General features: G+C 40.5%; 5 protein-coding genes across 12 annotated transcripts in view; 3 read left to right on the top strand and 2 right to left on the bottom strand.

The window, feature by feature from the left end:
* Nucleotides 1–5,662, top strand: part of ZCCHC7 (zinc finger CCHC-type containing 7) — a 134,008-nt gene extending 128,346 nt beyond the window's left edge. Inside the window, exon 9 of the mRNA XM_087957412.1 lies at nucleotides 4,158–5,662. Within this exon, the coding sequence (XP_087813538.1) occupies nucleotides 4,158–4,618 (461 nt within the window). The 3' untranslated portion in view covers nucleotides 4,619–5,662. The remainder of the gene's footprint in view (nucleotides 1–4,157) is intronic.
* Nucleotides 5,663–39,065: 33,403 nt separating this feature from the next.
* Nucleotides 39,066–50,509, top strand: GRHPR (glyoxylate and hydroxypyruvate reductase). 3 transcript variants are annotated; one of them, XM_087957408.1, is made up of 10 exons: nucleotides 39,119–39,260; nucleotides 40,395–40,509; nucleotides 40,819–40,949; nucleotides 43,175–43,247; nucleotides 43,958–44,074; nucleotides 44,385–44,473; nucleotides 46,498–46,602; nucleotides 47,501–47,636; nucleotides 49,369–49,499; nucleotides 50,269–50,509. In XM_087957408.1, the coding sequence occupies exons 2-10, from the start codon at nucleotides 40,499–40,501 to the stop codon at nucleotides 50,388–50,390; spliced, it is 915 nt and encodes a 304-aa protein (XP_087813534.1). In that variant the 5' UTR covers nucleotides 39,119–39,260; nucleotides 40,395–40,498; the 3' UTR covers nucleotides 50,391–50,509. The 3 variants fall into 3 exon arrangements, with proteins under 3 accessions (XP_026528752.2, XP_087813535.1, XP_087813534.1); XM_026672967.2 differs by lacking the exon at nucleotides 40,395–40,509 and having other exon boundaries at nucleotides 39,066–39,260; XM_087957409.1 differs by lacking the exons at nucleotides 40,395–40,509; nucleotides 43,958–44,074 and having other exon boundaries at nucleotides 39,081–39,260.
* Nucleotides 50,510–51,970: 1,461 nt separating this feature from the next.
* On the bottom strand, nucleotides 51,971–64,699 carry ZBTB5 (zinc finger and BTB domain containing 5). 4 transcript variants are annotated; one of them, XM_026672963.2, is made up of 2 exons: nucleotides 64,556–64,699; nucleotides 51,971–54,861 (listed from the first exon to the last, which is right to left on the bottom strand). In XM_026672963.2, the coding sequence occupies exon 2, from the start codon at nucleotides 54,855–54,857 to the stop codon at nucleotides 52,833–52,835; it is 2,025 nt and encodes a 674-aa protein (XP_026528748.1). In that variant the 5' UTR covers nucleotides 54,858–54,861; nucleotides 64,556–64,699; the 3' UTR covers nucleotides 51,971–52,832. The 4 variants fall into 4 exon arrangements, with proteins under 4 accessions (XP_026528748.1, XP_026528747.1, XP_087813532.1 ...); XM_026672962.2 differs by lacking the exon at nucleotides 64,556–64,699 and adding an exon at nucleotides 63,967–64,414; XM_087957406.1 differs by lacking the exon at nucleotides 64,556–64,699 and adding an exon at nucleotides 64,122–64,339.
* A 2,289-nt stretch (nucleotides 64,700–66,988) lies between these two features.
* Nucleotides 66,989–85,398, top strand: POLR1E (RNA polymerase I subunit E). Its single transcript, XM_026672960.2, has 12 exons — nucleotides 66,989–67,337; nucleotides 68,413–68,516; nucleotides 69,670–69,746; nucleotides 73,191–73,276; nucleotides 74,121–74,176; nucleotides 76,020–76,164; nucleotides 77,312–77,419; nucleotides 79,031–79,127; nucleotides 80,661–80,794; nucleotides 82,297–82,378; nucleotides 83,672–83,803; nucleotides 84,846–85,398. Exons 1-12 carry the CDS (start codon nucleotides 66,995–66,997, stop codon nucleotides 84,991–84,993), a joined length of 1,512 nt encoding a protein of 503 aa, XP_026528745.2. The 5' UTR covers nucleotides 66,989–66,994; the 3' UTR covers nucleotides 84,994–85,398.
* On the bottom strand, nucleotides 84,590–137,944 carry FBXO10 (F-box protein 10). 3 transcript variants are annotated; one of them, XM_087957411.1, is made up of 13 exons: nucleotides 137,809–137,942; nucleotides 135,081–135,257; nucleotides 132,849–133,032; nucleotides 131,836–132,426; nucleotides 129,788–130,645; nucleotides 120,631–120,780; nucleotides 118,330–118,466; nucleotides 99,041–99,111; nucleotides 97,253–97,405; nucleotides 96,231–96,506; nucleotides 94,915–95,225; nucleotides 92,901–93,082; nucleotides 91,225–91,532 (listed from the first exon to the last, which is right to left on the bottom strand). In XM_087957411.1, exons 4-13 carry the CDS (start codon nucleotides 132,418–132,420, stop codon nucleotides 91,355–91,357), a joined length of 2,901 nt encoding a protein of 966 aa, XP_087813537.1. In that variant the 5' UTR covers nucleotides 132,421–132,426; nucleotides 132,849–133,032; nucleotides 135,081–135,257; nucleotides 137,809–137,942; the 3' UTR covers nucleotides 91,225–91,354. The 3 variants fall into 3 exon arrangements, with proteins under 3 accessions (XP_087813536.1, XP_026528627.2, XP_087813537.1); XM_087957410.1 differs by lacking the exons at nucleotides 132,849–133,032; nucleotides 135,081–135,257 and adding an exon at nucleotides 84,590–84,712 and having other exon boundaries at nucleotides 91,381–91,532; nucleotides 137,809–137,913; XM_026672842.2 differs by lacking the exons at nucleotides 132,849–133,032; nucleotides 135,081–135,257 and having other exon boundaries at nucleotides 88,981–91,532; nucleotides 137,809–137,944.
* Between the last annotated feature and the right edge of the window lie 6,235 nt (nucleotides 137,945–144,179).

The following is a 144,179-nucleotide window of genomic DNA, read 5'->3' as shown; positions in this document are numbered from 1 at the left end:
ATTGGCAAATCAAATAAATAAAAATAAATAAAATAAATAAATATACACTGCTCAGAAAAATAAAGGGAACACAAAAATAAGACATCCTAGATCTGAATGAATGAAATATTCTTATTAAAATATTTTGTTCCTTACATAGTTGAATGTGCTGACAACAAAATCACACAAAAATTATCAATGGAAATCAAATTTAGCAACCCATGGAGGTCTGGATTTGGAGTTACACTCAAAATTAAAGTGGAAAAAAACACTACAGGCTGATCCAACTTTGATGTAATGTCCTTAAAACAAGTCAAAATGAGGCTCAGTAGTGTGTGTGGCCTCCACATGCCTGTATGGCCTCCCTACAATGCCTGGGCATGCTCCTAATGAGGTGGCGGATGGTCTCCTGAGGGATCTCCTCCCACACCTGGACTAAAGCATCCCCCAACTCCTGGACAGTCTGTGGTGCAACGTGAGGTTGGTGGATGGAGCGAGATGTGATGTCCCAGATGTGCTCAATTGGATTCAGGTCTGGGGAACGGGTGGGCCAGTCCATAGCATCAATGCCTTCGTCTTGCAGGAACTGCTGACACACTCCAGCCACATGAGGTCTTGCATTGTCGTGCATTAGGAGGAACCCAGGGCCAACCGCACCAACATATGGTCTCACAAGGGGTCTGAGGATCTCATCTCGGTACCTAATGGCAGTTAGGCTACCTCTGGCGAGCACATGGAGGGCTGTGCGGCCCCCTAAAGAAATGCCCCCACACACCATTACTGACCCACTGCCAAACCGGTCATGCTGGAGGATGTTGCAGGCAGCAGAACGTTTTCCACGGTGTCTCCAGACCCTGTCACGTCTGTCACATGTGCTCAGTGTGAACCTGCTTTCATCTGTGAAGAGCAAAGGGCGCCAGTGGCAAATTTGCCAATCTTGGTGTTCTCTGGCAAATGCCAAACGTCCTGCACAGTGTTGGGCTGTAGGCACAACACCCACCTGTAGACGTCGGGCCCTCATACCACCCTCATGGAGTCTGTTTCTGACCTTTTGAGCAGCCACATGCACATTTGTGGCCTGCTGGAGGTCATTTTGCAGGGCTCTGGCAGTGCTCCTCCTGTCCCTCCTTGCACAAAGTTGGAGGTAGCGGTCCTGATGCTGGGTTGTTGCCCTCCTACGGCCTCCTCCATATCTCCTGATGTACTGGCCTGTCTCCTGGTAGCGCCTCCATGCTCTAGACACTACGCTGACAGACACAGCAAACCTTCTTGCACAGCTCGCATTGATGTGCCATCCTGGATGAGCTGCACTACCTGAGCCACTTGTGTGGGTTGTAGACTCCGTCTCATGCTACCACTAGAGTGAAAGCACCGCCAGCATTCAGAAGTGGCCAAACCATCAGCCAGAAAGCATAGGAACTGAGAAGTGGTCTGTGGTCACCACCTGCAGAACCACTCCTTTATTGAGGATGTCTTGCTAACTGCCTATGCTTTCCACCTGTTGTCTATTCCATTTGCACAACAGCATGTGAAATTGATTGTCAATCAGTGTTGCTACCTAAGTGGACAGTTTGCTTTCACAGAAGTGTGCTTGACTTGGAGTTACATTGTGTTGTTTAAGTGTTCCCTTTATTTTTTTGAGCAGTGTACATATAGATTTAGTGATTTTGCTTTTATTTAAAAAAATTTCAGGTTACTATTATGTTTACTGCCTCTTTTAACTTAATCTAGGATGGGTAACCTTGCCCAGAAGGCTTCATGTGGTCCCCAGTACTCCTATCTGCAGCCCCCCAATAACCCACAATCATGCCAAAATTTAGTGACATTTAGCCAAAATTTAGTCAAGGTCTAGTGGCACAGTTAAAAAAAAAGCTGGTATGAGAATATGTTGCCTCTGATTAATTTCTGTCTTTATTTCTACCTTTGAAACCTTTCAAAGTCTGTGGAAACCTCAGCCATTTTCCTTCCAAATTTTGACTGCATAACCTAACAGCTGTTTTGTGAGAATTTTAAGGATGGAAATGGAAGCGTTTCAGATGCCAAAATGCCAAATATTTCCATTTACACCAAAAAAAAATCCACCATAGGCCCTTTAAAAATGTAAACAAATAAACAAACATCAACCTGATTTTTGCTACAAGCGCTCAGCACTTCCAGAATGTCAGAAGGCCAAACTGGAAACTAGTTCATTATAGTTTGTGTAATCTCTTCTCTAAAAAGAACAATACTTCGTGTGTGTAATATCGGATCTCTATGTTCTAGATGGCTAACAATCTCATAAAATAAAAACTTGAACATTAAGGTTCAAGAGGAATCCCCCCCCCCCAATGTACCAAAACATAGATTGACATTAGAATTAGAGCTGACCAAATCACAGTAGGATTTCCAAAATACAGTGATAGCTATCAGAAAATCACCCTTCCAGTGGCAATCTTGTAAGAATAGATCATATGGCTGAGTTGATTTGATCATGGTTGAGTTGAGTGGACAGGCAGATGAATACAAGTGAAGACAGTCCCTTAGAGTAGAGCTATTTAGGACCCTAATGACAGCATCCAGCATCTTGAATTGCATCTGGAAGCAAACTGGCAACCAGCTCAGCTCTTCAAGAAGCAGGGTCACCTAGGTGTATCAGGTTATATGTATCTTCATCAGCTATTGATTCCAAAATTTCTTCAAGAGCAGATCCAAGGTGAATGAATTACCACAATGGAAAGAGGAGATAACTAGCATACAAGCGACTGCCCAATCCAGGAAGGTCCACAAATGGTGGGTTGGAGATAAAAATAATGCAAAGGCTTTCCAGTCACAAAACCTCCAGATTGTGAACTACCTTTGAATGGGAGAAAACAACTTGGTTCATTACTCTCTGTCTCAGAGAGAGTCAATCTGAATCTGTTCTTCTAGGGACTGAGTGAGAGGTTCTCACGTTGCATGTATGACTCAAGGCCCAAATATATGGCTATCAGCTTTTGAATGCTGGGGTATCATCAGCAAGGACAGCTTTATTTATTAAAGCTTTGGCTCAATATATCTATACAATTGTTATATTGAGTATTGTTATACTGGGAACTGTTGCTTTCTGTGGTGATTGTGCCCATCAGGGACAAAGATGCTAAGAGAGATGAATGTATATTCTATATGCTCTCCCCTTTCCAAAATGAAGTCTAACTTTCCTCGTCATAGAGGCCCTTCAGATGGGGTTTATCTTTCCCCAATAGGAAATGAGATACTTTAAAAAGAGCTGCTAGGTGGCATTTGGCAAACGCAATCAAGACAGCAAAATATCTCCTTTCTACTATTTGAATCACAACTATGTAGATTCAAATACCATCTGGTCAGTTACATCATCCAATCAGACTTGTGATGGGTCTTCTTCCAGCAGTATTTACTGGTATGTCCTGCTTCATCTCCTTGAGCTCCTCAATAAGTCAAGAATTTGCAGTGAATCTGCAAAAAGGAAATTTTTAGCTTATTTGTAATAATAGCAATACCACTTTATAATGCTCTCCAAGCGGTTTACAGAGTCAGCATATTGCCCCCAACAATTTGGGTCCTCATTTTACTCACCTCAGAAAGATGGAAGACTGAGTCAACCTTGAGCCTGGTGAGATTCGATCTGCCAAATTGCAGGCAGCCGGAAGTCAGCAGAGGTAGCCTGCAGTACTGCACTCTAACCACTGCGCCACCGAGGCTCTTGTAGGTAGTCTCCTCTCAGGATTGTCTCACATGACTTTCCAAAATAAAGTTAAATTTGTTCAACTTTTTGCTTAAAATAGGTGTTTGTATTTTATCAAGAATCACTTGATTTCAAAGATATTCTAATTTCTAATTACTTTATTGGAAGATTTATCCAATTTTGGTATCGGATATTTGATTTGAGGTTTCACACTCTGAGATCAAACATATAAAATGGCTCCCATCTTGGTGTCCACTAGATGTTATGAACTGGAATTCCCATGGGTATTACATCCATTTTAGCTGGCTTGATCCATTATCAGTGTGCTTCTCGGTGTGTTTTTTAGAAATTACCTCTAAAATTGATAGATATTCAAGAGTTTATTTTATTACATTTATTTTATTGCAAACAGGATATATATCGATTTTTCTAATTAGGGAGTAACAAGTACAGTGTTCAGTATTTAAGAGAAGTATCATCAAGCGTTTTTATTTTGCAGAACTTCAGGACGCTGGCCTTCTAACAAAGTTTCCAAAAAGACCACATACAGATTATGATCGAGAAGAGCACAAACATAAGAAAAAGAGGGAAGTTTGGAAGGAACATGGCAAGAAAGGAAATCATAAGAACCTAAGGAAAAAGTCTCATGCAGATCTAGTCAAAGAAAGGAAGCGTAAGAAGGAAGTTCAGAACAACTATATGATAGAAGAATGCTTTCCTAGAGGTGGCCACGTGAATGCACATAAGAGGTGCAGAAGGAAAACTCCTCCTCATCAAAGTGTTGGCTTTTTGGCAGCTGGCAAAACTGAAAATCGCCGAGTTTCTATGGAGTCAGCAAAAAGGCAGAAGAGAAAGAAAAAGCAGAGGAGCCACACAAACAGTAGTTGTACCAGGGATGAAAGTTTATTTCTTATCAAACAGAAGAAAAAGAAAACGACACCGAAAGCCAGCTTGATCTGAGGTGGAACTTTATTCCTTCTATCACAGCACAGAGTGTGTCTCGGTAACCATTCCACAAGGAGAGCATCTGGGTTTGTAATGACAAAGTTATTTATGCATTAGAGGTACATTATTTGATAAATGTTTTTATAATTCCTGCATTAGATGGACTATAGAGGAAAGGGGGTGGGGAGTGACAAGATGAAAGCAATTTTTTTTAAAAAAAAAGGTTCCTCAGTTGCACACACTCTTTGTAAATCTGTGTCTCAAAATACTTCTGCTTAATGCATACAGTTTATTTGCACGCAAATTTTGAAGGAAAAGTAGACAAATTGACAGGTGACCCAGGTATGGATACAAGAACAAATGGAGGTAACCATTTCACCTGCTTAAAAGAAGAGACAAAAAGAGGAAGTGTAAGTGATTTGCGTTTACAGGCCTTAGGAAGGCGTAGCGGTATCATGTTTCCTCTGCTGATTTGCTTTGAAAAATGTGTGGAATGGATTTAAGAAACAGGGAAGGATGTTGTAGGAGAAATATTATTTGCTTCCTAATTTATTTTCTCAGCAGAGTGTTTCAGGATGTGGCCATCTTATGCCACATTCTTAGATAGGATTATCCTCAAATTTGCCAAGGACTTAGCACTGTAATTTGATTTGACAGGCCAGGTCAGTTTTTGTTCAAGTGAGAAAGTGTAAGCTGCATTGAAGTCCAATTTTTAAAGTAGATAATCACGTACGGCTTTTTCATGTTTCTGAGAAATAAATTATTTTATAACTCATTTTATTACAATGTGGTATTTTTGTACTTTGAATTGCAATTCAAAATTTATGTCTGAAAAACGTTGCAATACTTAAAGGGAAAGTAACCATTTTGAAGCTCACTTTTTTTTCTTTTTCAAAATCAAGTGTTTCATCTTCTTTCTTTAATACTGTCAATTTCATATGATCTCCAGTAAGACTTCAGCTTCCCAAACGTGCTGCTTTTTTCACTCTTGCTAATTTCTATGTAAAAAGATGCATTTTACATAAGGGTTGATTATTAAACATTAAAATGTTGTTTTTATACTGAGTCTGTTTTTTTTTTAGCAAGTTAAAATAACAAGTAATCAAGATATGATAATAATAATAAAACATATAACATCTTTGTCAGGCACAAGAAACCAGGGACCAAGATTGTTCAAATATCTACAAATTTAATCCATGCAAGCTCACTACAAGAATCTGAACTACTGCAGATCAAGGCAAATTGGCAGTAGATGAGAATGGGGCTGGACTTAGATCTCTCGTGGGCTTGAAGAGACTCGAAACCAATTACAAGCTTGATCCCAGTCTTGGACTCAACTTGATCATCTCCTACATCCTTAGTACTATTGCCTGGAACATCTAATGAGTAACCTATCCATGCTATAGTCTAGAGTTAATAGGACTTGGTATGTAGACAAAATTGTGGTTATAAGTACACCATAGGAAATTTACAAAAGAAAGATGCTCTTGCAGGAATATTAATATAAATGTTCTCTTTTGCAAGGTGGAAGGTGAAATTCAGAAATTGTAGATGAAAGGATTCGGCTTTGCAATTAATGCTTGAAAAGTAATTCAGCTGAGCATTAATATTGGGCAGGACAGCATTTAGCAACATGCAGAACAGAATGAAGGGAAATCCAGTTGAGTACAAAGAAGTGATACCATCAAGGTAGGATGATGAACTGCATCATAAACTGAATATAGGACACTACGATTCTAATTTTAAAAAATAGAATAATCCTTTACATATCTGTTTTTGGTTTCTGTTTTTATCTATTCAAATCAATATTATATCCCACCAACACATTAGAAATGGGTATGAATATGTTTGTCTTTTTAAAACTGTCTTAGTCTTTACCTTGAAAGTGTCTGAGGCTAGTTCTTATCTCTGAAAAAAAGCATTGCAGAGATGCACCCAAGGCCTGACTGAGGGAGTCTACACTGCAGGTATAGCAAAAGAGAAGAAACAGGCAAAGCATGGCGTCTAGAATTCTTTCCAATCCTATTAACCAGCAGCAGCCTGAGCAGCCATAAATATTTTCTTCTGTATTATGGACTAGCGTATTGCATAAGCACAACATACGTTTCTGCTTCCTTGTCTTTGTCTTAATTTTTTTTCTGATCCTATACACTCTGGAAGCACATAGTCTCCTCTGGGTTTGTGATCAAAAGTGGGGGGGATGGGCTTAGAATAAGAGCAGTTGGCAGCACCCTCTGTCATTTCTTAAATAGGAGTACATTTAGGGGTGGGATTTTTTTTTTCTCCACATCCCCAGGTCGGTTCTAGCTCACTTTCAAATTCAGTCTTTGGTTGATTTCTCTCTCCTCCACTCCCAGTGGTCCTATTTTCTTTTCAGAGTGGAAGGCCAGAAGGATAGACATGCCCAAGGGGTGCCCCCTTTTGTATATTTTCAATAGAATAACAGAGTTGAAGGGAACCTTGAGGGGGTTTTCCAATATTTTTATTTTTTTTTTTTTTTTTTTTTTTTTATAAAACAAAGTTTTTAGGAACACGGTGGGTCTTCTAGTCCAGCCCCCTGCTCAAACAAGAGACTCTATATCGTTTCAGACAAGTGGCTGTCCAATCTCTTCTTTAAAACCTCCAATGATGGAGCACCTCTAACTTCTGGAGATAATTGAGTAATTGTTCTCACTGACAGAAAATTCCTCCTTAATTCTTAAGTTGGATCTTTCTTTGATTAGTTTCCATCTATTGCTTTCTTGTTCTGCCTTCAAATGCTTTGGAGAATAGATTGACCCCCCCCGCCTCTTTGTGGCAGATATTGGGACACTGCTTATCACCCTTCGTCCTTCTTTTCATTAAACTGGACATACCCAATTCCTGCAACTGTTCCTCAGATGTTTTAGCCTCCAGTCTCTTAATCATCTTTTTTGTTGTTCTCTGCACTCTTACTAGAGTTTCAACATATTCCTAACATTTTGTTAAGTTGGAAAAAATAAATAAGCCTGCTGCTGAACTGGGGAGGAATGATAAGGTTTTGCAAAAAAGGGAATTGTTCAAACGATGGTGTGTGTGTTTGTGTGTGTGGAGCAGTGGTGGGATTCAAATTTTTTTACTACTGGTTCTGTGGGCATGGCTTGGAGGGTGTGGTTTGGTGGGCGTGGCAGGGGAAGGATACTGTAAAATTTCCATTCCCTCCCCACTCCTGGGGGGAAGATTACTGCAAAATCCCCATTCCCTCCCCACCCCACTAACCTGCTTTCCAGCTCCATTCTCCTGTGCAGGGCAACAATAGAAGACCCAGCCGATCATCTGGGACTCGGGAGGCAGAGAATAGATGGGGGCAGGGCCAGTCAGAGGTGGTATTTGCCGGTTCTCCAAACTACTTTGCCGGTTCTCCAAACTACTCAAAATTTCCGCTACCGGTTCTCCAGAACTGGTCAGAACCTGATGAATACCACCTCTGGTGTGAAGGGCATTCCTTTCCATTTCCTCCCCCTTTTTATTCATTTAAAACAGGGTCCTCAACCACCGGGCGCGGACCGGTACCGGTCCGTGGAGCACTCTGTACCGGGCAAGCAAAGAAAAAAAAGAAAAAAATGGCGGCTTTCTTGCCTTTGGTGAATGCTGCTGGGATCGGGATCAAGGACACAAATGAAAGAAGGGGAGGAGGAAGCAACCGAAGCCTGTCCTGCTCTCTGGCTCAGCAGCTTCGGCTTCCTCCCGCCTCGTTCCTCTCTCAGTCGCTCTCTCGCTGCTCCACCAGCCCAGGAAGAAACTGCTTCAAAGAAGCCGGGGGTGGCTTTTCCTGTCGCCGCAGCTCCTCCGAAGCGCCCGTGAAACTGGTCCCTGGTACAAAAAAGGTTGGGGACCACTGATTTAAAAGATAGCAAGAGGCAATTTTAGCCAAGCTGTAAAAGACTGATGATGATACCTAATTGGGTAATGAAACATCTGCAAGAAAACAAGCGTACTCAGAGATCACCAAGACCCCCCCACAGTATCAGTTTCCCAACTCCAAGCTTTCCAAATTGGTTTGCATTCTTTTGTGGGCAGGTCTCCAATCCCCACTGAAAACCTGGCAGAAATCTGATGCAAAAGTCCAAACTGAGCATTTTTTTTCCTTGTTCTCTAATTCTTAACCTTAGAACAACATTAAACATAATCTTAGTAACGATATATGTTTAATACACATGTGTGCCTAGCTATATATGTCCCTCATCTTCCTAAATGCTAGAATTCCTGTTTAGATTTTTAAGAAGGGATTAAAGAATTTAGTGGTCATTTTCCATGTCTCACAATTGGAGCAAATGTGAGACATGGGAAATGACCACTAAATTCTGTAATCTCTTCTGCTGGTAAATAAAGTTATTTGTAATTGGAGCAAATACAAATAACTTTATTGCTGTCATTTACCAGCAGACACAACTAGGGCAATCAGCAGTTGGTCTGGAACTAGCTGATGACCATTGGACAGATACACCTTTGATCTTCTTTGTCCATCTGATACAGCCCCGTTGCCCATCGCATTCACATGTTAGGTTCCATGCTGCTTTTTCTTTTGGGCGAGTCTTCTTCCAGGTCTCAAACTTGAAGATCTCATGGACTTTATCCTGCTCAAGACAAACCTCCAAGCAGTTCCAAACAGCCCAGTTAGTTTTAGGATCACTAGCGATTGTTATTAGGATTAGGAACAATAGGCCATTTTAAACCTGTAGCAGTCTACCATAACTTTCATGACAAAGTTGCTGCTTGTCATAATTCTCTCTGAAGTTAATGTGTTATCCTGGATTTTTAAGATTCTCATACAAACTCACACACTTTTGCTAGCTCTGTATGTTGATCTTCTCTTCCCCTGCAAGAACAATTTCCCTGTGAGAATCTAAATTCTAAACTATCCTATGTTTGTAACTCTTATTTCTACATTTAAAAAGACACTAGATGACACACATCCAATCTTTGTAAGTCTGGTTAAAAGCATGCAACTATTATAAACTCCCAAAGTATGTCCATAACATCATTGTAATCATATATAGCAGTAGGAATATTAAAAAGAAAAAGATCTGATGACCATTAATTGAGGCTAGTTTAAATTATTTGTTTAAAAACCTGTCATAAGTCAGTTCTCAAGAAACAAGCTAGAAGCTATGTATGTATGTACGTGGTTTTGACTTTGAAGCTCAAAGGGAAAGGTGCTGGGATTTTTTTAAGCAATGTTAATTAGGTCTTTCAACACCTCAAACACCTTCCCCAATAATTCAGCTTCTTAATTATCCTATAAATGGCTTGATGGTTACCTAAAAATACAGTTTTTATCCTGTTCTTTAATGCTTACACTGATTCTAAGCTTAAGGAAGCAAACTTACCCCGTGACTGAGCAACCACAAGCCTAAATCTGTCTTAAAAAAGCGTTCTATTGAATACCAGTTGGATTTTCTATGCACTGTAGATTTTCATTCCATGTTTTAATTTTTACTTTAATTACTAAACTTTTAACAATAGATCAACGTTACCCCAAGCTTTTAACATAATAATGTAAATGTTGGACCTTAAAAGGAATTAAGTTTGCTTTAGGAAACTTCTTTCATTAAAAGCTTCAAGAAATGCCTTTGAAAATAGTACATGTGTGTGGGTCTATGTATTTGGGTGCATATGTGTATGTTTATGCCTGTTCTCATGTTTATTTCTATAGATTAAATAAGGATCAATGGATTTGAGGTTTTGATAAAATACGGTTAGCATCTATTAACAGTTTCAATGTCTACTTTTAAAACTGAAAGGTGCTTTATCCACTACTTTGATCTTTCACAGCCACAGTATATTTACAAGTAATAAAAATAAATCTAGAAATCTGTAACATACATTATATTCATATGCTCTCTTTTTCCAACAACGATTTGTAATTCTAATCAATAGATATATACCATGAATGTCACATTCGTAATTTCAAGAACTGAGGTACTAAAGATATTTTTCTCTTCCATATTAATAGAATAGGTTTGAATATTAAACAAAAGATAATATTTCCAGTTTTGATTACTGCCTCATAGGTAGTAATCAAAATCATACTTTCATCAAATTCAGACCATTTCTTTGCTTCAGAGAATCTAGTGAGGATGTTTGGATCAGGAAAGAAAAAAATCTTCAACTCGCTGCAAATATTTGAATTAACCTGGAACATACCTGGGTATGACATTTTAACAGCTAAATGTATGCTTAACAAATATTGATATTATAAATGTGAAATATAAAGCTCTTTCCTGACTAGCTCAAGAAATTGCTTCCTTTAATAATTTAACTTTGTTCTTACCTTATGTATATATTACATAATACCTTACTCTCCTCAATTTTACATTAATTTTCCTAAATTCAATTCCATTAGTTTCAATCTAACAAAATGTTGTCAAGAAATTAGGTAAAGAATATGGACTCTGCCCCTCTGTCAGTGGGATAACTCTAAAGGTTGAACTCTAAAGGTTGAATTGAATGGGAATAAGTTTGCCATGTATGGAAAAGGCAAAAGAAGAAACGCTGCATTCAAAGATAGACCAGATCTGGTTGGGGATTGTGAAGAAAAGGGTTTCAGAAAATTTCCTCCAATGCATTCTATGGGAGAGGCAACTGGGTACTGGCTTTGGTTGCTGCCAGCTGTTCCATTTAAAAGTTCTCTCTCTCTCTCACGCACACACACCCCATTCCCAAACGTGGCTTTCAGCAGAGGTATTTTTAAGGCATGTGAAGAATCCCCCAAAGCCATGGTTGCATGATTTCCCAACTTCATTTGTGGCTCCTATTAGCAGGGGTCCCCAAACTTGGCAACTTTAAGACTTTAAGACAGCTATGCTGGCTGGATAATTCTTGGAGTTAAAGTCCACAAGTCTTAAAAGTTGCCAAGTTTGGAGACCTCTGCTATTAGCATACATCCACACACGACTTTGGGCCTCTGTAATATAATTGTTTCATTCTATTCCAAAAAACTTTTGCAGGGCTCTATGTAGGGATGAGAGACGAAAAATAAAACATATTCAGATGTTAGTCGCTGGTGATTTTTGTTTTGTGTTGTGGAGAATTTGACTATAATAATCATGCTGAATGAGAGATATGCGTAGATAAGATTTTTCCGATTAGCCAGGAAAAAAAGTGGTAAGAGGTATTGTTAGATGGTTGCACAAATGGAACATGCAGAGGAATAATAAACTCGGTAATTTGAACTGCTTCATTCTCACAAGGGCATAACCCTTTGATATAAAATATTCCTTAAGCCTATCCCCAAGAAGAGTGGAAGCATAATAGCATAAAAGCTCTGTGATATTTAGTTTGAAACTTTTCGGAACAGTTAGTTCTCTAATTCAGCATATTTGTGTACTATGTATTCACTCCCAAGATTCCTTATCCAGTTTATGAACCAAGTCATAGCTTAATATGAGCAGATCCTTTAGGAAAAAATCCCCAGTATCATTAAGTTATCCTCTTTTTATTTGACTTCAGTGTATTCTTTAGGAAAAATTCGCATCTGTTTATTTATTATCAGCATCCTCCCATTCACCACCCCATCCTCTCCATCTTTTAATTGGGCTGTTGTATCTGGCTGTCTATAATATTTTATTTATGATTTTATCTTTGTACAATTTTAATTTTTTTATGATTGTAAGCCGCCCAGAGTTATCCTGAGGTAAGATGGCCAGCCAATACATTTTGTAAGTAGACAGACAGACAGACAGACAGACAGACAGACAGACAGACAGATCCTCACAAAACTTCTCCAGACTCACAACAAAAGTTTCATGGAATGATTAATAGCAATTGTCAAGCTTGGCTATCATATAATCAGTCCTGTAGAGCAGTGATCCCCAACCTTTTTTATGCCGCGGCCCGGTATCCCCAACCTTTTTTATGGCGCGGCCCGGTACCGACATCAGCTGGGCGCCGCCATCTTGTTTTGATGAAAAAGTGCTTCCGATGAGCTTTCTACCCGGAAAAGCTCACTGGAAGCACTTTTTCATCAAAACAAGATGGCGGAGCCCAGCAAACCAGCGGCCTGGTAGGACTTGTTCCACGGACCGGTACCGGTCCACGGACCGGTGGTTGGGGACCCCTGCTGTAGAGCATATCCTAGCACAATAGATAAGGCATCTATTACAATTAATTTAGAACTATTTTTAAAAATAACATATAAAAACAACAGTTTGTATAGCATTCCAGAAAGTTTGATATAATGCAAATTGCACTTGGTTTTTCTTTTCAGGAAATAGTAGTATTAATCAAGCCAGAAAAATCCCTTCCTATACATATTTGGAAGTCTCTTTCAGGTTGAATAAAGACACACCCCAGAGGAACTGAATCTATGATGTGTAAACGTGTGCTTTTTGAGCATATGTTTCATTATATTTTATACTAATACTAAAAGATAATATAATGAAAATATTACCTTTTACATTGTTTCATTAACTAGAAATGAAAGGCTAAAAAGCAGGAGTACATGAGTTCAAGTCCAGCCTTAGTCATGAAAAACTGGGTGATTTTGGGCCTGTCACTTTTTCTCAGCCCAACCCAGCTCACAAAATTGCTGTTGTGAGGAAAATAGGTGTTTTGGGTATGTTTGCTGCCTTGGGTTATTTGTACAAATAATGAAGACGGGATATAAATAAGTAAAGTTAAAAATAAAAGATTATTTCTCAGCATTGTACATTTTGTGTATGATGTTATCTTTCCGTTAGATCAGATGATTTCTATCCCAGGTTTCCCAACTTGGTGCCTTCCAGACAATTTTGACTTGTACTTCAAAGCAGGTGAAAAACATTAGACTGAAAAAGAATGCCCATGTATTTACCATGAAGTAAATCACAACATTGCTTATTTTATTTTCATTTTTCAAGGTTACAGTGACCTGTGGGTGCTTTTCATTATTCCAATAACTTTGTTGACATGAAAAATACGTTTTATAAAAGTAGTGGGTTGGCCACATGATGACTCTCACTTAATGACCTGCAGGGAAGCTGTTGTGAAATTTCTGAGAGACTGAAATATATTTAAATGGCAAAAATTCAGGAATTACTATTGCATGTTAATGTTGCATTTTACTAATGCATGTTGGTTTGGATATATGCAGTTGGTTGCAGTGGAGGAGTTGCCAAAAATGCCACATTCAGTTCAGCCAACGTATGAAACTCAATTTCATATTACAGGGAATCATCAAAGCTAAAAAGAAGCCCTCCTTTATGTATCTCTTCCGTTTTCAGCAATGGTGAATTAAATCCTCTATTTAGTTAGCTCTCAAAAGTATTTTTTGAAATCCAGGAACTTATTAAGAACTACAACCTTTGGATAAGGATGATATCCTGATGTTGTTGAATCTCAACTGAAATGTATCAGCTCATGTCCTCTTCTCTTTTAAAAGCACAAGGCTTTTTAAAAAGACTGAGGTTCTCTGCATTTATGTTCCAATGCCTAGTGTCCCTCCATCTAAGGGGGAAAAATATAAATAAAAGTTGGGCATTATTTCTGAAAGTTACATGTAATTCAACAGTCAGCAAAGCAGTAAGCTAAAATCCTTTCTGAAGCTTGCTGCTTTCTAGACTTGACAAAGGGGCAATTTGCATCGGATAATTATTTTCTATTAAGTGATAACAATCCTGTTCCATATGGAAATAATCTTGTCCAGAGGCCAAATAGTTTATCCAGAATAGGAAACAAGTATTCATATGTGTGAAACAATGAGACGTTTGTGTTGCCATTTGCTGTTCAAGAAATATTGGAGGTAAGAGAAAATTGTTGAGAAGGGGCCAACACTGAGGACAGGGCCATCATAATCCAACAGATCTCCATCTGCCTTTTAGTTTTAAGCATCTAAACGTTAATCAGACATTCAGGTTTGTTTATGAAGTGCTCTTATTCTCTTCCAGATTGACCTATCTTTGGCAATTAAGTTGAGGTGAGAACATGTGTTTTATCCTGACTTTGATGGAAAGGCAAGATAGAAATCCGTGACAGAATGAAACCTCGGTAAGGTAATGCAGGCCCCATGCATTGGTTACTTAGATTTCTAGCTTATAATCAGAGTCTCTCGTGTCCCTTTAAAAATATTATGCTCAACCACTGGAAAGGCTAATTTTTCTTAATTTTAAAAGAACTGTCACATGCAAAAGAAATTATCTGCCGTGCGCAAGAGAAATAAGTAATGTTAATGGTTCCACCAGTTCATTATTTCATTCAGCAGCTTTTGTGTTGGAAATGCATTCATTAACATCAAATCCCACTTGTGAGGATTTAAATTATCACATGCCCTCTTTTCAACATCAAGACGAGAAGGCTCTGTGTGTGTGTTTTCATAGGCTGCCCTGAGACCTAGCACCTGGCCTTGCCTTCAGCCCCCAGGGCCACAAACAAATCTGAAGGCGTGAGTAAGACAACCCACACACACACACACACACACACACAAAGATGGGCAAAGGATGGAGAAAGGCATTGTGCACGTGGGGATATTCCTTTTCAACAGGGTTAGAGTTTAAAAGAGTTTAAGGGAAAATTATCTGCCCTTGACCATTCAGGAGATAACCAGGATCTTGCCAAACCTGGGAAGAACAAAAGCTAAGGAACCACAGATGCCATTTTCCTCTCAGCGGGCAGTCTCCATTTTGCCATTTTTGGAAGGTTATAGTTTTTTCCTGATGCTGGCTAGCATTCAATGAATCTGGGAAGGAAGTCTTAGACCTGGCCTGTGTAAACTTGTTCCGGTGTGTGCCTCTATGTCTCAGTGAGATCCTGTGCTAAGTGGAAAGAGGTTCCACTCTCTTGAGGTGAGAGTGACCAAGATCAACTTACTCAAAAAGCAGTGGCTCACTTCTTCCTTCCTTCCTTTTTCAACTGTTTCCTAGATCTCTTATCTTGCTATTTATAACAAAGACTTAGAATTCTTCATGGACCAGCTGTGTCACCCACCAAAAGGTCTGACTGCTAAAGAAAAGGAGGGCCATGTGCCTCTTCTTTAGTAAATTAGTGGCTGATAGGATTTCTATGGAGGAAGGTGGCTGGTGGCAGCAGATCTGGTTGGCTGCTTCAGGAGTTTCCTGGAGAATATAACAAGGTTGCTAAAAGAAGGTTTGGAGACTCCCTGTGGGAATCAGCAGAAGCTTAAGCCACTACATAGCCTGTTTTCATCCTATTACAAAGGGTATGTATAAATTCAAATAATGGCATTTAAAAGGCTTTTTTTTTCCCTTGAAGAGATTGGTCCCCTTTTGGGTCAAACCATTGGTACAGCCTTTTCCAATCTAACGCCCCTGGTTACTGTACATCAGAGTACAAGTCATGTATCCTTCACTATGGCTAAGAGCCTCTCCTTCTTGCCAAGTGAGAAACTAAAAACAGCGTAGTTTAGTGTCACTCTTTAACAGAAAACAATCCCCCATCTGGCTGTTCATCTAGACCAGAGATAAAGAGAATGGAGAGAGATTAACTTTGCCCATCAGCTAGTAACCGACTTGGCCAACCAGTCTTCCCCACTTAAGGTGAGATGTAGTTTACTGATGTACATTTGCACAGGTGAAGTGACATAAGCGTGTGTAAATGTGTGTTCTTTGGGAGGGGTGGATATGATGATTAAATAGCCATTCCATCTGGGGGACTGTATTGGTGATATGAGAGAAGAAAGTGTTGTAAAATGAATATGGATCCCTTGGAAGAAAACATTTGCACAATACCAGCTGTGTCACTACAGTGGTGCGCCTCCAAAACCTTATCAAGTCTTTCTTGTTATTCCTTACTCAGCAAGTAACAGCATTGCAAAAAAGGCATTAAGAGTTGTAAATCTAATCTTACGAAGCTTCTCCTCCGGAAATATTGAATTGCTAACTAGAGCATACAAAACTTTTGCTAGACCAATACTCGAATATAGCTCATCAATCTGGAATCTGCACTGTATATCGGACTTTAATACAATTGAGTGAGTCCAGAAGTATTTCACGAGAAGAGTACTACACTCCTCTGCTCGCAACAGAATACCCTATATCACCAGGCTTGAGATTTTGGGCTTGGACAACCTTGAATACGCTGCCTACAGAGACTTAAGCGTAGCACACAAAATTATCTGCTACAATATCCTACCAGTCAATGACTACTTCAGCTTCAACCACAACAATACAAGAGCACACAACAGATACAAACTCAATGTAAAAAGCTTCAAACTCGATTACAGAAAGTACAACTTCAGCAACAGAGTGGTCAATGCCTGGAATGCACTACATGACTCTGTTGTTACATCCTCTAACCCCTACTCCTTTTATTCCTAACACTATCCGCTATTGACCTCACCCCATTCCTAAGAGGTCTGTAAGGGGCGTGCATAAGTGCACCATCGTGCCACCCGTCCCTGTCCTATTGTCCCATTTTTTCGTACCTATTTCCTGCTTTCTTACTCATGTTTATGCTTATACCTATTATCTTGTAAGCGATTGACAAATCAAATCAAATAAAATAAAATAAGGTGCATGATGAACTGGAATACTGTATGCTTAGGAGTAACCACTGTTTGGCTAAGCTACTTTCAGCAAGCGAACGTTTTGTGGGGTGCAGTATTTGGGAGTAGATGTCGTTCCAGAATCAACCATTTTTATCCTGACTTGCTTACCGGATTAACTATTTTAAAATTTGGAATAGGATGCCTCAAAGACATGATCGTAGACCTTGCCCTTGTCATGTAGGCACCTTATTTTTCCTAGAAAGTGAGAGTTGGAGTCAGAGGGTTTAAAAGGCAACACAAAATGGTCAGATGTTGTGTGGCACATTATGTGGCAAGGCTGTTGGAAGAATTGCTGTTTATTTGGAAGAAAAAGAAGAAACTGCTGCAATGTCTCTATATGACAGGAAAGAATTCAAAGCTTAAAAAGGAGAGTGCATGACTTCCTGAAACATAGCAAATCCATTAATTGGTGGCAGCTCTGATCCAAATATCCCAAAGAAAAAGAAACCAGCATGGCTGTTAACAGTAGAGAACAACTGGCAAATCTGTCTGCCTTTGATGAGTTGGATGCTGGTGGAGATGGAGGTGAGGTGGGGAAACAAATGGCCCCATAATCTCCCAGCTAAGTGAAAGTTAGGAAAACTTGAGGTGGGAAAGAGCAGCATTTAAAGATTTTTTAGCCACTGCTAGAAAAGAAAAGACGAAACTCATACAGTAGAGAAAAAGAAAGGCTGTGGTATTCAGTGGAAAGGAAAGAAACAGTATTAAAGTAACAGAAGAGCAATCAGAAAATAGAAGGATGTTTATAATATAGACTTAACCACGAACAACTAATGTGAAACATCCTTTTAGTTTGTAAATAGTTCAGTTTCCTAATAAAAATGGTAGCTTCTTCAGGATCGCTTGAGTTTATTGACTTGGGTTTTTTGCCATCTCCAAATCTCAGGCAAATTTGGAATAGTTGGCACTAAAGGAAGAGAAATAATGTTAGAAACCCTATACTGTACCTATACTGTAATAGTCTACTGCTAAGGAAAGAAGTCCTGGAGTATCCTACTAATTGAGAACGTGAAGAGCTTGAACACCTGGTGTTTCACATACTATGAATCCTAATATGAAGGTTATTTTAACTGACTTGGCAGTTTATATGCATGGTGAATTTTTGCAAGATGCTGCATATCTTTACTGTATTACGGGTTTTTATGGCACAAGGACATCTACTCTATCCCCCATCATGGCAAATTTCCAGTTTCCTACATGCAACGTGGCAGCCACATTTCTGGTGAAGCAAAACCTCTATTGCCAGTGTATGTTTCTGTTCCCTAGCAAGTTCTGTCTCAAAAGGATTACTGCTTTCTCACAAATAATTATTATGCATTAAAATGTATGATACATATTTAAATATGTATTTGGTAGCTCAAGCAAATACTTAGGTGAATATGCATGTTAAAAAAAAATACATATTTAACTAATAGTATAATTAATTGGGAAAACTACTTATTACTTAGGGGAGTGATTCATCCTCAAAAGTGTTTTAATTATGGAGGCTAGAAAGAGAGAAATGGGAGTAATAAGGCTTTTTGAAACAATAATAAAATATTTCAATTATAAATTGTGAGAATTGATATATTTATACTTGAAACCTTTTGATACTGTTTTGAAATAATTACTATCCCCATCTCTCTCTCCCCTCTCCTCTCTCTCTCCCTCCTTCCCTCCTCTCTCTCTCCTCCCTCCCTCCTCTCTCTCTCCCTCCTTCCCTCCTCTCTCTCTCCTCCCTCCCTCCTCTCTCTCTTTCTCTGTCCAGACTTTGGCCTTCCAAACAGAGGTGGTATTCAGCAGGTTCTGACCAGTTCTGGAGAACCGGTAGTGGAAATTTTGAGTAGTTTGGAGAACCGGCAAACACCACCTCTGACTGGCCCCGCTCCCATCTATTCTCTGCCTCCCGAGTCCCAGCTGATTGGCTGGGTCTTCTTTTGTTGCCCTGCATAGGAGAACAGAGCTGGAAATCAGGTTAGCGGGGTGGGGAGGGAATGGGGATTTTGCAGTAACCTTCCCCCAGGGGTGGGGAGGGAATGGAGATTTTATAGTATCTTTCCCCTGCCACGTCCACCAAACCACACCCACAGAACCAGTAGTAAAAAAATTCTGAATCCCACCATTGCTTCCAAAGGAGGAGTTTGTTCTTGATTAGTGGTACCAGGTCAGTTTCCCATAACTAGTGGTGGAATGCTATATATGGCACTTGGCTTGCCAATATTTGTTTGACTGGGTAATGTACAAATAATGTACAATCCTACTTTGGACAGAGGATGCAAAGATACTAGAGAAGGTTCTAATTTTGGGAAAGATGGGGGGAAAAAAGAAGAGAATATTCAGAAGCAAGGTGGTTGGATTGAATCATAGTAGCAATGAGTGCACCTATGGAATTGCTGAAGGGTCAGGTTAGGAACAGTTTATCATGGAGAAAAATGTTTCTGGTCACTAAGAGTCATCAACTTCTTGCCAAGAAATCGATCAATTAAAAATGTCCAGGTGGACTAATAAACTCCAAAATGTCCAAGAGTATATCAATTTCCCAAAGCAGAATCAATAATATGAGAATAGGAAGATACCAGCAGAAGCTCTTTTGCTTTGGTCGGTTTTAAAACCATTATTCTTTGTTTTTATTCTCTATAGGACCATCTGCTGTGTCACTTGACCTTTGGACATTACTTTATTTTTATGATAAGTTGTTCTGGTGTTGGGGACAGAGTGAAAAATAGTAAATTCAGGCAGACCAAGTTCATGAGATTATCATCATACAATATACATGAAGAGACAAGAATGGGGCAGCTTTGGGATCTGGAACCCAGGGGATGAGAACAGATTTGATGCATCTGGAAAACAACAAAGACTCAGAAATGATTTTTATTTAAGTTAACTACAAAATCAAGAGCTGGTCTAGCTAAAAAGTCATTCAAATGAATCCTAGAAAGATGAATAGAAATGTGTCAACTAAGGAGGTTGCAGAGTGCTATATACATTTATCTTAGTGTATGTATCAACTTACTATGTACTTAAAAGGGCAGCATTCTTGATAGCTACATTACTACAAAGAGCTACTAACCATAGAAAACTGAAGAGCTGATAGCAGGAGAAATGACCTATTTTTCCAAAATTTCAAAAAGCGACTGCCCACATTTTGCTAGAAATTGGAACTTCGTTATAGACAATTCATGAAGTTTTACAGACCAGAGACTCATATATGAACAGCAGGCAGTTCTTATTCTGCTGTATACTGGTCATGTAGGGCCAGCCAAAGAGCAATCTTGCCTGTTGTTTCCCTCGTGGCCTGTTGGATGCTCCTGGGAAGTCCATAAGCAGGTCATATGAGTAATGGATCCTGCTCTTGCTTCTCAGAAACTGCTCTTCAGAAGGACACGGCCCTCGATACTGAAGGGAATATATACCTATCCGGAAGACACGTTACTGGGAACCCTATGAAGGTGTAGAAGGCTTTTGAATTAGACCTGCCTAGCCTTGCCACAGTTCAATCCCAAGTATGCCTTGAGCCTAAATAATCTCTTGAATGGGTGTATGGCTCTCTTGCTACAACTCTGCATCTGGCACAACTGAATGATTCAGTCACATCAAGCTGACAGGTATGTTGCATGTCACTGCAATAGCAGGTCTGATTATTAGCTACAAATAGGTCTGAATCTAGTGAATCGCTTCCACAGCTCATTCTTGTGGGCCTCCAAGAGGCATTTGGCTAGACATTGTGGAACATATAATATGGACAAGATGGGCATTTGACTAAACACCCCACTTACAGTTTTTCTGTTCCTCAAGAGACACCTACATGGTTCCCAAAGAGTAATTAATGTAGCCTCATCAATAATATACAGCCTCTTCAATGAAATCATGGAATCTCATATATAATGACGTGGTTGCAAAGCTGAAACTGGCAGCACAACTACATCATTGAAAAGGCTGGATCCAAAGACCGGCATTGTTTAAACTTGCATCCTAGAGATAGGTCACTGCTAATACCATAGTAACTAGATTTAGCTACGCATCCTCCTTGCCTGTTCCCCTGCACTTCTAAAACAAGAACATGAAAAGTTAAAGGCAACAAAACAACTTCCCTCACATGCTAATGTGGCTCTCCATCTAGGCGGCTTTGCAGAAAGGACACAGAAAGGAAAGGCATAGTGACATGGACAAGGAGAAAGTGCACTATTAGACAGACTGACAGACAGACAGACGGTCACTGGGGAGGCTTCCACCTAAAAGCCTTGAAGATAATTGTTTGAAGGTACCATTAAATATGTCATTGTTTCACCAAAACATTCAGCGGGCCTGGGGAACCCCGAGTAGGATGGAACCCACCAAATGGCTCGTGTGATCTGTTATTATCGGGGTGGAGGATGGGAGTTGAGGGGTGATTTTTTCCCCTGAGATATTGTTCTATTGTACTTTATTAATTTGATTCTTTTTGTTAGTTTTTATTGTTGTTTTTTTAATTTTAATTTTAATTTTTTAAATATGGTTTTACATTGTATAAGCCGCCTCGAGTCGCCATGGGCGAATAGGCGGCAATATAAATTCAATAAATAAATAAATAAACAAGCAACAACACTGCAGATGAATCTGATGCTAAATATCTCCCTCATTATAACAAGCATATTCTACCAGAAACATCTACAATTATGCCACTGAAACTAATGCCGTGGAGGCAGTCCACACATCTTTTGTACATTGCAATCACTTGCAATGAATTGTTGTCATTGCCTGACAATCAATTTGATTGATTTTTTTCCTTGTACAGTCCTGCTTTGGCTGTGGTCAGAGTGTTCTGCAATGATAGTGATGGAGAAGAGTAACCATGCCAGATCCCCTTAACCCTTACGTCGCTTTATAATGGTTTTGTCTCCAACACTGTGGGCAGATAATTGGAACATTCCACAAATCCAGGGACAGCATTTGGTAGAAATCTATGTCCTCTCCAAAATATAGAAGGCACTGCTCAGGCAGAGGAGTCAAGAGGGGAAGGTTGGTTGTGATGGCTGAAAAATTAGCCCAGAAGGAAGGAAGGAACTTCCAATGCCAATTCCAAGGGAGAGATTATCAAGCCAGGCCCTAAATGGGAGTACAAGCAATCAGAGTTGTGAAAGGTGTTGATTTCTTTTCAAAGGAGCTACTCTTTAGCTCTGGCTGAAAAGCACTAAAGTAGTGAGAAGGCAGACAACTGGCAACCATAAATTGCATCTCAAATAGTTCTGACTGATGTCCAGACCATTCATATCTGCTACAACTGTTTCTAAAAATTAAAAAGGTTTTTTTTAAAAAAAAAAAATAGCTAAAAGAAAGGAGTTTAATCATTTTAGAAGACTATACCTTAAGGGTATCGTTTCAGAAATACAGGCAGAGATTAGAGGGGATTTGTGAGATGGTGTTTATTCCCAATTTAGGTACTTTCCATAAATTAATTATAGAAGCAAGCCAAAAACAAGGAAGAAATACACTGGGAAATTCTCAAATGCGCTAGTCATTTTCATACACTAATATTCATGGCATCTGCCTGCCCCGGGGGCGGGGTGGGGTTGTCTCTCTTTTCTCAAAATACACGTTGTTAATTCCAGGTTGTTTTCGTCTGTGGATTTCATCTCTCAACCTTTGTCATTCTATAGCAGGGAGATATCCCACATTATCCCCAGTTTATTCAATTTGCCAGGGGTTTGTTCAAATGACACCATTACACGACAAACAATTTTTAGGTGAAGTTTCTCAGAAAGTTAATTCCTTACTTTTCTGATTCCAAAGATCAGTTTTTCCCTCTGAAGAACAAAATTCTGGCCTTCCGGGCAGCTGTAACATTAAACTAATTTTCTCAAGTCTAAAGCTACAATTTCTGGGTTAGATTAAATTATTGCTTATTGCAGAAGAGACCCCCAAGGTCATATGCAACAGTTTGATCTTAATATTTCAATAAGCTATAATTTAAAGTAGTAACCATTTCATGTGTAACAATAAGTGATGGTACATTTCAACCAACAGTATATTATTCTTTTCCATTTCTTCTCTTCCACTTGAGATGCTCCCTTTCAACCTGCTTCTTATTCGTATTTACAGGGCCTTATGTGAGATTGGGCAATGTCATCGGTGAAAGCATTGCTCTCTTATTAACTTACTTTTGAATATGCTCCAAATGAAATATAATTGGGCAAATTTCACAGAGAATGAAAAATTGGATAACTGGCACATTATCTAAAGGGCGGCATTATATCATTATTACTAATATTATTGTTGCTGTTGTCGTCATCATCATCATCATCACAATGTCAAATCACAGCTGCCAATTCTTTAGCTGGTGTTGGCCTTCATACTCATTGTGTTCTTCCCAAGAACCTAGGATATCATAATATATTGGTGCAGTATATGTGCGGATCCAAACAATGCGGCTTTTTGTAACTAACAGATGGGAATTTTGTTTCCTTAGGGGGAAAAAAATCATATTTTTATTTTGTCCATATTTGATGTTATCCAATTGTAAAATGCACAGATACTTGTAGGTTTCATCCTGATGCATTTGGCCATTCAGTGCAGTTACTATTTGTTATTTTACCCCAATTTGTTGCTACTGTAGATAATTTCTGTAGGCCAAATTCTTAAAAATTCTTACAGTGTTCGTCCATGACTGGATTTTGATTTCTGAGTTTCCATAAAGTTTCAGATCCTCCATATAAAGCACGTGTGACATTTCATTAGCTTTTTGTTGTTTTGTTGGTTAGCCAAGTTTTGTTGTCTTTAAAATCACTAAAAGTGGGATCATAGCAGTGACAAATGATAAGGGTAATAATTAATCACCCTAGAAGTTGACTTTTCCAATGTTGATAAGCCCATGTATTTCATTTCCAACCATCAATTCCATCTTCCATTGCTTCATTATTTTTCTGTAAACTTCGTCATGTTTTTACTGACATTAGTTGTTTCCAGACATTTGATTATCCACCTATGTAATAATGAATAAAACACTTTTTAATAGTCAGTCCAGACCATTTGCAATTTTCAAAAACGATTTTATCAGGATCTTTGCACTTCTGCTTTTCCTTTTATCTCTTTTCTATTCTACTGGAAGGATCTTGTTTTCTTCCAAATAATCTTGGATGTTATCTGCTATTATGCATGTGAGAAATTTAAATATTATAGGCAAGTATATTATTGATCTATATTTTTCTGGTGTTGTCCCTTTCATTAGCTCTTTTTGAATAAGATACATTTTGCCAATTATTAACCAGTCACTGTCTCTCCTTTATGCAATGCTTCATTAAGCTGTTTAGCTATGATTAGATGTAAACTAGTTAGATACTTGAGCTAAAAGCCATGCAGTTGATGATTTTCAGGAGATGTCCAGTGTTTAATCCTTTTCCATTTTTAACTATTTCTGCTGTTATTATGTAGTTCTTCCAGTTAATTTTTTTACTAAATACATCTTCAAAAATTTTTTATTCAACTAGCATCTTTATTAGTCTTTTTGAATTTCTCATAGATCTTTCAGAACTGGATTGTTTTCTTTTGGTTTTGTTTTCTATTTTCAGAATTTCCTTTGCCGTTTATATTTTGGTGGAATCACTTCTGGTCTGACTGAAATAGCTGATTTTATTTAATCTAGGTTTCATAATATTCAATTTTCCCCATAGCACTCAACAAGATATTATTTGTTGCTTCGTGATTTCTAAAACTGCTTCTGAGGCTAAGTCAATATTTTTATTAGGCTTGTCTTGATTCTTTCATTCTTCAATTTTTTTTCTCCTTTCATGTTCTTTAAATTACTTGCATCTGATCTTAATTTCTTTATTTTGTCCTGCAGTCTGATCTTCCACTTTGGGATTGAATGTAATTTTGCTTTTGCTTTTCTAATTTTGGTAACATGAGGTTTTTTTTTCTATAACCATCACTGCTGTCCGGTAGGCAAACTGGTTTGTTTGTTTGATATATATATATATTTTTAATCCTTGTAAACGTTGTATTCACATTCTTTATTATAGGTGCCAAATCTGTTTGGGGCACAACTTTCAGTGCTAGCAATCTTTGTCTTTCTGTTGGTAAATCTGCATACGTATAATTTTCTTTTTTAATTATTGTTGTCAGGAGAGTCAATTAATAGGTGCTTTCAGTGCTGGTCTGTATCGACTCTTTAGTTATTATTTCTCCTAAGTTAACATTTGTGTAGTATGTATCAGACGTTTCCTTTATATTTGCAGTTGTTCTTATCTGAGTTTCTTCTGCTCTTCTACTATAGTTTTGGGCACTTCCTTTTTCACAATTTTTCTCAATCTCTTCAAGTTCTGCATCCCTGAATATATTGCTTCTGGTAAATAATCTCCTTTGATCTCCTAACTGTTGTTCAGTAATATTTGAGTCTGGATGAAGTATTTCAATGTTTAAACCTTCGCTTTCTGTATCCTTCATTTGTTGGTTCCAATTTATAATACAGGTAGTTGTCAACTTACAAAAGTTCATTTAGTGACTGTTCAAAGTTACACCACCACTGAAAAAAGTGACATGGCCATTTTTTACCGGGCCTAGTGATCATGTGGTGACCTGCTTAATGACTGGCATGACTGGTAATTCTGGACTCAAATATAGTCTTAAGTAGAGGACTACCTCTACTTCTATTAACTCTTTCACAAAAGGAGGTTTTAAGGATGTAAGGATCCCTGCCCTGTCCTGTGTTTTGATTCGTGGCATCTGTGACTCGGGAAGCAGTTGGCTCTTCTAGTAGCGGATGAGATATCAGAAGGTAGGCAAAGCCTGGCATTTCTTCATGCAGCAGCCACTCATGAGATAAGCACAAAGATGTCACAACGGAGGATATGCACTCCTGACATAAATCCTTTTCTTGATCAAGAGTAAGATAATCAACTTTTTAAAGCAATTATTAAAACTAAAAGGCTTAAGTCTGCATAATGTGACAATGTGCAGAACAGTGGAATAAATGATGGATAAGTGATAAAATGAAAATCCTATCAGGAAGCTTCAGTCTCATTAGATAAGCTGATCCCACACATAATCTAATGTGTGATTTGTGGAGGGAGTAGGTGGTGTAATACCCAAGTGTCTGAATGTATTAAAGCTGCAGGATATTTCAGACTCTTGATAGACCTGAAGTTCAAAGCTTGGGCCCACTCTCCGAGGCTCATCCCAAGAGAGTGGGGGTCCCTTTGCCACTTACCAACTGGAGAGCCCCGGTTCCCTTCCCAGGAATATGGAAATTGGTGCAGTTATCATTCATATGAATGCTTTATTGACAACGAAGCCAGAAAACAGACCATGAATGGTAGTTTATTTATTAAACTTGCATGATGTGACCCATCTCACCTGAGGTGACTGAACTATTCTAGATAATATCCTTAACTAGCCAGGCCCTTTCTGGCTATGTTAGGATGCCAACACCCAAACCTTAGTTAAGGTTGCTGGAAATATTGATAGTTGTCCCCAACACATCTGGAGAACAACACGTTGGAGAAGACTGCCATTCATTCATTCGTTTGTTCGTTCATTCATTTATTCATTCAATCAATTTATGAATTTATAAATTGTAAACCTCAATTAGGTTATGCCAAGTAGCATCCAAAAGCAACAGCCACAGCTGTTATAAGAATCATAATGGTGGCATACTGTACAGTAATATGCAAAACAGAAAAACAGTATAAAATTACTGTAAAAATTATCCCTGGCACTTGGAGATCCACAGCACTCAAGTCCCAAAGCCAAAAATTCCATTTAAAGGATGGAGAATTGTACATTATATACTTCTGCCTAACAATGTATTTCCTTTCTTAGAAGCACATCCTATATCAGGGGTGTTAAACTCACGGCCCGCAACCCGGATGCATCACACGCTGGCCACACCCATGCCTGGTTTAGCAAAGAAAGTCGCAATACGTCATGTGACAACGCCATGATGACATGAGTTTGACACCCCAGCTCTATGTCAGATACATACTTCTGAAAATACAAGACTGTATGAACTTGTATTATTGTTGCTTTTATTTTATTGTTGTTGGTGATCTTCCCAATTTAATTGCTCTCTACAGAATACAAGAAATACAACCAGCCCGTAAACCTGGGGATGGCTATTGATCATACCACTCTTTGAAGCGAATAGAAGGGCTGGTAGAACAATACTTCTTCTGGTGGACACAATCCAGATAAGCATCCTGTCTGAATTAGTTGATCTCCCACTGTTGTTGTTGCTGCTGTTGTTGTTAGGAAGCTTTTGAGATGCAAAGGTCTCATGATATTCTGGTAATGTAAGAGTCCTGACATGTATATGGTTTTGTTCATTTACATTTTGCTTTAATGACAAGCTGTCTGACCAGCTGCTGACTGGGAGCCCCATTGTTCTCTTAATCTAGAGAAAGAATAGAAGGATTCTCACAAGAATAGAGGATGCTTTATGGCCCTCAGATCTCCTGCATGCCTCCCCAGCCCTTGTGATTTAGTGTGACTCCTCCCTTAGCCTGGGTTAATTTTATTGTGCAGTTGATTCTCCAAAAGAAGAAAACAATGTGATTGGTAGGAAAGAATAACGGCAACATGCCAAGCTGAATAGCTGCAAGGGGGGGGAAAAAGGACAAAATGGATTTTCTGGGGTTGGAGAGAATACAGTAAGTTTTGAAAAATTAGATGCCATCTACTACAACTATGAATGGGACTCCAAGAGGCTAGATGCATTTAGAAACACACACAGCCTTCAGGATAGAAGCTATTTTGGTGAAATATCTTCAGGCAAGGTATTGTCAGCCTCTGCTGATGGGATCTCCTAGTGTTTGTGCCAGAAAAGCAGCTAATTTAAGATTGAGGGCAACCCATTCCCCTCTTAAGGAATGATGTTGGCTATTTGTCCCCAGCAGCAAGGTCTCCGTGAAGGTTTCCCTAAATATACCTCATCCAGATCAGGGAAATCTTCAGCATCAGGGAAATCTTCCCTTTGCAAAACAAAACAAAAGCCTTTTTGCACAGGGACCTCTTGTCCTTTAGTCGAGCCTTCCCCAGTTTGGTGTCTTTCAGATTGTTAGACTGCAGCTCAACCAGCACGAACCTCAGTTATGATGGCAATTGTCCAACACAGGGGTGTCAAACTCAAGACCTGCAGGCTGGATCCGGCCCATGGGTTGCTTAGATCTGGCCCACGGGGCTGTCCTGGAAACAGCGAAAGACCGGCCCGCGGTGCCTCTGCCAGCCAAAACGGAGCTCAGGAAGGCCGTGCGCAGCCGTCCCAGGCTCTGTTTTTGTTGGCAGAGGACTGCAGGAGGCCATTGCAGCCGAAAACAGGACCCGGGAGCCCATTTTCGCTGACAGCGCCCTTGGGCCACCACAGATGCCCTGATACGCGTGATGTCATGCTGGCCACACCTACTCTGGCCACACCCACCCCAGTCTCCCGACTCGAGGTCAAACACAACTCTGACGCGGCCCTCAATGAAATCAAGTTTGACACTCCTGATCCAACACCTTTAGAGGAAAGGTTATTTTTGCTCTTTTGCATGCTTTTGGAGGGAGAGAAATTTCCCCTGTGTTTTCAGCCTCGCTGCTGTTCCCCACCTCTTCAGTTTCTTGTCCACAAAAGATGGGCATCAGTTGTTGTAAAACGAGTCTTCCTCCAGTAGCATTAGAGGAGTAAGAAGAGCAATGGATTTGCCTTCTAGAGGTTCTTTCAGCAGCAGTGTCTAGGATAGATAATGAATGTGGAAAATCACTGAGCGTCGGTCAAGAGGGCTGGAGCAGCTCTTTACTTGCCTCTTGGCACATGATGAATCCTATCAACTGGAACCTGTGTTAAACATAGCTTTTTCTAATTAATTACATATTGCTCTGTGTCTCTCCAAAGCTTTTAGCCATGCCGCCAGGCCTGTAGACACCAGTCTGACATTAGCGGTGATGTTAGTGCTGCTGTTCTGCTCATTGTGGAACATGAATGTCACTGAGAGATAAGCAATCTTTTTTGGATGTGACCTTTTTTTTTTTTTTTTTTAAAGCTAACTTGGCATTTGCTAAAGGAAAGCTGTTTCATTAAAATTATCTGTGTTTCTTACTGAGCATTGGGCAATCTGCAGGGATGATCTCCAATATATTTGCATTTGGAGAATGGATACATTCCCAGAAATAATAATAAGAATAAAAATAATAATTATCAGCACGTTATCAACCTTGGCACTTTTTTACTTTCCATTTTCCTTGTGTATAGAAAGCGGCTTCGGCTAGTGTTTCCTTGCAGAGGAACTTTCAAAGAGACAACAACGCTCATCGAAACACAAAAACCTCAGGGTTTTCAACACCATTAAAGCAGGTGCTTGCAAACCTTGAACTAGCTTCCACCGTAGTAGTTAAATAAAACAAATGCATCACGGTTACTTAGCTATCCCACTTTACTGTCTATCTGGGTTTAGGCTTCGTTGTCCCAAAGTAGAGACTGTGTGCTTATTGTCCCAACCAGAATCCCAGAAGTAATTGTTTTTGTGTGAAGGCAGACTCTCACAATAACTAACCTGGATCCTTAATGCTATAAATAAGAAGAGCTTTTTAAACATTGGACTTTGAATAAGGAACCTCTGCCAGTCCAGATGGTATTTCTACTCCAACTTCTACCAGAGCCAGGGATGGTGGAAAAAATGAGCCAGCTGCATTTAGAGAGTTCCAAGTTGCCCAGCACAGATTAGACAGATTAGTTGCCAAACTTTCTATTCCTCGAAGTAGCCAAACAGATACTTCTGGAGAGTGTAAAAGTAGGACACTGTTATTCAGAAGTCTTGCCCTTGAACGTAAAGCCTTTGATTGACATTGAGCCAATAGTGTGAATAGAATGACCAACCTTGTTTTATCTTTAAAGTTATCCAGTGTTCTCTTTCCATGCACCTCCTATTTGGAAGTTTTTTCCAAGAGTGCTAAGCTCACATTTCTGGGATAAACGTGTGAATAATACTGGCAGAGGAAACTCTGGTGTCTGGTTGCACATCTTAGTGCAGGGTATGAAGAATTTCTCCACTGCTGGGGAAAGATTTTTTGGGGGGCGGTGGGGGTGTAGATATTTTTTGCATGGCTCAGGGTGGTAGTGGATGCAGCAGTGAATTGATTACATCAGCGTCAACTCCAATGGGCAGGGCAGTGCATGAGAAAGCTGCTTATGATCACCTGGTTCCCTCTGTTGGGTTTCATTTTGCATGAGCAGGCATTACCTGCTCACCTCCTGCAACACGAGATCCTAGTATTTAGAAAGTGCTTCTGCACTCCTAAGGGCATATACAGGTAGTCCTCACTTAGCAATCCTAATAGGGAACAGAATTTTCATTCCTAAGTGAAGCAATTGGTAAGCAAAACATCCCATAAATGCACCACTTAACAGATAACAGATAATCAGAGTTGGAAAGGACCTTGTAGGTCATCTAGTCCAACCCCCTGCCCAAGCAGGAGACCCAACATCATTTCTGACAGATCTCCAGTCTCTTCTTGAAGGTCTCAACTGATGGCGCTCCCACAACTTCTGAGGGCAAGCTGTTCCAGTGGTTGATTGTTCTCACTGTCAGAAAGTTTCTCCTTATTTCCAAGATAAATCTCTCCTTGTTCAGTTTCCATCCATTATTCCTTGTCTGGCCTACAGGTGCTTTAGAAAATAGCTTGACTCCTTCCTCCCTGTGGCAGCCCCTCAAATATTGGAAAACTGCTATCATGTCTCCCCTGGTCCTTCTCTTCACTAGACTAGCCATGTCTAGTTCCTGTAACCGTTCTTCATATGTTTTAGTCCCCAGTCCCCTCATCATCCTGGTGGCTCTTCTCTGTACTTTTTCTAGAGTCTCAACAACCATTTTTTTATAGTGTGGTGACCAAAACTGGATGCGGTACTCTAGGTGTGGCCTTACTAAGGCTTTATAGAATGGTAATAGTATCTCACTTGATCTTGATTGTAGTGTCAATGCAACTTAGGATTGCATTAGCTTTTTTGGCTGCTGCTGCACACTGCTTAGCAACAGCAGTCCCAGTTGCAGTCAATAGACAAGAGCCTCACACTTCTCCTGCCCTGCTGCACTTGCCTCCATTTCAACTCCCCGCATCTTCCTATCCTCCTCCATCTCTGCTTGTTTGGCTTCACGGAATTCTTCCACTACTGCACCTACCCCTGCTGCCTCTTTACTGTTTTCTTCTTCCCGTTCCTGATGAGGCACACCCAGTTAAGGCAGTTGCGGACCCATCATGAGGCCTCATGAGGCTTCCATGAAGTCTTACATGGCCCTGCACAAAACTGCATAAGGCCTCCATGAAGGGCTAGCAACTGGGCGCATCTCAGCAGCAGCTGTAAGGAGAAGACAGCAGGGAAAAGCATTAGCGGTGGAGTGCAGGGCAACCAAAAGGACAGAGATGGAGGGAAGATAGACTAGTAGATCGCACTGGGCTGCCAAATGCTTGAGTTTTGATCATATGGTCGCAAGGGCCATGCAATGGCCATAACTTTGAGGAATGGTTGTAACTACCATTCGTTCAGCACTACTGCAACTTCAAATGATTGCTGAATGAATGGTCATTAAGCGAAGACTACCTGTACTATGTAAAGATGCTTGCTAAAACACACAGCACGTCTCTTGGTAAAACTAAGTTTAATGCTACTAATATGGAGACCTGGGTTTTAAGTGGCTGATTCTGAAATTGAGAGACGAGTTGGAGGGGACCTTGGAGGTCTTATAGTCCAACCCCCTGCTCAGTCAGGAAACCCTATACCATTCCAGACAAATGGTTGTCCAATCTCTTCTTAAAAACTTCCAGTGTTGGAGCATCCACAACTTCTGGAGGCAAGTTTTCCACTGATTAATTGTACTAACTGTCTGGCAATTTCTCCTTAGTTCTAAGTTGCTTCTCTCCTTGATTAGTTCCCACCCACTGCTTCTTGTCCTGCCCTCAGGTGCTTTGGAGAATAGCTTGACTCCCTCTTCTTTGTGGCAGCCCCTGAAATATTGGAACACTGCTATCATGTGTCCCCTAGTCCTTTTTTTCATTAATCCAGATATACCCAGTTCCAGCAACTAAAAAATGAAAGACTGGTGGGGGAAGGAAAAGTCTCTCATCAAACAAACAATGTGTGACATTGGAATGTGCAGGTTGCTTCACTGAGATTTCTGAGGTTGATCTGTAACAGAGAGACATGACCATGGATTCCCTAGAAAAGGATTTGTAGGACTCCCTAGGCTGATAGCGTAGTTCCTGCAGGGGTTCTTGCCCTCTGCATTTTGAAGAGCTGGTGAAGATGGTCACCATGTCCAGATTCTAGCCCCTGAAATGTCTTTTTCATTCAAGGGAAGACATCTATGGCCTAACACAGGTGAGGACGCAAAACCCTAGCAAAAGAAATTGCTCTGCTGGATTGGAAAGATGCTCCACAAAGACCAGAAAAGATGTTGGAGGAAACAATTCCTCGCTGTTGTTCGGGGTCTGTTTTTTTCAAGGCGGAGTGCTGTTAATTCATTTCATGTTGTTGGTTGCGGCTTTGGTTTGATGCGCCCAACTAGCCTGGCCAAATGTCCAAAGGGCAACCTTGACAAAAACCAAAGCAGACTGCTCAAAATTCTGTTGTTCTTTTTGGCCAAATATTTATACCATCTTTTTCATATTGTTTCTCTTTCACCATGCCATGCTTTGGTGCATTCAGCGTCATTCTCATAAATAAAATACACATAATATATTTGAATAAATTTCAAAAAATTGCTTCTAATGTTGAGATTGTTTTTGTCTTCTATAAAATGTAAACATAAGATGTTCTGTTTGGCTGTGACTTTGCTCTTACAGTCGATTGACCTAATAATTGAATTTTAACCTACAGGGTCTAATTCATGAAATAGCCAAGGCTGTTGGTATAATGCAGGTGCTAAAAAATGGTCACAGGAATGGGATGGATGTCATGGAGACACCTAGTGGTTAAAAATGTCGATATCTTAGATTTATATTCTTGCTTTTTTTCCCCCTGAATGAGAAGTTGAGTGTTGTTAAAAACCTTAATACCTTGGGGGAGGAGAGTGCAATTTTTGAAACTATGGCAAAATAATTTTCTCCTGGTGGACTGCTAATGTATGTATTTTATGTATTGTTTCTCCTCATATTTCTTTTCAGCATGTTAACTACCCCTTATATGAGGCTCATAACTATCTTTGGTACCTAAGGTTAAAAAAAGTGAAACTGATTAAATTTCTTTGCTTCAGAGATGGAGATTGAATATCAGTTGTTTACATATTTTGTAGCACTTGACTACTGGGATTGTATAAACATGCTAAATTTATATTTATTTATTTGTATCCTGCCTTTATTGACTTTGTAAATAACCAAATCCTAGTTTCAGTTTTCCAAATATACGATTCAAAGATATCATCAGAGATAGGTAAAAAAATATATATCAAGATGGCAGCCACGGTGATGTTTTTCCTCCAAGAACAGGCAGGGAAAAAAATGGGTGGAGCTTTGATTGCATCATGACAACCACCTTTTTATTTTCTATCACACTCTGGAGATACCCTCGATGCTGCTCACTCTGGTACTATAAATTTATTTCTGCAAATATAAGGAAGACAACAGTTAGAAATCACTGAATATACTGCCGTAAATATTCTGGTTGGCCTACCTACCGGTACTTCTGAAGGTCTTTTCCAACTGCACTTACTTTCATTTTTGCCTCTAAGAAATTGTCTTCATTTCGTGAATGAGACCCCATTTCAGTCTTTTGAACTGTACCAGTGTTGTTATAATGTTTGAACAGAGATTAACAGAGGGGGGATATTTCGCATGGAGATTTTTTTGGCTGATTCAGAGATGGGAAGGTAGTAAGTACTTCAACTCTGCAGTGGGAAAAGACCCTCATGCCCCTGTTGTGGTTTCCAGGAATAAATTGATGAGCCACTGTCTGCATATCTATTCGCTCCATAAACCAGAAACACAGAGACCCAGAGAATTTCTTTGGAACAGAATTCAATAAGTGATTTCCATACTAGCAGTTAGTCATTTGGAAAGCATATGTACCCTAACATGAATTTATATGAGGTGGGCCAAGAAGAAACCCTGGAGAGGTTACTATTTTTCTTCCCTGCTCTGGTTCTTTTACCTTGTCTTAAATAGGTGGCTGTAAAGGGTTTTTTTCCCCCCTTGTTATTGTAGTAAAATGATGAGAAAAGGTTCACCGGGTTAATTTATTTGTTTTGGTTTTGTGTTCTGGTCCAGCAATTAAGGCTAAAACACTTTCAGGAAACAGAAAAGCAACCATACAGCAACTGAATAAAGGTGGGTTCCTTTTTCTGTGGCTTGCAATCTAAACAGTATGTAAGAAGAAAGATAAAGAAAATATGAAAATAATAGAGAATTAAGAAACCAGAGCACAAGCAGATTGAAGAGTGGGAGGGGGCAGGCAAAGTGTGAAGTGTTTACTATGGCTTGTATTTAATATGACAGAAAAGGGAAAGCCAAGATGAAATGAAAGATGGGGAAAATGAAAGAATGCAGTGTTAAAATAGAGAAATGTGGCCTGGAGATAAGCGGGACGAAGGCCATTTGGGAATATTAAATAATGTAGTCTGCATAAAGAAAATTAAACAGAACCTTGTGTTCTTACTGTAATCAGCTGAAAAAGAAGAATGAAGCACACGCTCTGGTTAAATGGGAAATGATAAGATTTAGTTCTGACAATTCTAGAAATGGCAAAGATCACAAAGGTCACTTCTCAAGCTCACTTCTTCCTTTGGTGGTGGTCGGAAAATCAATAAAAAGCTGTATAAACTTCTTTAGAGTGATATATAAAGCTTAGGATCCAGAAAGAAAATAAGAGACAGAAATATAGGAAATGATAAATCAAAAGTTCTTTGATAAATTAATGTTGGTTTCAAAGCATGGAAAAGTTATCTGTCAAGTTGTGACACAGGCAACCGTTTGAACAAAATGAAGTAAGAAGGCTGATATAAGGATCGGTGTTTTTTTTCTGTTGGGGTTCCTGGAGCTCTCAACGCTAAATCTTGTCATTTCCCTTTTGATCAGTCACTGTGCTTCATTCAAGGACTGCCTATAACAGGGATCACCAACCTTTTGGACTTCAGGGACCAGACTCATAATTTTAAATCCCACGGAATGGAGACCCTGGGAAAATCCCCCAAAAAGTCTGCAGGAAAATTCCCCACCCCATTTTCCTACCAATCAATTGTTCTTTATTTGGAATCGCAGGATACTGTCTCCAGCTCCATTCTCAGGGGGACAGAGAGAGAGAGAGAGAGACTTTTGGCTTCATGCAAGGAAAATAGCGGAAGCAGCAGAAGTCTTTCTTTCTCTCCCCCAAACTCCGCCAGGAATGAGTCTTTGTCGGTGCAGCCTCTTGGAGCAGGATGCCTTGCAAGTCCCAAAGACTCAGTTCTGGCGGAGTTTGGGGGAGAGAAAGAAAGACTTTCGCTGCTTTCCTTGCGGGCAACCAAAAGCAGAAGAAGAAAGAAGTGGAAAGAAGCAGTCCGGTGGCCAGGAGAGACACATGAGGTGAGTGGTGTAAGTTCCCACCCTCCGCCCTTTCCCCCCTCATGTTGTTCGCAATGCAAGCGACGCAAGCCTTGTGTTCCCGCAGGCCATGTGGGAGGCGTAGTCTTGTGTTCCTGCACAGCCATTGCTTTGGGGGGTGCTTTGGGAGTGACATTTCTCTGCGGACCACCAAAATTTTCTTGCGGACCATCAGTGGTCCCCGGCCCACTGGTTGGCGACCACTGGCCTATAACATATCAGTTGGCAGGCTTATGACATCATGAGACACTATCTTAGATCATCACTTTTCCCTATTAGCTCACTCATTGAGATGCACAATACCAACTCTTGCTTGTTGCCTCTCCTCTTGGCGTTACGGAGCAAAGGGAGAAATATCCTATAGATGTCTGCCAAGTTCAGTTCTCTTTGACAAACTGGAAGCCTCTGAAACCTTTTTCTCCCATAATTTGTTATGAAGCAGTGCATTCTGTTCCAGAAGCAAAGCGTAGTCATGCCATAATGTCCTATACCCGTGTTGGTGAACCTATGCCCTGCATGCCGGAAATGGCATGCAGAGCCATTTCCCCCGGCACGTGAGAGGTCGCCCCGAAGAACCCCACTGCGCATGCGCGCGCCCGCCACCGCCCAACGGCTGATTGTCGGGTATCTGGTGCACATGTGCAGGGGGCAGAGGGGGTGCACAGGGACATTCTGCATGCGATGGGATCGTGTGCGCATGTGCAAAGACGCACGGCCAGCTAGAGTGATTGTATCTGGCTTCAAGGGGGGAAAAACCCAAAGAAGGAAAATTGCAGCATCCTTTCCAGGCTGGTACTGATTAGGACAGGAGGTGAGCTGCAGAGTAAATAAGATGCAGCCAAGAAACCTCCTTTGATCAGCCATTTTCCCAACCTCTGTCATTGGTTAAAGAAGACAGTTGCCTGTCCTTTATCATTTCTGTCCCTTTGACCTTCCTTTCTGCATATAGGATGGTACGGGGGAAGGAAAGTTTGCAATGCCTACAACCTTCAAAAATCTCCCAGAGATTCTGGGATTGTACCTTGAGATAAGCAAACAAGTTTCACATTTTTTTGCATTGTGCTTTTTTATTTTTTATTTTAAATTGGGGATGGAAAACAACTTATACTTAGCTCCCAATGTTCCTTCTGAGCAAGTCTCTATGTTGCATTTTATCTTTACTTTTATTATATTTGACAATGTCATTAGGTGTCCCTTTTTTTCCTTTTTATCCCTTTTGTAAAACAAAGAAAGCAGATCTTTTTAGCTGCTTTTCAAAGAAGGCTGCCTATGGCCTTTTTGCCCTCTGCATTATTCTGGCAGGGCCCTTATCTAATTCTTTCTTCCTGCTTAAACGTGCTTAAATCAGTTGTTCCAATGATGGCTTGACAGAGACTGATAAAAATGTTCTCTGTCTCTCTGTTAAATAAAGTAATTCCCTTTATAATTCCAAACTGCCTGAATGACCTTGCAGTCCAATGTTCCATATTGGGGGGGGTAATATTCTCATCTAAACGGCCCCCTTTCCCCCCTTCCTTCACTCCCACTTTCCACAATATGATTTTCATTACTCTCATTTGACTTGTAGAAATATATGGGAGGCCTAAAGCTCATGGACCCACAATGCAGATATGGCACAGGTGCTTAGTCAGATTGGCTGTGTGTATGTTTTTTTTTTTAAAGACAAGAATAAAAGACCACAATAGGTCTTCCCAAACCCTACATGTTGCTGCCCCCCTCTCTGCTTATAAGGGGCCTAATTTAACTAGAATGTCATTTTTATTATGCCTATTCATAATCCTACTATTAAACACAAGGACACATGTTTTAGTGTCTTCTCACAATATCTAAATGAAGGGATATATATGTGTTAAGTGTGTGGTAGGAACCCCAAAAGGGTGTCAGTCTGTTGGGACGCTTTTCAACTGTGATTTCCCTCTGCTAATAATAATTTGGTATTGCCTTCATATTTAAAACATTATCCTTGCCACTAAGTCCGCCAGAGCAGGTATGCAATGTACAGTATCCTGCTGGACTTTAACCATTCTGACTCTGTGTCCAAATTTTAAACTCTTTCTTAATTATTAGCCCTTTTTCTCCATGTACTTCCATTTTGCTTCTCAGCTTGTTAGTTAGCTTGTTGTTCATTCATAAAGCTCTCTTCTTTTATTTTACTTTATTAATCTGTTTTTATGTCTTTGTGTATCTTGGTTTTCCAGGCAGGCTCATCCCTCTTGGCTTGTTTACACTTTGGAAACTTGAGCTATAGTTTGCTGCTCACTTTCCCTCTGAATTCATTAAAATAAGCCTTCCGGAAGTCCAAAATTTGTTTCTGACTTTTCTTTCAACTTCAACCATGCTAGTTATGTTGAATTTTTTTTTTTTTTTTACAAAGTGGCTATAATGTTCAGTTCATTAACAATCTCTTTAATCAGAATTAGAATGCCACTTTTCAAAAAATAAAATTGTCCTTAATAGAGATCAATCATTGCTTGGACTGTCTACTCTTAGCTGAATGATGTTGAATATCATGCCCCTTTTAGCACTTGATGGATTGATTTAGGGCTGATACACACAAGCAGGTTGCTCCAAAACAAGAACACACCAGTAAAGAGCACAGACCACCCACAATATTGTTCTCTGTTCAAACCAAGGTCCCTGAGATGACTTATCCCTCTCTTTTCCTGCTACATATCAAAAAGTACAGAGAACATAACATAAAATCATAGGGGCTCTAAAGGAACTTGGAGGTCTTCTAATCCAACACACACACACACCCCACCCAAGGTTTTCTTGAAAACCTCTAGCAATAGAACACCCACAACTTCAGGAGGCAAATCATTCCATCAGTTAATTTTTCTCACTGTGGGAACATTTCTCCTTAGTTCCAGGTAGGCTCTCTCTTTAACTAACTTCCACCTTTTGCTTCTTGTCCTACCCTCAGGTGCTTGGACCTCTCAGCTTGTGACTGCCGACCAAGTACTGGTACAAGCACCCAAGTAGCATTTTCTCATTTGTGCCAGTTTTGAGCTGGTTACCTTTCTTGCCCCAAATATCACATTGATCAAACCTCTTGCTGCTTCCTGGTAACGCAAAACACATACACTCTAATGTTAGGATCCTGAGCATACAGTCCTTGCTCCCATCCCCTCCTCTACACACATATCTGCACAATCGCCACTGTTCCACCTGCCAAACTATCCTAGTATACACCCACAGACCAAGGCTCCATTGCGCCCAATCTGATCTGCATTTCTTTCTTTCTTTCTTTCTTTCTTTCTTTCTTTCTTTCTTTCTTTCTTTCTTTCTTTCTTTCTTTCTTTCTTTCTTTCTTTCTTTCTTTCTTTCTTTCCTTCCTTCCTTCCTTCCTTCCTTCCTTCCTTCCTTTTCTTTCTTTTCACCCGAAAATAAGGCTCTCCAAAAGCTCATGGGAGGCACGGCTCCCTCCAACGCCGAGGTTGCCCGGAAGGTAAATGTTTAACCTGGCGGGCGACGAGCACCAGGGGGCGCTGCCGGGCCGATTGCTCTCGCCGGGCCGAGGGTGAAAGAGGCGGCGAAGGCCGGACCGCGCCAGCCGGACTCCAGCCGAGACGCTCGGATGATTTCGGCGGGGCAGCAGCTCATGAAGGTCTTTGTGACTCGGAGGATCCCCCCGGCGGGGCAGGCGGTCTTGGCTCAGGCCGGCGTGTAAGTGGCTTCGCCTGGCTTCCTAAACGCAAATAGAGGAAGGGGAATCTGTTAGTTTTTTCCCCCCTCTTTCTTTCCCCGAAGGGTGTGTGTGTGTGTGCCCGGCTCGTGTTTTTTTCCTCAAGGATTTTGCCCTTCGGAAAGACTGCGGCCATTGCGGGCGCCCTCCCCGGTTGGGTGGCTCGCCTTTGAGCAGGCGACTGGAGTAGAGGGACGGGGACGGGGGGCTGCGAACATCTGGACCGCCAAAACCGACGCTTCTCAGCCGGGGGCTGACATCTGGGGATTTTTGCAGCCCGGATGCGTGTCCAAAGTTTTCTTCACGCGCTCGTGAGAAGCGAGTGCGCGCGTGTAAACAGAACGGGGGGGGGGCATTGTAAAAAAAAAGGAAGAAAGAAAAAAAAAGAAAGGAAAGAAAGGAAGAAAGAAAAAAAAAGAAAGGAAAGAAAGAAAGAAAGAAAGGCTTGCTTCCCATTAGAGCCGAGGGCTCACTGTAACTGGTGCGGATCAGGGCCGCTTAAAGGGCCCGCAGCTGCAATGCCTTCTAGCGGGGCTACAGGCGGCGGGGAGGGCGCGGGTTGCAGCAGTCCCAGGTTCCCGCTTCGCTGCTTCCTTCTCCCCGGAGACGGCAGGGGGAAGGGCAGGTATAATAACCACGGGTTCAATCCTGCTCCGTGTTAGGCAACGGGCAGATCCGGCTGAGAGGAGCGTTCTCCCAAGTTGAATTTGAAGGCTTGCTTCTAAAGAGAAGTTTCTTCTCCCTTTAGCCTTCTTCCTTCTTTTGCGTTTGGGGATTCTTCTTCTGCTGTGAAGACATGGATCGGACCTCTCCTTTTTGCAGGAGCCCCTCTCTTCAGTGTTAATTTAGAGCAGGGGTGTCCCAATTTCGGCAACTTTTAAGACTTGTGGATTTCAACTCCCAGCATGGCTGGTTGGGGGATTCTGGGAGGTCAAATCCACAAGTCTTAAAAGTTGCCTAGATTGGTACGAACCCTGATTTAGTCTTGCCTTCGCCCATCTAAATTCCTTAAACTACCATTGGCCCAGGTGGATAGAGGCAAACGTTAAAGCCATATGTACTAGCTCTATTACAATTTCCCACTTCGCTGCCAAAATTATTATCGTCCTTCACAGTTGTTGGCCAGTCCAAACCGAAGAAGGTCATAGCCACTCGGGGTCTTCTCTAGTTGATCCCTGGGAGTAGAAATTATTGGGAATTACTCTGTGATTGGGACTCAATGTCTAAAATGCAAGTCCATGTACATATTAACAATATCTTATTTTCCTTAAATATTGAACAGGGTGAGCTTTGTTTTATCAAAGTTGTTATTCATTGTGAGAAGGAGTAGCTGTCTTTTCATTCTTCTTTTCATCCTCTGGGATAGGAAAATAGGAATACCGAATAACTCCAAAGTTAAGTAACTTTGCCCTAAAGTCCCCAAAATTTATTTTCGCAATTAGTTGTCCTTGTTTGCTTAAGCAATAAAAAGGTTGCAGCCTTCAGGACATTGGATTGCTGCTTGATCTAATTTTGGCTTGCCTCTTCCTTCCCTTTTAGTTGCAACATCCAACAGTGGGATTCAGAGGAACCAATCCCACAGGCAAAATTGCTAGCAGGGGTAGCTGGCAAAGATGGCCTCCTGTGTCTCCTGTCTGACCGGATAGACAAGGAAGTCTTAGATGCGGCAGGTGAGTGTGGAGAAGAGCAGCAATATTGCTTGAAAAGGTTGTGTGTATGGAGGTATTTACAGGTAGTCTTCAACTTACGAACGTTCACTTAGCTACCATTCAAAGTTACGATGGCGCTGATAAAAATGGCTTACAATTGGTCCTTGCACATGGCAGCGTCCTCACAGTGGCACTTGGGCCACAGCCTGCATATGCAGTAGTTGCAGCATCCCAGAGTACCATGTTTGCCATTTGTGACCTTCCCAGCCATCTTCCAACAAGCAAAGTCAATGGGGAAGACGGCAGGGAGGCTTCCAAGTCACGATCGTGTGATGTCTTGCTTAATGATATCAACACTTAGCCATGAATTTTCCAATATCGTCGTCATAGGTTGAGGGTTACCTATGTAGACATTAGCTTGCTCGCTATCACCAAACTATTACACAGCAGGGAAATTTTTATTAGCTGCTTTGGTAACTTTTGAGAATAATGCAGTATTTCACTCTAGGAGAACAAAATTAGTTTTCTAATTCCTTTCAGAGGAAGAGCCTCAGATGATTGGGATTGGATCCAACTCCAGCTTTATTTTCCTTCCTGTCTCCTTCCTTCTGTGAAGGATTGCCTCCAACCCCTCAGGATATCTGGCCAGACAGTCTGGATCTGAAAAACATTCTCTGAGCCAGAGGTGCTGTTAAATCCCCTCATTTTATGTTGCATTCATATTTCTCCGCTTCTGTGGTATCTGCTGAAGAAATTCTGGCCTTTGTCTTTAAATATAATAAACCATAATGCTGAAGAATTTTAAGCCCTGATTCTATTAAGTGCTGAACATAAAAGTAATTAATCTCATCCTTTAAATGATGGTTTGTTTGCATATAAAAGATCCTGTTGTTCGGACTTCATTTGAATGTGTGAGTAGGCTCTTAAAGTACCTCAGAATAGCCTGTTCTGGAACTGAATATTTATGTATTAGTCTGAATTAGGATTGCACACGTGGAGGTCATCCTGTGGATTTAACTTGTTTATCAGAAATGCCCAATTTACTTTATGACAAAACCTCAGTAAGAATGCATGGAAGGCTCTGTTAATTCTCCTGCCCCCCTCCAGGTGTTGTATGGGTTTTGGGGCAAAGGGATTTTGGTTCTTATTCCAGCATTGAGCCGAAGATTCCTCTTGCACAGCTATTGGTTGTGCAAGTGCATTGGTTTTTTGTGATGAGTTTTTACTCCTCACGCATTGACCTCATAAGATGGCAGTTGATTAGTGAGCTGAAAAAAGGGGAAGGGGGGGGGAAAGAGACTTGCTAAACATTTGGATTTTTAAAATCCATAAAAAACTGCTGTGGCCATTTTTAAGCCTGAAAATAGAATTGTACAGTTTTCTGTTCGTTAACAATATATGATTTGGACTGTTCACCCAAAATAAGTATTTAAGTCCATTTAGATAGTTATATATTCCAGAAGGGGCTGCAATAGCTTAGTGGCTAAAGCTGCTGAACTTGTCAGCTGGAAAGCAGACAGCCCGGGTTTGAGATACAAGCACTGCGCAACAGGGTGAGCTCCCATTCTTGCCCCAGCTCCTGCCCATCTAGCAGTTCAAAAGCACGCAAATGCGATTAGATAAATAGGTACCACTTAGGCATTTTGTATGCCTTGGCATATAGTCATGTTGGCCACATGACTACGGAAATTTCTTCTGACAATGCTGGCTCCCTTGGCTAAGAGACAAGAGATGAGCACCGCCCCCTAGAATCGGACACGACCGGACAGGGGAACTTTTATATATTCCAGAATCTTACTAAAGGTTTGTGGTTTGCTTTGAATGAACACTAAAAAGAAAACAATCTTTTAAAAATGTTTGATTGAGATAAGGATGGTATTTGTGCATTAGTTGCTATTCCACTGATTGATTAGGATTAGTGGACTTTAATGCTTGAACTAAATTTTTGTTGACTGATGGTGCAAATGAAGTTTGTAAACCCAGTTACATAAAAAGTGGGCTTCCATTCATTGGTTCTTTTGATTTTTTTTTAAACGTTCATATTAAATCTTACCCAATTTTTCTGTGTCTTATTAATGAACGAGGTTTTTCAAAGACTGAAAAACATCTTTTTTGCTTGCCAACCTTTGACAATAGTTGATTGGGTGATAAGGCTGATATAAACTATTATTTGCCATGCTGTAAATAATATTTGTTTTCATCTTAATGGCTTTCATTCTGAGCATGCAGTCTTCCTTTTTTTCCAGGGCCAAGCCTCAAAGTAATTAGTACATTGTCAGTGGGATATGACCATCTAGCTATTGATGAAATTAAAAAACGGTAAGTCTTGTATAATTTAAAATTCAGCTATTCTACATCAGAGCAGGGGAGATTAGGAGAGAATTATAGTGGGAGGTTTAAGTCTGCCCAATTTCTTTTCGCCACTAAAACCCAGAGTTCTTTTTCCTGGAAAAGCAGCAACTGAAATATATACAATGCAGGTCCAACCTCTTTAAAGGAAAGGCTGTTCTTTTGAAAAATCACTAATTGGTTGGGGCTTGGTTAAAGTAGCTTGGGTTTTAAGGTTCAAAGAATTGTGTCCTTTTTAAGAATTGCAGTTACTTGCCTCAACATACTCAAACCATTTGGCTTTTAAACTATGATTATTGTAAAGTACAAAGCATTTGTATTTTATTACGTTACATACATTCATTTTTAGAAGCCAATTATGTCAAAGGGGAAGCAGAACACTTTCTTACCTTTATTATTTTCTGTATGCTACATTGACCCATCCATGGCCAGTTCACTCATGCACCTCTTCTCCGATTATATAAATTTTACAAGATAAAACATGTTGTTGGTGCTTTGGATTACTTTATATGCAAAGGTTTTATTCCAGGGATTACTTCCACTCTTTTATGGGGTAAGAGCCCTGCTGCCTTGACCTACGTACTATATTGATTAAGGTGCTCAATTACCCTGCTTAAAAGTGCCTGCCTCAAAGAAATGGTGACGAAAATGAAAAGAACAAGCCCCTTTTTAAATTCTAGTGGTATCCGTGTGGGGTACACGCCAGACATCCTGACCGATGCCACTGCTGAGCTGACAGTAGCTTTACTCCTAGCCACATCTCGCAGGCTGCCCGAATCAGTGGTGGAAGTGAAGAAGTAAGTATCTGCCATTTTGCTTGGGATAAAAGGTGGGGAGCATATTGTACTGGCTTGAATATTTGGAGGTGACAGTAATCAGATATCTACCATTCTGGGATGTTAGTCATCCAATGACTGTTGTATGTTAGCAAATTTCAGGGGGCGGTGCTGGTAAAGCAGCTGCCTTTAGGACAAAGGTTGAGTTTGCAACAGTAAACAGTTGTAAGTCTCTTGCTGGACTGCACAGGGAGAATTCTATAGCCATAGTACTGGCCTCTTGCAAGTAATTAATTAATGCCCCTTTTGCATTTTGATTTTTTTCTTGCAGCGGAGGCTGGACGACATGGAAGCCCCTTTGGATGTGCGGCTACGGACTTTCAGGCAGCACAGTTGGGATTATAGGGCTCGGAAGAATAGGTAATCCTTGTTTTTTTAAAATATCTACCTGGAAATTCAAATTTCTTTTACCTATAAAATGATTTCAATTAGGTAGGTTCGGATAATTAAATGGCAGCTCAACTCAAACTTTAAATCAATGCCAAGTTATTGTTAACTGAGTATCTACAGTAGCAAGCGCAACACAGTGGAGAGGTACAGTGGTGCCAGCTTTTCAAAACTGGAGACTTGAACTTCAAAACTGAGATTCAGGTTTATCAGCAAGTCTAGTGCAAAGTGGACTTTCTCCTGTGGATTACTCTTTAAACGAATAACTGTTACCCCAGAAGAGACCGATTTGCCTTTTTTTTTATTTTGTCACTGCAGTCATTCAGATCTCAGACTTTCAAATACTGCTCCGGATGAGAATAAGAGTAGACACTTTTAGGACATTTCAGGAAACTTGTATTGCTGCCTACTCGCACATGACAACTCAAGGCAGCTTACACGGATATAGCACTTAGCAATAGCACTTAGACTTACTTACATACTGCTTCACAGTACTTTTACAGCCTTAAGCAGTTTACAGTCAGCATATTTCCCCTAGCAACAATCTGCATCCTTATTTTACCGACCTCGGAAAGCTGGAAGGCTGAGTCAACCTTAAGCTGGTGAGAATCGAACTGCTGACCTGCCGAACAGAAGTGGCCTCCAGTACTGCATTCCAATCACTGCACCACCCACAGCTCTTAATATATAAATATAAAAATAATGTGAAAGAAATAAAAATAATAAAACGAGGAATAATAAAATAATAAATTAGTAAAATAAACCTTCCCACCCTAGGGCAGCCTAATGCCTGCGGGAATGATATTCCAGAGAAGGAGCCACCACAGAGAAGGCCCTTCTTCTGGGTCCCACCAAATGGGGATGGGACCCGCAAGATTTATTGCCTCCTGGCTCTAGTGGGTCAGGTACATGTGACTGGCAAGAGATGGTCCCTCAAGATAAGTTGGTCCCAAGCCAGGAAGGCTTTAGAAGTGACCACCAGCACCTTGAATTGCACCCGGAAGCAAATCGGCAACCAATGCAGTTCCCGCAGGAGAGGTGATACATGTGCGCGCTGAGGTCTTCACAAAACCATGTGGACTGCTGCATTTTGCACTGAAACTTCCGGATGCTCTTCAGCAGCAGCCTCATGTAGAGCATGTTGCAATAGCCGAGACGGGAGGTGACGAGGGCGTGAGTGACTGTGAGTAGGGATTGTTGCTCCAGGAAAGGGCGTAAGTGGTACACAACCTGCAGTTGGACAGAGGCCCTCCTGGCCATGATTGCCACCTGTTCTTCAAGCAGGAATCATGAGTCAAGAACCCCTAGATTACGTACAGGGTCTGTTTGGAGCAGTGCCACCCAAATAATTTGAAATACACTTTCAAATAAATATACTTGATTCAACTGACAGTACTTAGAGTAGAGCTGATTATAATGAATTGAGACTAGCAATTAAGTCAAAAAAAAATTGGCTGGCACTGACCAACTCAGGACAAGTGTTGAACATGGCTAATTGTGGTTTGCTTTTATCGTCTAGCAGGATATCCATAGAAAAGTACTTTTTCATTCGATGGAGCATTGATTGGCTGGCCCCCTGCCAGTCAAGGGAGAGTTAACTCTTATCTTTTGTGCACCAAATTCTCAGATCCAGCTTTGCCTCTTCTGTGACCACTTTGGCTTTAGTAAAGTATATTTTTTGGCTAATCATGGGCCCGGAGTCTTTTTCTCTTCTTTTTCTTTCTTTTCTACTTGACCAAGTTGGGGTGGTATAGGGGTTGCATTAATCAGACATGGCTGTGGTTCATATCTATAATCCTGGAATTGTTTTCCTTAATTGTTTGGCTAATAGCGGAGTCTTTTGCCTAGTTGGAAGTTATTTTTGGGGAACTGAAATCTAACATCTGAGGGACACCAAATTGGGGAAGAAAACACCTTTGATTTTTCAGAAATGACTATATTTCTTACAACTACCACACCAAGAGTGAAGTGTTTTTGTGTTTTCCTTCTGCTTCTAGGGCAGGCCGTAGCATATCGCCTGAAACCTTTTGGAATCAAGAAGTTTTTGTATACAGGTCGTCACCCCAAACCTGAAGCTGCTGTGGAATTAAAAGCAGAGTTTGGTGAGAGTTATGTTTTATTTATATGAATTTGTTTATATATGTTTTTCATCCACCGATTGTTCTAAACAATTTAAATAGAAAACAACTTTAATGAAACATGAGATTAAACAAGATTTAAATAGAAAACAACTTTAATGAAACATGAGATTAAACAAGATTTACATGATGTAACTCTTGGAATACTTGATTATACTTTTGGACAGATATAACTAAATTTTAATCTTTGTATTTATGATGGGAATTGTAAAAGGTATGCAGGCCTTTCCTTAAAGAGGATGAGGAATATAGATGCCAGCCTTAAATAATTTGAAATATAAATAGGAGGAAAGTAAGAATTTACTTTGATCTTTGTCTAAAGAACATCCCACATGGCTCTAGGTTGGCAGAACAAACCAGGATCATTGATGAAAAAATATTACATTGGATGATGGCAGGTTAGGAGATTGATAAATTATCAAAGTGCAGCATAAATTAGATGATGTTTAGATTTTTGATTTACAGCAACTTAAAACTGACCTGCTAAATCATTCAAAAGTAAGCATTAATTGGATTATTTTTAAATATCAGGATCATTATTTTCCCTTGTTTATTCCTGTGGTTGTTGGCAAATGTAATAGAGATGCAATTATTTCTTCACATCACTGGCTAAAAACTAGTAGAAGAAACACTCTGCTTAACAATGGTCTATCTTGATTTTACCAGTGAAGTGTAAAAAAAAGAAAAAGTATTAAAAAGAAAATAGTTTAGGCTTAAATATGACATCACCCTACACCCACACAAATGACTTATTGGCAAGTTTCCTTGTAACTGACCTATTGGAAAAACTGGTGACTGAAGGCCAGCAAAAGCAATCTAGTCTCTTAATAATTGATGGCAATATTTTGTTCTGTTTTACAAGTATCCCTTGATAAGCTAGCAGAGGAGTCGGACTTTGTCATTGTAACTTGTTCTTTGGTGCCTGAAACCCAAGGGATGTGCAATCGGGACTTCTTCCATAAGATGAAGAAAACATCAGTATTCATCAATACAAGCAGGTGAAAAAAAACATTGTCCCATTATTTATTCTTTCCTATTCTATATCACTGAATTCACCCAGATTCACCTGTATTCTTCATAGCACACAGCTCCCATTGTTTCTCAGTTTTGCATCTGCCATGAGAAAGTTGCCTCTGGCCAATAATCCACTTTCAGCTACGGTAGTTGAGGAAAACTGAGCTATATGGAAATAGATCAGCCTTTTTCAACTGGTTGATTGACATCAAATGCTTTTGGTGGCTGACTCATTAAATGGGCAAATCAAAGAGAGAGAAAACTGTGTATGTAAACATCCCAACAGGATATTCTACAGCTAGGTAGATAAATACTGTATCTCTTGAATATCCATCACTATAATGCGACCATTTAAACAATGTTATTCCTAAAAGAGCAAACCTACTGCCCGTGATTGCTACATGGGATATTCTGCATTAGGTCTTGCTGATTATTAATTTCCATTGCTGAAGAAAATTGATATTTCAGTCAATGTTTCATTCAGTATTTCTCTATCCTTGCATTAGCTGCTGCTGCTGCTGCTTCTGTTGTGGACATGACATTGTGTTAAGGGAGGGAAATGTACCTATTTCCTGGAATAAAGTTCCAATTTTGTGGAGGTTACTACCACTGCCGTGATATATTTCCACAGTTTTACTTCTTCCTGTGTTATCAGAATCATGTGTTGCTTAAATAATTCAGATCTAAAGTTTTCTCTGTGCATCCATTATATTCAAGCACCATGTTTGAAAATAATCAAATGATGATCATTAGGTTCAACCCTCAGCCACTTCAGAGAGAAATCCATCTACTTTCCTCTGCTCAGTGTATTTAAGGTTAAAACGGGGGGGGGGGGGGGGGGGGGGCGAAGGTGTTTCGCATAGGGGGGGGGGGTGGGGGTTTTGTGTGGGGTCAATCAGGAAGTGATTGTGCCTTAAATGACACCTTCTGTTTGATCCTTAAAATCATTTCTATCACTATTGCTGTTCTCAATTTGAGTATTGGTACTGTCACATTTTCCTGTATATTTGGAATTGTTTTGGATACAGCCAAGCAAAACATTTTGTAAAAACAGGGATTGCTAATCCCCTTCTAATCTGCAGGTAGAGCACAGGTGAGTGGCTAGGGGTATATGATCACTGGAGTTAGCTGGGCAAAAGTTTTAGAAATGTTTTTTTCTGTTTTGGAGGCTTTGAGAAGGGCATTTCACAAGCACTGAATCTTGAAATATATCTCCGAATATGAAAAGGCAATATGATGGGGGGGGAATGTGCAATAAGCTTTAAGGCAGGGGTGTCCAACTCACATTGTCACAGCAGCATCATGTGACATATCGGGACTTTTTACCCCAAGTGCAAGATTGTTTGTTACACCTGTGAGATCTACAAGTAAGGAAAATAACATATAGTGTTATTTCTGAATTGCCAAAATCCACAAAGGGACAAAATCAGGAATTTTCTTGTATTTCCATGGGACATAAAAACATGATAGTTTGGTGTAGTGCTTAAGGCATCAAAGTAGAAACTAGAAGACAGTTCTAGTCCCATTTTGGGCAGAGTCATTTGGATGGCCTTGGGCCAGCCACTTTCTCATAGCCCTATCACAGAGGCAATGTCGAACTACTCTTGAAAACCTTGCCAAGAAAGCCACAGGAACTTGTCAGGTCTCCAAGAATCAGACAATAGAATAAAAAAGAAGTATACATAAATCCCATCTCTCTTATTTTGTTTTATCCAGGGGGACAGTAGTCAATCAGGATGATCTTTATGAAGCTTTAGTGAATGGGCAAATTGCTGCAGCTGGTTTAGATGTCACAACCCCAGAACCTCTGCCGACAGACCATCCACTTCTTTCTCTCAAAAATTGTGGTAAGATGATCTAACTTGCACTGCTACTTTGGCATTGTTTTTGATATGGAGATGGTGGCTGGCAGGCATCAACCAATAATGGATCATTTTGATCAGCTTGCAGATAAGAGATCTGTGGTTTTGAGGAGAAGATACATAGTTGAGCAGATTTTTGCAATTTTAAGGGCTAGAAATCTGATCAGTTGATCAATTTAAACATAGAAGATCTGCAACAGTGGCAAATATCTGTAGTTCGGGTGTAGGATGAGGGTGAAGGTTTGTTCTCCGAGCTTGTGGGTTGGTTTCCGAACGTTCGTTACCAGCCAAGTAATACTTTCCCCCTAAATTCCACTGAAGATATTACCTAGCCTGTATATGAAACATTACATCGCTGCTGAAGATGTTTCTAGCTGGCAACGAAATGTTCGGAAACCAACCCAGAAGTTTGGAGAATGAACTTTCACCCTCATAAAAGATCTGTTAAATAATTCCACATCCCCAATCTATAGTACTATTTTCTATGCCTCTGTACAGTTAGAGCATCAGCCTAGTATTTCCCAAAGTATCAGAGCTGCTAGAGGAAAAGAAAAACAAGACATTCCGCTCACTCTGCTTTTCTCACAATGAACCACTGTAACTCCACTTAGTTTGGCACACTTAGGCTGTGACTAAGCTGACATTGCAATTAAAAGGCAGTTTTTATGCACTAATTTAACAAAGGGTTGTTTTTACACTTTACATGTAGTATGTATTAATGATACTTTTTTTTAATCTTTCATGCCTTAAACAGTAATCTTGCCTCATATTGGAAGTGCCACTTACTCAACAAGGAATACAATGTCAGTGTTGGCTGCTAACAATCTTTTGGCTGGTTTGAAAGGAGAAAATATGCCAAGTGAACTTAGACTATGAGAAGCTAGTCTATTCAAGCTAGTATAAATTGTTTTTAAACATGGTGGATTTAACTTTTTGTCCCCAGTCAATTCTGATTAAGCTTGTTGCTTTTCAAATAAAATAGAACACATAATAAATCATGTCTTTCTGTGTCATAATTTTTTAAAAGCAATATGCTAAATCTACAGTGGTCCAATTAACAGCACAGGTAAGAAAGCAAGCTTAAGAATTAAAAGATTTCTTTTGTCAATTATTTCAACAAGTGCATTTAAGCAGACACATTATTTTAATAGACTCAATATATCTATAACTTTAGCAGACATCTACGTTCTGCATTAAAGGTTAGATGGTATCACAGCCTTATTCTTCCCATCAGCAACTAACTCTTCAATACAGTAAATACATAAACAAATAGCAATAGCACTTAAGTCTTAAATACCACTTTATAGTGCTGTTACAGCCCTCTCTAAGCTGTTTTACAGAGTCAGCCTATTGCCCCCAACAATCTGGGTCCTCATTTTGCCCACCTTGGAAGGATGGAAGGCTGAGTCAACCCTGAGCCTGGTGGGATTTGAACTGCCAAATTGCTGGCAGCCGAGTCAGCAGAAATGACTGTGCCACCGAGATGGTAAATTTATGTATCTCCCCTATCTTGCACTATTTTTGTTTCCAATATTGACAAGTACCAGTTTAGCAAATTGCTGCCAGATGTCACTAAAATCTTAAAAAGAAAACCCTAATTTAGAATTTGCATTAAAAAAAAACATTAGTGTTTCAATTTTTTCATACAATCTGGGTAAAGATTATAATTAACTTTCTATAGTCGCTTGTTTTTCCTCACAGCTATATCCACAATCTCAGCCACATTAAAATTATGGATTACATTATAGATTGCAGAGCTAGCCTAAAAACCAGAGACTATAGATACAGCTACCAGTAACACTACATTTAGTAGCAGAAATTATTGGTGAACAGAGATGTATTACAATTTGATGGTAGGATAATAAAAAGTATTAAAAAAATAACCACCTTGGTCTTGTGGTTGAAAACACTAGGCTAGAAACTGGGAGAGCCTGAGTTCTAGTCCTACCTTAGGCATGAAAGCAGGCTGGGTGTCTTTTAGTGCAGTCACTCTTCCTTGACCCAGCCCACTTCACAGGGTGGTTGCTGTGGGAAAAATACCGGTAGGAAGAAGTAACAGATATGTTTACTATTTTGAGTTATTTATAGAAGTGAGATTTTAAAAATGAAAATATGCTGCAGAACTCTGGAATATTCCAAAATGTCCTTAACCTTCAAACACACAGAAACTGTTGTTTAAATGGGGAGTTAATCTAACAGCCATGATAAATGCCAACCTTAGTTCACTAAGGTATTTTTTTTAACAGTTGCCAATGCAAAATAAGTCCCATATCATAGATACAAGCACAATATTCTTAGACCCACTTGGCTTTAAGTATTGTATAGAGTAATAAAGGGAAGAAATATTTTAGAAGGATCGAGGATTTTTAAAGGAATCCTAATCACAAAGAATGTGATTAAACAGATTTCTTTGAACTTCCAAGAAATGAAAATTATTTGAAATAACAACAGTAGACTTAAGACTTAGGTTGAATTTTAACACATTGAATACAAATTGATTAGAAACACTATCAAGAATAATACATAAACACTTCACTTTCTAGTACAAGATTTTACAAAAGGAAAACTATGAAACACCTAAATTTTGCAGTATTCAAAAGTGTGTGTATATACATACACACACACACACATATATCAGACAGTCTAAAACGTACTTGCATTGTATTCAAGGTAAGCACCTTCATTACACAGTGTATGTTACTGCAAAACAATCAAAAATACATTCAGACCCCTAAAACTATGTTAAACTATCACACACTTTAAAAGCACTTTGAGGTGCAAAGATGGTTTCATCTTCAAGATATGTAACCTTTCACAATAAAGAGCTCTTTGTTATGTTGTTCACACACACTAAGCGACCTATTATACAGATAAATGCTTTCACATCATTAAAAAAGCCATTAAAAAGTTTGCCCTTCATCTTATAACAATACTAGCTAATTATGCATTAGCTGTACAAGTAGGCTTTATTCTTTCAGACCATCCAATCAGAAAGAACAATGCCAAGTATTGTATCCTTATGTAATATGTACAGCCCAATCCTAAACATGCTTACTTGGAAATAAACCCCAGAACATTCAATGGGGCTTTCTCCCAAGGGTTGCAATCTTTTTAGTTTGTGATAGAGCTGGATAATTTCAAAGCGCTTTTAAAAAGTTGTTTAAGCCTCACAACACCCCTGTGAGGTAGGTATGGTACAAGTATTAAAAATAATCAAGCCTTTTTTTAAGGTGTGTGGCAGAATCACACTGTAAGTGTTTGCCTCTTAGACTCCACGCTTTCCTAAAATTATTGGCAACATGGGACAGAGGAAAAGAATTAAAGCAAAGTGCTGGGTATATTGCTGCTCTGCCAACGAAGACAAGTAGTTTTGGAATGTTTATACAGATGGCTCGACTGACTGAACCTCTTGCCACACTTTAAGCAAGCATATGGTTTCTCCCCAGTATGCACGCGAATGTGCTTCTTGCAGTCTGTGAGGGTCAGAAAAGTCTTGCAGCAAATTTTGCAGGCATATTTGCGAGCACCTTCTACTACCAGGACATTGTGTTCAGATAAGGCCTTTTTACACTTTGAAAGAACATCAGCCGAGGCTCTGGTCAGCTGTGGTGGGCCAGGCTGAGACGAATGCCCGTTTTCAAAAGAGGAAGTAGCCCCGTTCATTAGCAGTTGAGAACTCGGAGCATTGTCTGACATTTGAGAGCTCCGAACAGAAGTCACGACAGGCATTTTGGGGGCTATGCGACGATACCCAGGAAAGCTGTTGGCGCCCCCCCTTGAGCTCATTACCGCCCTTGACAAAGAATGCAATCCAAGGCCCGATCTTGGAAAGTCCATCCCAAATTGCTCTGCTGTACGGTAGCCAGAGGTTTGTACACAAGGCAAGCCCATGACATCCTGCATAGGCCTGACAAAATGCGAGTCTGTGCTCTCATTAAAAGGATTCTCTACATGAGAAACAGAAGCTGAAGAATGACTATTAGCAGGCCCAGATTCTGGGCTAATTAAATAAGAGGCATCACCATCCATTCTGCAGTCACTAGTTGTATTTGGAATGTTGTCCTCATGATTCTGGCTGGCACCAAAACTAGTGGCTCGGCTCTTATTCAGAAAGTTTGAAATACTAAAAGTGGACTTGTGTTCTATGTTATTTCCTACCTCCATAATATGAATGTCCCCCACTCTATCGGTACTAGACTGTGGGTCAGAAAAACTACGATCGCTGCTTTCAGGGCTCAGTTCTATTTTTTCAGCATTTACTCCTCCACCTTCCACTTCAACTGATTCACTTCCCTCTGCTTGGGATGTGACATCACTCACTTCATCCTGGGGCTCTGGAGAACTCAAAGGTTCAGATTTCACCACTACTCTCATGTGTTCTTTTTCACTTAGTCCAACCTCAGGATTCTCACACTGAAAACTGTTTTTTTGAGAAGCGGTGTCTTGATCAAAACTAGTTTCAACTTGAGTCGCCTGCGATGCCATAGACATTTGAGAAATAGTTCCCCCACTGTTGTCAGATTGGCTGGGCACTTGAGGATCTTCCTGAGCACCAAAGGATTGATCAAACATAACGGTATTATCTTCCTGGTTACTCACACCATCGGTCTTAGAATTGTCCACAATTTTCAAGGAGTCTGGGGAAAAAAATTCATCTCGTGAATGAACCACAGTCTGTGCACTTTCAGGAGTAACATCTGACATGATAGAATCATCCATGGAAGGCCGAATGCGTTGTCTAGCCCTTTCTTCAGAAGACTGTTTACGTTTATGGAGACGCCGTATTGGAAAAGCACTTCGTTGTTCAATGTTGCTTCTGACTGACGAGCTCATAGGATTTGTCTGCTCTTCTGTGCTTTGGGTAGAATTTAAAGCAGAGCTCACTATACTTAACCCAAGCTGCTGAAGCATGAAAGACCGCTGCATGCGTGCATTCTGCTCTTGAACTCTATCGCTTGGTGGAGACATGGGTAATGTCCTTGTAGTGAGATAGTGTTTGCATGCTTTTACCACAGAGTTCAAATGGAGGTGAGAAGCTGCTAGCAACACATCCATAACATTGCTCTCTCCAAGCATGAGTGTAGAGGTGTACATCATATCAATGAGAGCAGCAAAAGCTTCAGCTGTCACTACTTCACTGTCTAACTGGATCATATTCATAGTCTGATCTCCTTCTGCTACAGTGAAGAGAGCTCGGAAGTGTGTGCTGCATGCTGCCAAAACAGAACGATGTGCTTTGAAGTGCCTATTTCCAACCACAATGACACAATCACAAAGTTGACCATGAAGCCGTTGATAGTTCAACTGCTGGAAGATTTGCTCAAAGTGTCCTGGAAAATCCATGATCCTACAAAAGAAAAGAAAACATGCTTTAAAAAGATAAGCATATGAACATCTTGGTATTTTATCCCAACCAAAAAAATGAAGTTGTAAAAACAAAAGGGATCCTATTATAGTACAGTTTATAAAACTTTTTGGACTGGGAATACCTTTAGAATTAATTACTCTCACAAAATACTTGCTACAATGGTGTGCTGTATAAAAGGCACTCACTTACCAGAAGACAAGCTGGCAAGTTTATTCATCAGCACTAACAGCATTCCCAAATGTTATCTATCCTCTCCTAATATAAATTTTGGTAGATGAACTCAAAAGAAGCTCTATATTACAGTCATCAATTGTTTTTGATTTTAAGATCTCAAGTCCTATATGAAACCTAGAACCATTTTTGGAAATACAAATTATGGATGATATTGGTATCCTACAGAGCATTTATTTAACATATTGCACTGTCAATTATGAGTCTCTTTGACAATACAGGTGGACCTTGCTTACTGCGAGATCTTACTGACTGCTTACTTGTTCAGCAAGCATACAAAGATATGATGGTGTTGGAAAAATAACTTTGCCACCAAGCATGCATTTATAACCTTTGTAGCTTTTTCAGTCATACGGTATAATTGTCATTATAGTGAGTATGCACTGTTCTGTGATTGACCTTTTTTTTTTTTTTTGCCCTCTTTTCACTCCTCAGAGCAAGGAGGCAATATTTAGGTAATTTCTTCTATGCTAATCCTACTCCCCCCCCCCTTCCACCAGAGCAGATTGGAGAGGAAAGAATTATACGAGAGCAACCAGGCTGCTGTGCTTGCTTGCTCTCTTGTAATCCCTTCCTCTCCAATGTATGTAAACACAAGCAATTCCTTTCTTGATAATTATTCCAGTGCCAGGTAAGCATTCCAAAGGCAAGAGAGTGAGGAAAAGGGAAAACATAGTTACAGTCACTTGAATTCCCACTGCAACTGGTTTGCAGTGTTCCGCGGTCATATGATCATTTGCAATGTTTTTCTGGCCATTGGGGAAAATGGCTTCACACTTATGACCTCAAGATTCATTTAATAACTGCATGATTCAAACTTACAACTATATGATTTTGCTTAATGATTGCCATAAGAATTATCATAAAATCAAGTCCAGTCAGGTGACTGCCTCGACTTACAACCAAAATTTCAGTCCCAACTGTATTCCATGTCATGAATTCATTAGTAATAACAATGAATGGATGCAAATTGCAAATAAAATATTAAGTTGGAGTTTTTTCCAATCTAAACAATAGAAAATACATTCTGTTGTTCAATTTTCAATGATTATATCGAAGTAAACACTTTTGAGAGTCAATTTAGTACAATTGCTAAAGAACCAGCACAGAAACTGAGGGGATTGTGAGTTGTCTGAAAAAACGGGCAGACACTGAGAATTGGATGAAATGTTTCCTTTTCCCTCAAATAATTCAGATACTTTTGTATTTGGGACAAAAATGAATAGAGCCATTTTTAAAAGCTTGGTTTACTAGAAAACATCTTTATCTAAACAAAGTTACCAGAACATCTTCTAATGAAAGCTGAAATATCTTGCATTCAAAATTAGTCTATTTTAAGTAGGAAAACATGCCTATTCCTGAATACCATTCTCGAGAAATATCCCTAACAGCACAAGTCCATCAAAATCCTGGTTAATACAATCTAGTCCTTGGGCTAGAATGTCATTGCTTATTATTAATAAGAAAAATAAACTTCCAAGACAAACATGAGATTATTTCATGGAAAGACAGAAACAATAATTTATTGCAATTTTGCCATTTTCCCCAGCCACCAACCTGCCAGTAGTTCATAGAACTCGCTGATCTAGAAATATGGCATATAATTTGTTATCTTAGAAATCTCCTAGAGCAAGAAAAATAGCAGAGTTGGAACTCCATCTATAATCTTCTGTTTGAATCTAAATGCTGTTGGAAGTTACGATTCTCCTAGGAAAATAAAAAGAAATTTTAAAATATCAAAAGGGGAAGGAAAATTCCCCTAAAAGAAAGGAGAGGTGAAAACACAAGGAGGGTCAGCTCCATTAGCCCTCACTTTGCATGGGATACAGAAAAAGCCTACAAATTAGCTAAGATCCTTTCCCATAGACATCAAATAGATGTCAAACTATAAAATTTGCAAAAGCAAACTCTCAAAGGAAAAGGGAAAAAAAACCTCAGACACATGAAAGGAAATACTCACCAAAACACAGTCATAAAAAGTATGGCAGGAAGGAAAAAATTTACCAAAAGGTATGACAGAAAACTCGAGGTATTGCAACCAGGTGCAAACTGATAGCTACAAAGGATCAGGGAAAAACAGAGATTGGACTATAAAACAATTACTCCTACCAAGATCCCAGGAAGAGATCCCAATCTCAGGAGACAGGAACTCATCACACAAACACAAATCAAAGACTTCAAGAGTTCACTCTTACAAAATCAACCTGAAGTATAAGAAAGGGGGTTTCCTACTCACTTATTAGATTAATCCCAGAAACACTGTAGGACTTCTTACTTGCCTTCCTATTAATAAATTGATTCTGTCTTCCAATGCAGCTGACCAATTATTTTGCAGTAAAATCTCCCGGCCCGGAAATTTGAATCCACAAAAGAAAGAGTTTTGCCTTTTTCCTTAAAGGGCAAGGCTTCTTTTTCCTTGCCACAATGCAATAGTCACATTTTGGAACTAGGGTCAAGTAAACTATAATAAGAGTCTATACATGTTTTCTGAGACTTTCTATAAAAATGCCCTAAATCAGGGGTGTCAAACTCAAGGCCTGTGCGCTGGATCCGGCCTGTGGGGTTAAATCTGGCCTGCAGGACTGGCCTGGAAATATCAAAGGACCGGCCTGTGGGAGGGTGCATTCAGCCCCCCCCCCCCAAGACCAGTTTTCGGCCTCCTCCTGTAGCACTCTGCTGGCTAAAAACAGGCTGCGCAGAGGCCCCATGAGGCCCATTTTTTGCCTCCCTGGCCTCCAGCAGTGCTCTGCCAGACAAAAATGGGCCTCGTGGAGGACTTGTGGGGCTACCGCACAGCCCGTTTTTGGTCAGAAGAATGCTGCAGGAGGCCATGGAGGCTGAAAATGAGGCATGGGAGACCCATGCCCCGTTTTGGCCGGCACAGTGGTGCAGGAGGCATCCGTCCCGTCTCTCCCCCCCCCCCGCCCACAGGAGAACTACAATGCTGATACAGCCCTCAAAGAAAGCCAGTTTGACATCCCTGCCCTAAATAGAAAAATATGAAATAGTTTAATTATGCAGCATACAGTTTTTATAAGTAAAGCTCTGATTTAATCTCAAACATGTCCATTTAAAACCATCAATCAAACTAAAACAATTTTGGCTTGAAGCTTTGGAGAATAAGTTTTAAATAGTAGCATTTGATTCTAAGTGAGTCAGTCAAATATTATAAATAAAAATACCTTACATTTAATATATGTATATACAATAGACTAAAATGTGCTTTTCTGGTTTTTGTTAATGAGCTTTTGAGATATAGAATTATTAATTTTATTTATTGCATTTTTGAAAGTCATGAAGAAATCTATTATCTGCCTTAGCTATTTAACTATATTCACTGAATATATTTAATAATTTGGATTTCTAGTGCTTATTACACCAGGAGCCATCTGTGGCCCTTTGTCTAATTTTATACAGAGGTATATAGTCCAATAACAGAAAAGAAGGGAGAAGAGAAAAACAAATGAAAAAACTCAAACTAAGAGAGCAATGGGAATAAATCCTCTGCAATAATCAGTTCAAAGCTGCTAAGACGGATAAAAAAGGGAGCAGGCAAAATAAATATAGCAATGGAAATTGCACACAACTTCTGTACAGATTATAAGATATTTGCTGGGCCAGGAAGAACATTGAAATGAATAGGATATATCCAGTTCTTTAATATACTGTCTTTAAAAAAAACACCACCACCAGATTTTTGTTCCTGGTTTCACCCTCCAACACACAACAGTTTGCAACAACTGCAAAAGCCTTATGGACTTGCTCTGTTTTTGTACCTTGACATATTGCCATACTCACCAAAATTCCCCATTCAAGATAACAATTAAACAAATGACTGTGGTTCTCCTTTATATTTGTTAAATTCCAGAAATGGTAGAGCTTCTTGTATTAGCTAGCCCAAACATATAGTGTTCATGCAGCTTCAGCTGAAGAAAGTCTCTATAAAGTAGAAGAATTTACCCTGTGATCCTCAGTATCTTGGAATGGAGTCATCCCAATCTCTTGGTATTCACTTCTTTAAAAGTGTTGGAAGAAATATTCTTCTGGGTTCAGTTCCAAGTGGGAAAGCTTCTCATCCCTTCCCTTCCCTGGCCCCATTGAGATCTATCATTATCTCTGTGTTCGTTGTTATGTGGAAAAGGGCTGTAGGTGTCTTGCGAGGTTGGTTATATTTCTGCTGACCTCTATGATATGGATTATTGCTTGGCATGGAGCCTCTGGGCAAATCTTGAGGCTGACTGCGAAACCAAGTTTGTTTACAGTATCGGCCAAAATGCCCTGTTTTACCACATTTATAGCAATGTTTGCACCTACATTGCCTACACTTGCCAGCATCCCTGCCTGATACCAGCAGTCCTTCACTGTACTTGCCTGGCATTATGGTGCATGGCAACAAAACTCTTAGCTCTTCATGTCTCTCTATCTTCCTTTTCATATCTTTTTATTCCTCTTTTAATTTATCCCTTTGGTCATAGACAAAGTTTGCGATTCTGCGCAACTCTGCTATTTCCAAGGTGGGCCAGTTAGCTACAATACAATGGAAGTGATCCCTGATATCACTAGTAGCCTGGTCCACAAAGGCTGAGGCTAAAATTCTGGTCCTTTTGGCAGCTTGGGTCTAGGTGGGCATATATCACAGCTGCCTCTGAGAGATGAACCCAAAAGGCATCAGGATTTTCCTTTTGGGTTGTCTTTTGAAATCCTGACCAGTTGAGGGGCTTTTTTCCTATTTCCTCTAGGGCTTCCATTAGATTAGCTTTTGCCCTTTAATAGGTTGGTTGGTTATTTGTGCTGTTTTCTCAAAATAGTTTCAATAGTTCATCCTGAGTTAGGAAAACATGCAGTAACTGATTCATGTCTTCCCGGGATGGGTTGTGACTCTGTTATTGATTTCAGGGTTCAGATCACTGCCCTGAATGTTGGTGTGTCTTTCGTCCAAATAACAAGATCTGAGCCGTTGAGTTCAAGTCTCAAGGAGACCCTCCCGGGCAGGGTCCGTGGATGCTCTCCCCGGACACAGAAGGTCCATGCCGGCTGGGTTTTGATCTCCGGACCCTGTCCGGTGGCTAGGTTGTCCGGGAAACCACCAGAGTCGCCAATTGAGGAAAGGAAAAAGAAGCCTTTTGTAATAGGCAAAGTTCTTTCCTTTTGTGGATTCAAATTTCCCGGCTAGGAGAAATGCAAAATGATTTGGTCAGCTGCGTTGAAAGTCAGAATCAGTTTATTAATAGGAAGGCAGGTAAGGAATCTCACAGCGTTCCTAGGATTAATCTAATCTTGTGAGTAGGGAAACCCTTTTTTATACCCGTCAGATCCTTTGATTTTGTAAGTGTGAAACTTTGTAGTCTTTGATTTGTGTGTGTGTGATGAGTTCCTGTCTTTTGATATTGGGATCTCTTCCTGGGATCTTGGTAATTGTTTTATAGTAGCTGTTTGTTGCATTAGGTTGCAATATCCTGAGTTTCCTGTTACGCCTTTTGATTTGCTTTTCACAAATTTTATAGCTTGCCATCCATTTGATTTCTATGGGAAAGGATCTTAGCTAGTTTGTAGGGTTTTTTTCTCTGTATCTCATGCCTGTAATTTTCTCCTTCCTTTGTTGTGAAAAGTAAGCTGGCTCCAGCTATTGTAAAAGCCCTACTTGACAAAGGGTGGGGGCTGATGGAGCTGACCCTGCTTGTGTTTTCACCTCTTCCTTTCTTCTAATGTTTTCCTAGAAGACAGGGGAATCACAACTTCCAACAATACAAAGGGATATATAGCAGATAGATCAAAAGGTGGAAGAGGAGTGCCATTCTAAGTAGCTTGCTATAAGGTTCTATACTGCATTTGGAAAAAAAAATAGAATTATAAAAATAGAATTATTACTTCGGAGAAGAGAAGAAATTTTTTTTATCGGTAGTTTGGTCTATGGCAAATTAACAAGATGTAAAAGATAGCCTAGGTTAAGAAATCTGTCCTTATATGTGTAGGCTTGCGCACATCAGGATGGGCTTCTTAAAAAGGTGTTGGTTTTAAATGGATTATATCATTGATGAAATTATTTTAAATAAAATAGATTTCCATCATAAACATGCTAAATCCTTATTTAATTAAGTATAGATTTCACACACATGAAAATCCTATTTCCATCAATAGCCAGAGAGATATCTTCAAGAGCCACTTGAAAAATACTCTGCTACAGTATGTCATTCCTTATTTCCCATGTGCTATTGGCAGTAATGGCAAAAGATGCAAAATTGATACAACCATAAGCTCTTGTGCTGTTGTGATGCTTTGTTTTGGGGGGAGGTAGTGCAAAAGATTCAATATTCAGGACTAGGAAGCTGGTTGCATTTTCTCACCTTTGGCTTCTACTGCATATTTATCTAATATGTTATCTAAATGCTATAAATATTTAATAAGCTACCTGTCACAAATATAGGACCATTTCTTTTTCTTATATACAGTCTTAATGTCTATTTGAGATAGAATAATTTAGGATGGTTATATGACTGTGGTGCCCACACTTTTCTTGAATAAGTTAATACTGTTTTCAATCTGAGTTTGACATTACAGCTCCAACATAAAACAGGATAAGGAGCAAGTAATTATGGTTTCATGGTCCTATTTAGTCACCTCTAACTTTCAGAAAGGGATGCTTTTTAATATTCCTTCCAAATGGATGTTTTAATTTATTTTGTTAACAATTCAACAGTTTCAAAGGTTTACAAAGCTATCTCTTAATGGACAAGTGGTTTTTATCATGCGCTATATATAATTATTACTCTATTTTGATCTCAGAAAAGTAAGGAGCAGCAAGTATGTACTAGCAATGAAAAATATTTAATTGCATTTGCCTAAATAAAGTAAAATCTACACCCTAAAACATACTTTTATCCCACAAAAAATATACAATTTAATAGCGTATAGCAATCCTTCTGAAGCATATTTTTAAAAATTAATATAAACGATTGCCTTTTAGTATACACGACTATTCTGAGGGAACAGAATTCAAGATAAAGTTGCATCTTGAGCTTCTATAAAAACATGGGTGTTTGTGGACTTCTAATCCTTTAAATAAAAAAAAAAAAGATACAGAGTTAAGGAAGAGCAGAAAGGTTATGGTAAAACTCTGCAGTATGTAGAAAGATCCCAGGTATAATCACAAGCACATGAAGATAGGAAGAAGAAAGATTTCTGTCTGAAACTCCAAATAGTTGTTGTACATTGGTACATTAGTCTAATACAGGGGTGTCAAACTGGATTTCATTGAGGGCCACATCAGGGCTGTGTTTGACTTCGGGGCCAGGCTGGGCATGACCAGCTCAACATCACTTGTGTTGGGGTGCCTGTGGCGGCCCAATGCTCTCCCGGTGAAAACAGGCTCCCAAACTCCAGTTTTGGCTGTGATGGCCTCCTGCAACCCTCTGCCAGCAAAAACAGAGCTCAGGAAGACCGCCTGTGGCCTTCCGGAGCTCCGTTTTCACTGGCAGAGGTACCGCGGGCCAGTCCTTTGCTGTTTCAAGGGCAGCTTCGTGGGCCAGACCTAAGTATCCCGCAGGCTGGATCTGGCCTCCAGGCCTTGAGTTTGACATCCCTCATCTAATACAATTATACAGAAAAACAGGCTAATCCAACAGAAGTCTGTTTATTTCCCTGTCACTTTACTTTCTCGTGTTATTTCTATCTAATTATAATATGAATATAGCAGAGAGAAAAATGCACCCCATAATAATTCTGAGGGTTTTTTTTTTGTATGACCAACCTTAATAGCAGTTAGTCAGTGTATTTTAATACACTAAATAAAAGGAACAAAATGAAAGGAACGTTAAAGCTGTTAGTTAATACTTGTGTTTTATTTAAGGTTCCTTTCATCTCTGGTACTTGGGATATCACAACAAGCTGCCATGCAGATTACCCAAATGAAAAGAGTCAGACATGGAGACTTCTAAACTATGTTTTAGAATTATCAGACAAAAACTGTGGCCATGGGAACAGTAGCATCATTTACACCCTGTCACTTCCTATCCTTCACAAATATTAAGATCTGAGTGAGAAGTTATCTAAACAAGAGTAATTTGTAATTTGAATATCCAACACTGTAACTGATAATTATCCTGAACTAGACTGACTTGTTGGTATTTTTCCATAGAACCAAATCAAATCTCAAAATAAACATTTAATAAACACCATCAAACAAACGCCATACATGCTGTTGATATTCCTAGTAAGAGATAACATGTAAGGTACCTTGTTCACAGCCAAACCTCCTCAAAAAAAATAGGGTTCTAGTGAACTTAACCCACAATGTTTAAAATAACTAAAATGTTAACCTATGTATTTGTTCTGGAAGTCCCAATTAAAAAAAAAATCCTGACAAATATATCCACCTTTCAATCCAGGATACCAAGGAAATTAATCTCTACTGTTGGGTAGGTTCCTATAGGAAGAACAGCTTTAGAGTTTCACGGATACAGGCAAGATTTTTTTTTTTTAAAGATACTCAAGTTCAGCTTTCAAGTACCTGGACTTTTTCCTCCCCCAGCAAAGGCCCAAACCAAATTAAACTCAGCAACCAAAATAGGTATTTGGAAGGGAGGAGACAAGAGCAAAACTTCACCCCAACCCCCCACACACACACACACACGCCCCAAAACAGAAGTTTCCAACCGGCCGAGCAAAGCAGCGCTCTATGGAAACCCGCTTCTTCGGGGAGGAGAAGAGCTGAATGACCCCTTTCAGAGCACCAGAGTCAATTGGGGAGGCCCCTCTCTGGCTTCTCCAAAGCAACAGGCCCATGATAAGGTCTGTGGACAGAAAGCGAACACGCCCCCCACCCCCCCCCGCTCCAGGCCTCCTCAGGCCACTCACCAGTCCATGCCCCGCCCTCGCCGGGAACCCGGGAAGGGGGGAAAGGGGGCGTGGCGGCGGCGGCAGCAGCAGCAACCTCGCGCTCTCTTTTCGTTGACAGTCTGCGAGAGATTCACGCCGCCCCCTCGGACCACCAAGGAGCATGCGTGCCTCACCCTTGAAGCCCCCCTCTCACAAGTAGAGAGGCCGGGCCGCACTGGGAAGAATCGGGCGGCCGACACCAATCCCCGCCTTCACCAAGCACCCGGCGGAATGCCTCCGCGCGCGGATCACGACCGGCTCCTCCGCTCAAGCCCAAAGCGCAGAAGCGCGCGCCCTCGAGAGCTCAGTGAAGCCCACCTCCTTCTCCCCCACCACACACACACACGCGCGCACGCCCCTCCAACCGCCACACGCATCGTCTCGCCTTCCACTGCCCCCTAACGCGCCCCTCGCAGCCAATCGCAGCGCAGCGCGCCCGCTGCCGTCTGCCACGCCCCTTCCTCGCGCGCGCCCTACATTTAGACTCGCATGTCATTGCCCAATCACAGCTCAGCGCGCGCCCAACATTTGGTCGTCTCTTTGTAACTGTCGTTGTGCACGGCCTCACCTGCGCTGGAAAAAAATAAGGCGACGATCGTCCCCTCCCGTCCCGAACTCCGTATCTCCGGGAGGGAGGGGCACCCGTTGTTCTCTACTCCCGTGGCGTCCGTTTGTCCTTCCTTCCGTTCCTTAGGGGGCGGACTCACTCGCTGCCAGTCTCCGCCTTTCTCCTCCCCCAAGCTGTGGCGGTACTCCAGACGGAAGTGACGTCACGCAAGTGGTCGCCCACTCGCGGCTCGCAAAATCCGCCGGAGACTGGCATTTCGACAGTTGGAGGAGGACGTTCGGCGCGTGCGTGCGATCCTTGGTGAATGCAGAAGCCGGGATTGCTTCTTGGTAGTTGCGGATGGAAAGTCCGCAAGTGACTTAGCACTAAACCAGAAATTTCAGAGACCTGCACCATTGCGTGTGTTTTCCTAAATGGGGGATATACTGGAAGGAGAAAAAGTCGGAAGAATAACGAATTCTCCCAAGTGTTTTCGCATACGTATATATGTATATAAAACCCAATGCATCTTAGGCATTATAAAAGTATTAAAGGAAATTGTTACCTGTATATATGAATCTTAATCCTAGGAAAGCGTGCATCGGATCTTTTTGGACATCCCAATAAATTTACGTAAAAAAATTACACCATGCAATTCACTTGAATCATTATAAAGAACTTGATTATCTCTTTAGCTTGTGCTTGTTCTTTATGATCCTTGCCATTACTCTGCCAATAGCCCTCATTTCTGGAAACCTCAATAGGATTCATGCAGCTCGTTTAAGCGTGCCTTAAGGCAAGAAATACTTTATTTATCTTAAGGTCTAAATCCCATGGGAGGGAAAATAACAAACCTTTCCTGAAAAGTAAACGTTTTTTTTTCTTCCCATCAGTGTGCTAAAAATTACTTTTCATACCTATCAAGTTGAGTCCACTGGGATTTTTGGTGGGAATTAAGAACAAAGTCCATTTCTACACTCAGAGGAAATTACACCTATTACATTATTTATGTTGCATAATTTGTTCTTCAGCTTATTAAAAGCAAGGGATAAAAAATACCACGAGGCACTCTTGGATAGTGTCAAATGAGACCTTAAGCCAGGATTAAAACTTCTTTTCAGGCAGGGTAACTGACTTCTCAAATAGTGAACACTGCCCATGCAGTTTTTAAGCAAACCCTTGAATCCAAAACACTAGTCACCAAAATAAATATTTTTATTTATTTTATTTATTTTGATTTGTCAATCACTTAAAAGATAATAGGTATAAGTATATACATAGTTATAAATACATGAAATGGATACATATAAGAAAAATAAAAAGAAACAATAGGACAGGGACAGTAGGCACGTTGGTGCGCTTATGCACGTCCCCACAGACCTCTTAGGAAAGGGGTGAGGTCAATAGTAGACAGTCTAAGGTTAAAGTTTTTGGGGTTTGGGGAAGAAACCACAAAGTCAGAGTATTCCAGACATTGACCACTCTGTTGCTGAAGTCGTATTTCCTGCAATCAAGTTTGGTGCGATTAACCTTGAGTTTGTATCCATTGTTTGCTCTTGTATTGTTATGGTTGAAGCGGAAGTATTCACTGACAGGTAGGACATTGCAATGTATGATTTTATATACTAAGATTGGACCGAAGGCTAGGTTTTCTAGGTTAGAATTTCTAGTCTGGTGGCATAAGGTATTCTGCAACGAGTAGAGGAGTGGAGAACTCTTCTTGTGAAATATTTCTGGACTTTCTCAACTGTGTTAAAATCAGATACGTAATGTGGGTTCCAGACTGATGAGCTGTATTCGAGTATTGATCTAGCAAATGTTTTGTATGCTCTAGTTAATAGTATGATATTACCACAGAAAAAGCTACGTAGTATTAGATTAACAACTCTTAATGCCTTTTTGGCTATGTAGTTACAGTGGGCTAGTCTAGCACTTAGATCATTTGAGATGAGTACGCCAAGGTTCTTGACAGAGTTTGGATCATCAACAAGGTCTTGACTATTCAGCTTGTATTTTATTTTCTGATTATTATTTTTTGCCAATATGTAAGACAGAGCATTTATTTGTTGAGATTTTAACTTGCCATTTGTTTGACCATTCTGATACAGAGTCAAGATCTTTTTGAAGATCTTTTTGAACCGAACAGTCCCAGGAAATAAACTATCGTGCCCTTTGAGTTAAAGAGATAGCCAAAGGAAAAAAAAAAACGGAAATTGAACTCGCAATAATTTTCTAGAATTCTGTGGATTGTGTATGGGGGGGGGAAATCAAGGTGCGTTTCTAGAAAAGAGATTTTAATTAGAGGGAAAAAAAGCATGCTAGATTCAGGGGTCTTCAAACTTAGCAACTTTAAGACTTGTGGACTTCAACTCCCAGAATTCCTCAGCCAGCGTAGCTGGGAGTTGAAGTCCACAAGTCTTAAAGTTGCTAAGTTTGGAGACCTCTGTGTAGAAGAAGGTAATGGGACTCAAGTCATGTGGTGACCAGGAAAACTCCACGGACGTGCTGCTGCTGAAATCAGTAGCAGTCGAATTCAACCTTAACTTTGGTTTTCTCCTTTCCAGGAGCAACTGGAACACACACGGGCTGCTCAGATCCTCTTCCTCATCTGTAGGTGGCGAGCGAGGCTTAATTGAGGGGAAGCAAGTGCCTAGGAAGGGAGGTGTGGCCAGGACTTGGAGCTGGCCCCGCCTCTTCCGGGGATCTGGCGGCGGCGGTGGTTTGTGGTGTGTTTCTACCATGGAGGGGGAAGTTGAGTGGATCTACCGGGGAGACCCCCAGGAGGGGCAGAGCGCTCCGCTAGGTGAGACTCCCCCGTGGAAAAGGGGAATCTGTGGCGTTGTGGTTGTGACTCCTTCGGGGGCTCTTGTTCCCTTCAGCTTGACCTTTATTTTTGGTTTTCCACGCCGGGAGTCCTGCAGGTGGGCAGCGTGATGGGGATGGTACGAGAGGACAGGGAGAAAAGTTTCCCGATTCCTCGAGCTGAGTGGCCGGACAGAGGCAGTAAGGAGGAACGGGTTGGGTGCTCTTAGAATAACAGAATAACAGAGTTGGAAGGGACCTTGGAGGTCATCTAGTCCAACCCCCTGCTCGAGCAAGAGAATCTATTCCAAATATTAGCCTCTGCCGAGGATCGAACTCGAGTGCAACGAATGTACAGGTAGTCCTCGACATACTGTTCCTTTAGTTCATTTTGTAACAATTCAGAGTTGCCACGGCCCTGGAAAAAGTGACTCATGACCCTTTTTTTCCCACACTTATGACCCCAGGGTCACGTGATCAACATGCAGATGCTTCACAACCGACTCATATTTATGACCGTTGCATTTTCCTGGGTCATGTGATCACCTTTTGCGACCTTCTGATAAGCAAAGCCAAAGGGGAAGGCAGATTAACTTAACTGTGTCCCTAACTTAACCAGTGATGCACCTTAACTGTGGCAAGAACGGTCGTAAAATGGGGCAAAACTCAACAAATGTCTTGGTAACAGAAAGTTTGGGTTCAATTGTGGTCATACCTCCAGGACTACCTGTTCTGTAGATGCATCCATGCCAGTGGATTATGCCAGTTTTTTTCATTGCGCCCTGTCCAAAGATGTGGATTTGTGCTCACTTGGGCATAAACTTTAAACAACAACTCATGGGGAAAGAATGAATTGGTTATATATGTATTACATTTAATCCAACATTTAAGGTGTTATTCATGAATTTTTTGATAAAAATAGTACTGGAAAGTTTTTAATACTGGACAAGATCCAAACTGATTTAAGCATATTGAGATTTGATTAGGTGTGACAACCTTTGGTGAGAATGATAAACACAATGATTTTGATCTCTTCAAAGATTCTTAATTGCTCTTTTCTTGCTGTTCAATTTCAGTTCAGTTTACAAATGGGAAACTGAAGAATCCTGAAAATATGAATTTCACTTTGTATAGAAACAAAGACATCAATAATCCCAGAAAGAAGAATTATACAATTTTGGTAATTACAAACTTGTTCCATGCTTTTGTGTTAATTTAAATATGTTGATCTATTACATTTATGGTATGCATTATGAATAGAAGTGTGCCCCCTTTATGAAACTTAAGGTTCATCGTCAAACTTTGTTCCAGTGCAATAATTCATGTCTCTATTGAATTTCATAGCACCAATTTCCCTTTAATGTGTCTGCTCTGTGGGGAATTGATGTCACACAGATGAAGGTTTATTTTTTATAAATTCCAGGAATGGAAGATCTGTTCAAATTGCTTCTTGTCATTCTATTGTATAAGTATTTTAGCTGCTTCAGCACATAGCATTAAAAAACTCTACAACTGACGTCATGAAAAGTGCATACAAGTTTGAGATATATTAAATAAAAACTGTTCATATGCATGTATTTTCACTGCCTAATAGTTTTGGTAATAATTTATTGGGCATATAAGGGTTAGTTGTATATCTGAGTATTAAGTCTGAAACTTGATTTTAGTATGTCCATACGTATTAAATAAGTTAATAAAAAAAACAATTTGGTAGCCTCATTTTATCATCGTGCAGTAATGAAGTTATAGTTGCTGTTATCAAATTCTCTTTTGAATTGAATACCTCTGGTTGCTTTTTGTGGAAATTGTATTTGTTTTAAAATAATATATCATTAATACATTAATATACACAATGTAATTTACAGAATTAAAATTTAATGTCTGCCTAAAACATAAAATTTTAGTATACAATATACAGTACCAAAAAATGACAGCAAAATAAAAAGCTTAGAGATTTGTAGCTGCTTAGGGTCAAAAGCAATTAATAAAATATACATAAGGAAAAGAGTTCTCTATTTTCCTTGTTTATCTGCTTGAACCTATGTATATATTGCACTACTTTCAGGATATAATTTTTATAAAAATAATGGACAATTTCTAATGAGTATAATCAGTAAAACCAACTTCTCTAGCTGGGCTTAGTAAGCATTTAACTAGGAAAAGAGGGAAATATTAGAAGAGACTATAGATCTATTTACTTGGCATTCATTTATACATTGTTGTAATAAATTCATACTTGGGATGTCTTAGGATAAAGTGGGAAAACCTTCTGGAAAATGCCTTCACCTAGAAAACCAGCATCCATAACTTACTGCTTTTTTTTTCCTACTCAGAACGCAGAAACAGATCGGCTTTCTTACGTAGGAAATAATTTTGGTGCAGGAGCCCTAAAATGCAATACTCTTTGCAGGTATAATGAATATGTCTATATCACTAAAACACATGAATGTATCAAATAATGTTTACTTATTTGTTTATTTTATTTATATATAAATATATATGAATATGTTTGCTTTCTTTGGCGAGTCAGAATTAGCCAAGGATTAATAGTTTCAGAGTAACAATGATTTCCTCTCAGTGTTACGATATTTGTGATTCAAAGTGATAAATAAGACAATCTCTTTTGAAGATTGATGGGATTTGAAAGCAAATCGTAATGCATGTCTGAAAATATATTACAGTGATGCTTCTAATCGTTCAGAATGGAACAAATACTTTTGTTTTCTTTTATGGTGATTGTCTACTGTATTTTTTGAGTTTTGGAATTTTATTTGTAAGACGTACAGTCTATGCTGTCTCAATCAATACAGTCAAGTTTTAACAGTTTAAAATACTGGTAGTCCTCAACTTACAACTGTTCATTTAGTAACCATTCAAAGTTACAACAGAAAAAAGTGGCTTATGACCGTTTTCACACTTATGACAGCTGCAGTATTTTCATGGTCAGGTGATCAAAATTCAGATGCTTGGCACTGGTCATAAGTGTGACCAATCAATGGGGAAGGCCAGATTCACTTAACAATTATGTTACTAATTTAACAGCGGTAGTGGTTCACTATACAACTGTGGCAAGAAAGGTCATAAAATGGGGCAAAGCTCCCTTAACAGATGTCTCGTTTAGCAACATAAATTTTGGCCTCAATTGTGCTCATAAGTTGAGAACTACTTGTACTATGGTTGACACAATTTGAAAGTTGGGAACATAAAAGGAGGGAAAGAAATAAGTATAAGTCACATAAAGAGCCACTTTTTTTTAAGTGGTAAAGGCATCTGGTTAAAAACAGGGAGACCTTGAACTCTAACCCCACCTTAAGTCCAAATGACCAGACTGGGTCATTCTCTCAGCCCTAAGAAGGAGACAGTGAAGAAAACTACCGCCAAAATCTTGCCAAGAAAATTGAATGGACTTGTCTAGGCAGTTGCCAGGGATCAAGAGTGACTCAAAGACATTCCCCTCCCGCCCTCTTGAATTCACATAGAATTTGTAGTGCAAATAACAAACCTAGGAAGAGTTGAATAATATTTGGTTCTAATGGAACTACAGTAGTAGAGTTGATTTAGTAAACTGGAGAAAGGAGAGCTAAATTGCTGTCTAGTTCAGGCTTCAAATAATCTTAGAGACTTCATAACAATTTTAAAGTAATATTTTACATTTTTAAAGAGTAACATAGAAAGGAAGGAAAGAGGAGAGAGCTGGCGTCGCGACGATACGGCATGCGATCTTGGAGGTCTGAGATCGCTGCTGATATCTTTGCTCCTGGATGGTCCTATCGGATCTAAACCATCCCGAAGAGACGGTGAAAGTGAAGAGCGCATCCTGTCGATTCCAGGGATACCACAAAGTCCCTGGTAGATCCAGGAGAAGCTCTTCTTGCCAGCGGCAAAGAGGCATCCATTAAAGCTGCTGAAGTTGGGACAGCTCCGAAACAGAAGAGAACAGAAAGAGAGAGAGTGCCGGTTTGGTGAGAACTTTTTCTTTATTCTAAGATCTGAAAGGACACCCTAAGGAAAAGAAAGAATCTGTAAAAGTTTTGGCAGAAGTGATTAAGCGGCGATTTTAAACAGGAATGTCAAAGTAATGTTTTTTTCTTCTCATTGCTGGATTTTCTATACACGATCTTGTATTTTGAATCTGGACTGGTTTTTTCGTTTACATCTATTTTTTTTTCTCCTTTTTGATTTTGTAATATTTTAGGCTAGAGGCTCCCTTTAGTTATTTCTTTTTTTTAATATCTTTTTCTTTTTTTATTAATTCTTATTATATCTTGCTTGGAAAAGGAGGGGGAAAGTGAGTGCAAAGAAACTTGGTAACACTGCCAACTAGAGGCTTGAAAATATTCTATTTCCCTGTGACCAGACAAAGCTGAGAAAGAAAGAACTGAGACTCTTTTTCAAGGAGGTTGCTATTTGATAAGATAGAGGGAAGAGCATGGGAGAGTATTATTGCAGGTGCTCTTCTGGGTTTCTATCAACAGCTGGAGTCTGGTGTTGAAACCTAGGGGGAAAAAAGGTGATAAGTTTTTGGAGAAGAGAGCTATAATAAGAGCCTTGGATAATTAAACAAAGTGCAGTGTGCTCTTTTTACTTTTTCTAAGTTGTGCTATCCCTCCTCACCAGCTTTATTGTATTCCATTTTATCTTTTTTTTTCTTCTTGTAATAACTATCTGGGTTTTTGGCTTTGTTGGAGCTTGTCTTTGTTTTTCTTTTTTTTCCCTTGGAAGTCCAATCTCTACGTTTGCTTTTTATTTTAAAGGGAAACCCTTTAAATATTAATGTTTGTTTTTTTAAGGGAATAACCTTTTTTCCCCCTTTCCTGGTATTTTTGTTTTTTCATCTACCTTTCTGGTTTATTCTTATGCACTCTTTTCTATTTGAGACCTTTCAATTGGATTAAGGTGTTGAAGAACCTGAATAATTTTTCCTTTTCCTTTTTTTTTTTCCAAACCTTTTTCTTCATCTAACTATTGATTGGATTAAGGTATACAAGAACCTGAAGAAATTCCTGACTAAAATGCTACTTAAAAAAGAGGTGAATTATAGATGGCTGATTCCAGAAGGTTTAATGTTCACATGGCAAGAACAGAGACATAGAATTTCTCAATTGAGAAAGCGGAATTATTTTATACAGAATTTTTTGGAGGGAAAGAGGAAGAAGCAGAAAAAGAGATCTCACTAATTGAATTCCAAGAGGACAGCCAAATGGCGACTGAAAAAGAAGGTGTAGTTGGTGGAAAGGTGGAAGCCAAAGAACAACGTGAACAAAGATGTATGAGAGCTGCTAAACTTTACTACAAAATATAACCATGGAAGAAAAAAAATTGATTACAATTAATATAAATGGACTTAACTCAGCCGTTAAAAGAAGGAAAACCTTTCATAAATTAGAGAAATTAAAATTTGATATAATTTGACTACAAGAAGTACATATTAAAAAACAATATGAACAATTGTTGATACAGCCAAAATTAGGGTAAATATTTACTTCCTTGACACAATGTAAGAAAAGAGGAGTGGTTTTATATATTAAAGGAAGGAAGGAAGACACTAAGTGCAAATGAATTTACTTCTTATTGCTAAAATAGCAAAATCTCTGATCAGCTACATCCAATATTTTGCAAACCAAATCTCATTTGTAATTTTCTGTCTTTGTCTCTTTACTTCTTCGTCTACTCCCCATGTCTACATGGGAAATCCTCTATTACACTTTAGAGGTATAAAGAGAGTTGTAAAGGGTTTTAAAAACAACATTCTATTGGAAAATGCTATTTCTGACACATCTTAAAGCCAAAGTAGTCATTTTAAATGCTTCTAAAATGAAAGAGAAAAACTACTCAACACCATCTCTTCCATTAGATATTTTGTCGGTGTTTTGGATGAACCCTCTGGGCAAATGGAAGTCTACAATGCAGAATTGTTCAACATGCAGCCGTTAATTTCAGGTAGGTAAAGCATGTTTTTTTTTTCTAATTGTAATTGTTGGCATGGTTACCGGGAGTCAGAAAATGATTTTTTTTCTTTATTTTGTTTTTTTTTCCCTTTAATTTTTCTATAAATAACTTAAGAGTGCACTTCTTGATGGTGCTCTTTGATTACACAGCAATCAAACTGTGTATATAAAAGTTATTTACTGCTTCATATTGGGTTTTTCCTATGCAGGACCTGGGAGATGTTTTTCTTTATTGATTCACACAGAGCTCACTTGCCCTGAACGATTAACAAGAACATTAGCACAATGGTGCTCATACTGCTGTAGATTTTCAGAATACAAATGGTATTAAGTGGTCAAACTGTACCAAATAGTCCCAATCTGTAGAAAGCAACCCAAAGAGTAGGTTCAGTTCAAGTTTTCCTTAATGCACTAGTTTTCTGTAGAAAGAAATATTTACATTTTAAAACTTTAATTCCAGAACTATGCTCAGAGATAGTAAATTCCTGGAAGGATGTACTGCATATATTTTTCCTGAATTTGTTCCCATCTCCTGGTCAGGATTTGAGAATTACCTTGCTTGATAAAGGAAAATTCGTGCTTTTAATAACATTTGTGAGTCTGAAAAGATGCTAAGAGATTTATCTGCCATGCACTAACACCGCTCCTTCTACCAAGCATATATAATCATCTTTGATCAGAAGAATTTAAAAGAATGTGTTGATAATAGATAACTAATATATCTTCTTTCCAAGAGTGCTTTAATACTGTTTGATTAACCTGATGGATGAAAGGATTGATCAGGAGTCTTGTTGATTCTGATTTTACGTTATTTCTTCTGTTGTTTTTCTTAACAGATGATGTAGCAGATAATGACCTATCAGAATATTTGGCTAAATCCTATAGAGAGAAGGTATGTCAAACAAGTAGGATGCTTTGATTGGAAAACTTATTTTGATACCTTGCTGTTTTAAAAGATTTTTTGATTTATTTAGATTTGCCATGTAAATGGTACCCTGTTTCTCCAACAATATGGCCTCCCCCAATAGGAAGTCCCAGCATGTTTTATAGGCATGAAATGAAATTAAGCCCCTCCCCCCAAATTAAGGCCTATATTAAAACATGCGAAATGGGGGGAATGGTCGGGGGCTTGCCGTTAGGAAGTACTTTTGTTGCACACCCGGATATGGTGCTGCCTGCGTTGACCCCAATACGAAGTGCCCCACCAACGCCGAGGTCAACATCCAAGCCATTGCCGCCTGCCCACCCGAAGATGCAAAGGGGGGGAAATTAAGTCACCCCCGAAAAGACGGCCTAGCCATTTTTTCAGGGCTCAAAAAAAAAATAAGACCCGGCCTTATTATATGAGAAACACAGTAGTAGTGTTGGGGTACATTTCAGCCTTTTTTTAAAAAAAAAAATATGTCCTTATTCTGGACTATTTCTCCTTGTGGTTTCTCTTTTCTAGAATTTTGGTACACTTTCCATTCTTAAATAATTTCAGTGTGTCAGTGATAAAGGTTTCAGTCCAGCATAAGTCAAAAATGGAAACTTGAACATAGTCTTTATTGATATTTCATCTCCTCTCCTTAGTCCAAATGTTTAAATCCATGCTGAAGTCATTCCATATGATTCATGCCCTTAAATAAGGAATGTAGTTTGATGGGAGACCATTGCTCAATTTTGGAGCATAAGTGGCTTGGAAAAAGTCTGTTGCAGCAGCAAAGTCAGCTATTGATAAGAAAGAATCCCATCAGAGGAACTTCTTATTCAGAATTAACTTTAGGGTTCATCTCATTGATCCTTGATAGCTTCGGTCTCTACATTAAAACAGTGTGACCCCAAAGCTCCTTGTAGAGCAGTATAAAAATTAATTCATGCAACTCCCTACACAGTATATATTGTTCCCATGTTGGTATTGTATGAATTCTCGGCACTGTATTTTCCTCTTGTTTTTTTGTTTTTTAGGAACCAAATCATTAATAATAACAATGCAAATGGTAAAATGATAATGGTAAAAGAAAAAAAGATAATCCCACTGAAAAATAGGATCTTTTCCCCGAAATGAAATATTTCTACAATATTGGGCTGTAATTAAATAATAATACATTCTATAATTTTGGTGAAAGGTATCCCAAACCTGCCACTGAATTTTATGGACATGTTGATGTGATTTATCTCATAAAAGTATTAACTTCACAAAGGAAAGAAATATTAAATACTTGTGTGTCATTTACTATGCCTTAACAAATACTTGTGTGTCATTTACAATGTCTTAAATTTTATTGCATTTAAAGATAATGTAAATACAGTTTTTATCATTGCTTTATCCACAACTTTGTCCTGGTTCTGTTTACAACAGCAGATAGTGTGCAGTATAAAGTTGGCTAGCATTTTAAATTCAGGTTGATTAGAATGAGCAGCTTTCTAGCAAACCTAGACTTTGCTATTTCAGCTGCCTTACTAAAAATGACTGTAAAAAAGAGCTTTTAAAAAAAGCCACTGACTCTAAAAAGATAATCGATTATTTAGAAGACAACTGATGTGTTCTTTTTTTCTTTCCTGCAAAATGAAGATTTGGAGGTGGATTTGGAGTAATGTTCTTCTAGGCCATCTTGTTATGGGCAGAAAAGGGCTTGACATTTTTAGTACTTTGTGTTCTTGTTAGATGCCTCAAAACTGAATTTCCCCTGCAAGGGAGCCCAGTAGGAGTAGCACTTTGTGACTTATATAGCAATCTCTTGATAATTTTACAGGTAGATCTCTGCATTGAAGCCTTTGGAACCAACAAGCAGAGAAAAGCCTTGAATTCTCGGAGAATGAATGAAGTCAGAAAGGAGGTATTAAATAAAGCAGTCATTAAAGCTGCTGAAGATGTCATAGAGACAAAAGGCGCTGCTGGTAGGTATAAGAGACATGAAATAAAGAATTGGAGCTGTAAGCCAATCTAAGGTCTCTTTTTTAATGTAATGGAGAAGTGTATTTCTGGTTATGTAATTTATTTTGAGCGTAATCATAAAGTGACAACATTGCATTGCTAATGAGTCTCATCTATCTAAAAATAATTATTAAATGTTAAAATTGTCATTTAGCTTCATATGATGTTCATCTGTGCAGTCCATGAATAATTTTCTTTCCATTATTTGAACCTGTGTGACTCCTTTCTAAATGGTTAAAAGATTCTTTATGTTGCTTGACCATTTCAGATTTTTGCTACTATTGTTTTAATTTTTTGTTAAATGGCTCAGTATTGCTGCTTACTTTTTTTAAGAAAAATATTCAAATGTAATTCAGTGTCAAATATTTTTAATATCTTTCAATTTCCTATTTTCTTGTAGGTTCTTTTAAAATTATAGATTAGATTTTTCCCTCATTATGCCTCAAATCCTGGTATTGTAAATGCCCCTGCAACTACCACATCTTTTAAAGATAAATACTTACAATAAAATTCTTTGTATCTTCAGTTTATAAGTAAATTGCATATCTTTATTTATTTAACTTTCTTCTGTGCCTTTCCAAACTGGTTGTTTCTCCATTTGCAGCTCTCATGTTAAGAGTCCTCCAACCAGCATTGGCGATTAGCTAACGGAGCATAGAAACTGATAATATACAGATCTTAAGTCATTTTAGAATTTTCGTCCCAGGAAAATTATACCTGGCATTCTCTCTTTTGCTCTTTAGGAAAACCCTAAATTCTTTCCCCTTTTTGGAAAACATTTGCACGGCTTTATTTATTCATTATTTTTATTTACATCCTTCCTTCCAACTAATATGTTGCCAATATTCTTAGGTGTCGTTTAGTAAGCATCTTGTACATTCATGTTATTTCATATTATTTTACTTTATCTTTGTTTTGGTGCTTTAATTGGAATAGTTTGTTCTAAACTGAATGTCAGTACAGAAAGGCAATCTGAAAATGATGGGAACTATTTCCCAACACACACAGAGAAAGTTGAGAAAGACTCTTACACGATTGTGGCATTAGCGTTTTTCAAATAAACATCCTGTGAAATAAATTAAATATTTTCTTGTATATTTGTTTTCAAAGCATTGATTCATGATGCAGCAGAAGATGAGAAAACTGATGTCTCCTTGGTTCTTCCTCCGTGCCATGAAGATGCTAAAAAACCAGAAGATGTCTACAAGTTTGAAGATCGTATCCTTTATGAGCAGAATGAAGTTTGAGAGAATGCACTTTAACAGTATTGTATACCTCTCATTGTTGAAGAGCATATGGAGGAAAGAGACCACGAATATGTTGTGAGTATGTTGTACATACAACCAGAGTATCTAAAAACCATTGGTGCAGGGAGTTAGGGAAAGGAAACAGTTGCCAAGAATCGTTACCTTCCTCATAAATGTTTTTGGAAAATCTTATTCTCCTACACAAGAAAGAGGAAGAGAATTCTGTCTTAGTCACAGAGCAGAGCTGGACAAGAAAAGTCATGTTTTTCTTCATTTCCCAAAAAAACGACCTAATAGTATTCTCCTTTATTTGCTGCATCACTGACACATTCATTCTAAACCAGAAGTCTCATTCTCGCGGCCCACGGGCCAATTGCGGCCCACAGGACGATGTCCTGTGGCCCCCACCGTGATATGAAAGTATAATATTAGTGCGTTCTCCATGCGTCGCTAGCTGGCTAAACACTTCTATGTGTGGCCCAGCCTCACCCAGACTCTGCCTCCAGCGGCCCCCAGGTAAATTGTGTTTGAGATCCCTCTTCTAAACCCTTCTCTTCTAAATGTATGTTATCATCTTAAATCTTTCTAAAATACTAAGAAGTTGAGCCGTCTTCCCTAACCCTATAATTTCTGATAGAGAAGAGAATTCTTTATTGGCCAAGTGTGATCGGACACACAAGGAATTTGTCTCCAGTTCATAAGCTCACAGTGTATATTTAAACAGCAAGTCATGGGTCATAATCATAGTTACAATCATTAATCATAAGTTACAAACAAACAATAATTGATAAATCATAAGAAACCAATAGGAGAAGACAGTAGGAAAGATGAGAAAAGATGCGAAATGAGACAGTGCTGTGGGAGTTGAGTGTTCAGCAGAGTGATGTCACTGTGATATGTTTGTTATTACAACTGGGTGGGAACTCTGGAAGTTGTATGCCCAACAAATTTGGAGGATTCTAAGCTGGCAAAGGCTAGGAAAACATTTGTGCAGTTCACATCATCGTTTAGTTTCTTTCTTTTTGATTTAAGTAGATCAAAGCTTTGCTGTGCTATATGCTGTGTTAAGTAATCCAGCAGAAAGCTTTCTGATGCAGATTAATGTGATGAAGGGAACTCCACAATCTCAATGCAGGTCGTCCTCAGCCTACAATCAATCATTTAGCAGCTTTTTGAAATTATGATGGACCCCCCCCCCCAAAAGGTACATATGTAATTGCAAAGGTCTAATGGCTGCAGACATATAATACCCTGCAGTCACATGATTGTATTTTGGGCACTTAGCAACCAACTCACCTTTACGGCCATGTGCATTTTCCCACAATCACATGACTGCCTTTTTTTTTTTTTTTTGCTGGACTGCAATGATTTACAACCATAATTCTGGAATTCACTTATGGTCATAAGTTGAGGACTACTCAAATAGTGGGGTTTTTTTTCTCCTTTTAATCAGAAGCTGTTCGTTCTTTTATCCTTAAGAGCATCCAGCCTCAGTACTCTGGTGTGTAAACCTCTGCTTTATATTGAGGTTGCCTTGATGGGTAAGAAATAGGTATCTAAAACATCCTATACGTATCACCAGTCATTTCACCTGCTGAATATGAGGCACTTCAGGCTCCAGCTGCAGTTTTCATGAACGTAACCGCAGCTGACATTCTCAAGATGACTGAAGAGAAAAGGTAAGGATCCTCCAAATATAATTTGGGGCAAAGTATTAGTAATATAGTCTTCACACAATATAAAATAGAAATGTAGTTAGCAGTGGATTTTGTAAAGAAGGAACCGAAGACTGTAATATCAAATGATGGATGAATCTTCACGTGTGAATAGCCATTCAAATTTAATGCAAATCCTCTTGCTTTTTGCCTTAAGATGCTTTGCACATTCTAATGAAGGCATATGTGGTTTATCTTTTGTGATATTGTTTTGTGGAAGTAGTGTAAGAGTATCCTGAAGAAACATTTCTAAGGTCTTCCACTTCGACAATGTGTTTGCCCCGAGTTCAGAGAAAATGTACAGGAAAACAATTGTCTTAAAGTTTTCATGATTTTATTCTTGTGGTATCGTCATCTGAAATTCAGTATCTGCACAATCATCCTTTCTATGTGGATTGTTTTTAGGAAAGAGGTTGCCCTTATTCAAAATAAGAGCATTTGTTTGCTTAGCTCAGTATTATCTACTCTCTGAATGGAAAGAATTCTCTACAATTTCAGATGGACCTCTTTCCAGCCAGTCTTTTCTGTACAGATAGTCCTCGACTTACAACAGTTCATTTAGTGACCATTTGAAGTTACAAAGGCACGGAAAAAAGTTGAGTTTTGACCATTTTTCACACTCACAACCGTTGCAGCATCCCCATGGCCACATGATTTATATTCTGCTTCTTGTCGATGTAGTAACAACAGAGATCCTGTAGAGGGCGCACGCAGCATACTGCTGTGCCTAATACACACGGGCCTCTTTGCATGATCTCACTCCCTGTCCCAGGCTGGTAGGTCCCAGACTTGTTCAGTGATCTCACCTTACTAACATCACCACTATTCTTAAGGATTGGGGGTGTTTTTCACCAATCCTAATGCTGTATCTGTGTTGCCTTTTGCTACTTGTAAAGAACCATATAAAAGGAATAAACGCTGCCCAGGCAGTCGGACATCTTGGCACACTGGAAATGACTGGTCTTTGAAATCCATCAGGTCGTAAGTCAAGGACTACTTGTATATTCCAGAAATTGAACATGGGTCCTACTGCATACAAAACAAATCAACCATTTCTCAGCTATCACTTCCTGCCTTTTCATTTTTGGGGGGATAGGGAACATGCCTTTAGTTGGATGTGTGGTTAGGATGTACACTTGAAAGTGTATAAAAGAAGGAATTATTAGCACTGGTTATGTCTGAACTGCAAAGAGAAGAAAAGGAAAAAAAGGAAAAACATACATCTATTGTTACAATACTTCCTCAACCTGTATTTGTATTTACAATACAAATACAGGTTGAGGATCCACCTGTTTAAATCTGAGCAAAATATACACTGAAGCAGGTAATACATTGTGCTGTTTTCCTTTTGGGAGATGGTTTCTATTGATATAAACTGGATTGCTTTCAATCCACACAGAATTTTGTCATCTTACAGCAGCTGAATTGCCGCTCTTGCTATAGCTACTTCCTAACTGCTTTTTGAGGTGTAAGATAACTCTTTTCTGTCTTGTTTAGCTATTGTTCCTTTGTCTTGGATGAACTTAAATCCATGCCTTTGGATGAGAAGAGTTACGATCACAAAGCACGCTGCCTCTGGTTTTTTGACTGTCTTGTCAAGCTGAACTCACAGAAGGTCGTTAAAAAGAAACGTAAGGATCTTTTCCTTCTCTGATACCAAGTGTATTTTTGTTTATTTATTTGATTTATATACTTCTTGTCCTCCAGGATCTCAGTTGTACATTATGTTCCTCATCCTGTTTTTCTTCACAACAAATTTGTGAGGTAGAGTGGATAGAAACGGATTGGCCCCAAATCAGCCATTAGTCTTCCCTAGCTGAAGAGGAGTTCAACCAGGGATTCGCAGTCCTGGTTCAAAACTTTCACTACTGCACCACATTGGCGCTCATTACAGAAGAGTACCTAATCCTTAAATTAAACCGGAAAGGGTAAAGTGGTGGCTCAGGTGGTTATTTTGGCCTTTCATATGTGCTGAAGTCTGATTCCTAGAAATTTCAATTAGCTGGAAATGGAGGCCAGGTCACCTCAGGCACTCCAAATGGGGAAAGGCTAATATAATTTGATTTGTATAGTTTAATTCATCTAGATTTCTTTAAACTATAGGGACCAGGGAGACTGTACAAAATGCCCTGTTCAATTCTTTATTGATTCATTTATTTGATTTTTTCCCCCCTTCTGTTCAGTCATGTCCAATGCTTGGAGATTGCCTGGAGAAGTCCCTGCAGTTTTCTTGGCAAGGTTCTTTAGAAGTGGTTTGCCAAGGCCTCCTTCCTAGGGCTGAGAAAGATAGTTTTGTGCCCAAGGCAAGACTAGAACTCACAGTCTCCCGGTTTCTTGCCTTTTGCTTGAATCACTATACCAAACCGGCTCCTTAGTAGCATGGAACTGACTGTTTTAGCTGTGAAATAGAAATGAAAACGGCTTGTTTTGAAGTTAGGCTACTTTTTTATAAGTTTAGGGTAGCTAATTGTATGCTTGGACCTCGAGGGGTTTGAGGATTGGGATGTACTAACATCAAAATATTTTGTAAACCTTTATGTAGGGAATCAGCATATGGAAATGACAAGGTTTTGATGCATTTCAAAATTGCAGTGTACTGGTGGCCTGTAGAGCAACTTCCTGAGCTCAAAAGAACAATCCACAATTAGACATTGGAGTACATACCATAGTTGATGCTTTATTTCTCACTTAGGGGCAAGAAATGCTTTGAGTTCTTTCTGTAGGACCCTATGAAGCATAACAGCTCTTTCTCAAAATTTAAAGTTGGAATTTCTACAAACCTCATGATTTTTATGCAACGTTTGGCCATTTTTTACAACTTCATCCTTTAATTCTGAAGAGGGCAATAGATTCTACTCTCTTCCTCCTCTTGATTCTGCTGAACTCCATGCTGCTCTTCTGCAGTCTTACCAACATGCTATAATCTCAGCTACGTTTGGTAATTTGTTATTTTTAAAATGAAAATGGATATTCTTAAGATTTTATATTTTGCATGTTTTCTGTGTCCAGTATTCACTTTGTTTACAGTGTCTCCACTTCGTAGTATGCAGACTCCTCTGGTCATTCGGATTCTCATTGGGATTTGAGATTTGGGGGATTTTAGAACACTTATCTTTTTTATTTCCTATTGTAGATGCCATGGGCCCCACTTGTCCAAACATCATCAGCAACAAGCTTGTGAAAACTTTCACAGCACTGTCTTATGGCAATGGCAGGTAAATAATAGCCTTTTGATTGTTCAAGTCTAGCAAAATTTATAAATAGGAATTAATTGGTTTATTATTGTTTGGAAACATACTAAATCATACATCATTGCCTAAAAAGAGGTCAGAAATAGCATGCAGAGAATGCTTGAAATCAAAACCAAATAGATGTGTTTCTTTATTTCAAACAAATTTCATACAGGAAGATCATGCCAAGAAACTGCTCAGAAATCCTTTGTAGTTGCAATTAACTGAAATATACAGATGTTTGTCCTTAAAAAAGAAAATATAAGGAAACATGAGAATAAAACATAATTCATATAATTGTTTGCTATTTTTCTTTTTGTGTCTAATGTGTTTTTAATAATGTGGAAGGGAGACCTTTTAACATTAAAGCACTGCATTAGGGAGCATTATTCAGAAGTACCATCTCCCAGCTCTGTGCCCTGTCAAAGTTCAGGATTAAGACTATGTTTGTTTTTACTAAGTAACTTTCTCTCCCATTTTAAGAAAAAAAAGATTGTATAAAATGGTAAACAGTAAAAATGTCTTATTCCATTTCAAGCTGCCTTATTTTTGTTGATAAAAATAGTTTTGTGCTGTTTTGAGTTGGGCTTTTCTGAGTATATTGTTAAAAAGTTGTGGAATGTATAAATGATAATCGCTAGGCAAAAAAAGTCATGATTATTAGGAATGAAGATTTTGTGCAGAACTTTTCAAATTTCCATCCTGTAACTATTGGAAATCTTAAGAGCTTCCTGGGACCCAGTTTGGTAAAGTGGTTAAAGGCACCAGGCTAGAAATGAGTCGACCGTGTGGTTCTGGTCCTGCCTTGGACACAAAAGCAGCTGAGTGACTTTGGGTCAGTCACTCTCTTTCAGCCCTAAGAAGGAAGCAATATCAAACCACTTGCCAGATGTAGCCAAGGAAACTGCAGGGACTGGTCCAGCCATTTTTCTAAGAGTCATCGCTGATTTGAAGGAACTTGCTGTATATTTTGTATGAGTCCCATATTTCATTTTATTTGTCCATGCAAGGTCTACATCTATAGGCAATCCACTGATAGGTTACAATTAAAGAAGAAGAATATGGAATGAAGCATCTAAAACAGTGATGATTACATTATGCAGACTGTTGAATCTGTATTCTGCTGACACAAAATACCGTGCGGAATATAGGAAACTTGTCAACTTTTTTTATTTTGCTGCTTTCTGGGAGGATGTAGAAAGAATATGTAGCAGCAAGGTTGCATAGTTTTCATATCATAGTTTTCTTATCCTTTTTGTCTCTCATTTTGTATTTCAGGATACAAAATCTAATTTCAGCATCAATGAAAGTTAAGATAACAGCATATGCTATAGCCCTGGCTTTGCATATTAACCATTTTCAAACAAATCTGACAGTCTTGCAGCGAGATCTGAAACTACGTGAGAACAAGTATGATTAACAGCACAATTGTATTTTTTTTAATTTATTCTCTTACTAATAGTAGGCTAAGAACTTCAGGGGCTCCACCAGTTTTTGAGGTGTGCCTAGAAAACCATATGCTCCCTGGTTATTTTGGGATTAGTCTTCCTTGGCCTTAGACTACAATGCCCATATCTTCCATTCAATAGGTTCTGCAGTCATGTGACTGGGAATTATAGGGGTTGTCAATTAACATTCCTAGGAATCAGGCTGACATTTCTCCCTTAAAGGGGAAAACATTTTTCCCCCCTAATCTTTAGAAATAGTGAGAAAATTAATGGATTTTTTTTTTCCAAGAGCACCCTTAGGATTCAGTTCAACAAATGAACGTCTAAAATAGTTCCTTGGTCTTGTATATTTTGTTTCTGGAACACCACAGTAGCCAGATAACAAGGCAAAGAATAGGACAGGCAAAAAGCAGCTGGTTCATTTCAGTATGTTCCATGGGGCAGACTACCCTGCATGAAAGCAAGAGGTCAGTGGTGAATTATGGGGGAAATGATGTAATTCTGTCCAATACAAATATAAAAAGCAAATATAAGATGCTGGCAGTGTTGTTGTTTTTTTTACTGCATTAAAGGAATGCAGGACATTTGTTTTCCATTTTTCAGAAATGCTTTGGGTAGAATGTCATTGCTTCTGGCAGTCTTCTCCAGTCTCCAGCTGTGTTGAACTACAACTCCCATCAGATTATATTTACAGTCCAATTCATCAGGAAACCTCTGGTTAGAAAGGCTGGCTTGAGGCTTGGGATGTCTTTTCTCCAAACGTGATAGGCTCTTGATTCAATCAGCATGTTGCCTTTCTTTGTGGAAAGAAGTTTCCTGGCATCACAAAAAGCCCCAATTCTGTATTTAGAATGTCAGTTTTGCCTGTAATCTGACAGTCAAAGGAGGGAAATGAACAGGAAAAAGCCAAAGTCACAAACTGTAAAGGGACTGCTGGAAGAAGAAAGAAACTCTCTTTGAGCAGAACAATCTTTACAGCTGACATTTTCTCTCTTTTCATGCAGAATACTTGACATTGCCAAGGCGATGAGACTGAAGATCAGCAAAAGCAAAAACCTCTTTGGATTGGAAGAACACAAATTAGGGACCTTATGCTTGCCTTTACCTGCACAGAAGGTGCCCTCGCGCAACAAGAAACGCAAACTAAATTAAGAATGATTTTTTTCCCTCTAGGACTTAAAAACAAGCTGGACAAACTTATAGATCATCTGAACAGAGCTACCGCTTCATTGTTCTGAAAGGACTGGAGAGATTTGTTCTTGTCATACAGTTTTGTTTCTCTCTTGAGGGTAGTTTAGGCCTTGGGCACTTTAAGACTTGTGGACTTCAACTCCCAGAATTCTCCAGCCAGCCATGCTTAAAGTCTTAAAGGGCCCAAGGTTGGAGATTCCTGGTTTAGCAGAGATCTGCACTTTTACTGAAGTGCTATGTTGTCATTCGTGATATTTGAAACAGTATATAGGATTAGTTTCCTTCATCCATGTAAAACAGTTAAAATATGAGCATGACTGAATATTTACAATATTTAACATTCAAATTAAATATTTTAATGTTTAACATGTTTCTTATGTTTTTGGTAATACTAAACATTTAAACACCTGCTTAATCATTTTTATTTAATTATGTATTTTGTTGTAACATTCCCAGCTAACTTTTCTACAGCTCTGGGGTTAATTTCTCTGCTTCCTTCAGTTTTTTTATCCTTACTATATATTTTTAATAGAAATGCAGTTGTAGATTCAGCTGCTTTCTTTAAAGCAGTGTATGGTTTGAACAAGGGGAATGGTCTAATGCAGTGGTCGCCAACCAGTGGGCCTGAGACCACTGGTGGTCCACGAGAAAATTTTGGTGGTCTGCAGAGGAATGTCACCCCCAGAGCACGCCTCCAAAGCAATTAATCCAGACTCTGCAGGAACACAAGGCTGCACCTCCCACATGGCCTGCGGGAACGCAAGGCTTGCATCACTTGCATTGAGAACAACATGAGGTAGTGAGGGGAGGGGGGAAAGGGCAGATGGAGGGAACTTGCCCCATTTGCCTGGCCTAGCCACCGGGCTACTTCTTTCAGCTTCTTTCTTCTGCTTTTGGCTGCATGCAAGGAAAGCAGCAAAAGTCTTTCTCTCCCCCAAGCTCCACCAGAAATGAGACTTTGGGACTCTGCAAGGCACCCTGCTCCAAGAGGATGCACTGGCGCAACAAGTCTCACAGAGACTAATTTCTGGCAGAGTTTGGGGGAGAGAAAGAAAGACTATTGCTGCTTCTGCTGCTTTCCTTGCATGAAGCCAAAAGTCTCTCTCTCTCTCCCCCTGAAAACAGAGCCGGAGACGGTATCCTGTGATCCCAAATAAGGAATGACGGATCGGTAGGAAAACGGGTTGGGGAATTTTCCTGCAGACTTTTTTTGAGATTTTCCCAGGGTCTCTGGTCTGTGGGATCTAAAATTGAGTTTGGTGGTCCCTGAGGTCCAAAAGGTTGGTGACCCCTGGCCGAAAGTCACACATTTTACCTTGTGATCAGGGCATGGAAAGCAGGCGGTTGCTATAAAGAAGAGAGATGATACACTATTCTTCTCCAATCTGGTCACCTATAAACATATTGGGCCTCAACTGTCATAATCTCTAGCCAACACAACTGAATAAATGTCGATACAGCAATCCAGACTGAAAGGCAAGTTCATATTAACTGAATTTTTGGAGCATTTGCAGTATCCGAGTTCTTGCCTGAATCCCACCTTTCTCACACACACACACAACAGTTAAGGAATTTTCTCTTCATTATGCAGTTAATTGAAGACACATAAACCTTGTTATTCTTTGCCCCTTGTCACCTTCCATAATGTATTAGGAAAAAAAAATCAGCAAAAATTCTGCATTTAAAAAAATTTTATTTTGTAGTACACAGATTTTCCTTTATAAAACTTTTCAAAGAGTAGTTTGCATTTCTTTTAACAAAGTATATGTTGAACAAGACACCAGATTATCATCCAGCCCAGTTATAAGCTTAAACGTATTAGTGGTCAATTCCAGTTAAGCTAAAATGCTTTAAGAAGTGATCTATGGCTCAATGCACTTTATTGCTGACAGTGCAGTCTCATGTCTGTTTGGAAGTGAGATTATAGCAGAATTTACAACAAGGTGTGTGGTATAAAATTGCAGCTTAAAAGTCAAAGAACTGAGGCAATTTAGTGGCATCTAATTTTTAATAAGATTTGATTGTTTACAGTGGACTAAGAACCGTCAATGACTTGTTTGTCATTGTAACTCCTGAGGGAGTATCTTGAACTGGGAATATTGATGTTGAATTCACAATGTGTTTTGGTAGTTAGAAAAGCTGCGTCTTTTAAGTAAAACGTTTCTGATCCTGCAACAGTAGGCGCTAGTTCATTCTCTCTACTCCTTTGCTTAAGAAGGCTAAAAGAACTGGAAAACAGGCTTCAGAGAGAAGGCCCAACTGGCAGTTTTCCCTACTTTCCACTCAGGGAAATGCTTTCTACACCTGATAAACTGGATCCAGCCCTGTAAAAATACTTCTGGCTTGCTTATTCTGCTGGCTTGCAGCTTAAGCCAATGCATATTCCAAATGGAATTGTTACAATTGGACTTTCCTACATGTGTATAGGATTTCAGCCCCAGCTGCAAAAAGTTTCTACAAAACCATGCTATTTGAAGATCACACCTTTTTAAGACATGCTTTTATAATTATCCATACCTATGAAGATAACAGAACTATAAGTCCATGTGCAGATAACATTCTCTTTTCTCTCTTATTAGTGCTTCTTTTTGAAAGCCTCCTGTTTTTACTGTTCTAGGAAATGATGAACCACTGTAAAATAGTAAACACACATAACAAAGGAGAAACTAAGCAGTACAAAGCCTCCTTGGTTCCAGGTTCAGCCTCTGGCATGTTCAACTCAAAAGGGATAAAAGTAATCTTAAGATCCTACCCAAGCTGCTATGGCTGGAGTGAACAGGACTGAGATTTCTATATTTGGTGTAGGGCAAGATTCTCTGCCCCATTCAAACTCAGAGGTATTTATAAATATCTGTTGTTATGATTTGTTGGTTATCTTAAGAGCACTGTTCTATGTTCTGACAATAGAAGATGTAACTGAATAAAACAAAATGCTATTGTCTCCTAATCAAGTGCTCCTGACCATTCTTGACCAGAGATCAATTACAGCTTACCAACTGAGAGTGAGATTTATTTCCATGCTACAAATGCAGCTTAGTGGCAGCGTGCATTACAGTAGACTTGCCTAGGCTTCAGATCAACAGAGACCCTCACGGTCTCCTCTGAAAACAAAGTCAATAAAAGGTTGTTTTTTTTTCAGTTTATGTCCTAGAATTGTGTCCTTTTTTTCCTCTCCCTGAGCCAGAATTAATGCAGCAATAATTCAATAATACATGCAACCTTTACAACATTACAAGAGCACCAGTCACACCCTTTTCATGTCAAACACTTGTTTTAATTACAGTCGTATGGCAGACCAAGATTATTCTTCAAAGTCCTGAGATTTTAACCTACTACATTATTGCTTGCCACATAACTGTTCAAACGGGTACAAGCTCTGTGAAGTAAAGAAAAAAATGACAAGGCTAGTTCACTTTGGTCCCTTTAAAATACCTTCATCACTTATCCTTGAGAATTTCATTAACGACTCTCCAAGAAATCAACTTGGTGAGTCATCGTATCTTGCTTCCTCTAAGACAGGGGTCCCCAACCACCGGGCCCCGTGGAACATTTTCTACTGGGCCGCCGGTTTGCTGGGTGCCGCCATCTTGTTTTGATGAGAAAGTGCTTCCGGTGAGCTTTTCCGGTTGGAAAGCGGCGTTTGGGTCCTGAAGGAATCCTCGCGCCTTAGTTTCATCGAAAGGGGGGGGGGCGGCTTCGAACAAAACTAAGGCGCGAGGATTCTTTCAGCACCCAAGGCAAGGCGAGCCGAGCGACCGTCCCGAAGCCGTCCCGAAGCCCATCGACAAAGGTACAAAGGAGGAGTTGAAGGTGGTGGGGAAAAGCGGGGGACGACTGGCTGGCCGGTCGCTCGGCTCGCCTTGCCATGCGTGCTGATGCCGGTACCGGGCCGCGGATCATTTTGTGATGCCGGTACCGGGCCGTGGCACAAAAAAGGTTGGGGGCCACTGCTCTAAGATATTAGGTTGAAAAAAGACAATCATCCACAATCTAGATCAGGCCTGTCAAACTGGCGGCCTGCGGGCTGGATACGTTATGCGCAGGCCACGCCCACCCCGGCTCCGCAAGGCCAAAAACATTGTGATCCAGTTTGACACCATTTTAGACCAATGAGCTCCAAGAAATATCTTGCCCAGGAATACTTTTTGAAAATTTTTATATGCAGGTAGTCCTCAATGTATGACCACAGTTGAACCCAACATTTCTGTTGCTAAGCAAGAAAGTTAAGCAAGTTTTTCCCCCTATTACCACCTTTCTTGTCACAGTCGTTAAATGAATTACTGCAGTTAAATTAGTAACAAGGTTTAGTGAATCTGCTTTCCCATTTACTTTGTCAGAAGGTCTCAAAAGGGGATCATGTGACCCTGGGATGTGGCCACCATCATAAATACAAGCCAATTGCCAAGTTCCCAAATTTTGATCATGTGACAATGGGAATGCTGTAGTGGTTGTGTAAAAAATGGTGATAAGTTACCTGTTTCTATGCTGTTTTAAGTTCGAATAGTTACTAAACAAGTGGTTGTTAAGTTGAGGACCACCTGTATTAAGTGCTTATGAAAGCACAGCATACTTTCCTTTTGCCACTCCTGTATAAAACTATGTTCAAATTCTCAGCAGCCTCTAAAGTTACTGTAAGCTGCTTCTATAAGTCCACTTTCTCATTTTAAGACATTATTTTAAACCCAGCATCACTGTATTATGGCAATGTTGGTATTAATATAATTACAGCTCTTCCTGGAAAGATCTTCGCTAGTGTACAAGTTATTCTTTTGCTGAAGACTCAAAACACCATTCCGTTTTGAGGGATCTTATTTTCCTTAAAAACAAACAAACCACCCTACTGTATTTTGATAAGAGTTGTAACTTATCCCTGCTTTACGTAATTTTACATATATTTTGCCATATTCCTGATCTAATACTCTAGAGCCATGATGGCAAACCTATGGCATACGTGCCGGAAGTGGATGCTGCCCAGAAGAGCTCCACTGCGCATGCGCACACACCACCCACCCGACAGTTGATTGTTGAGTATCTGGTGTGCATGCACGGGGGCAGGGGTGTGTGGGAGATGCACGGCGCATGCGGGGGGATCATGTGCACATGCTCAGAGACGCACGGAGCGTGGGGGCCCCGTGCGCATGCACAGGGCATGATCCCTCCGCACGCATTACCTTCTGGGTGCTGGCACGTGAGCAATTTTCGGCACAGGTGCCAAAAAGGTTAACCACCACTGCTCTAGAGTCTAGAACCTGAAACAATGTTCATATGTGTTCTGGTAACTCTGCTCTGCTATTTTCAATGGGACTTACTGCTAGATAAATTATATATGTTCCCTCTGTGTTGCATTGGATGACAACTCCAATCTTTGCAAAAACATGCTGCTTTGGATGATACGTTTAGCATCTAGAAGGCCCCAGATGGGAGAAAACAATCATACACAACAGCCAAAACTGGGATCTTTTCAATATAGAAGAAAACAACTCTTGTCTCTGGAATAAAAGGAAATTAATTTCAAGCTATGTCAAGGTACTGGTGCCAAGCAGGCCAATAAATGGGTCAAGGCACTCAGGATTTCATTGACATTAAACCAAGTGGCTTTTTGGCAAATCGCTGAGAGTGTAAGCTTAAGTTAATCCCAACCCACTCCACACCTACACATTTATATAAATAGCAAGTGTGTCGGGGGTATCTTTTTTTGTTGACAAAAGTGGTGTATTTGTTAAGAATGGATACAATTCCTTCTGATAATATTGCTTGCACATCACTCCTACTTTGAGCCACATTGAATTGTGCTAACTGAAACAGAAGAAAGGAAGGTAAAAAAAATATCTGGGAATTTAATAACTCACACAGAAAACAGACTCGCTCTCCCCTTCCTTTGCAACTACTCCTTTTGAAAATCCGTATGAGGCGAAAATGCAAAGTTAATGCCTTTGTTATTAGGCATGTGGGTAAATGCCACAGTTATTAGACCAATCCTCTCCCTTAGACGTAATTCTGAATACTCAGGTCAACAAAGGAAAGGGATAAGCGGGTATAAGAAGCGAGCATATCTTTTGATGCTGCAAAAATACCACCTTCTAAGGAATGAACTTGGGCCTGGTGCAAGGATGCAGATGTGAAAGCTGAGGTAAGTTCTCAAAACACTCAATAGGGCCTAGTCAGCTGGACAAGATTGTAGCTGGCTACAGTTCCTTGTTCAGTCACATTCCCATTAATTCTTATGTGCTCACAATGCTAGCCAGTCAGCTAAAAAAAGAAGTGGATTGTTCAATGTTGCAGTGAACATAATCAGGAAAATTGGAGGCAAATCTCCAAACCATCACAGAATAGTGCAAAAGATACTACCATTGTTGTGACAACCCCCATCTACTCTAGCAGCTATCCTGGCTGTCACGTTCGATCCTTTCTGGCTGCTTCCAGCTGTTGACACCCCTCGAGACGCTTCTTCTATGTGAGGCCTGGCTGGAGGGTTCTCTAAGGTCCAGGCAACATCAGACCTGAAGAACAGAAATACCACAGTCATTGGTGCTTCCCTCAGATGGTACAGAAAATATACTTGGTCTACATTTAAGGAAACCTATGTCAGGAAAGAATTCATTTTGAAGCTCAAATTTTCTCAGCTTAGTGAGGTTGAGACACGTGAGAGTTCAATTTTCATTACCAGCCAGTGTCAGTTGAAGTTACTAAGCAAGGTAATGAACACACACCCAACTGAATAAATATTGCTTTGGCGAGAACGGTGCTTTGCAAAGTCTGAACTTGCCTTTCTAAAGAAGGCAAGAACTGCTCAATAATCAGTGTTTAGTGCCAATGATGAAAGTACAATTTTTTTTTGACACTTGCTACGCAACAGGTGGCTGAATGCTGCTATGTCTGCCAAATATCTTAGGATACAGCGCTTACAGTTCTAACTATTTGTAACTGCTATCTTTGACTTTCCGCTTTGAAAAACAAAACAAAACAAACCAAGAATTGAAAATCTATAAGTTCCTTTCTAGCTATACACAGATGGTTTAACAAAATGCCGACCACTGCTGTAGTGCAGGAAAGGGAAGGGGAAGGCATTTACCCATTGAAATAACATCATCATCAACAATAACACACCGAGAAGAATTCAATTTCTCTCCATGATATATCTTTTTTTACTTCTGTGCAAAGAGATTCGTACTTATCAGCCCAGAAGAACTCTCAAGAACATCACCTCTAGCTGCAAACTGAACCTCAGAATCCATGAAAAGCTTCTTGACTTGATCCTGATTCATTAGCCCTGGATCTGGGAGACTTAAAAAGGCAATCACTCAGGCTAGATGAGCGAATTCCAAGAAATATTTTGCACAGGAGCTCTGGAGGATGGAGTCTGCAGGGGGGGTGGGGGTGGAGGAGGCTAGGAGGAACCTGTTGAGGGGGGAGGGGGGCGGTTATGCGGCAGCACCACACAAGAAGACTGGTGAATGAATGGAGTGGTGGCACAAGAGCACAGGGAGAGTGTGGGACTTACCAAAAAGACTTGTTTCCTTACCTGATGTCTTCCCCATTGACTTTGCTTATGAGAGGCCATCAGGGAAGGGTGCAAATGATAATCATGAGACTGCAGAGATGGTGCAGTAGCTGGAATTCTAAGGCCCAGTACTACTCATCTAATGTCATGGCAACTTCAAATGGTTGCTGAGCGAGTGGTTGGTAAACAAAGATCACTAGAGTACTACCTCGTATCCTTTGAGATTGGGGTGGGTTGCAAATACTATTCAATAAAGAAACAAACTACAAGGTCCTGTTATATTGTCATGATGATTTAATCCATTAATCCCCAGTCTAGAACTACCACTGACAGAGCTTTTCATTTACTGAAATACGACCAAACTTACTTTTTTCTGAAAGCAAGGATCTTATTATTCTGAACGACACAATCTTCCATACTGGACACTTGCTGTAAAATAGTCTTTTTGCTCTTCCCTTGAAAAATCAAATTATCTTGTACTAAAGCCTTGGTTTGATCAAGCATCTCAATCCCGTAACCTCGGAAGGAGTGGATTCTGTTCTTGGTTACCTGGAGTGCATAACAGGCCAGTTAACATGTTATTCCTTTTCACAGTGAATATGAGAGACCAGTTACAGGTAGAACCTCTGGTCACAAACACTTCCGTTCATGACAATTTGGGTGACAACAGGGGTGGGATACGACAGGATTAACTACCGGTTCGGGATTTACGAGCTTCCCTGCCTGCTGTGAGCCGCGCGCCTGTAAATCGTCATTAGCACGCTGTGTGCCGAGAAGCAGCCTTTGAAACAGCCCTCTTTTCTTGTTTTTTTAACTGCAGCTGTGCCTCGTTCGGCAGCTGAAGTTGAAAAATCAGGAAATAAAGATCAGGTAAGAGCCCAGGTGGGTGGGTGGGCAAAAACATCAGCAGACATAGAACTGTTTCTATGTCTGCTGCTCTTCAGAGCTACCAGTTCTACAGAGGTGGACAGAACCGGTAGAAACCCACCCCTGGGTGACAACCAATGTTTTTTACCTCTGGTTGCGAACAGGTGTTCGAGTGGTGACCAAACACAGGCACGGCATTTTTATGTTCCGCATTGGTTTTCCCTTCTGTGCCGCACCATTTTTTTTTCACGCATGCACTTCTGGGGATGTCAAAATTGGGTGACGACCGAATTCTCGGAACGGATTACAGTCATCACCTGAGGTTCCACTGTAGCTATCAAATTTGGAAGAGCACAACGCCATTTAAAGCATGTGCAGTTTTCTATATTTTTAAAATGCTTCAATATATAGAAACATGTAAGGCATATTGAAAAACCTTGAGCATCACTAAGCAAAATGTTACTTGAGTGCTTTTCATTTTCATGCCCCAAAGTAGATGTAACCTGAGCAGTCAATGCAGGCCACATCCAACCCATTAAGGCCTACAGGCCACATCTGGCCCTTTGACTGTCCCTATCTGGACCACAGCGGTGCCCCCATTGGTTTGGCTTTCCACAACAATCCATTCTTTTTTTGTCTAAGACAGCAAAGTCCATCTTTTGGATAGAGAGGACTGTTGGTTTGAAAGAGAGGGCAAAGAGGCAATCTATGTCAAAACTGAACAGCCCTCCATCAACAGAGGGTGAGGGATACAACATCATCTATCTCTAGTCTACAACACAGTCCTTTCAACAGTTCCAAAAAGGCTCCATACCTATTTGCACTACTCAGGTGACCCTGAGGACACAGATAAACCTACAAGTGGCCTCAACGACTCTATAAAAGAATGCAAATGACCAGCTGTCTGCAAGGAATATAAATCCTTCCATTCCCTACCATCCCATCAGAGCTGAAGAAGCTTCTTGGATGAGAAGTGAAACGTCTCCAAAGAAAAATCAGGAAATCCAGTTGCCTCTTGAAAAAGCACCTTTGGTGCTACGAAACTACATTGCAGCCTTGGAAATATTTGGTGGTAGGATTCACCCAACTCAGTAAACTCAGAATCCAACCCTGTTTTTGTCTCCTTTGTACCTATCATTTCTTGGTGCCATCATAGCATTAATGTTTTATAATAAAATTCTCCCTGAAAAGTTTCTCCTCCAAGGAATGGTCCAAAATGTTTATTTGTTGGCATCTTCTCTTGGGAAAATAATGGATCCTGGGCAAAATCCAAGTAGCAGCCCCATCAAATGATCCTCAGGTTTCTCACTGATGTTATCCAATGGAGGATGCGCATTGCAATATTCAGAGGCATGATTTCAATTGGCCAAACTGGCTGGGAAATTCAGGGAGGGACTTTGGGTCAACCACCCACCTTAATCTTGACAACTTCACAATGGGAGTATCCCTTTTTGGAGAAAGGAGATGATACCACTAATTATACTAATAAGCCTGTTCTTTTTTTAGGCACTCACCTTCATGTTGGCTGCCTGCAAGAGTCGGAGGCCACATCCCTGGTTCCCTAGGACGTCATTCTCCGTGATGACCCCATCACCCTTGCAGCTAATGCCATGGCTGCTGTTGTCATAGATCCCATTGCCACGGAGTTCCACCCGGCACTCGGCTTCCACCAGGACTCCCCCGAGGCTATTGCAAGAAATGCTGTTATTTGCAATTCGGGTGAGTTGCGAGCTTTGAAACACGGCAACCCCGTAGTCATGGTTGGCGTGGATGGCATTTCCAATGATATTCAGAGCTTCGCTGCTTTTGACATACAAGCCAGCGGCTATGGAAAAAAGAAGAGAGGGGAAGCAATACTTTTAACAAAAAACAAAATTAGGAGAAAAAGTCAAAGTAGACCGGCATGCAGTCTCAATAAATTCCCTAGTTAATATCTATATTTAAAATAAATGGTTGGCCTTACTTAAATGAAACAAATAGCAAAAAATAGCCATAGCCGTGCATTGCAGGGAGTGAGATCACTGAGGGATAAGGAATTTCAGGCAACTTTTCAGTATAATTTGGGAGCAGTAATTGGGCAGCAAGGTACAGGCACAACAATCACACTCCCCCCAAAAAGCAAGAGTATGTTGTCGTCATCATCATCATCCCCCCTATTGTATTCTGTAAGATCAGCATCATGGTCTACAGCAAGAGTCTTCAAACTTGGCAAGTTTAAGACTTGTGGACTTTAACTCCCAGAATTCATGAGCTAATATGACTGGAGGAGGAATTCTGTGAGTTGAAGTCCACAAGTCTTAAAGCTGTCAAGTTTGAAGACCCCTCGTCTACAGCTTAGCTCTCTGCTTCAACTACAATTCACATATTTCAGCAATGAAAACTGAACCTCCCCAGTTGAGGCTCACTGAAAAGTCAAGCAATTCATTCTTCTCTTTGGCATGCCTTATCCATTCTTGGCCTATACACACATACGCACAATTTCAGACAGCAACCCAAATGCCTATATAAAGTCAGTCAATGCAACTTAAAATGAGATCTTTCCCAACTCTATACAATATTGAAAATAAAATGATAATTACAAATTATTTACTATTCAGCTTAGACTAAAACTGGATCAAAAGGAGTAAACAACTCCACCCCACCCAGTGTGCGCTAGAAATTAGCATGTGGTTTATCCACACAAGTATCATGTAGCAGAATGGCTAACATGTCCTGGAAAGGGTATTAAGTTATCACTCTACATTTCTGTGTTTCTGCAAGGACTTTGCACAAATGGTGGCCCCTTTAAGTTTTCCTTCATACTAAGTTATCCAATTTTGCTAGAACTCACCTCCATTATGGTTGATGTTGTTTGACTCCACAAGGGCCATGTTGATGGGCCGCCGGGAAGTCAAGCGTTCATCTTCACTTTCCAGATCATTCTCCCAGTTGGCTGCTTCACCTTCCTCATTGAAGTTCTCATTGCCTCCTTGGTTGACAAGATAATCGTTAGCATCGTCCTTGCGGCAAAAGACTGCGATGCCATAGATGCTGTTGTGCCCTATTTGGTTGTTGGTAACATGGGGAAGGCTGGATGACATTATCCAAACACCACAGCCCTTATTGCCTACAAGAGAAGCATGGAGAGTTATCAGGTTTCCTTTCAAATTATGATTTTGGCACTAGAACTGAGAAACAGTTTGGTCCAAGGCTATATACCGGAGCAGAGTTCAAGATCCAAATCAGGTAGACTCAAATATCTATGACATCAGCTTTGATAATTGACAGACTGGTTGATAGACCCTTGATTTAGTGGTATCTGATATAGATACAAGGAATTTGGGCTTCTGACCTTGCTTGGGATCTCTAGGCTTTCCAGGAGCAGCTCAAGACTCCTGCACTTCGTAGCAATGGAAATCTTGAGACTTGGGAATGGAAGACATCCATTTCTAAAGCTGGATCAATCAAAAACCAGAGGTCTTTGTCCTAATTTGACCTATAATTAGACTTGAATACTGTACCATGCACAGAATTGTTCAGAAACCCTGCAAGTGTGGAAGAGAAATCTCCATGGGAAAAAGGCATGAGTTTTGCCTGCTCTTGTGACAATGACCTCCATCACAAGCAACAGAAGAATGAGATAACCTAGGTGATCAATGCACCAAATTCACAGGATAGCACACAATTTTGACACGCTAAAAAAGTCTTTTGGATTTTCATGTCCTGAAAGAGAATCAGCAGCTACTCAGGCCAGGTTCTAATTAAATTGATAGGCTTAAAATGGTTAGAGGTAGCATGTAAAAAAAAAATCCACCTGTATTTTCCAAATACATCACACATTTCATTTGGAAAGGAGATTTAAAACAGGCTTACCATAAATGGTGTTTCCTTCTACAAGTCCTTTTCCTCGTTCTCCAATAACCACTCCGTCTGAATAGCCACAGCAGATCAGGTTACTCCTGAGGACGGGATCTCCCCCACGCCGGATGTCTGCACCTCCCCACTGGTTCTCCCGGATGACATTTTCTAAAGTGCGGTAGGAAAATCAGTCAATAAAAAAATTGCTAAATGGCCATCATCAAGAGGAATCCAGCAATTGATTTCTAAAGATGTCCTAGGACCTAGGTGGAAATCCCATCAAGCCAACTTGACATCATTCTTCTCTATGCCGAATCTGCACTATTTTTATTATTTAAGACTGCTAGAAATAGGCTAGCCTATCATTTCAAAGTGAAGTTCTGTGACAGCCACAGTCACAGCAGGGAAATAGCATAAAACAGAAGAGCAAAAAGTCTAATTTGCCAATGGCCTCCTCTCTTTGAGGGAGAAATTAAAATTTTGGCATTTGAGAGAGTTGGTGTTCTTTAAATTTGGCAAAGTCTTAACAGACCACCGCATTCTTTAGAAATCTCTGATCTCTGAAAATATTGGGCAAATCTTTGTTTCCTCCTTTTGCATTTTCAGGAGCAAAATAAACACTTTAAACTGCCCATTCTCCCACTCCATCCCCCACCGCCGTCAACCAAAAAAGATCTCTCTACTCTGGCATTTTCACTTTTGCAGGAAAGGAAAAAGAAAACATCATTGCCCAGAAGATCATTGGTTGCTCTGTCCCCTCTTTGGAAGAGCTTTATAGCTCCCACTGCCGTAAGAAAGTTCAAAAAGATCCATCTCATCCTGGGCACCCTTTTTTTTTTGAACTATTACCATCTGGCAGACAGTACAGGATAATAAAAAAAAAAAGGACAAATAGGCTGAAAAGCAGCTTCTATCCCAGGGCAGTAACTACTGAATTCTACTGTACAGTACACTGAAGATGGTATTTAATTTTGTTGTACGATGTGCAATGACAATAAAGTAAATTAAAAGAAGGGAAGGAAAAGGAAAGGAATGAGGCTTCCTTTTCTGACCTAGTTCTGCACCCCTATTAATCTTGGCATACCATTTGGGAATTTGGGATGGGAACGCTGCCTGTAGCCTTTTCAAAATTGTAAAGGCAGGCAAGACACCATTTGCAAGCTCCACACAGCACTCATTTTTAGCACTCAGACCTGACATGATGTCTTCAATCATACCTACTGTGGCTTCCTACACAGAGTACAAAGAACATCTGGAAAAGTTGCCCTCTCTGCCTTATATGTTCACAAAGGAAGCAATAAATAGAGGCTGGCAACTAGACTAGAGAAAGCACCACATGTCTTTGTTCTAAACAAAGGCAGTGAAACGAAGCATCAGTGAGCTAGGAAATAAGTAGGTCAAGCAGCTTTCAACCAGAAACTCAAAAGATGGTTTTAGAAAGCATAATGTCTCCTAATTTCAGTTTTCTACAGGAGAAAAGAACCTTTGCTTACCTGCAGGATGGGTGTAAGGTTTAGACCAGCGGTGCCAACCTTGGCAACTCCAACATGTGGACTTCAAGTCCCAGAATTCCCCAATCAACAAGAAGTCCACACGTTAAAAAGTTGCCAAGGGTGGACGCCGATGGTTCTTTGTGATCCTTTGTGAAATACTTTCAAAACTTTGCATCAATTTATTTTAGAGGATGTGGGTTCAAAAGGAAACGAACCAATTTGCAGCAATTCAAATTAGAATACAATGTTTTGAGGGGGACATCTTATTAGATTCAACACCTATCAAATATAAAACGTTATCTTTTCTTACCTGTGATTTGGCCTCTTCCATTCTCATTCACAGCTATACCAGCAGCGAGACCCTGGAATATATGGTTCCCACTGGAGCAAAAAAGAAAGGAAGAACAGCCACTTTTTATAGGTGATTCGTGTACTTGCTGTCAAGTTTTCCCAATAGTTCAGCTAGATCAAGAGATTTGAGCAATAGCAATATATGTATGTATGTATGTATGTATGTATGTATGTATGTATGTATGTATATGTATATGTATATGTATATGTATATGTATATGTATATATTGTTTTTCTGCTCCAACATCTTTGCTTGCTTGCTTGCTTACATTTTTTTCAGAGTCTTCACCTACATTTACGTTTTGCATGATTCCCCAATGGTTTGGCTTTCACTGTGCATGGCTTACCATTCTAGTTTAGATCAAGATTTATAATTTAGTGTTTAGTCTGAATGAGGCCCCTCTGGCTTGTTCAATAAGCTATTATTAAAGCAATCCTATTACTAGTATAATACAATACTATCTCCTTTTTACACCAGTTCCTTTCTTTTCTTAGGCCTTTATATAAATCAGATTTTTAAGGCAGGCCAAGTTGTGTTAGTTTTCTAATGGAATGGTTGCAATTAAATGTGGGGGCAATAAAACAAGGAAGGCAAAATCTCAAACATGGAGGGAAAAGCCATAATGTTCAAGCCTTCTTTTTGACTTTCCAAATGAATGCACCCCCCCCGCCCCCCGTTTTGTACGTTTTCAAAATAATAGTAACCTTTTACTTGTCCCAGCTTCCGCCAACCTAGCAGTTCGAAAGCATGTACAAATGCAAGCAGAAAGATAGGGACCACTTATGGTGGGAAGGTAACAGCGTTCCGTGCGCCTTCGGCGTTTAGTCATGCTGGCCACGTGACCACAGAGATGTATTTGGACAGCTCTGGCTCTTCGGCTTTGTAACGGAGATGAGTAGCGCTCCCTAGAGCCAGAAACGACTAGCACATATGTGTGAGGGGAACCTTTACCTTTACCTAAAAACAGTTATAATGAATGCTTATTTCAAACATTGGGGAGTCTGCCTCATAGCTACAAAATTGCATGGTGTATATATACTTCAATACTTCAAAAGGGTCTCTAGGACTGATTTTTTTTTTAAAAAAAAAGGAAGGCGGAGATTCAGGGCAACCATGTAGATCTGCTGATCCCTGCCATAAATAAACAGTTGTTTTATTCTGGGGATGCCATTTGGGGGTCACCTCTGGTGTCAGAAAGTATGGAGCTACACTTGTAGTCCCAGAGATATGATTCTGGATGATACAGGATGACCTTTAAAAAAAAAATCCTTTCCATTCACACTTAACCACTTGCAATGTTGCCATTCAACACAGACATCTTCAAGCTGGTAGTCAGAGTTACCTCACGGCAAAGGGTCAAACTGATTCCCAGCTGCTAAGGAAAGAAGCAGGAGCTCACCCCACTGTGGAAACCATGATCAATTGCCCTATCCCTTTCCATTCGCCTTAAAGAGTAATCTCCCATGAGAGAGAAATCCACAGATTTTAGGCTTCTGATATCTTTTTTTTTCTGGGTGTGGATGCTAACCCAAGTTGATTGATGACTAGGAAGAACCAGTCTGCTGTAGCGGTTAAGATGCTGACCCAGAAACCAGGAGACTGTGAGTTCTAGTTCTGCCTTAAGCTATTGATATGGGGGGGAATGGGGTGAAAGGAGTATTAGGTAAGTCTGCTGTCTTATTTATAAAAATAATAAAGGTGGGATAAAAAAACTAATACATAATAAAAAGCAACGAGCAAAGAACAGCACTGTGTTTTGCCATCTCTCCCCTTGATGCTTGCCAAACTCCTTGTTCCACTTGGCTTAAAAAATAATTTTAAAAAAGAAATAGGAAGAAGGCCAGCATTAGCTTTTAGCATTATCTGTATTTGCAGTAATAAACATCACTGGATGTTAAGGAAAATATCTGGGGAGCGCACAGCCATCTCTTCACATATTACTCCTTTTCCCCTTTCTAGTCCTATTCTTTGCAACTGATTGCCCCTTGAGTTTCACTTGAGGTCCAATTTCCGGAGGTGTAAAAAAAAGCCTATAAAATATTTATTATTAAGATGGAGGAATTTTTCAGTAGCTGTGCTGGGTGCCAGTTTAAATTAGGGTTGTGCTGGGATTAGACAATGTTTTAAAACTGATTGTTACACTTTTATTTTTCAGGTACTGGTTAATATTGTGCTTTTATTATTTTGCTTGCACTAAATATTTTATTTCATACCAAATAAAAGTATTACTACTAAAACCTATCCTTCTAATAAGGAAAGTTTGCTGGGTGATCATACTTCTCAGTATAGCCATTTGGACAATATGTAGGCCTCACACTTTCAAGGCATAAAATATGGTCCTAGTCCCAAAAGATTGCCTACACAGATAAACCTCCAAGTGCTTCAAGGACCCTCTAAAACAGGGGTCCCCAACCACCGGTCCCTGGACCGGTACCGGTCCATGGAACAATTTCTACCGGGCCGCCGGTTTGCTGGGCGCCGCCATCTTGTTTTGATGAAAAAGTGCTTCCGGTGAGCTTTTCCGGGTAGAAAGCAGTGTTTGGGTGCTGAAAGAATCCTCGCGCCTTAGTTTCATCGAGGGGGCGGCTTCAACAAAACTAAGGCGCGAGGATTCTTTCAGCACGCATGGCAAGGCGAGCCGAGCAACCGTCCTGAAGCCATCGTGAAGCCCATCGACACAGGTACAAAGGAGGAGTTGAAGGTGGCGGGGAGAAGCGGGGGACGACTGGCTGGCCGGTCGCTCGGCTCGCCTTGCCATGCGTGCTGATGCCGGTACCGGGCCGCGGATGATTTTGTGATGCCGGTACCGGGCCGCGGCACAAAAAAGGTTGGGGCCACTGCTCTAAAAGGATGCAAATGACCGGCTGCCTACAAGGAATATAAATCCTTCCTTTCCCGTCTATCCTGTCAGAGCTGAAGAAGCTTTTTGGATGAGAAGCGAAACATCTTCAAAAGAAAAAACATGAAAGTCCAGTTGCCTCCAGAAAAAGCACCTTTGGGACAACCATGACCTGGATGACTGAGAATCACTACAGGCTTTTAGCTACACAATGTATTGTGTATACTCTTATTCATTGGAGTTGACGCACTCTAATGGAAAACTTTATAAGAGTCCCAGCAGTGCAGCACTAGAATCAGGCAATTAATTTCCCATTTTATAGGTGAGAAATACCTAGCCAAGAGATAAAGGAATTATTGTTTTCGATTTGTAAACGTTTCTGCAAATCATCCACAAACCTGTCACTACAGGTAGTCCTTGACTTAGAACCACAATTGAGTCCAAGATTTCTGTTGCTAAGCAAGACAATTGTTAAGTGAGTTTTGCCTCATTTTACGAACTTTGCTGCCACAGTTGTCGAGTGAATCACTGCAGTTATTAAGTTAGCAACACATTGTTAAGTGCCCCATTGACATTGCTTGTCAGAAGGTCACAAAAGGTGATCACATGACCTGGAACTCTGCAACCAACATCAATATGAGTCAGTTGCCAAGCATCTGAATCTTGATCATGTGACCACGGGGAACCTGAAAAAGTTGTGTGTGAAAAACAGTCACAAGTCACTTTTTTCAGCGCCATTGTAACTTTGCTCACTGAATGAACTGTGGTAAGTCGAGAACAACCTGTAGTTCCCAATCTGCCTTCTACCTTCCCTGTGATTTCTGAATCAGGCTTTCTAAAGCCTTATTAATTTTGCCTTTTCTTTAATAGTATCCCTTTGCACTTCTACATTTTCTGCTAAGGGTGGAGGAAGGAAGATATATAGGAATCTGATATATCAGGGGATGCATCACTTTGTGCATTGTGAAGGCATAATGTCCTGGTTGCTGCTTTGGGCATAGTGAGCAAACAACAAACCAGCTTCCCCATCTTTTCCAATATTTATTTATTTTCAAACAAGTCAATGCAGAAGACGTTTTGGGAGTTGTTTGAAAAGTTTTAACAGCCACATGAAAGTACTGTGCTTTCTTGATAAATTATATGTGTTAAAAGAAAAATGGTTGTACTATTTGGTGAGAACAATTTGCTCTCTGTAGAAAGGACAAAATAACACAGCACAATGAGAACAGGCGCAAGGCACTCTAAAAGTGAAAAAGCCACCTGGAAAAGCATGAATTCAAGTGGAATGAAAACTGTTAGAACCTGAATTAAGTGGAATATGCAATTCCAGGACTGGGATACATTTAATCAGAACAAAAAATGGATCTGGAATGAAATATTTCAGGTAGAGATCAAAGGAGAACTGAAGATTCACGGCCTTTAGCTCACCAACGCCATCTGAGAGAAGTCTTGCATTAAGAGGCCAACACTGCCAGTCCAAAGAAGCTATCTTTGACACAGTCAGTAATTAACACCCAGAAAGAATCACTTTCATTTTTTGCTGTCTTCCAATTTGAAGATTTAATTGTACATTTCATTATCTAAGAAACTTATAGCAAATATGGTTCCTCACAAGCACAACTCTATGAGGGAGATTAAGCTGAGGAAAACAGTGACTAATCATCTTTTACTGAACCAATTACCACTAGCTGGGTTTCCACAAAAATGGATGTGCAAAATTCAATCAATTCAGCAATCACCAAAAATTCTGGAATGTTTCATTTTTCCTTTGGACTACGCCAAATCCCTTCAGACCTTTGTTGGGTTTGGAGATTTGCAAAAATTGGCAAATGTCCCCCCTCATGGCATACACTCTTCAACAAAAGAGGAATTGAACGTTTCAGAGAACTCTGTATTCCAATTCTAAATCATAGAATTTTCCACATCTCTAAGCTAATATATAAACCAGCAAATCATACGATGGCTTAGTATGTAGTGTGAATGCAGCTACTGATTGGTCTGTAAAACATTTTGAATTTAAACTGCATCCAATTTGAAATGCCCTAAATCAAGATTGATGCAGTAGCTTGGGGAACAAAATTATTTATTGCACGTTTGGAACAGGCCATTCTGATCATTTTGAGAATATTCTGAATTCAGAACACTTCTCGTGTGATTGGAACAGCCAGTTTGAACCCATTTGAAGCAGTTCAAATTCTAAACATTTTGTACTTAGAAATATGAGATATAAACAGAACCTGGTTCCTAGTTTCACATTCTTAATTCTGATACTGTATTCTCATTCTCTCCCCATCTCTCCCTTTCTCTCTCTCCCTCCCTCCCTCCCCTCCTCTCCCTCCTTCCCTCCCTGCTATCAGAAAGGAACAAGACTTTCTATATTGCTTTCCCCACTTTGCTATAGCAAAATCAAAGCACAACTTCCGTGTACTACTGAGGAAGTGGAGGACAGAATATGACTTCTGTATTGGAGGATAAGGAACCAAAAGAGACTCTGGGATGTTTCTTTGATGCTTTGAATTAAAAATGAAATCTTTCAGACCGATCAGTAAAGGGTAAACAACAAAAGAAAACTTCCCATGCAATTTTGTTATATTTCTGACAATGCCTCCCCATGAAAACCCAGGCGTTTTGGAATAGTGTTAGAAACATGGACCCAACGGAGAATCTTTTTAGTACATATAAGTCACTGGGGAACAATTAGTGTAGCAATACTTTCTTAGGCACAACAATGCCTTGTGATAATAGACTAAATCATCAATGGGGCTGCCTCTTGTTTTGTTCAGACACAAATAGATATCTTGATTTCAACAGACTTTTGTGAATACTTGGCTGCAGCTGCTATTGGCACAATACCCAGGAAGGGAAATTAAGTCTCCATTTTGAGCTGCTGATTCCTTTATGCATGTTTTCTTCCAGGTGGATTGCCTGTATCATTATCACTACCTTGGCCACTACCTATTTAGAAATCATACTCATTTCACAAGTCTGATTCCCATTGGCTTTGGGGAAGCGTTTGACCTTAACTCTTACAATTTGTAGGCTTCTTTAAAGTTTTCTGTTTATCAAACTATTGTGGTGGAATAAGCCATTCTCAAACAAACACTTAAACCTCACTTGGTTGCAGCTGTTGCTTGGATCATCTCCCATTTGAATTTGAAGTCTAGCGCTCATATGAAAATGATACCACTCTCCACCCACACTGGGAGAAATCAAATCCATAGAGTAGTCTCAAGGTTGAAAGGTGCTTCACACAATGCTCCTGTGTGAATAAGGTAATGAGGTGAGCGTCTTACCAGTTGAAAAGGGCTTCTTGGATGCTTTCTGTTAGGAATATAAGTCACCTAACAGGTATTTGGGTTAGAAATATATAAGCCAGGATAGTACTATATCTTTAAGAAAATGCAAAACTGTAGTTGGGTGTGGTTTTTCAAACGGCCATAAGATGGAGCCAGAAACGTGGGTTGTTTTAGTCTTAGTCTCAGAAGAGAGTGTGAGTCAGTCTCTGTTTCCTTCTGTTGGAAAGTATTGCCGTTCCTCCATTTTTCCTAATTGACTGATATTCCTGGATTTAATGTAAGTCTGTTACTGAACTGTTTTTTGACACTGGACTTTGTTATTGAATTATCCCTGGACTGAAAACTGACTGATTTAACCTGTGAATGTCTTTGGACTGCCTATTTTGAACTTTGCTTAAACCTTTATTGAAAGTAAAATGGGCGTTGGTTCTTACCTGACACGCCATTTCTCTGAGGCCGTGAGGATCATCCAGTGTGTGGAGGTGCTCCAGTCTGCGTCGTTGTAGGCTGAGCTTAATTACTGAGGAACGCTCCGCCCTCCGTCACGTGGCTCCCTTGCGTTCCCCAGTTTGCGCGAGGACGAGAGTGAAGGAAGGTCGTTCTCCCATCCTCCTATGCTAAAGAGTTCATTGGCCGAAACAAGTTCCCACCAGACGGCAAATCTAAAGGGTGGGGCTGGATGATCCTCACGGCCTCAGAGAAATGGCGTGTCAGGTAAGAACCAACGCCCATTCTCCTGAGAGCCGTTCGGATCATCCAGTGTGTGGACATACCAAAGCTTGGCTGTCCTACGGGGGGACTCCGTCTGGCCCTGCAACCTCTGAGGTTCCCTAAAGACTTGCTGAAGGACTCGTCTACCAAACGAAGCCTCCGCCGAGGCAAACGTGTCTATCTTATAGTGTCTAATGAGAGGAGATGGGGATGCCCAAGTGGCTGCCCTACAAATGTCGGAAATTGGAGCCTGAGTGGCCCAAGCTGCCGAGGTGGCTGCACTTCTGGTGGAGTGCGCTGTGATCCCCTGGGTACCGGCAGGGCCTGGGACAAATAGGCCTTGGCAATAGTAGCCCTAATCCAGCGGCCGGTGGTAGACGGGGACACCTTATGGCCTAGTGAATTGGGCTGGAAGAAATAAGGATTCTGATCTCCGGAAGGGCTGAGTACGTTTAATGTAAACGCATAGGGCCCGCCTAACGTCAGGGTGTGCCAAAGCTGCTCCCTTCCCGAGAGGATTGGGGCAGAAGTTCGGGAGTGTGAGTTCCTGAGCCCTATGGAAGGCCGAGTTGACCTTGGGCAGGAAGGTGGGATCCGGTCGGAGGACCACCCGGTCGGCATGGAAGATGCAAAGGTCCTTCCTTACCGACAAGGCTGCAAGCTCTGATATTCGGCGGGCGAAGTAATAGTCACCAGGAACACGACTTTGAACGTTAAGAACTGGGGTGAGGCCTCCTGAGGGGCTCAAAGGGATGTTTAGTGAGGGACACCAGGACCCTATCAAGATCCCAGGTAGGATATCGATGTATGGTTGGGGGACACAAGTTGGTGGCTCCTCTGAGGAATGCCCGAATACGAGGGTGGTGGGAGAGGGAACCCAGATTATCACAGGCAATGACTGTTGAGAGAGCTGCGACCTGGCGCCGCAAGGTGTTTGTAGAAACCCTTTCCTCAAGCCCTCTTGGAGAAACTCCAAGACTTGAGCGATGGGAGGTGAAAGCGGGTTGACCTGGAGACTATGGCACCACTTGCAGAAGCTATTCCAAGTGGCGTCGTATATACGGGTTGTTGAAGGCCGCCTGGCAGCTAAAATGGTAGTAATAACCTGGTCAGAAAAGTGTTCGTTTTTTAAAACGTTCCCGCTCAACCTCCAAACGGCTAACTGGAGCCACTGAGGGTCCGGGTATCGGAGGGGCCCCTGGGAGAGGGATATCCTGTTGGAAGGAATTTTCCAGGGAGGGGCCACCGACAAGTTGCGGAGGTCCGCAAATCAAGGCGCCTGGGCCAGAGGGGGCCCCTAGAATCAGCTCCGCTCTCTCGGAGATAAGCTTTTGGATGACTCTGGGAAGCAGGGCTAGTGGAGGGAATGCATATAGGAGCCCTGTGTGCCAGGGACAACGGAGGCGTCGTAATTCTCGGCCCGTGGGAGGGGTACCTGGAGAAAAACCTGGGTAGTTGTGTGTTGAGCGGGGAGGCGAAGAGATCCACCAATGGAAGACCGAACATCCTGGTCGCCTCCCTGAACAGTAACGGTGGATGCGCCACTCGGACTGGTCGACCGTGGTCCTGCTTAGCCAATCCGCTTGAGTGTTTGAGTCCCCTGAGATGTGTTCGGCTTTGAGGGAGAGGAGGTTGCGCTCCGCCCAACGGCAAGGTGCTCGGCCTCTCTCATCAAACAGATGGACTGGGTGCCGCCCTGTCGGTTGACGTGAGCCTTGGCGGTGACGTTGTCCGTGGGTATGAGGACATGCCGCCCGCATCGTGTGGAAGGAAATTGCGCAGGGCCAAGTGGATCACGCGGAGTTCCAACCCGTTTATACTGTATTCCCGGTCTACCTGTGACAATCTGTCCTGTGTTGAGAGGAGTGGATGTGGCGCCCATCCGGACAGGCTGGCGTCTGTGGTGAGGGCGAGGCGTTGGGGCTCCTTGAAGAAATGGCCCTTGTTGATGGTGGGACGGGTCCACCAGAGGAGAGGCGTGAGGACCCTTGAAGGCACCTTGACTGAGGCCTTTGAATTGCTTCTGCCGGCCCGCTGGAACGGGAGCAGGAAACACTGTAGGGATCTAGAGTGTAAACGGGCCCATGTAACAATGGAAATACAAGAGACCATTTACCCAGTAATTTAGACAATCCTAAAATTGTTACCTTCCTTGATCACCTGATATGTTTGATGGCTTCCTGGATGCTAAGGAATCTCTCCGAGGAAAGGAAAACTTTACCCTGAACTGAGTCAATGACGGCCCCCAAGTGGGTGATCCATGTAGATGGAGACAGTTGGCTCTTTGCCAATTAACTAGGAAGCCATGGTCTTGGAGGGCTGAGAGAGTAGCTCTAAAATGCCTCTCTGGGTGGGTTTTGGAGGGAGAGAGGATGAGGATGTCATCCAGATAACAATGGAGGCGGACCGGGAGGTTCCTGAGGTGGGCCGCCAGGGCCGCGAGGCCCTTGGTGAAGGTTCCCGGGCCAAGGCCAGCCCAAAGGGAAGGGCCACATATTGGAAGTGGCGATGGTTGTAGCAGAACCTGAGGAATTTGAAATGGGAGGGCCGGATAGGGATGTGAAGGTATGTCTCGGAAAGGTCTATGGAGGATAGCCAATCCCCCTGCCGGATGCTGAGTAAGATGGACTGTAGGGTGTGCATCTTGAAACTGCGATAAACCAAATAACGGTTAAGACGTTTCAGGTCCAGAATGGCCCTCCATCCACCAGAGGATTTAGGGACCACGAAGAGGTGAGAATAGAACCCCTGTCCACGCTGGGATGGCGGGACGGGTTGAATGGCCTGTATGGTGAGGAGATGACGGATTGCTGAATCCATTAGGTTGCGTTTGGAGGGGTCCCTTGAGGGGGTGCCATGAAGAAGTCAGGAGGGGCGCGCTGGAACTCAAGCGTGAGACCAAGTCTAACGGTATCACGGACCCAAGCATCAGAAGTGGAGGGTCCCATCGGTCGGCGAAGTGCCAGAGGCGGCCGCCTATGGGAAGGGAGGGACGGGATCTATCTACGCTGGAAGGGCTTCCCTCCTGAACCCCTGGAGGGGTGCCTGTAGCCGCTGCCCCTCCTGTCCTGTCGCCGGATCGGTTCGGTCCTGGGGCTGGAATGGCCGGAAGGAATGGCCTAGGGTACCTGGGCGGGAAGGGGACTGGTAGAAGGGACGGGAGGAACCTCTCCGAAATGGCTGAGGGCTCTAGATTCTGACCTCCGAAAAAGAGGAGGGAGAAATTTTTTCTTGCTTCGGTTTCAGAAAGCAAGGGGTCCAAAGCAGAACCAAATATTTTGTCCCCCCTTTATGGGGGCGTGCCAGCTTAACCTTGTTTTTATGTCCGCCTGCCAGTGCTTGAGCCAGAGCAGGCGGCGAGCTATGACGTGGGATGTTATTGCTCGTGGCGGAAAACTTAACCGCATGGTAGGTGGCATCGGCGGAGAACTCTGCCGCGGCCATCAATTTTGCTACGTCCTGTTGAGCCCTAGTGTTGGAGGGGAGACGTGCTGCTTCAGTTGACGAAGTCACGGATAGAAATCTGGTGAAGAAGGAGGCGGCAGTGGCCGATCTAATGGCCCAGGTGTCTGCTTGATGAGCCCTACGGAGGGCGAGCTCAGACCTCTAGTCCTCGGGCTTTAGGGCCTCTAGAGGATCACTGGGGGCGACGAAGAGGCCAGGCCAACGATGGGGTCATTTACCTCGGGAGTATTAAGTAAGTCGCAGAAGCTTGACTCGAGGTTGAAGAACCTCTTGTCCAGGCTGGATGGGGCGGGGGCCCTTGTGGAATTCAGCTGGTTAGAGACCAGGTCGTGAAATAAGGGTGGGGCCGGGATTACCACCGCCTCCACCACGGGCTGTCTAAAAATGACATCCTCCTGGCCTTCTGCCGGGAGGAGAGAGAGTCAAGGAGGGCTGCACGGACAGGCCAGAAATAATCCTGGCTTTGAATAACAGCGACTTGAACATGTGTGGTTTGAACAGTCCCGTAACAGTGGGTTGGTCCGGGGTAAGGCCCTCGTCCTCGGACATGTCCCCTCCATGGGGTCTACCTCCGATAGGAGCTCCTCTTGGTGCATAGACCCCCATTCCAATTCCTCCTCCACCCCAAACTGATCTTCCATGGCCTCCTCCAGATCTCTTTCTGGAAGAGGGCTGCCCCCTGTAAAGGTACCTGACCATGAAAGGGATCCGATCTGGGCGAGGACCTGACAGATGGCGGATCGAGTTCGGACGCCAATGAGGGGGCCGGACCTGGCCCTCTGCTGAAGGCCCTCTGCTATCCCTGGCGAATGGCCCGTTCCATCCAAGCCTGCACGTGTGCAGGAATCTCTGGTGTGACAGCCTCCTCTGGGCGCAGGCCAGCGGCCGTGGCGTGAATGTAGCTTCAGGAGTCCGTCTGGTCGATGGACCGGGAACCTGTTGTCCCTGGGATGGGCTGTGCCTGGAGAGGGAGAACAAACTGGAGGAGGGGGGAGGAGGTAGAAGGAGCTGAGGGCAGGAGGGTTGGAAGAACCGGTTGTGCCTCTCTAGATTGCCTGTCAAATTCCTTCTCTAGAGCCCTATGATGTCGTAGGGCGTCCTCTGAGAAGCCTTGGAGGTCTCCTTAGGGGCTTCCTTAGCCTGTTTGCGCAGGTGATAGGATTTAGATTTGGCCTTCAAAGAAGGGCGCTTGTTGAAGTTGTCGTCTGCCATTATAGAGAAAGGACTACAATACAATTTTAAGGGCGGTTGGCTCGCCAAGGGTTCGACCTACAACAAAGGCCGGGTGTCCTTTCAGCTGGTCCACACCCCCTTTTGGAATTTAGATGTATAAATTCTATAATATAGCAGTTGGTATAATTATTAAGGTTCTGTGCACCCCAAGGCTTGGCCTCCAGTGGGTGCTGTAGGAATTCACAATAAGTCTATATATGTGTATGTATATACATATATATATGAATCTAGACCTGCAAAGATGCAGTTATACAGTTGTGATCAATAGTAATATTATTACTGTTACTACTATTATTACTATTATTACTATTATTACTGATATTATTACTATTATTGTTGTTAATATTATTAGTATTATTAAAATAATATTATAATTATTATTATTCTATGATTCTTCTGCTAACTGACACCAATGTTTCGAATTAGAACGCCTGAGGCTGTAATGAGGCCTCTGGCAGCTGGAGCTCCCAGACAACAACCGGGAGGGATAGGCTGCTAAATTCTGCCCTGAGCCAGCTGCGGAAGGCCAACAATATTGTCCAAATTCACAGATTAATCAATCGGTCCTCTGGCTGAGGGCCTGTATGTAAAATCAGTCACTTCGCAGCAACGAGGCCTCAAGAATGGCGCCCGGCGCGGTGCCCAAAATGGCGGCCGCCCACGCTCCTGTAATTACGGGCTGCTCAGGGGCTGGTAGGGACCTCTCTGGCACCTGGAATGCCGAGAGAAGGTAGTTAAAGCTGTTCCCCTACTTGCTGTAAGCGGTGTTAGCGGTGGGGGGAATGCCAGCAGCGCTATCTGGCGCGTTTAAACAAGCATGCTGCGATCGGCGAAAAGAGCGGCAGGGAAACGTCCGAATTGGGGGATTGGCGCGAGCGCTAAAGCCACCCGTTCTACAACCCCCAGGGGGCGAAGAAAACGTGCTCCCCTTGTATCTCCTATACGAGCAGGCTAAGGAAGGAAGGATTGTCCCTTTTAAATCAATAATCAAACCTGAAAGTTAATAGCTTGAATCGGCCAGAGAGAGAGAAGAATTACACAGCCTAATCTCACGTAGGCTGAGCGCAAACTGGGGAACGCAAGGGAGCCACGTGATGGAGGGCGGAGCGTTCCTCAGTAATTAAGCTCAGCCTACAACGACGCAGACTGGAGCACCTCCCACACACTGGATGATCCGAACGGCTCTCAGGAGAACCCTACATTTACTGTACAGTGTATCTGTGTGCTGTATGTGTATTATTCAAACACTACTCTCAAAATACGTCTCCCTGTGTGCGCTCATTCTCCTAACGGGAAATTACCTCAACACTGGTTATGGGCCCAGGCCATACCAGGCTCAGATAACTGAGAGTTGGTGTGAATACACAGTACTGTATACAGACAGCTGTTTACTGTTTAATTGTGGGTTACTATCCTGGTAAAGATGGCACAAGTCACTTCAACAAGTCTATCACGGATAACCCGGTTGGATGGAACAAACTATGTTTCCTGGTCTATGAAGTGCAGTCTACTTCTGCGTAAAGAAGGTTTATGGAATGTAGTTCAAGACCCACCAGATGTAAATGCTTGGGATCCAGAAAATGAGGATGATGCCAAGAAGCTTGCTGACTTTAAACAGAACAACGAACGAGCTCTTGTATAATTGACTAACACTGAGTGACCAGCAGCTAGTCCATATTTGTGGAGAAGAGTCTGCTGCTAAGTGTTGGGAGAATTTGAAGAAGATTTATGTTCGTGACAGTGTAGGTGCACACATACATCTTACATGTAAACTGTTTAGAGCACGTCTTCTGAAAGGTGGAGATATGTTAGCTCATTTAAACTTCATGAAAAGAACTTTTCAAGAGCTACATGAAAAGGAACTGATATTTTCAGAGCTGCATCAAGTTTACATCATTCTTTCCTCATTGGATGAAAGTTATGATGATTATGTATCTTCACTGGAAGTCCTGCCCAGAGATAAACTGACATTGACTGACATAACTGGAAGGTTGTTAGAAGAAGCAAGAAAACGGCTGGATAGAGACCAACTGAGAAAGGAACAACCACAAGAAGAGCATTTATCTTCAACTGCCTATACTGTTAGGAAATGTTTTTCTTGTGGAGCTAGGGGACATATAGCTAGATTCTGTAAGAAGGGAAAACAACAGAATACTGGCAAACATCAGAAGGCTAAGAAGAATGTTAGTTTAGCTATGTCTAGCAATTCAACTGTAAACAATGATTTGTGGGTTGTTGATAGTGGAGCATCACAGTGCATTACTAAAGATAGAAAAAGGTTTGTAAAGATGTCCACAAGTAAACAATATGTATCATTGGCAAATGGATGGAAGATTAACGCATCAGGTGAAGGTACTGCATATTGTTCTTGTATAAACGAACATTTAACTATGTTATATGTACCTAAACTGAAATTTAATTTATTATCAGTAAGAGCTTTAATTAATATTGGTTATGTAGTAACCTTTAGGGGAGATAACTGTATAATAGAGAAAGAAGGTAAAAGTGTTACTGCTACATTAAAGAATGATTTATATGTGATACATGATGACCAGTTGAAGATGGCTAACTCAGTTTATAACAATGTAAGCCACATGATGAATGTATACATTTGCTGCATAGACGTCTAGGGCACATTAATTTCAAAATGCTCAAACAAACTGTTAAATTGTCAGAGGGAGTACAATTGAAACCCTGTAGCAAGTATTTACACTGTAATGCTTGTAGTCAAGAGGAAGAGCAAGGTTACTCCTGCAAACAGACTTAATGGGTTTAAGACCAAAGAACCTTTAGAGGTTGTTTTTGCTGACATAATTGGTCCTAAGAAAGCAAGTTTAGGAGGTGCCTGCTATATTTTGAGTATTATGGACCATTACTCCCGATACGGTTTCTGCTATCTTACGAAAAACAAAACAGAAACATTCCAACATTTATTTAACTGGCTAAGGTTTGCTGAGAGAAAAATGAAAAGTAAAGTAATTACTTTAGTAACTGATAATGGGACTGAGTTTGTTAACAAAAGATTCCAAACTATGTTGAAATTGGCTGGTGTTGAGCATAAACGTTCTGCACCTTACAGACCACAACATAACTCCTTTGTAGAACGAAGAGGGCAAACATTACAAGCCATGGCTCGCACTATGTTATCTGATTCAGGTTTACCTGAAACACTGTGGGGTGAGGCCATAATGTGCAGTAATAATGTGTTAAACAATGTAGTTAATACAACAACTGGAGAATTGCCATTCACTTGTTGGCATGGCAGAAAGCCAAATTTAAGTTACCTACACACATTTGGAGCTCCAGCTTGGGTGCATATTCCCTCACAAGTAAGACTGAAAGGGCAACATAGAGCTAAGAATTTATTTTTTGTGGGTTATGAGGCCAACCATAGATCATTTAGATTCTGGGATCAAGGCACAGCTCATGTTTATTGTAGTGCTAGTGCAAAATTTCTTGAGCATATTGGATGGGATAAACTAGAACAGGAATCCAGCAATGATATTATTGACCCCCAAATAGTCCCTAAAGATAAAATCAGTAAACCCCAAATAGCCATTAAAGAGGAAGAACAGGAGGAAGTCGTAGAACAGGCACAGGAAGAAATAGAAGAACAGGAGCAGGTGGCACCGGTAAGCCCTGTAATACCAAGACGTTCAACCCGTGTAACACGACCACCTGATAGATATCAGGCTAGTGTTGTATGTCAGGTGAATACAGTTCCAAGTAACTATAGTGAACTAAAACTGTATCCTGCTAAGGATCAGGCTGCTTGGCAGAAAGCAATGGATAAGGAACTGGAATCTTTAAAAAGACTGGAGGTATATGAAAATGTTAAGTTACCACCAGGTAAACATGCCATAGGATGCAAATGGATATATAAACTGAAGACAGGTGTAGATGGGACTGTTACCCATAAAGCCAGGTTAGTAGCACAAGGGTTTAATCAGACAGCAAATGACTATGATGAGGTGTTTGCACCTAGTCTGAAGGCTACTACAGTAAGGGCAGCATTAGTGTGGGCAGCTAAGGAGAAATATATTATAAATCATTTGGATGTAGAGACGGCATATCTCCATGCACCGTTGCAACACACTATATATTTAAAGAAACCTTTAAGTCTTAAAAATGATAATACTGATAATGATTGCTGGAAATTGAAAAAGAGTCTTTATGGTTTGAAGCAATCAGGATATGAGTGGAACCAATGTATAGTTAAAGAATTAACTAAGATGGGTTTTGTAGCTGGCATGGCTAATCCATGTTTGTTTAAAAGAGAAAATAATGGTGTAATGTCATTATTGTTATTATTTACTGATGACATAGCATTAATCACCAAAACTGAACAAGAAGCTACTGAGATAATCTCACTGTTGGAACAGAAATTTAAGATAAAACAGTTAGGAGAAATCAAACAATATCTTGGTTTAAAGATAGATAGAACTAGGGGAGGATACAAAATCTCACAGGCAGATAAAATTAACCAATTACTAAAAAGTTTTAAAATGGAACTTTGTAAGCCGGCTAAGACACCAATGAGCCAGGAGTTTAGCCATAGTGATGTTCAAAGTCCTGTTTTTGATAAGAACATTTATCAGTCCTTGATTGGTAGTTTATCTTATCTCAGTAATTGGTCAAGGCCCGATATTGCATACAGTGTTAATCAATTAGCGAGATTTAACGCTGAGCCAACTGAAAGGCACTGGCAAGCTGCTAAACGTGTGTTGAGATATCTGAAACAAACAATGCGCTATGCATTGTATTTGGAGCCAAAAGATGAACTGAATTTGACTGCATATGCTGATGCAAGTTTTGCTACAGACATAAATACACGAAAATCTACATCGGGTACTGCTGTATTATTGGGGAAAGCACTGATTGTATGGAGATCTATTAGACAGAAACATCTAAGTTTGTCAACAGTGGAGGCTGAATTCTCATGCTTGTCTTTACTATGTACAGATTTAGTTTTGTATAAGCAATTATTAATTGATATGGGAATTGATGTAACAGACCCTATTGTAGTTTACGAAGACAACCAATCAGCAATACAGTTGGCTTCAAATATTGCTGTTAAAACAAGAACGAAACACACAGATTTAAGATATTTAAATGTGAGACAATGTGTGCAAAGTAAAATGATTAAGCTAGAATACTGTATGTCAGAAAACAATATAGCAGATCATTTTACAAAGGTCCAAGGCTCTATAAAGCATAAAGCTTGCTGTGAAGATTATGGACTTAGAATGTAAGGTTGTATATATTATCTTACCCAAAAGGGGAGAATGTTAGGAATATAAGTCACCTAACAGGTATTTGGGTTAGAAATATATAAACCAGGATTGACATTTTAGTACTATATCTTTAAGAAAATGCAAAACTGTAGTTGGGTGTGGTTTTTCAAACGGCCATAAGATGGAGCCAGAAACCTGGGTTGTTTTAGTCTTAGTCTCAGAAGAGAGTGTGAGTCAGTCTCTGTTTCCTTCTGTTGGAAAGTATTGCCGTTCCTCCATTTTTCCTAATTGACTGATATTCCTGGATTTAATATAAGTCTATTACTGAACTGTTTTTTGACACTGAACTTTGTTACTGAATTATCCCTGGATTGAAAACTGACTGATTTAACCTGTGAATGACTTTGGACTGCCTATTTTGAACTTTGCTTAAACCTTTATTGAAAGTAAAACCCTACATTTACTGTACAGTGTATCTGTGTGCTGTATGTGTATTATTCAAACACTACTCTCAAAATATGTCTCCCTGTATGCGCTCATTCTCCTAACGGGGAATTACCTCAACACGTTCCATACAGTTTACAGGGAAAATGTACAACCCACAGTCATGGGGAAGGGGAAGGAAAGGGAATAAATATTAATAAAAGAATATTTAATAGGAAGTAAATGTTTAATTAAAGAATATTTAATATTTAAAGCAGACCAAAAGACCCAACAACCCCAGAAAAACAGGAGTGATCTACATAAAATAGCAACAGCACTTAGACTTACATACCACTTTACAGTGCTTTACAGCCCTCTCTAAGTGGTTTACAGAGTCAGCATATTGCCCACCAACAATTTAGGTCCTCATTTTACCTGCCTTGGAAGGATGGAAAGCTGAGTTAACCTTGAGCCTGGTGGGATTTGAACTGCCAAATTGGAGGCAGCTGGCTGCAGCAGAAGTAGCTTGCACTACTGCACTCTAACCACTGCATCCACTGCACCATTCTAACTATTGCACCACCGAATGTCTATGTAAGGATTGCAACAAACTGGCAGAATGCATCCACGAACACCAACTAGCAGTCAGAACATGATGAAAATTCTTTAATTTCACAACATATAGACAGATTTAATCATAATCTCACCTGGGAAAATGTAACCATCCTAGACCAAGCCAAGACCAAAAACTCCAGGGAATTTCTAGAAGCCATGGCAATCACCCATCAATAGACACATACACATTAACAACATCTATAGACTATGCAAAAGGGACCATCACCCAGCCCAAAAAGGAACAAAAAGACCACCATCCCAGCAATTAGCATCCAGATCACATAAACTCCAAGGTTAACATCAAACCAACAATCAAGTAAACAATACCCCAATCAAGAAACTGCCAAAGAAGCCAATAGCAAACAGCCTAACCAAAGAATCTCTAAGACTACCACCACCAAAACTGACAGGTAAAATATAAACTGATAGCAAACTGCATTTCTTATTAGCACTGAAGTTGTTATCTAATTTGGGTAATGAAACATCTGCAGGAAAACAATCAAGCTCAGAGAACACCAAGGATCCCTCATGGAGTAATTATTATTTTCTGCTGCCTGACAAGGGATCCTCTTACATTAGAAAGGCTACTGGGGCATAATGGAGAGGAAGGTTGATCTAAAACATATACTACTGAAATAATTTAGGGCTCAGTTTACACCGGCAATATGCCACAATTTGCTTTAAATAATCTGATGAACAAGCCAGATTACCCAGGGTCACCATTTAAGTCCTAAATTATATACTTTCTTAAAATCAAGCATCATGCTAAGCCAAAACTAAATACAGATCAAAAGAATATGTGAACTGTTGTGTGAAACATATATGTAGTAGGCTCAACTTTGTTTCCATATTTAAAGATAAATTAAGACATCTCAAAGTTTTTTTTAAGTTTAAAAAAGCCACTTATTTTTCATTAGGCTATACCTCTAGTAGAGGCTATAACTCATTCATTAGGCTATAACTCTAGTAAAACACAGTATAGATCTTGCAAATCTAAAGGGCTTACAAAAAGGTTGGCTAGGGATAATGGGAGTTGTTACCCAAAAGAAGAGGGAACCACCAGGTGAAGAAGGCTGTTTTTCAGGACAAAGCTGGTTGAAAAATTGGTGGGACACACTACTGTCAGGCATGAAGGAGCACACTTTCCTGGCTTTGCTTAGGAACAATAAGCCACCTCTCTGGAAGCTCACCCACCACGTTTGAATGTCTTACTGAAGACTTTTTAATATGCTTACGATGGATTTCTAATCGCTTTTAATGAAAGCTGCTCTCTCGAAGCATTATGCAATTGTCAAATGCCAAAGTGCCTCCTTGGAGCTCTTAGAAAAGGCAACACCTTTACTGTCTGCTCTTTAGGAAGAGAAAGAGCCCTTTTCTCAATAAAGGAACACCCAAAGATAGCAAAAAAATTGCTGCAACTCATATACCTACCTTACCAGAGGATTGCCATTATACAGAATGTAAATGCCAGCCTCCTTATTTCCATAGATTTGATTGCTACGGATGATGCCTTTTCCGTTGCCAAGGGCAACAATACCGGAGCGAAGGCCACTGTGGATTCTATTACACTGCCACATTGTTTTATGCATGGTGGAGGGGGGGAAAGAATAAAAGGAGAAGACAAGAGTGAGTGAAGTCTATCATACTAAGTCAAGAACTTCAACATGCTTTCAGACCAAGACACCCAGATTCTTAAATGCTAGAAGCTATTCATTTCAGAAAAATGTTTGTCTACTTCTGGATTTTACTGAAGTAGGCCTGACATTTCAGTAGTCAGTAAACTATTTAACAGCAACTGGGTGAAAAAAAAAATAACACCCTGGTCAACATGTCTCAATATTTTCAGCTATTACCCAGTTAATCAGAACATATGCCTTGCCTGTCATTTGTCATCCTCTGTCTTCACTTCTCAGCTATTACTCTGCTTACAGATCATACGGTTCAGCAATTTCAAAATCAGGGACTCTCTTTGCTACTTCCCAGTTTCTCCACTGTGTTGTACTTTCACACAGCAGATATTAACAAATGATCATATTTTATCTTGATTAGGGAAAAGTGTCTCCTGCTGATTTTTGCAGGCACATGAGCAAACCCAGCAAGTGTTCATTCTTGATCAGTTCGCAATCAATCTCCAGGAGAGAACTTACATTTACAAGGGGGAAAAAATCAGATAGCTACGTCAAAATTTAAAAATGCACGGCAATGGAGGCTAAAATGGTAGATGTAAGCAGTTATTTAACAGCTTGCAGTCTGCTACATTAAGAAGAATCAGAAGATTGAGTACTTAGGTATTAAATCATAATTTCTTGCGCATGCTCCAGACATAAAAGCATATGTCCAACCAAGTCATTAACAATTGTATGCAAAATATTTGTTTCAAGTTTTGAAGGCTCTGTCCTGGGTTCAAAACAGCCAATCCCACTATTCCGTTGTAAGCTTCAACTGCTCTGGATTCAAGCTCTATAAACAACCTGTTTCAACCTCAAAAATCATTGTGTCAACCTTGACAAAGAGTAAGAACAAAATATTGTCAGGGTGTTCAGGACCATGTTCAAATACTTCACAACAAAACCTGATTACTTAAAGTTTGGAATAATTTATATCTCTCTGGTCCTTAAATATTGGGTGCATTGTATCTAATCCCGTTATTGGGGGCTGTTTTTATGTTGAGTACATCCTGAACTGATGATTCGGGGAAGCATTTCTCAATCTTTTCTCATCAATGCCTCCTCCTCTTTCTGACCTTGGTTTTCTCTTGTGGTCCCTCTATCCAGGTTCCATTACTTGATATGGACATGGGTCAATAACTGTGTGTCTTGTGGCATAAACAAAACTGTATTTGCAGTATGGTACATGTTGCTTTTCTGTGGCTTTCAGCATTTGCCATGGCCCCAGTGCTTGTTTTTCCACTTGTGCCCCCAAAATATCTTAGGGCCTCTAGGAGGCTGTATGGCCCCTGGCTGAGCTGATCTAGCAGACAGTTCAGGTTTTGAGAATCATCATGAGATGCATCAAACTCCAAACAAGTTTTATAACACTCATATAAATGTCTCCTCCCTAAAAAGAGGCTGGCTGCCAGAAATACGACAAGGTCTATCCCTTTGCCTCGATCCACAATCCATGATTCAACTATGCACAGTACAGGGGAGAGCTCCTCACTGTTGAACACATGGATTGGATTGGATTAGATTAGATGCATACTTGACATCTAGTCATCATAATACCCACTTATAGTCAGCTCAGTACTGTATTTTACATTACGAATGTTTTAAGATGCTGGACTATCTATAACAAGGGTGTCAAACTCATGGCCCATGGGCTGGATGCGTCAGGGTTTAGTGAAGGGGGGAAAAGTCCCGATATGTCACGTGACAATGACGTGATAACACGAGTTTGACACCCCTGATCTATCAGCTTAGTATTTTAGCACCAGAAGCCTCAACTGCAATGTTGAATGAATCGTTTTCAGATATGACAAAAGCTGTCAACCAAAATCTATCACCTATGCTGCAGTCAAAGAATGCATGAAAGAAATGAAAAGTTGGAGAATGTGAACTGGCAATTTCTTTTGCCTCTTCATTCCTCCTGACGCAGGCCTTTTAAAATTTCTAACAGGGATCCCAAGCAGAGAAATGTCAGAGCAAGGGATCTATAGCAGATTTATCCGCTGCTGCTTCTCCTCTGTAAATATCCAACGCCCAGACAAATTTTTTGAAAAATGACCATCAATACCAGGATTAAAGGGTTAGCTCCCTTCCGAATGTCCACTCCTGCTTCACAATTGGAATGGATGTTATTGTCTGCAATCAAGCCACCTGCACCAAGACGCAGAAATATCCCTGAGGTCTTGCAGTGGTGAATGTCATTCTTGAGCATGATGATCTGAAAAGGGGAAGACAGAATGAGTTAGATTTATTCACCGAAAAGATTGCAAGCAGGCCAAACAGTACAGGAATGACCTTGGGAGTTAACATATATTTGGTCAGTACCAAAACATGGCCATCTCTGCAGTAACTGACAGGGTCTGATATTTGCCACTAAGGATTTCCCAAGCTTCGCAACTTTAAGAAGTGTGGACTTCAACTCCCAGAATTCTCCAGCCAGCTTTCTAAAACCATTTTCTGAGTTCCTGTGTTGAAAGCTGCTTGACCTACTTATTTCCTACCTCACAGGTGCTTCACGTCACTGTCTTTATTTTGAACAAAAACATTCTTCCTGAATAAGACTACTGCATTTTGCTGTAGCATTCAAGTTATTTTACCAATTCTAGACCTGAGAGGAGATCTCACCGGCTGAATCTTTGTGCTTTTTAAGCACCCAATTCGAGAACTTGACAAACAGCTTGCATTTATGACTGGTTGCAGCATCCTGCAATGATGTGATTCTAATTTGCAACCTTTTTTTGGCAATTTTTGGCAAAAAAATACTCATCAGGAAAGCTGCATTTGCTTAACAACAGTGTGATTTCTTACCAACCACCATAAAAATTGTCGTAAAATCTAATTGACTTAACTGGAAATTCCAATCCCAATTGTGGACATAAGCTGAAGACTATCCATATTGATGTTATTTTGATATATTATTTATTTGTTTATCATATTTATGTTGCCTAACTCTTGACACTAACATGGTGTACTTGGTTCTGTAACAATTTTTTTTTTAAGGAAAATTAGCGAAAGATACATTTTGCCTTAGAAAATACTTCAAACACAAATTGCTGTTTATGTAACACTCAAGAAAATTCATACCCCAAGAAAATGTGATGGTCTCCTTCAAAAGCATAATTGTGTCCCATAATTGATAAATTAAAGGCTTTTGCTAAAATAGAAACACATCTGAAACTTTACAAGGTTGCAATTCCCTAAAATGAATTGCCATGGGATACAATGCAATATAATACAATTGACATAGAATACAATTAAATAACAAGTAGAGGTAGATTCCAACTTACAGAAGTTTGCTTAGTGACCATTCAAAGTCACGACATGGAAATAAATGATTTATGACCAATTTTCACAAGGCCATTGCAACATCCCCATAGTCATGCGGCCAAAATTCAGACACTTGGCAACTGACTCATATTTATGACGGTTGTGGTGCCCCAGGTCATGGGATCACCTTTTGCACCCTTCTGACAAAGTCAGTAGGGAAGCCAGATTCCATGGCTTTCCCATTGGCTTAACTACCGTGTCACTAACTTAACAACCGCAGTGATTCACTTAAACAGCTGTGGCAAGAAAGGTCGTAAAATGGGGCATAATTCACTTAACAAAGGACTCACTTAGCAACAGAAATTGTGGAGTCAATTGCGGACTACCTGTAATAAAACGTCTGGGATTGGTGAACAATTTTGACAGACAATTAGGGGTAGTCATCTTTCAAAACCTCTACCTAATTTTGCTCCAGGCCTCACTCTTGTCCAGTTAAAACAAGAATGACAGTTGATAGCATCCCTGTTTTGCCTGCAGAAATTTGACTGGCTTTTAAAACTGACCATTTCCATAAGTTGCTTATAATATACTAGGGGAAGTGATTTCCCCCTCCCCCAGTTTTGAGAGTCTCTGCATTATGAGATGTTTTTGCATATGGAGCAATAGCTTCCAATCTGACACATAGTATTTGGCTTCAGTTCTGACAAACGAGGGCATCAGGAGTCATTAAATGAACCAAAAGCAAAATGTTTACCTGTTGGATGTCACCTAGAACAGGGGTCTCCAACCTTGGCAACTTTAAGACTTGTGGACTTCATCTCTGGGAGTTGAAGTCCACGAGTCTTAAAGTTGCCAAGGTTGGAGACCCCTAACCTAGAAGGCAGAGTGGAAGGCGGTACAGTCACACATGCAGAAAAATGGTAGGAATCCTTGCTTGTAGTGGACACTTAGTAATTTATTTTCTGGGACTATTTTATCTGAAAAAGAGCTTATGGTTTGGAGCTAACTGGCTTACAAAACAAGAGGATGCTGAAAGCAAATACATATCGCCCTGAGATTTCATTTGCACACAGCTGGAAAAAAAAATTAAATCCAGGCATTGGTTTATTTGAGCAAATAAGTGGTTTAAATACGCATGCATGTAATTCTTTTCCAGTCCAATAAACCTTTAAACGCTTGCCTGACAAGCGTCAAGAAACAAATCTACAAATTGCAATATTCTTGCCTTAGCGAGCAGCGCATATCAAAGCTGATAATGAAATTACAATCTCCTTTATTTGCTCATTTAAAAAGATGGCTGGCCTCCCCTTCCCATCAGTTGATTAAAATGCAGGAAAAAAAAGACAAGCGGCAGTGCTGCTCTCCTTATTAGTCACTCACTGCTAACCTGGCACAGAGGTCAAGCCCTGATTAGAATATTAAGCTGGCAATCCGGCATATTAACAGAAAATATGGCCCTTATCCTAGCCAAGTAATAGACTGACAGCTGTTTACAGCTATCTTAACTTTGAATTTGATGGATCAGCTTCGGAAGCTTACAGAGGTTGGCTTCTCAACTCACTCAATTGGATCTCACAGTTGCTGGCCTGGGAATATGGGCATTTAGCCAGTTTTCTCCTAATGCCTTCCTTTTACATGGACTGGGCAGGAATTCCCATGGTTCTTTATCTAGCACACCCAGTAGCTATGGATGGTTGGTCTAGATTGTCTACTGGTTACTGATTTACAAACTTGTACAATCACCTCTTCATTCTGGCAGTCAATATAAACACACTAAGAAGTCTCAAAAACTCTTTTGATCTGTCCATGATTAGATAGATACGAAAAACTGAAGAGAAATCTCTCCATGTTCAAAACAATGCAACACTTCATCTCAGAAGGGAAAAAATGAGGGAAATGATCATGTTACCCTGATTCCCCGAGACTTGTTCTTTCTAAAGATGACCTTAGGACATTGCAGGATCCATGCCAAATTTGAGTCAAAGCAGAATTCCACTCTAAACCATCCCTCGCTTCAATTGTCTCCAGGGCCCAGTCAGCCTCTTCCAAGATGTCTGACCAGAAGCCATCTTGTTGGATTATAGCCCTTTCGTTGACTCTCAATAGGCAAAAAATTGGATACTCCCCAAGAGACATGGCTTCTGCATGACAGCAGGTACAGATTGTGGGCTTGTGGCTGAGAGAAAATTCTTTTGCAGCTTTAGCTAAGGTGTGAACGTTTGCCTTTTGTGGAAAAGAGATACTCTTGACTCATACCCTCATTAATTTAAGACTGGATTACTACAACATGTTCTACCTGGGGCTGACTTTGAAGACTATTGCAAATAGTACAGTATACAGCAGCGCCTACAGCCTGGTGGGCGGGAGTCAGATCAGCAACATTATATTGATGTTGCATTGGTTGCCAATATGATTCCAGCTACAATTCAAAGTGCTGGCTTGATCCACCAAGCCTACATCCATATAACCCTGTGGGACCATTATCTCCAAAGAGAATCTGCTCATCCTAGTGGCCTGGGAAATGATACTTTGAGGTACCCTCTCCTTGGGAAGTTGACGTGACAAAGGCAGAACTGAAGAAGCTTCTTGAATGAGAAGTGAAATGTCTTCATGCAAAACCAAAAGAAGTCCAGTTGCGTTTTGAAAAAATACTTTTGAAATAACCATTACCTGGATGATTGAGAATCTCCATAGATGTTTCAATTTGTCATTTTTAATATTCTTTGGAGATTTTTTTAAAAATAATTATGGAAATAGCCCTGAGTGTCTTGACTGGGGCAGGATATAAATTTTATATAAGTAAAACAAATAAATAAAATCAATTGTGCAAATAAATTCTCACCATTTTTCTAATCACACAATACCATACCTCTGGTTTACAAATCTGGCATTCTGTTTGTGGCAAGCCACAATAATGGAAAGCAGCATGATTGGCTCCTGCCATCTCCTATTCTAAATGTCTACTTCACATGGTCGTTATGATGACAAAAAGGAGGGAAATAGGAACAAGAGCAGGAAAAATGAAATGAATAGAACAAAAACAACGACTAGAACTTCACACAACCTTTACCTAAACTTCATTATCATAATATGTAAAAATAAAATAATAAAATGAAACAAAATAAAATAGGCCTTTTGGAAGTCCAAATAATCATTAAATTCAATCAATCAAATTCAATCAACTCAGCTTCAATATTCTTTGGATGTAGGAGAAGGAGTGGCAGAATCTGAGGGCGAAGTTAAAAAAGGGATCAGTCTAGAATCCCTTCATAGCCATGAGCAGAATAAATCTAATCCCACTTGAATTCAAGCAGGTGCTAACTATTGGTTGAGAAGATGACTGTGCATAGGCTATGTAGCAATATAAATCCATTTTTAATTGGACTTTCACATATAGACCTGGTCTTTTGGGCCTAACAGTTAAATCTCTTGACTGACAACCTCTTATGGGTCTTTTGTTGAAATTAGATAAAAGTGAACTGGTGATTTATAGATTTCCTGATTTAAAAGGTTTGATTATGAGAAGACAATAATGATGCGATTTTAATGATGGAGGAGAGAAAATAACAGTTCGTAATCATAATAAAGAAGATTATAAATCATTCTTTTATAAATCTTTCCCCCCTTTTTCTATTTCTTTTACCTTTTTCCTACTTTTTAAATTCACATTACTCTTCTTTCTTTTCTTAAATCTTATATTATTCATGTTTATCTCTGCATTTTTTAAAAATATTTTAAAATAAAATATTTACTTCTTTAAAACGAGAGAGAGAGAGAGAGGGAGGGAGAGGGAGGGAGGGGGGGAGGGTTAAATAACTAAATATGTAAAACAAATCCACCTCCTGTCACCGAGAAGTAAATTTGAACATGATGGAACACAGGCATGGAACAAAAAAACATCGACAACCAGCCTTTTTCTGAGGCTGCCCAAGCAAAGCAAAAGAAAGTTTCCACTTTGCTGTGCTTTAAATGAAATGGAAGCCCATGGCTAATGGGATGAAAAGCCCAGGGTTATGCACGGAGGCGCAGAGCTGTTTTGCCGACCATGCACGGCTACTTCTCCTTCAAGTCTTTTGCTCCTTAGCAATTCTGCGGTGCCTGACTTATAGCAGAAGGCACACAATTCATCCTTACATCAAATAGGCAGGTATTTGAAAAATGCAAATGGCACCTGCTGGGACAGTCTGATAATGGCACCAGCGGGAGGCTTCCTTTCGATGCAAATACCGGTTTTGAAGGAGGAGTTTCTCCCTAGGAGGAAGCTCAAATTAGCTCCCCACATCTACTTGGATCTTCTTTTTTGTCAGCCTCCTCCCCATGATAGAATCTGCATTTGAAAAAAATAAAAAATAACCACCACCACCCCCCAGCAAGTTAGCTGTGAAGACACATTTGCCTTCATGCTCAGTTTAGCTTTTGCCAATATATCGTAAGGATTCGGGCTCAGGTGCAATTCAAAGGATATTGCATAGCCTCTCATTTCAGCTTCCCAGTTTCACCATCTTGGAATACTGAACTTTCTCACCGTTTGCCATTTCAAGAGACAAGAGCCCGATGTAAAATGGGGTGGGTGAGAGGAAATGCACTGTATGAGAAGACCCCTAGCCCTTTTAAGCAATGCCAAGACAAAAGATATTTCAGCAGATGGATGTTTTCAGACAGGAGTCTGGAAAAAATTGAATATTTTGTTTCTCGATTGGCCATTCCATCCTGATGGCTCCAAGTTTAAATTTTGATTCAGCTAAGTGATACCTTTAAGGCACTGGACAAAGAGCAGAAGGACTGTAAGTTCTAGTTCTATCTTAGGCATAGAAGCTAACTGAGTGACCTTGGGCCAGTCACTCTCAGTCCTAAGAAGGAGGCAAGGGCTACTCCTGAAAACATTGTCCAAAAATACTGTACGAATTGGTCCATGTAGTCACCTGGAATCAAGACAGGCTCAAAGGAAACAGCAAAAAATGTCACCTTAAGGCTGAATTCTTGCATTGCATTAAGCCAATAGTTTACTTAATCTTGGGTCAGTGACAGCCGGAAAATGTGTACATTAAACCAGAAACTCTGAATTACAAAACATCAGCACTGGGTTTGTAGAAAACACCATCCAACCCAAACAAATCATGTTAGAGTTTAACACACGTAGGACTATTGTATCTTAGTACACAGGATCAGCCCCACTTCTATCAGCAAAGGCATTTTGCTGGGCTTGCTAATTCCAATGTCATATTTGGTGTACCAAACATATGGAAAAATATATCGCCACCACTCCTTGCACTGTTCATTGCACCTTCAGAGCAAGCTCCTAGTTCATTTCCATAATATATCTAAGAATCCAAGGTGACGCCAATCACCACTGAATTAATTCCTTCCTTCCTTCCTTCCTTCCTTCCTTCCTTCCTTCCTTCCTTCCTTCCTTCCTTCCTTCCTTCCTTCCTTCCTTCCTTCCTTCCTTGCCTCCCTCCCTCCCTCGGCACTTTGGAACAAATCAAAACAGCACAGAGTGAACTATGCCTAGGAAAAGCAAAACAAAGATATCTTTTTAGCATAAAACATTCCCACAAGGCGACTGTCATCCACCCTAGCTTAGGCCTGGAGAAAAGTCAGATTTCAAGAGCCCAGTTAAATAAGGTCAAGGTAAAGGAGATCCAGATATCTGGAAGGATGCCATTCCAGAGAAGAGAGGCTGCGGCAGGTGCTCAGGTGCTCTCCTTCTATTCGAAAACCAGGTGAGTCAGAAATTAGATACCTAGATATCAGAAGTCTCCCCTCCTCCCCTTTGCAGCTATCTTTCCTTTGGTTTCCCAGCAATAAAGTCAGAATCAGAAGGCGGCAATGTGGAATCTTTAGAAGAATGAATGAGAACGGGCTTCTCACAGATGCTCTTTCTAAGTCTTGTAAATACTCTGAATTAACTATGAATCAAGGTAAGATGAAACGGGAGTCCATGGGATCTGATATAAACAAAAGCCAAAATCAAAGCAGATCATGAAAGCCTTTCCTTCTCCCTAGTCTTTGAAGTGAATTATTGCCTTGAAACACAGGGACAGAAAATGTTTAGCCTAACCGCAAGCCATTTTCACCCGGGGAACAATACAGCCATCGGGAACGGCATACGAACCCCATGTTAAAGGTTCACCCCAAAGCCAGGCCAACTCCAAACACCTCTGCCACCTCAGCCCCAAAGACTGCTGCCACCAGGTGATCCCTCTGCTCTTTCCTGCATAAGAAGCCTGCCCTCCCCCTCACCCCCAGGGAGTCTTTCCACTGCTTGTCTGTGGCAAGGTATTTCTGTAATGCAGTTGTCCTGGAGGGTTGGTGACAGACAATTCCTGTGATTCAGCTTTTATTGCCATCTATTTGCTTCTCACGTATCCAACTGTCTACAAACCCACAATGCGGTTTCAGTAAACAGGACCATGAGCCTCTATATCCAATCCTTAGGCAAACAGTTCACATCAAAGGGCTAGTTCTAAAGATTGCTAAACAGAGGGCAGTAGTGTGACTGGCAGATGGCTGAAAAGAAACAAGGAGGCTTTAAGCAGGGGTCCCCAAACTTGGCAACTTTAAGACTTGTGGACTTCAACTCCCAGAATTCTCCAGCCAGCTATGCTGGCTGGAGAATTCTGGGAGTTGAAGTCCACAAGTCTTAAAGTTGCCAAGTTTGGAGACCTCTGCTTTAAGACATAAATCTTGTGGGGTTACTCCGTTCCCTTCCACAGCCCCTATCCAAATTCTCTTGCCGGGTGCCTCAAATTTTTCTCAGTTAGAAGCAACAACCCAGAAGGGCCGTCAGAACCCAGCCTTTGTTTCCAACTTCTGCCTCTGAGGAATGTGCCTCCTGCGCTAAATAAGGCACCCATCGGTATGGCGAAGTGGGATTTGCAAAAAGGGGAATGACATGACCAAGATCACTTCACCAAGCTCAGTGCAGCATTGTAAAATATTCACTGTGTTTAAAGTGTAAGTGTGTTGGGGGGGGGGTGTTGTGTGCATGAGCACTGGGTAGAGTGGGTGATGAATGAACAGCGTGGATTCATAGATCAACTACATTATTTAACAAAAGTGAAGAAATGCTCTGTGGTCTGATATTCTGCAGGAAAAGCTGAAGCGCTTTTGAACCAGGCCTTCATACTGTCTGACCCACCAACAAGGTCACCAGGGGTCTTGTATTTTTCCTATTTTGCAAACCTGCAGGGCAACTTGAATTCCGCAATTTCTTTAATAGGGAAGAAGGAAAAGTCACAGAATCCTACTTTCTATGAATCTCTTGTCTATGGAGATTCTCAGTCATCCAGGTCATGGTTGTGTTCCAAAGCTGTTTTTCCATGAGACAGCTGGACTTTCTGATTTTGCTTTGAAGATGTTTCGCTTCTCATCCAAGGAGCTTCTTCAGCTCTCTGAGTCAGAGCTGAAGATGCTTCTTGGACAAAAAGCGAAATGTCTTCAAAGAAAAAGCACCTTTGAGAACATATGAATCTCTTACCATTTCTATTGGATTTTTTAAAAAAATGTTTCTGCCCTTCTATTTATTCAATTTATTGAGGAAGTTATGTAAAAAATGTATATGTAAGGCTTGGGGATGCTATGAAGCCAGCAGAGCCACTGGAGAAGATTTAAAATAGGAAAAGGGTGAGGCTTCACAATTCTTTATCCCTTCTTGGATTCTCCTATAATTAACACCACTGTGCAACATAAGGTAACTCATTAATAAATTAGGTTATTCTGCATACAGCAGACAAAAATCCAACTTAAAAAAAAAACTAAACCAAAATTATGCCCTTGGAATTATTTGTCATTTTGTTTTGAAATAGTGTAGTTAGAAAAAAAATATTTCTGACATACCCATTCACAAATACGTGTAGGTACAATTGCAAGGCTGATCAAGTTGGCCTTAAAAAAATGTAAATGTTACTTTAGGCTTAACTGTAGCATGCAAGATCTGCTCCTGCCTTTTACAGCACCTTACTGTTTTGTATGCATCGCACAGCATAGGTCAAGTCCCTGAAGATGCTCCCTTCCACTCTGGCTTGTCCCTGGGAACACAAAAAGATGCCACCTTTTCCGTCCCTGAAAAGACATTTCCTCACAAGGCACCCTTGCATGGCATTGGCGAGACACTGAGCCTCCTTATCTTGCTGCAGCTCCTGGGCCAAAGGTTTTAGCTCATAGTCACTCTGAAGGGCTGGTAATCCATCAGTTGACGGCCTACCATGGACAACCTTGGCCAGCATGTGGCTCAAGCTATGCGCCTGGTAAGGCAGTTTGTACAGCGACTCGTCCTCATCCTCATTCTCACTGCTCAGGCTCAGTTCACTGTCACTGGAATCCGTGTCTATAGTCATGGCCTCTTCTTTATGTGCTGGGTTAAGGTTCCCAGATAGCTCCCTTTCCTTCTCGAGGCCTCTCCTCGGCACCACTTGAGTCTGTGAAACAGGAAATATGTGACTTGGGTTTTCGGCTACCACAATGTCGCAGGTCCTCATGTCTGACAGTGGATGAGTTCCCTGGCTCTCAAATTTTGATATATTGCAACGGGAGGGCTCAGATGACTGCAGCAAGACAGAGCGAGATTTCGCCAACATGGTCAAGTGCTTGCAGGCCCAGTTCCTATCCAAAGATGGACTTCCTTCCACTGTCACCGAAGTATTTTCACTGCCAACAAATTCGCAGTTTTCCAGGAGACAGATAGCCACGCTATGGAAATGAATGCTGGACTGATTGAAAGTGCAGAATTTAACCTGGCAGGTCCCAGGAGCATGAATCTGCAGCTGACTGTTTTCAAAATTGCAGTTGTCAAACTGGACGTGGCCTGAGGTTGTCTAAAAAAAAGAGAATGAAACCAGATCAACCTATTTTCAATTTTAACAAAGCAATCAAAGAGGAAAGTCATTCTCCAGAGAAGTATTGCCTGTGAATAGATACAGAATTTCCTCGTCTGCTATCTTCTAATTGTGCTGATGGGAATGAAACAGAGAGACCAGGATACCATGGCAGCTCCTAACCAACCATGGAGATGAAACTGTCAACTAAAAAATATTTTTTTGGTCTTTTTAGTTGCCAGCAGAAAGGGAGGGGGGGAAGTAGTGCATTCCTCAAATGCTTCAGATAATTGCTAGGCAGCTGAAGCTGTTGGCAGGCAAGATTATTACTGGACAGCATGATTGATGATTCTTGGTTATGGATGTGTCCCATTGGACAATATATATCCAGGGGGTGGGGGAAGACCAGGGTCAAGGGGAAATGAATGATGTGTCTTAGTGTCAGCTGCACCCAAGTAACGCCGAAATGGTCACTCCTAATAAATCTTTTTTTTTTTTACTCTGAGAGATGCGGCTAGAGACTTATGATTTGAATGGGGGTGGATTTGTCGAGCCTTTACAGCAACAAGTATTGATTCTTCCTCTGACTAACTCATGATGTTTTCATAGCAATATATACTGCCCCACTATGTTTTACAGCATTCTCTGGGCAGTTTACAAATTTTAGTATATTGTCCCCAACAATCTGCGTCCTCATTTTACCGACTGCGGAAGGATGGAAGGCTGAGTCAACCTTGAATCTTTCAGAATCAAACTCCAGACTGTGGGCAGGCAACATTGCATTCCAACCACTGGGTCACCAGGGGTCCTTTCATGCTTGAAAAAAACAAAACCTTGTCTACTGTTGATCTAACTTAGCAGGATATCCTTCTTATCTTGATGCCATCCAGATGTGTTGATTAAATTCCCACAAACTATACCAACTATAAGTTGAGTTAACCAGAAATTCCAGATGATGTAGCTCACCATGTCAAGTCAGGCCTCCTGGAACCCTTCTCCAATCTGGTGGCATCCAGGAAACAACAGCCACACTGGTGGGGAACACTGGGGCATGCATTTAAAAGGCCCAAGTTAGGAAAACCTTTGTGTGGATTCTGCCACATTGCCCAGATCTCCCCAATTCTCACATTACTATTCTTCAGGGAACCCCAAGTCCTGGACGCTTCTTCGGATCCTTCCTTCATACTCACCTTATATATTACTGGTGTGAACCAGGCTGGCATAAAGACCAAATTGCATAACCTCATTGTTGGACAGTGCTGGTCAAAGCTCACTAGAAGAGCCACATCCCCGAGCTTGCCCTTTCCCATGATTTCCACAGGAGCCTTGAGAAAGATTTCACTCTGTTCCTCATACATTCCTGGAAGCAGGACAATCCGGTCATACATGCTGGCTGAGAGCAAGGCACTCCTTAGGTTGTCAAACTCACAGCCAGGCCCAACACAAAGAACCCGCCTGTCCTTCTTCCTCCTGAATAAGTAGAAGCAGTTGGAGGAATCCAGATCGTGGCTGTTTTTGGTCCAGGTTTTAGAAGAGAGATAATGCTGCTTCAAAGCTTCTCTCCATGACCAAGGCTCCACGCCAGGCTGGTTAGGCCAGTTTGGATGCCGGCATTCAATGCAACCAAGGCACAGCTGTCTCCAACGTGTGTTGTCCAGGCTGAGGATGAGTTCGTACCATGCTCTGCACACCAAACTGCAGCGGCCAAGGTCAGGAAGACGCAAGTAGGACAATATTAAGCGCCACAGTTCTAGTGGGAGTCCACTGATCTCCATAATCACCTAGGAATAATGGGACAAAAAAACAAAAATTTAAGAGATCATCATCTGCCTTCTGTGCATCTTTGTTTGGATTTAACTAAACATGGTGGGAGTTGAGATATACCCATCAAATCAATACATCCCTTTTCCTCTTTTCTCTACTTATTTGACTCAGCAGCAGGTTCTACTAGAGGACGAGATGAAGGAACAAACCAGAAGGTCAATTCATAGCTTATAAGAGAAGGAGGCAGAAAATTATAATAGTAATTGACTTTCCAATCACAGTTAGAAGGAGGGGAAAACTCACCAATTAATTTGTGGTAGATTATCAAGGATTTCTGACCCTTTATAGCTTGACAATAACTGAATAAAATCAAAAGCTTTAAAAAAAACACCTGACAAACACCATTGTGTGTTAATTACTTAACCTCTGTGTTCATTACCTATGTTAACAGAAGTATTGAACAGTAGTCTTCAACTAGGTTTTTGTAGCCTTGATGAGCATTTCCTGATCTACAGTAATCCAGATCTTGATTTCTATTTGCATATATTTTGGGGGTGTATACTTCCAGTGGCCCCATGGCTGCATGACTCCAACTTTATCCTCACAGAGCCAATGGATGGAAGCTTTAAAGAGGGAGATACAAACATGAAATAAGAAATTTCCCGACTACAAAAACTAGTAAGCAATGGAATAACCTGTCTCCTGAAACCAAGGATGTGCCATCACTGAAAGTTTTCATTAAAAGATTCCATGACCACTTTTCCAGCATGGTATGAGGATTCCTGTGCTGGATGGAGAACTGGACTAAAAGACCTCCAAGCTCACTTCCAAACCTACAATTCTATAAACTTTGCCACACAGTCCCTTTATAAATACTTTTATACTATAATTCTGAACAGGGGAGATAGTAAACACCTAGGAAAGAATTAACTCAATCTCCATTTAATCACAATGACAGTATGTCCTGGTTCTATTCACTTGTTAGTTTCCCTTTTGCTTAAAAAAAGGCTGTGCTCTCCTACCACATAGGCTTACAACTGGGGAAAACATTTGAAATAGTCATGTGCCTCTGGGGGGTCATGGCTGCTTTTAACTCTTTATGAAACAGTGGTGGTTCACATGCACCAACAAGTTATGTTAAACACCAGTTTTGAACACTTTGTACAATCCTAGTATAAATATGAAGGGTATCCACCATTTTGGACAGGTTCCAAATGGTTAAACTGAGTAAACTCTCCAGGACAATTTCTAATTAAACTAGGTACCAAAATATTTAGATGTTTGTTTGCTCAAACACAAATTCTACAACAGAGCAAAAATTAAATTAGAAAGGGTTTTTTTTTTCCTCCTTAGGTCACATCTGTACAGCCTATAAATGCTCTTTAAAACAGTATTGGCATAAAATGTGTGACATGAAGATCACACAGATTGATCATACGTATAACCCCTTTGAATTATGCAGGAAGTGTAATTGCTGCTGGCAGAAGTGCACATGCTGTATTAAATATATTTGATTTTGCATGGTATGAAATAAATTTGAATTGATATGTGTTTTTTAATCTCTGCTGAAAATTCAAAGACCTAATCTGTATTGCTATAAGGAGGGTGAATCAGATGGTAGACTTGTTTTAAATCAAGAAGATTGCTCTTGTAGGTGCGGGATTGAAACAAAAAAAAGCAACCCTTTTGGAATAAATATACCTTCAAAGGCAATTTGTGATCTTGCACATTATAAATAGTAACAGCAAACCATTATGCAAAGAATATGCTGTTAAAACTCAGCCACATGGAGACAAATGGGGCTGAATAAATAGAAGCATATATAATACACGGTCAACTGTGGAGAAAATCCCTACCTGGTCAGATTCTGATTTAATTTAAGAAACAGTACAGTAGTACAAATACTTAGTATATTTAATAGTATATTAGTATAGTAATATTATTATTAGTATATTTATTTAGTATATTCAACTTAGTATATTTACCTTTAGGCAAACTTGTCATTGCAACTGTATTGTACACACGCACACCAATGCACACCAACTTTATATGACACAGAATTCTCTATGGCTCACTGATATCCAATCTTTTGGCTTGCCTGAGCTAAAGAGAGTGAAGAGGAACTTCTTGGAGTGTGCGTATATACTGTATTTGCATATATTTGTATTTCTCTCTCCCCCCCTCTCTTTCTTATATTATATTGTAGATATTATTATATTATATTATATTATATTATATTATATTATATTATATTATATTATATTATATTATATTATATTATATTATATTATATTATATTATATTAATTATATTAATTATATTATATTATATTATATTATATTAATTATATTATATTATATTATATTAATTATTATATTAATTATATTATATTATATTATTATATTATATTATATTATATTATATTATATTATATTATTATTATATTATATTATATTATATTATATTATATTATATTATATTATATTAATTATGTTATATTATATTTCGTATTTATTAGCTGTCCAGGGCTGGATGTGGCACAAGTTGGACACATCTGCTTAAGAGAGACTTTAACTTTTTTAGTTATCTTATATGAAAAAAACATAAAATGTTGCACACACATACACATATACGCCATGCTTTTTATTGCTGCTGACCATATGGAACCCACCCGAGATTCTCAGCTCTAGTCATCTTCCAAAAAGCTGTTAAAACGTGGCTCTTTTGAAGATAAAGATATCTTTGCCTCCATCTGTTTGGCAGTATGCTATTTTAATTCTGTATGATTTTTTCATGAGAGCCAAAATGAGTTTCTTAACCCCTTAGAGGTGTACTATTGCAGCAGCACCTACAAAAATAATTGTGATGGAAATAACAAGTTCATGAATAAAATGCACATTCAGTTCAAAATAAGCTTTCTCTTGCATTCTGTCTAATAATCCCAGTCCCAGATACAGGTAGCGCTCTACTTACAACCACAACTCTAGTGCAAAATTTATGCTGCTAAGAAGACAATTATTAAGTAAATTTTACCCCATTTCCTGACCTTTCTTGCCACTGTTGTTAAGTGAACTACCGCAATTGTTAAGTTAGTAACACGGCTGTTAAGTGAATCTGGCTTCCCCATTGGCTTTGCTTGTCAGAAAGTCACAAAAAGTGATCACGTGACCCTGGTACACTGCAATTGTCATAAATAGGAGACAATTGCCAAGTGTCTGAATTTTGATCGGGTGAACATGGGAATGCTGCAATGGTCATAAGTGTGAAAAGTGACCTACCTGTAATTGTTTATCTAGGTAATTTTCTTCAGCCATGTGCCTGAGTACTTTTCTTCTGCAAAAGTGCTCTTAGGGAAGAATTCACTTCAATCCATAGACATTTCAGATTACAAATCCCATTAGGCTTACTTGCTTAGAATCTGGTGAATTACCATCTAATCCAACTGGGGAATATTGAGTTGAAAAAGGCCTGCTTTTCACACACATATATATATACACACACACACACGTGTTGAATTGCTGCTTTGCATTTCTAAGCTTTGGATTCAGTTTTGTATTACAACGTTGCTTTCCAACCAGTGATTTTTGTATTTGAGGTTTCTGGCAAACCTGACACTTGGCTGTTTAAAAGCACAGATGGATAGAAGCAGCTCTGCTACAGATGAGGCAGTAGTAATGTCGGATGGACACTGAACGGCATCCCCCTCCCCCACCAGATTGCCCTGTTACATGAGAGAACTCACAAATCTTTTTGACATACAGTGTGCCATCTCTTCCAAGAAGTTTTGTGCAGAAGAAACATGGTATAGACTTTAAAATGTCATGCAGAATTAAACAACACCTCGCCCTTTCACAGAACAGAAGAGAAACAAACACTTTTTTTTTTGACACACATGAGACTTGAAGGAGAGAGAGGATACAAGCTGTCCAAAATAATGGCTTTCTGTATAATTAGACCATATATTAACCAAGTGGCTTCTAACAGTTATCAGGATCTAACCTGAAGCTAGAGAATTTGCTTGGGTGCCATGTCCAAGAAATTAATCTCAAAAAAACTGCAGAGGAAATCAAATGCTTCACAGCTTCACTGTTCTAGATTTACTTTCTTCCCAGTGAGATTCAACTGGACCAGGTGAGACTGGGTCATTCAATTACTTGTGATAAAAAAGGGGAGCAGAATTATCAGTCTTGGGGTCCCAGCATAACCATTTTGGATTTCACTCTTTTAAACCTGAAGATATATCCAGAACAGTAGTTCATACAGAACAGTGTTGTCTACTTTTTCAGGTTTTGTCATTTTGTTCATGGTTTTCCACAGCAAATAATTTCCATAGTTTAATTTATTGCCCAAAGCCCATAAAAATTGACATGAATAATATATGAATTTAATTAGCCCTGGTATGTATGTTGCTTCGCTGTATTTTGCTTAGAGCTGACTTTTGTTAATTTGGTGATTGTATGAATTATGTGTATCTGTGAACTTAAACTTTTGAAACACCATTTGAGAATAGAAATTGAAAAGCAATTAGTACAATCTGCATATAAAGTGCTTTTTCAAATGTAATTTAGAGGCATTAGAGGAGGGAGCAGAAGTGAGAGTTCAGCTCACCAGCCCCAATGCAGTAACAAACAGTGAACCAAATTCAACTTCATATGAAAAAACACCCACAAACTCAACAGAATTCCCCATCCCACCCTGATCTCTCCCTTGCACCAAACATCACCCATATCTGCAGATTTGGATGGTATACAGAAAGAAGTAAATTCATTCCATCAACGGCTTCTTTCTACTGATGGAAGGTAACATATAAGATTCATTAACTTCTACTTTCTTCACACAAACTATTGATTATAAAATGCTGAAAGTATCACTTCGTTGTTATGATCGTCGGGTTTTTAAACCAATCCAGGAAAACAACACACTCTTGCAGTCTCCAGATCTACTGAAGGACCTCTTAACTTTGAATAGATCGGCAGCACACAAACACTTTTAAAATGAATTCAAACCCTGCATGCTTAGACCCTGAGATCCAAATCTGCTTGAGCAAGAGACCACCAGAGTAGTGGAGATGGGGCAGGCAAAAGGTCCCAGAAGAAACTATTCTGCATTATCCATTCTTAGAAATATTTTTTTCTGCCGTTCAGGAGGAGGTGAAAGCCATCCTTCCAAAGTTTTGTGGCACGACTATTATGGAATAAATAAGGTGCTTTTTGGCAGGAGTCTGTCTCCTGCTCCCATCCCATCCATAACAGCAAGAAAGCTTTAACCTGGCATTAATCCAAAATAATTAACACACCAGGATACCAACAGCAGGAATTTCTTAAGTAAAGTATGTATACTCTGCAAGCCTCTCCTTAGGCAAGTTTAATCAAAGTCTCACTCTCTTCCATGGGACTTACAGATGAGCCGAGCATAGCCACAAACCGATCCCGATCACAACTCTGCGGAGCCTGCCTTCTTTTATGGATCAGGCGGAATCCACTGCCTCGCCTTCCCACAGCATCCTACCCACCCCGCTCGCCTCTATTAGAGTGCGAGCGCGAAGGAAAACACCCGGGCGCGGGAGCCACTCCCCTTGCTCCAGCGCGCACGGGCGTTCAGATCATAGAGATCTTACAAGCGAAAGGAAGGCGGAGGAAAAAGGGAGATCATCTCCTCAGTAGCTCTAGCATTGCGATCACATGATTTCTGGGGTCCCGAAGAGGCCACCAGATGGCAGTAAAACCAAAACTTTTGGGGTTTCAGCCCCAGACTAAAAGCTTCTCAGGTTAAGGTTACACAGTACCAGTAGAACTGGAACAATACAGTTTGCTTGAAGTATATTCATAAGACATGCTTTTCTCTGTTGTGTTCGATAAACATAGGGTGCTCACAGGCATCCAAAGTAAGTATTTTGACAGTGGCCAGATAGGTGCAATAGGTGACATAAAGAAAGACATGGCCTTTTCTATCAGTAAGTTGACATTTCTTTTAGGGGAGTACATTTTTCCTCATATTTTTTGTTTATTTTATTCAAGCAGTAATTATAATTTTATTTCAACTTAACTTTGTTAGTAAAATGTTTTAGAATAGAATAGAATAGAATAGAATAGAATAGAATAGAATAGAATAGGATTCTTTATTGGCCAAGTGTGATTGGACACACAAGGAATTTGTCTTGGTGTAAATACTCTCAGTATACATAAAAGAAAAGATACATTTGTCAAGAGTCGAGAATCATAAGGTACAACACTTAATGATAGTCATAGGGTACAATAAGCAATCAAATCATACTAGGAAACAGTCCATATAAATTGTAAGGATACAAGCGACAAAGTTACAGTCATACAGTCACAAGTGGGAGGGGATGGATGATAAGGAGTGATGAGAAGATTAATAGTAATAGTACTGCAGACTTTGTAAATAGTTGGACAGTATTGAGGGAATTATTTGTTTAGCAGAGTGATGGCGTTCAGGAAAAAATTGTCCTTGTGTCTAGTTCTGATGTGCAGTGCTCTATAGTAGTGGTCACCAATTTTGGTAATCCGCAGAGAAATATCCCTACCAAAGCACTCTCCCCAAAGCAATTAATCCAGGCTGTGCGGGAACACAAGACTGTGCCGCCCACATGGCCCACCCACCCACTGGCCCGCACCCTTTAGCTAAGTCCAAACCTTATCTTGAGTAGAGCCACACGAGCTGGAACTGGAAGGTAAGACCAACGGCAGGGGACGGAAATCCACCCCAGGGTGGCTTGCTGACGTTGGTGGGAAAGTCAGCCCCATATTCCAGACCTGCAATGATCACAGGATTGGCCCTTTGATCACCCCGGAGCAGCTCCTCCAGTCCATGGCAGGCGGGTGCACCTGGGTGGAGGAGCAGCTGATCCGGGATGACTAAAGGGCCAGTCCTGTGACTACTGCAGCTCTGGAATATGGGACCGACTTTCCCACCAATGTCAGCAAGCCACTATCAGTAAAAATTCATATTAGTGGTCCGCGGGATTTAAAATTATTGGTGATCCCTGAGGTCCAAAAGGTTGGCGACCTCTGCTCTATAGTGTTGTTTTGAGGGTAGGAGTTGAAACAGTTTATGTCCAGGATGAAGGGGTCTGTAAATATTTTCATAGCCCTCTTTTTGACCTGTGACTCTTTAACACTGAGAAAGATTGCTTGACTAGAATGTCTCATTTGCATTTGTTGTTTTTGTTTGATTTGATTACATGCCATCAAGTTGGTGGTGATCTTAGTGACCCCTTGTTTTTACATTATACTGTGGAAAGGGAATTTCACGAAGGCAGTAGTGTCACAAAAAACAGGAAAAGCCCAAGGGGAACATCAAGTCAGCCAGAAAACAAACTTACATAGGAAAAGGAATCAAATAAAAAGTATTAAAGAATCCCTATAGACAAAAGCCTAAGTAATTAAGAAAACTAGACAAATAGGAAAAGGAAACAAAAGATAATTTAGAAAACCCTTACAAACACAGGACACACCAAATAAGCAAAACAAACAGACAAAAGACACAAAATATAAATTACAAAAGGGACAGACAGGAGCTTGCCACAGAACAAATATGAAAAACTATCTAAAAGAGATTACAGAAAGCCAACAATACAATCTGGCCACCCCGCGGAGTTTGCCTTCTGATGGAAATAAAGACAAACTCAAACAGGATTTGAAACATTAGGCACAAATACAAACACTCACACAAAATCAACTTACAAAGGGAGAAAAGGGTATAAAAAACCAGGGACTTACCATAAGAAGCTAGCTAGCCCAGGAACGCAGACTTCTCACTGTTCTCTGCCTTCCTGAAAAATAAAAAGATCCAGCTTTCAAGCAGTTGTCCATATCCTTGCGCCAGAGCTCTCCCAGCGGGAAAATCAAATCCTCGAAAGAAAGGCATTTTGACACCTTTCAACAATTGGCGACCACGAAGATTTCCCAGCCAACGCTGCCACCGGACCAGGCCCGCGGATCCAAACCCAGCCGGCATGGACCTTCTTTGTCCAGGGACAACATCCACGGACCCAGCCCGGAAGGTATAGGGCAGTAAAGGGTGTCCTTGGGCTTTTCTGCTCAACAGCTGCTTGAAAGCAGGTGAGTACCGCTTCAAATTTATAATCTTACTAGTGAGGGGAATGGAAGCGTAAGTGGACCAGGTGTGTGATTGTGGGTTTTCTCTGCAGAAACAGCGGGACCTCACCTCCTCCGTGATTGCTAGCCGCACCCCAGCCAGCTGCTAGCTCAAACACGAGCTGTGACCGGCTGGATTTGGGAACGCAAGGGGTGATCATGGAGTGTGAGTCCTTCTGAAAGACATAAGAAAAACCGAGCGGGCTGGAAAAGGAACTGGTGTTAGGATATAAATAAAAAGCAGAGAAAAATAGTCCCGGTGCATCCCGCAAGCAAAGCCCTGTGCATTTAGAAGGGGCCCGTACCGGCTGCTTGCAAACAAAATTGGAAATAGTTTGTCTTTAAAAAGCAGAAAAGGTCCTTCCAGATCCCCACCTTCAAGGGAGATCTGAAAACCGACGGCTGAGTATAGGGAGGGGCCTGTACCGAAGCTGCTAGGGGGCAAACGGTCCTCCGAGATCCCCATTTTTAGGGGGGGTGTCTTAAAACTGATGACTGAGTTTCCCTAAAAGAAAGGGGCCCGTACTCCGTGTGTAGGGAAACCGGAGTCCTTTACAGACCTTTTTTGTCTGAAAACTGATGGCTGTAGCCCGGCTAAATCAAAGTAATCCCCACATCAAGCAGGGAATATGGGAAGTTGTAGCTCAAGGGCAATGGAAGAGACCCCCTTGGATAAATTACTTGAGGCTTGGGACGAAAGACAAGTGCCTGTCCTGACTGGAATGCATAAAAAAAGAAGCAAAAAGAATTTGCAAAAAGTGGGCTTTATTGCAGGATGACATGGGTAGACAAATTTGGCCTGATAGCGGTACTTTAGATTATAAAACCCTGAAAGCACTTAGAACACGCATTAAACCCAGAAATGGCTAGGACCAAAGACCTGACCGAGGGAAAAGATCAGGAAAAACCTGAAACCCGTTCCCTGGAAGGAAAGACTGAGGCACGGATTATGGCTCCCCTTTTAAGCAAACCAGTGCCAGGCAGAAATAGGGGACAATTAGAATACGTTTTAACCCACACTCCCTTCTCTGCCTCTGATTTGGTCATCTGGAAAAAGGGTACCCCAGCTTTCAGGGCTGATCCTCAAACAGTAATTCAAACCCTGAAATCTATCATAGCCATAATCCATCCTGGGGTGATATGACCCAGCTGCTACAAGTCTTTCTAACTAAAGATGAACTATTAAAACTATTTGAAAAAACAGACCATGAAACAAACCCTGGCATCAGCCCCAGCACTGGGGCTACCTGACTATAGGAAACCTTTCACCGTATTCATCCATGAACAATTAGGTATTGCTTCTGGCGTTCTGACATAGCCTTTTGGACACACACATCGACCAGTCGCTTACTATTCTGTAACCCTAGATCCAGTAGCTCAAGGGGCTGTCCCCTGCTTACGAGCCGTGGCGGCTACAGTCGAACTTGTGAAACGATCTAAGGATTTAGTACTAGGACATCCACTATTGCTGAAAGTCTCCCATGAAGTTTTTGCGATTCTCTTAAAGAGCCAGACACAAGCCTTCACTCAGCAGCGTTTGGCTCAATATGAAGCTGAACTTTTTACCTCTGATCACATTACATTTGAGAGATGTAATACTCTAAACCCAGCTACCCTGCTCTTCACAGAACAGGAGGAAGGTAATCTCCATGATTGCCTCCATTTAGTGCATGACGCGGTACTACCCCGCTCCAATTTAACAGATACCCCGCTACAAAACACATTGAACTCTTCACAGATGGTTCCTCCTACATGCACGAGAACAAAAGAGTAACAGGAGCAGCTGTAGTCTCCCTACAAGAAATCATCTGGGCTTCCCCCCTTCCCCCCTCCCACAGTGCCCAAGCAGCTGAGCTTATAGCTTTAACTAAAGCTTGCGAAGCTGCAAGGAACCGATCTACTAACATCTAAACAGATTCCAAATACGCTTTTGGACTCTGCCATGCAACAGGAGCTCTATGGAAACAACGGGTTTTTTTAACTTCAGCTGGACAACAGATAGTACATGCCCCATTAGTAGCCAAACTATTACAAGCCATCCAATTACCACAAGCACTAGCAGTCATCCATTGTAAAGCCCACCAAACAGATGACTCTACAATAACAAAAGGAAACCAATATGCAGATGCAACAGCCAAATGGGTGGCAACCAAACCTTTACTTCACACCATCATGACACCAGCCTTAACAACTAAACCAGAACTACCATACAAACAATTTCTAGATAAAGGGGAATCTGAACAATGGGGAAAAAAATTTCAGCAGTTTTTGAGCAAGGATTTTGAAGAGTCCCAGATGGCAGACCCACGACGTCTCCTTAGGTTAATTTGCCAAAGATTACATACAAAGGGACATTGTGGCACACAAGCTATGGTAGATGCCATCAGGAGGGTATGGTATGCACCTGGAGCCTATAGTGAGGCTACAAGAATAGCCACAACATGCCAAACCTGCCAAACAAATAATACCACCTCCAGAAAAGCAATTCATGAAGGAGGAAGACTCTGGGCACAGAAACCATTTGAAAAGATCCAAATGGATTATATACAGCTACCTAAGGCAAATGGGTATCAATATGCTCTTGTCTGCAAGGACCAACTAACCCACTGGGTAGAGGCCTTCCCATGCCGCCATGCTACTGCCCTAGAAACAGCCAGACATCTCCTCAAAGACATTGTGCCTAGATTCGGGGTCCCCACCATTCTGGACATGGATATGGGAAAACACTTCATAGCACAAGTCCTCACACATATATTCCAGGCCCTGGGCATTACCCAAAACCTCCACGTGCCCTATTCTCTGACATCACCAGGAGCCGTGGAGAGAAAAAATAAAGAGGTGAAGACCCTACTGGGCAAACTCTGTAAGGAGACACACCTCTCCGAATTGCCCTTTTTTATATCAGAACTAGACCAAGACAAGATATAGGTATTTCCCCCTTTGAGATCCTTTTTGGTCCCCCCACCCCTGATAACCTACAAGGCCTAGATCCTCATTCCCTTTGTTTAGATAGGGGGGATAGGGTTCTCTCTTCTTATCTTACAGCCCTGCAAAAGAGACTACAGACCCTCTGGACCCAGAGTGCGCTGACACAGACCTTACCCCTGGAAGAAGCCCTGCATCCATATGAGCCAGGAGATTGGGTGTGGATCAAGTTCTTCACCAGAACCTCACCTTTACAACCCAGGTGGAAAGGACCCTACCAAGTCTTACTAACTACACACACCACCATAAAGGTTGCAGAACGAGACTCTTGGATACATTGGACACCTGCAAAGCCAGCAGTCATAGACCATAGCCAAACTCCACCACAATCAATCCCACCCATCAAACTCAAGAAAAATCTGGACACAGATCAATGGACGCTTGCAGCATTCTTCAACACCATTGAACCACACAACTGTGAGGAACCAAGTGCAAACGTTGAATTACACAAAGCTGGACTCCCAGGTGCTGAGTTATAAAACTCTATTTTTATTTTTTCTCTCACCTTCTCCATTTTTTTCTTTTTCCCTTTTTTCTTCATATTTTTTTTAACAAGGAAGAGACTTGACCCATACCTTTTAGTAATTTTTGAGACTTGACCTATACCTTTTTTTTACATTTTATTGTTACCTTTTTTTTACATTCTACAAAAAAACAAAAAAAGGGGC

Source organism: Notechis scutatus, chromosome 2, assembly GCF_049901735.1.
Source record: "Notechis scutatus isolate UNSWTSFEM ecotype Mainland chromosome 2, rNotScu1.2, whole genome shotgun sequence".
NCBI classification, from domain to species: Eukaryota; Metazoa; Chordata; class Lepidosauria; order Squamata; family Elapidae; genus Notechis; species Notechis scutatus.
The sequence above is the reverse complement of the archived record's forward strand: the minus strand, read 5'-3'. Positions and strand labels throughout refer to the sequence as shown.

Bases quoted from the DNA above. Each gene is read 5' to 3' on its own strand.
- POLR1E (XM_026672960.2), top strand. From the start codon at position 66,995: ATGGGACTCAAGTCATGTGGTGACCAGGAAAACTCCACGGACGTGCTG. The intron at 67,338-68,412 runs GTGAGACTCCCC...GTTCAATTTCAG, and splicing joins GGGGCAGAGCGCTCCGCTAG to TTCAGTTTACAAATGGGAAA. The intron at 73,277-74,120 runs GTAGGTAAAGCA...TTTTCTTAACAG, and splicing joins CATGCAGCCGTTAATTTCAG to ATGATGTAGCAGATAATGAC.
- FBXO10 (XM_026672842.2), bottom strand. The intron at 130,646-131,835 runs GTGAGTATGAAG...TCTTTTTTTTAG, and splicing joins TCACACCAGTAATATATAAG to ACAACCTCAGGCCACGTCCA. The intron at 93,083-94,914 runs GTGAGTGCCTAA...TATGCACTCCAG, and splicing joins TGCAGGCAGCCAACATGAAG to GTAACCAAGAACAGAATCCA.
- GRHPR (XM_026672967.2), top strand. From the start codon at position 39,172: ATGATTTCGGCGGGGCAGCAGCTCATGAAGGTCTTTGTGACTCGGAGG. The intron at 39,261-40,818 runs GTAAGTGGCTTC...CTTCCCTTTTAG, and splicing joins GTCTTGGCTCAGGCCGGCGT to TTGCAACATCCAACAGTGGG. The intron at 49,500-50,268 runs GTAAGATGATCT...TGCCTTAAACAG, and splicing joins TCTTTCTCTCAAAAATTGTG to TAATCTTGCCTCATATTGGA.